Consider the following 130,842-nt stretch of genomic DNA (forward strand, 5'->3'; position numbering starts at 1 on the left):
TTTTTCAATAAAGCTTTCTTATTTTCACTTATCTGTTGTTGTACGTCTGGTTCATGGTTCCGTGACAAAATGCTTCCACTCTCTTCCACAGCCTCTGTATTACAGTGCTAGAATTTTGGCGGGGCTATGTTATATACTGGGGGGCGTATGGGTGGCGTATTCACTCCTGATTGGCCTCTGGACCCCGTAGTCACTCCAATCACATTTTACTGATGTTTCTGGGCCAATCATGGGCTTTTAAAGCCCAGTTCCTGTCCCATTGCATTTTGGGCGGTTCTGGTGGCCGAATTCCGAACTTTTACCGCAAAAAGTTCGGAATTCGGCCGAATTTCGAACACCCAATGTTCGGGTCGAACCGATGGTCGACCCGAACCGATGGTCGACCCGAACCGTTGGATCATCCCTAGTGCTCACTTAGACATGCTTTGAAATTTTGGATACCATGGATACCTATTAAAGTGGAACTTGACTCTCCCAATCAGCATTGATTATTTTTAATCCATCCTCATGCTGTATTAGTAAATAAATAGGAAAGTATATCATATTTACTTGTTTTAAAAACTTTTTTTTTTTAATTTTTTCAGTTACTTTCAGGTTTTGTGTCTAGGCAAGTTGTGTCATACATCCCAGGAGTCTTAAGGAGAGTCAACAACTGGGTTCCTTTTTAAACTCCTTCACACCCAGTGGTAGAAAAAAGCCTAATGCCTGAGCGCAGTTTTGCCATTTTAACACGTATTACTTAAATTGTACATATCTTTAAAAATGTTTAGTGTATCTAGGTGGATTACTCCTTGCTTTTTTTCAGGATGCATTAGGCTTTATTTTGGTGGTAAATGTTAATGTATAGATAAAAGAAAAACTGTCCCAAAATAGTAAAAAATATATATACATTTTTACATTTTGGCTGTATATTTCTTGCTACTACCATGACCCACCACCAAAAAAACAAGCCAAATAACTTCTTCTATTCCTGCTGTGAATAAATATGCCACATATGTATGTGTTATATGTTGTTTGTACCCATAATTTGGCCCAGAAACTGTAGTCCACATTTTGCCCTTAAAAGGGCAATTGATCCAAGTTAACATTTCAGATACCATACATTCATTACAGACAATTTGTATTCAAATAATGGAATTACCCCCCATATCACTCCATATTTTTTTAGGGGTAAATTATGGGTTTTTAGCATCTCTATTTGTGTAGGGATAATTTTGAATTTAGTAGACAAAAACAAAAATTGCATTTTTTCCACAAATGTTTCAATTTAGCTGTAAATGTTGTGCCATTCCTATGACCCACCCCCAAAAATCAACCAAAAATAAAATTCTTCTACTTCTGACATGCATGGGGATACCACATATGTGTGCATTATATGTTTTTTGTACCTGTAGTGGGGCCCAGAAACAATAGTGTGCATTTTTACATTTAATTCAAGTTTAATTTTCAGGCACCATGCAATAGAATTACCCCCCCAAATCACTCCATTTTGCAATCAAGACACCTAAGGTATTTATCTAGGGTTGCAGCCTGGGTTTTGATCCTCTGTTTTTGAAGGAATTATTTTTAATTTGGTGGGGGGGGGGGGGATACAATTTTCAATTTAGTTGTATATTTCATGCCTTTACCATGACTCAAAACCAAAAATCAACCCAAAATAAATTCTACTTCTTATGTGCATGGGGATACCAATTATATGTATGTTAAATGTTGTTTTTACCCATAGTGGGATCCAAAAACAATGGTCTGAAATTTTGCATTCAGAGAGGGCAATTCTTCTAAATCAAATTATCAATGCATACATTATAAACACTCTGCAGTGTGGTGTTATGTGTTAACCTCTTCCCTCTGGCCGCATGCATTTATGCCATCTTTCAGCAAGTGGGCTTTAAGTCCTGAAATAGCTTCCTCCCTCCCTGTGTTTGTCAGGTCACCTGTGGCCAGGTGACAACTGCACCCTGTTGGAGGCAGGGGCGCAGCGCAAGGTAGTGAACCCTATAGCAGACTGCTGCGGATGGACCAGAGCGTGAACCCAAGATTCCCCAGGGCGCGGAGTCTAAGACCCAGCAGGTGTTCACCAGAGCCTCTAGTGGTGAGGATGGACTTCGCTGCAACTGGGCCCAGGTCGCAGCACCTGGGGTCCCCCAGGTCACGCTTCGTAGGGAGAGAAGGGAAGCAGCCACTCAGGACACACAGAATGGTGAAGGGTAAGCCGAGGTCGGGGTAACAGGCAGACAAGGGTAGTCAAGGGACAGGCCAAAGGTCAGGGTAACAGGCAAACAGGAATAGTCAGGGACAAGCCAAAGTCGGTACACAGAGGAGTAATTTCAAGCACACGGCAAACAGGAAACTAATACTGTTGAACAGCAAAGCAGACCTGCAGTGCATTTGTTAATATAGACTTCCTGTGATGACCTGGGCGGGACAGGAACAGGAAGTAGAGGTGATAAAAAGGATCCAGAAATGCAGTCTGACCTCTAATACAGACATGAAGGTACAGGTAAGCTCGCCAAGCTCTATTGCAAGTCCATGACAGTGTTCAGGGACCAGTTTTTGAATGACCAGGACTCATTGAACATAAGGAGGGAGAGAGGCCAGAAAAATGTACAGGTGAGATTGAAGAAGTTATATGCTTGGAAAGATATTATCATCTGCCTTGCGGATAAAGGCAGAGGAATTGTGGTTATGGACAAGTGCAGATATGACTCTGAGACGAGGCAAATTTTCTCTGATAGAGATACCTATATTCCACTAGGGTGTAACCCCACTACACAATTTAAAAATCGGCTCAAGAATATTCTGGATAGAGGTTATAAGGATGGAATCTGAATAAAAAAGAAAAAGCCTATTGTCCCAAGAATACCTGTGATATATAGTCTCCCAAAAATCCATAAGGATGTCATCAATCTGCAAGGGAAACCAATTATCAGCAATATTGACTCCATACCTACCAGGATTGATAAATATATTGATCATTACCTACAACCATTAGTGATGAGCAAACCTATCTTTTTAAAAGGCACTAAACATGTCCTTAACATATTAAATGATATGGATTGGAAACAGGGCTATTTATTAGCCACAACAGACGTATCTTCACTGTATAATTCTATATCACACAACTTGGGTTTGGAAGCAGTTGAATATTTGTTAATGGAGGATGCCACCCTTCCCAACATACAGAAAAATTACTAACTTGAGCTATTACAATTTGGAATGAGTCATAATTATTTCTGGTATGGTGACACATATTTTTTACAAGAGAAAGAAGTAGCCATGGGGGCTAAATTTGCACCCAGTATCGCAAATCTGTTCATGACTAAGATGGAGGAGGATGTCGTCTTTGCAGCCCAGAGATCTGAGTTGATACTCTGGAGGAGATACATAGACAACATCCTCCTCGTGTGGAATGGTGGTGCACACTCTCTTGACTCATTTTTGGCTTTTTTGAGTAGCAATCAAAGGGGTATTGTCTTAACCCATGAGGCTAGCTCTGTGGAAAAAATAAAAACTGCCACATATTTTAAAACAACAGATAGAAATGGATTCATTCCGATCGGCTCATGCCATCACCAATCTTGGCTTTTCAATCGTGCCTAAAAGGTAATTTATAAAGCTGAGATGCAATTGTACCAACATTGAGGACTATTCCTCTCAGGCCTTAAAGGGGAGCTCCACCCAAAAGGGGAAGTTTTACACTCCTCCCTCCCTCCTATGCCACATTTGGCATATCATTTTTCTTGGGGGGGGAGCGGGTACCTATTTTTGACAGGTACCCGCTCCCACTTCCACTTGGATCACCTAGGCGGTCCGAGCGGAAGTTTTCCTCTCCCCCCCCCCCCCCCTGCAATCTTCTAGGACACATCACAGGTCCCAGAAGAATACTCAACCATTTAGGAGGTCCAGCACGACTGCCGTGTGACCACAGTTGTAATGCCGGCACCAGGGAGAGGAGAGGGAGAGAATCGAGGGTTCGGGCGGCTGCATCGCTGGATCCTTGGACAGGTGAGTGTATGTTTATTAAAAGTCAGCAGCTACACTTTTTGTAGCTGCTGGCTTTTAATAAACACAAAATGACTGTAGCTCAGCTTTAGTGATGAAAGAATTGTTCCCGAATAAAGGTTATAATGAGACAATGTTGGATCAGGCAATCCAGACCAGGGAAGCCTTATGAGTGAAAATATAAGACTTCATCTTCAGATTCAAATATGTATAGTTTTTCTTTTATCACGTTCTCAGCCCATTACTACAAAATAAGAAGTATAATAAGGAAACATTGGAGAATTTTGAAGATTAATCAGATTTTGAGTCACAATTGCCCATTAAACCTCCAGTTGTTTTTAGGGGTGCTACCTCACTGGGGAACATAATTGCCCCAATTGTGATAGACCCCCTGAAAATACCTACTTTTTTTACAAAGTATGGAAGGTTGCTGCCTTTGCACAAAATGGAATGTATGTCACATTAGTACCATCAAAGAATGTATGGTGTTAGAATTTCGTTTGACCTAGACTTTACGATCCTATACCATTAGGTCTTTTATTTCTTGCCACACAAAACATATGGTCTACATTCTCTAATGCCCATGTGTGTAATGATATAATGTACTGGACACATAAAAAGCTGTAGCTAGCGGCCATGTTGTTCAGTTATCATAGGTCAGCCATGACAGTCTTGCAGAACAGTTACACATTGCAGCAGTGATCTTACCCCCTCCCTCCTTTAATCCTTGGAATGCATAGGTTTTACACTTTAAAAGAGCCGTTATTTCACTTCAGAGACATCAGACACCAGGGATAAGGCCTATGCAGAGCTGTAAACAGCTAATTGAGTCCTCGCAGGATGTCTGGTTCTGCTGTCCAGGCGTATCATAAAACTATGACCAAATCCATTAAGGATACCCAGAACTAATGGGGATTGTATAGGGCAATCATAGAGCCCTGCCCAATTCAAAACTTAACAAATCCACACACGATTCATAAACTCAGACAGGAACATGACACAATTAATAATAAGTATATATTTGAATGAGAAATGTCGTACTGAACTAATTAAAGTCATACATGGCCACACTGGCACATATAGAAGGGAAGATAGCTGTCAGATATTCCCTGGGTGACAAGTTTATCTGAGCTACCCTGTGTTTAGTATCCCTGGACGCAATATTCAATGCTGAACTATCAGTTTCAAGAATGCAACCGGTACATATTGAAGGATATGAATAGTGGTATAAAACTGTGTGTAAGGGAGGGACTGGATATTGTCATAAACTCAGGACTGCCTATGGATGGCCTATTGGTCAGGGGCATCTGTCAACACCCCTTTGATCTCAGAGAAAAAGAGAGATGCCCAGACAGTTGTGAATTCTCATGTACCATGAAAGCAGGAACATCTGTCAAGCTTGAGAACCGATAACACCTGGCTCATCGACTGAACTCTGATAACACCCAGTACAATATGTCTTTATTTCTTTGAAACTCCTTTTTTTCTGTAAATATTTTATTTGCACCAATTTTGACCTTTTCATTATTAAAACCATATTTTAAAAAGTGTTAACCTTGTCCCTAAACTCTTAATGCAAGCTCAAAAAAATAACCTGTTTCTTGAATAGTGCTACTGTATAGAATAAATCCTATGAACATACAGTACCTATCTGTGGTGACAGTGTGTGTTACAGACAATTATTCTAAAATCATAATTGGTATTGTCACGTGTTAGTGAGGAGGGCAGGGATCTTATACCCGTGTCTGTCACATATTGACTGGGATCGTAAGTGGGATAGTTTTGCATTAGAGCATTCAGAGCATTGTTAGGAATTATCTCTGCACTCAAGGATTGTAACATTTGTGGAAACAGTCCTTAGAGACAAGCCAAGCCGGTGCATTTTTCTTTTGTTTTTTTAAACAGACATACAGCAACAGCTACTTCCTATCTCTGCTTTCTGTTCTATCTTTTCCACTTGCAAACATGCCTAGGTTGTCAGAATATAAAAAGATGAACAAAAATGACCTGAATGCTGAGTGTGGATTAAGAGGAATTGACGTAGGTGGCAAAAATCTTGAAGGAATGATTCATGCCCTATAGGAGTATGGTATCTGGGCAGACCAGAACCCGGGGGAACCTGAACCTGAAAGGGTTCCTGCTACTTCAGAGCCCAGTTGTTTAGAGATTGTCTAGCAGGATGGGCGAGCAGAGACTGACACTGGAGTATCACTTAATGTCACCTCCAAGCCACAGCATGAGCAGGCCAGCCCCAGATTGCCTACAACCAGTATACACTCTGCTCAAATGTTGGAAACACTACAATGCATGAGGGAGATGAATCCTATGGTGTACCTGCAGTTTCAAATGCCAGGCTGAGAGAAAGGCTGTAGAACGCCGGGCTGTGGCTAAGAGAGAGGCTGCGGAACGCAATGCTGAGAGAGAGGCTGCGGAACGCCATGCTGAGAGAGAGGCTGCGTAGAGGAAGGCTGATTGACGGCATGAACTGGAGATGGCTAGGCTCCAGCAGCAGCAATGGGCTCAGAACCTCAAGTCCCTAGAGCATAGGGATGCCCCTCTGCCTGTGAGTTAGGCAGCCAAATTTCAAGTTATGGAAAAGGACAGTGACATTGATGTCTATCTACTGTCCTTGAAAAACTTGCCATGATTGTAAAAGGCAATCATAGAGCTCTGCCCAAATCAAAACGTAACAAATCCACACACGATTCATAAACTCAGACAGGAACATGACACATTAATAATAAATATTTGACAGAGAAATGTCGTACTGAACGAATTAAGGTCATACATGACCTCACTAGCACATATAGAAGGGAAGATAGCTGTCAGATATTCCCTGGGTTACAAGTTTATCTGAGCTATCCTGTGTTTAGTATCCCTGTACGCAAATTTTAATGCTGAACAATGATCTCTCAGTTACAAGAATGAAACCGGTACTTATTGGAACATATGAATAGTGGTATAAAACTGTGTGTAAGGGAGGGACCTGATATTGTCATAAACCCAGGGCTGACAATGGACACTCGGTTTTATTGGTCAGAGAGGACCTGTCAACACCCCTTTGCTCCCAGAGAAAAAGAGAAAAAGAGAAATGCCCAGACAGTTGTGAGTTCTCATGTACCATCAAAGCAGGAACATCTGTCAAGCTTAGGAACCGATAACACCTGGCTCATCGAATAAACTCTGATAACACCCAGGACATTGATTGCAAGTATCCTTCCTCCTCAATTCTACCTTAGTTATTTGTTGCTGAATTATGTCTTTATTTCTTTGAAACACCTTTTTTCTGTAAATATTTTATTTGCACCAATTTTGACCTTTTTATTATTAAAACCATATTTTGAAAAGTGTTAACCTTGTCCCTAAGCTCTTAATGCAAGCTAAAAAAGAACCTGTGTCTTGAAGGGTGCTACTGTATAGGATAAATTCTATGAACATACTGTACCTGTCTGTGGTGACAGTGTGTGTTACAGACGATTATTCTAAAATCATAATTGCTTTTGCTAGAATTACGAGCTCCATCCTGCTCGGTCCAGAAATGGGAGTGGTGGCATTTAAAGGGTTAATTGCTTTATTAGCCCAGTGACAATTGCTCTCAGGCCTCACCTAGATGTGGTCCCGCGAGCTGGAAAATCGTTGTGCAGGGTGCAGCTGAGGGGCATCGAGGTGTGAGATTGGCTGGTCCTTTGTCACGTGTTAGTGAGGAAAGCAGGGATCTGATACCGGCATCCATCACAATGTGGGCTTCAATATAAGGGCCGAACCACAAAAGAATTACATGTCAGATTAGAGGAACATATAGGTAATATAAGACATGGATTTCGGGGACACAGTGTTTCTAAACATTATGCCCTATGTCATAATAAAAATCCTGCTGGCACAACATTTATGGCAATTGATAAACATAATCCTCATTGGAGAGGTACAAATGCATACACTCCATTGGGTCTTAACATAGAGTGGGACATAAATTGTTTCATTAATAATAGCTGAAATGATTTGTATCCTTTTTCTATTTTTTACTTTCCCTTTTTTTTTTTTTTTTTTTTTTTTGCTACAGGGTTCTTCATTTTAGAATATTCAGTTACATTAGATTTAGATTTTTATTTCTAATGATCTTTACAATTTTAATATTATACTTAATTTTACTTTTATTTCCAGTTTTGTCCCCTTTTTTGACCTCTGATTCAGTGTTTCCCCTTTTTTGTCAGTTACATTTCAGGAGCTTTCATAGTTTTTATATAATGATTTTGTAGATCTTATATTTGAAAATATTTATTAACAAAAATATGTGGTTAACATATTTCTATGAATTTTTAGGGCATAATATCTGTTCAAAAATATGTTTTAATATTTATGTAATACATTTCTTGTTTTTTAATAAATTTTTATAAGAACATGTGAAGAATATTATTATGTTGAATATTTTTGTTAAAACATTTTTTGCACTTATTTTTAACTTTTTGTGGGCAATTTTACTCTTGACCACAAGATGGCGCATTATAGAAGTTGTCAACACTTTTACAGTGGGGAAAATAATTGTTTGATCCCCTACAGATTTTTAAAGTTTTCCCACTTACAAAGAAATTAAGGGTCTAAAATTTTTATCATAAATATATTTTAAATGCCAGAGACAGAATATCAACCAGAAATCCAGAAAAAACACATGATACAAATGTTATAAATTGAGTTGCAGATCAGTGAGTACAATAAGTATTTGATGACTTAGTACTTGGTGGAAAAACCCTTGTTGGCAAGCATAGAGGTAAGATGTTTGTCAGGAAGGCTCTGTCCGAAGACAGGCTAATGCCTGCAGGCAAGTCCCTGTTCCCCGAATCTCCCAAAGAAGAGGCTTGTTAGTGTGTGCTAACGTGTGCACGCAAACCAATATGCACCGGAATGCGAACAAATGTGCGCATGCGTGCATCCTGTGACAAATGAGGGTGCCAAATGGGCTATTTAGGCTGGATCAGCATCCAGGATCAGTGCTGTCTTGCCTACAGTGTTCTGTGATCTTCCTGTTCCTTGTTACCTGCATCTGCTCTTGAATTACTGACCCGGCTTGCTCTTGACTTTTCCTGCTCTAAACCTGCATCGGCCCTGGCTTGTTCCTTGACCATTCTCCTGTCTCCTCATCTGTATCTGATCTGATCTGATCTAATTGCTCTGTGTATGACCCGGCTTGTCTGACTCTGCTTATCTTCCAGACCCTTGGAGCTACCAAGTCACTAACACTTGTCCATTTGCTACTGAGACATGTGCTACCATCTGGTGTCCTACTCAACCAGCAGCTTGTATGCCCACTGGTATTCATGTGACTCTGCACTCCTGCGCCACCTGTATACTCTACCAGTATGCCCCGAGTCAGAGGTGTAAGAGAGGCCTTCCTCTGCATAAACCAGGCTCTACCCACCAGGTACGTAACAATATTTCCTGAAGTTGGTTACCTCAGAAGGGATTTTGCTCCACTCTTCTTTACAGATTTCCTCTAATTACTTAAGGTTTCTTCTTCTTTCAGCTCCCTCCTTACATTTTCTATAGGAATAAGGTCTGCAGACTGGCTAGGCCACTCCATGACCTTAATGTGCTTCTTCTTGAGCAACTCCTTTGTTGCCTTAGTGGTATGTTTTGCGTCATTGTCATGTTGGAAGACCCATCCAGGACCCATCCTCAGTGTTCTGGCTGAGGGATGAAGGTTCTCATCCAAGATTTTACAATACGTGTTCCCTGAATGCTGCAAAGTCGATACCTTTAGCAGAGAAACAGCCCCAAAGCATAATGTTTCCACCTGTGCTTGACTGTAGGGATAGTGTTCTTAGGGTCATAGTCGACACTTTTTTTCTTCCTCCAAATATGACGAGTCGAGTTAATGCCAAAGAGCTTAATTTTGGTCTCATCTGACCACAGCATGTTCTCCCAATCCTTCTTTGAATCATTTAGATATCCATTGGCAAACTTCAGACAGGCCTGTACATGTGCGTTCTTGAGAAGGTGGACCATGCGGGCACTGCAGGATTTCAATCCATGATGGCGTACTGTGTTGCCAATGGTTTGTTTGATCCCAACTGCCTTGAGATCATTCACAAGATCCTCCTGTCTAGTTCTGGGCTGATCCCTCACTTTTCTCATGATCATCCCCCACCCCATGAAGCAAAATTTTGAATGGCGCTCCAGACTGATGGTTATTTTGTATTTCTTCCATTTGTAAATAATTGCTCCAACAGATGTCTCATTTTCACCAAGCTTCTTGCTGATAATCTTGTAGTCCATTCCAGCCATGTGTAGGTCTACAATCTTGTCCCTGATGTCCTTTTTCAGCTCTTTGGTCTTGCCCATGATGGTAAGGTTTGAATGGAAGAAAGAGATTTTGTGGACAGGTGTCTTATACACATGACAAATTGTCATTAGGAGCACCTTCCCAAATTGACAGGACTAATCTGTGTAGTGAGTCTGTAGAAGCCAGAATTTTTTTTGGTTGGTAGGGGATCAAATACTTTTTTTACTCACTGAACTGCAATTTTTGGTTGATAATCTGTCTCTATCATTTAAAATACACCTATGATAACAATTATAGACCCTTAATGTCTTTGTAAGTGGGTAAACCTACAAAATCTGCAGGGGATAAAATAATTATTTTCCCCACTGTATGTTGCTATAGCATCATTCATGAGACACTGGTGAATGCATCTGGCACTGCAATTTGTATGCAGGGTTAACTATAGTGTGTCCCGTGCTCCTGATGACATCATCTTTGATTAAACTAGTAGGGCAGAGATGGAACATATTAAGCATAAGCGATACCCCAACGGTCATCCTGCATTCTGGAATATGAGGTGTTTACAAGATATGAAGTGCCTGGTTGTCATCGCTTCATTGTAAGTGTGTTTACCAAATTAAATTGGTGTTCTAATCGGGATTACACTATGGAGAGCGTGTCTTTTTCTTTTTCAAGATACTATGCCCAACTGAGTATTTATCCACAGCGAATACAACGCAGCAGTACCATTGTTTGACATGTGGTTTTTAGGAAAGCTGGATATCTTGGATTGATACACAAACACTGGTTGACCACTCTTAATTGGGGGTCATATGGTTCTTGTAAGCCTCCCTCTGTTGTACACCGGGGTGCTGTGTGGTTTATCATTAAGAAGTTTGGTGACATTTTGTATCCACGTCTGTCATTTCCCTCATAACCGAATAATCAATGAATTCACAGTTTTTGGCTTCACATTTGGATTTCTTTGTTTTATTTTTTCAATTTGTGGTGACACATAATGGTTTGATGTTTATTATGCTACATGTGTATGTATTATGATATTGTGATAGCTGCTATGTTTTTAACACCCAATAGAGCTCTAGTGCGTTTTTCTAGTTCTTATTTATAGGTGGTAAGGACACTTTGTATCACCGCCTCACTGCCTGCTTTAACCTCTCGATCGCCACACTATCACGTCGCAACGGTGTGCATTGCACACGGTTGTGGGGTGCTTGAAGAGTGGCCCCATTCACCTGATTGGGTCGTGGTGTGGGTATAACTCCTCCTGCAACCACAAGCAAATCATCACTGCATGTGTACACCCATGGCGACTGCCTCTGAAGCCAAAGGGGGTAGCGGTTGGGGGCAGTAAAAGTGCAGTTGAACCCCTGAGTTTTACCATCCCCCAGCCTCACATGTGAACGAGCCCTCAAAGCAAATTTTCACTTTGCAAAGTGATTGGGTATTCTTTGCAAAGTGAATTTTCCCTTTGTTTCACCTCTAAGATAAGTGAAAATATTGAAAGTGAACATGATCTACTCCTTTAATAAATAACCCCCATTGTTTCTGCAAATACTACTTGTATAAGCAATATTCTTAAAAATATATTCTTAAAAATAAAATAATAAAATAAATGAAAAAATTAATTTTAATTAAAAATCCACATGATGCTTTCCACTGATGTCTTGTCTTTTGAAATTACATGTCTTCCCAGAAAAACTTCATATTTAAATCTTTCATTTTCTCTTGATACACTTTATCAAAATATTCATTCTGGGCAACTGTAAATTGGCTCTTCCAGTCTCCAGTGATCCCTGCAAGGACAAATCAGTTAATACATATAAGCGAAGATCAATGCTGTTTAGCAAGTCACTTTCACACTTTCCAAAAGTTACCACAGGTATATTTAGTCTGTTAAAGCCCCCCCTGAACACCGAAACTTCTGACAAGAAGTCAGTAGACATTAAAAATGTGCTAAAAGCCATCTATTGGCCAGAATATGAATTTGTTCCAGGCATTGGAAGTGCTAGATGTGTCTAGTGTTTATGCACATATAGGCACTTTCCTGATTTTTTTCTGCTCTTCAGCTCTTCTCCTGAGCATACATTTGAAGTTTTTTTTTTTTCTTTTCAGCCTGTAAACGCTCCTCTTCTAATATGCTTTCAAATGCCTATGTGTGCATGGACACAGGCTTACATAGAGGTGTTTTTCAGGCATAAAAAAAATGCTCAACACCTATAAAAGTGGTAGTTTTTAAGCTTTGTGAGTCCTTAACATCATTAGTGTACTTCCACTCACATGTGGCCCAGTACAATATTCACATCATGACTCCAAGTGTGGTGGTCTTGCTGCAGAAAAAAAATTGAGGCCAATCACACACCTCCCTGATGATATGGCATGATGGATACGTTTCTGCCTATATTTCTTGGCATTGAGGGCATCATTGATTGGGCAAGATTGAGGACTGTAGACACAATGATTGGCCAAGGAAACTTAATGCAGCAGCTAAAAGACACACAATGCCTACTTCCCTTCAACCTTGGAAGATGTCCAGCAGTGCCATCAGCGCAAAACTGGCGGAAACCAGTGGTAAACCAATCTATTATCCAGGGAAGTCTGGTCAGAAGTGGTCTTCATGGAAGAATTGCAGCCAAAAAGCCAAATCTCTGACATGGAAACAAGGCTAAGTGACTCATCAACGCATGAAAACATAGGAACAGAAAATGGCAGCAGGTGCTCTGGACTGATGAGTCAAAATTTGAAAAGTTGGCTGTAGCAGGAGACAGTTTGTTTGCCGAAGGGCTGGAGAGCGGCAATAATGAGACTCTGCAGGACACAGTAAAGCATGGTGGAGGTTTCTTGCAAGTTGGGGCTGAATTTCTGCAATTGGAGTCTGAGATTTGGTCAGGATCAATGGTGTCCTCAATGATAAGAAATACAGGCAGACGATTATCCATCATACTATTCCATCAGGGAGGCATGTGATTGGCCCCAAATTTATTCTGCAGCAGGACAATGACCCCGAACCTGCAGCCAATATCATTAAGAACTATCTTCACCATTAAGAGACAGAACGATTTGATGCAGCCTAAATCCACAGAAAACCAATGGTTAGCTCTCCAAGATGTTTGTAACATCCAAACTGCTGAGTAGAGATGGGTCGAACACCCCCTAGTTCGGTTCATGGCAGAACTAGAAAAATCAAAAGTGCCCAGTTTAAAGGTTTAGATTGAAGTTATTGGGCATACAAAGGGTATGGGGGCCTGGGTACTACCCTATGTGACATGTGTCAATGAACAAAGTTGGTAAAAAACATAATTTTGTAAATGAGCAATAGTTTACTGATGCTTAAAGTGAAACAATAAAAATAAAATATTTGTTTAAATATAGTGCCGGGACCCCCAGTCTGCCTGTAAAGTGACGCATCTGTACCGTGTGCAGAACCTGCTGCAGCAAAAATGACATTTATTAAGGCAAAAAAATGTCAATTTTCCCTGCAAGCTTTTATTTATTTTATAAACAACAGCTTGGGGAGTCTGTATGATGAGGCCACAATTTAGTGCACTCGGAACAAGATTAGAGATTTTTTGGTTAAATTCTGGTGTCTGTTTCGCAGACTTTGGATAGAAGTAACAGGTGCAGAAAAATGTGGCTTTGGGTGTTGGTGCTGCCTTCACACCATAACCCTATAATGGTACTGTTGAGGAATCTAGTAATGCCTGTGCATCATCAAGGAGCAAGTGGCTGACACTGTGTTCAAATCAGTCAGCTGGCTCGTCCATGCATGATGCTGGGGCTTTGGTAAAAGTAGCTGAGGACAAGTAGGCAGAATAAAACGCTCAACTGTGGTGGACTGCGCACTAGTCTCTGCTTGGGTGATAGAGGAGGAGGAGAATGGTTTAGTAAGCCAGTCCACCACATCCTCTGCATGCTGTAGCTGGATAGCAAGAGATTGTTTTGGCAGATGGCAGCAGCTTTACCAGTTCTCCGAAACTGACAGGCACTGTCTCTACCGTAAGCCACAGTCTTTTCCTTTATCTTTCTCCCTGTCTCTTCCAGACAGAGCCTGCACTTCTTCACACACCAGTTTCCTTTCCAAGACTCCCCCCTGGCTTCCCGAGTTCCCTAATTTATATAACCCCCTCGCATACAACAGCAGGCTGGTCTTTGAAGTCCTTTTGGGTTGGTTTAATATTGGAGCTCTTTCTGGCTGGGACCACAACCTTACCGGAAAAAAAAAAAAAAAACCCTGCAGGACAAAGGCATAATGAGCTAGTATGCATTGCATACTAGCTCATTATGAAATACTTACCTTAGAACAAACCCCCGACATGGTAACCCGGCCACCGCTGAGGGAGCTGTCATGTTCCCTTGGTGCCTCTTCCTGGTTCGGCGGCTCCGGCGCTGTGAGTGACCGGAGCTGCGATGACGGAACATGCGCGCAAGAGTTTACTTTCCGGCAAGGAGCCGGCAAAGAGCTCTGAAGGTCCGCCGGACCTTCAGAGCGCATGCACCGCTGGTTTCAGCAGCTGCATGCAGGGCGAATATCTCCTAAACCTTGCAGGTTAAGGCCCCTTTCACACAGGCGGACCATTCAGATCCGCCTGTCCGTTTTTTTGGCGGATCTGAACGGTCCCCCCCATGCATTCCTATGGGGCATCGGATGGCAGCGGAGACATGTCAGCTGACATCCGACCCGATCCGGTCCATCAAATCTGGACGGATGGAAACCCTATTTTCCATCCGTCCAGTGGATCGGATCGGACGGGATCGGATGAGAACAGACCGACGGTCCGTTCCCATTCGATTTTCCCTATAGAGATGCATGGGGAACTGACAGCTGTGTCTCTGCACACAGCGCGGAGACACAGCTGTCATCCTTCTGCTCAGCGGGGGATCGGCAGCTCGATCCCCCGCTGAGAAAAGCGGAGTCCGTCCGACGGACGGATAGTGTGAAAGGGACCTTAGGAGATATTAATTATACCTACAGGTAATCCTTATTATAGGCTTACCTGTAGGTAAAAAGGTAAAAAGCGACAATACTTCCGCTTTAACTGATGATTAATCCAAGTTCATAAAGCTCCATCTTGTGGCGGAAAAAAGGAATTTCTTGCAATAAAGATTAACTATATAATGCCTTAATAAACCTTCACATTTCAGTTACAATGAGCCTTGTTACATATGTGTCCTTGAATTGAGGTGCTTATAACAGGATCAATGCAGCTACTATCAGCCGGTACCATTTTTTTTTAGCCAGTTATTTTACACAAAATAAACATGATCCAAGTGGCTATACAGCTGCTCGATCACTTTTACAGGCAGTGGGAGGGGTTCCCCCCACTCCTGCCGTCGTATTTCCTGGGCTCCCCCGTCCCAGGACTGATGCAACCAGTTTGCATACGCTGAGAAGAATGGAAGGAACAGTTTCAGCTTGTTGTATACAAGACCTTACCGGCTTGTAAAAACATCTGATCAAACTGATCTCTGTTTGATTAGATCCTTTGGATGCCAAAGGACAGATCTGGGGTCTAACAGACCCTGGATTTCTCTAAAAAGAGGACCTGTCACAGCCTATGCTATCACAAGAGATGTTGTTCATTCCTTGTGATAACAGTAAAATTGATCCAAAACAAAAAGTAATAAAATAAATAATAAAATATATATTTTTTTAATGCGCACCATTCCCCCTTGCTCATGCGCAAATGTGAATGCACATGTAGGTCCCGCATGCATATGTAAACGGCGATCACACCACACATGTGAGGTATCGCCACATACATCAGATCAAGACAATAATTCTAACACCAGACCTCCTGTGCAACTCTAAACCAGTAACCTTTAAAAGCTTTTAAAGCGTTGCCTATGGATAATTTATTGTATCGTAGTTTGGGCAGGAAGGAAGTTTATTTCGGGCATGCTGGCTTAGAGGCTGCAGGCTGTGACAGATGTATAAGGTGTCATGGTAAACTCCATCTTCAGCATTGAGCAAGTTATTAAAAATCATTCTTATTTAAAATATCCAATTGTTACGCCTATCACCTTTATTTTACATTTTTATTTAATATTTGGATCCCATTTTTTGTTTTGTGTTTTTTTCACATGAAGCCACATGACTGCCAAAGCACCAATCAGCTCTGTTGCTCCAGGCAAAGTGATGTGTGCAGAACTCATTGCACTCTAGCAGCTAGCTCTACTTACATATTCCACGCTGAGCTGCAGAGTAATAATGTTCTGATCTCGTGATCAACGTAAGTAACAAAAATATAAAAAATTACGTACAGTAATGCAATGTTTGTGCTATACGGGCCATGATTTTACTCCTTTTATACTACTATCCATTAGTGCAAGCATATTCAAATAGGTTTAATGATACTTTAACCGTGTCCCTTCTGGTCTAGGATGTTATAGCTAGTGTTAACTCAGGGTTCAGTAGCCAGAATAGGCTAAAGCCAGGTTACCCACAAGTAGTTAGAAACCCGGTTGCATGGCAGATTAGAAGCTACTAGGGACCAAGAAGCAGAGTAGATAGGCTGACCCTGAGTTCTAGTGTCACACTACGGTTTCTGCTGGTGAGAAGCTACCTTACAGGTTGGTTGGAGAATCACTGATTCTGTCTTCAGATCTTTAACACCAAGATGGATGCCAAACTGTCATCATCCTCAGAGTCCCCTGCAACTCGTCTTTGATGCAACATTCACCTGGAGGTGTCTTTATCAATAACTAGGTATACCTGGGTATATGTGCACAATTGTGCACATATATGTATATATGTGCAAAACAAACCAGGACATCTGTTGTGCCCTTTGTTGGTATTACCAATTTGTACATTGGATGTATGTACTATTATTAACCTATTGTTATATAAAGTTTGAATTATTGCCAAACTCTTGTGTATCTATATACCTATGGTTAACGATCTATGCTGGTTGAAGAAGTTCCTCTTCTTCCAACTACTTTGATTAAATGAATGGTCATTTCCCAGGAAGGGAATCCCCTCTGCTTACAGAGGCTCTGTCCTGGGTAGATGCACTGCCACTTAGTGAAGGTTCTGGTTCTCTTATTTACCTACAGGTTTAGCGCAATATCCTGTTTGGGAAGGGCCATTTCTCATAACTCCCCCATAAGAGAGCTAAAGGTGATTGTATTCATATATACAATTTGTACCGTAAAAGTCACTTTTTTGTATTATCTTTAGTTATATTAGGAATTTGGTATATTGAATCATTCATCTGACATCCAGTATTCATATTTCTTTGTATCAACCACAATCATGAAAAGTGCATGAAAATGATGGTGTTAACAATGACAGCATATATTAAATTAGATTTTACCTTTGCGCATAAAAGAACCTTTGGTTTGATCTAAAAAATCCTGAGGAAGTAAACTGTAGTTGGACATCTTGTTCTCTTTCATTGCTTTGAAAGATGCATTTTTTACAACTAAATCAGTCTGTTCTTCATTTAATTCTTTCCCCAAAAATTCACAAATTTTTACCACACTTCCTCTGAGATCCTGGATAAAGAGCAAAATCATTAGTAGAAGCATCCATTTTCCAAAGCATTGCATCATTAACAAATATTTAAATGCAGCCTATGCCTATAGTTTTAAACACAACCAAAAAAGACAACCCTTTAATGCATGAACCTGGGTACACTGAGCTCAGTTTATTGGTACATTATACCAATAAATAATGCCCGATAACTGAAGTTAAAAACACGCTGTAGAAATAGAAAGGGTGGGGCAAAACATGTTGGGGCTTGGCCTGGATAAACCAAGCTGAAGCTTCTTTTACCTGCTAACTACTCGGGCCAGGTGAGGTGTGTTTATATTTATATTGTGAAAATGCGCTGGTCAAAAATATGGTTATTGCTGCACTAAAGTTCCTGAATATTGGGAAAAGAAAACAAAAATATAAAAGAAGTGCGCTATCCTGTAAACAATGTGATCATAAATCACTAAAGTAAAATAGATCTATCAATGAAGACTCTGAAAAAACACACAGTGGTCTCTAGTGTGGAATTGTCCAACCATATGGATTCTGCATAATATAAGTCCCATGCAAAAAATTGTGGTTCTAAGAAAAAAAAAACCTCCACATGAAGGGTTAATAAGCAGTGCGGTCCTGTATTTGCATGTGTATATGAACTGAAGACATAATTCTGCCAAATCCATAGGAGTACAACGAAAATTACCCACAAGACTTCTTAACACAAGCAGGCATGAGCAGCTGAAATATCCATATGGTGTTAACCACTTGCCGACTGCTCATAGCAATCCTACTGCGGCAGTGCGGCTCCCCTGGGTCCAGCGACGTAGACCTACGTTGCTGGACTCCTAGTGTTTTCGGCAGCGTGCTCCCCCTGTGTTTAGACACAGCGGTAGTCCAGCCGGATGAGGAGAGATGGCGATTGCCGCCTCTCTTCCCCGATCATCGGGGAAAGTGTGAGAAGACCCGCCTGCTTATGTAAACAAAGCAGGCAGATCTTCTCAGTGACAGACAGGAGGAGATCACAGGATTCAGCATAGCTGTGTCACAGAACCCCCCCCCCCCCACACCTCAGTAAGCATGAGGCTCACATTTAACCCTTTGATCACCCATAGGGTTAACCCCTTTCCTGCCAGTGTCATTATTACAGTAACAGTGCATATTTTTAGCACTGATTACTGTAGTAATGTCACTGGTCCCCCCAAAAGTGTCAAAAATGTCAGTAAGGGGTCCGATCTGTCTGCCGCAATGTCGCAGTCCTGCAAAAAATCACAGATCGGCGCCATTACTAGTAAAAACACTAAAATAAATAAAAATGACATCAATCTTTGCCGTAGTTAGTAAACACGATAACTTTTGCGCAAACCAATCAAAATATGCTCTTTGCAATTTTTTTTACCAAAAATATGTAGCAGAAAACAAATTGGCCTAAAATGTTAAAAAAATATATTTTTAAATTTTTTGGGGTGAATGTCATATAGCAGAATGTGAAAAATATTGTTTTTTTTTTTTTTTTTTCAAAATTGTTGCTCTTTTTTTGTTTATGGCGCAAAAACTAAAAAATCGCACAGGTGATCAAATACCACCAAAAGAAAGTTCTATTTGTGGGAAAAAAAGGACGTCAATTTTATTTGGGTACAGCATTGCACAACCGCACAATTGTCCATTAAAGTAAAGCAGTGCCGAATCTAAAAATAGGGCCTGGTCAGGAAGGGGGTCAAATCTTCCGATCTTAAAGTGGTTAATAGGAGGTAGTGCTCGCTTACCAGCTAGCCGTGGGCAAGCAGCATAGTAATCTTGATTATCAATGTAGGAGACCATTGCCTCTATGCTCCTGCTCCTTGATCCAACTCTCCTGGGTTGAAACAGCTGTTGTGATTTATGATCACATTGTTTACTGGATAGCGCACTTCTTTTATACAGATGAGGTGTGCGGCGGGCAGGCATTTTCTTTCTGTTTATACAACATATTTTGTGTCTGAACGAACCTCTCCCCAGCCTGCATCCTTAGGAGTCAGCGGTATCCAAATTACTGGACCTTGTAAGCCTGAACAGGAACCCCTACGCATTTATCGTTTCTCACAGTGAAGTTAAAAAAACAGTTCAATTTCTGTTTACTTTCTTTTTTTTTTTTTTTAATAACAAGTCATCAATCGCAAATAATTAAATACCAGATGCAGTCATACTGCTACATGATACATAAGTACATTGATATTTACATATTAACCTTAAATGTTGCATCAATTCAATGAATCACGGGGTTCAAGAAATGATAGACTGATGAAGATAATAAGAAAAACACAGAATAATCATAACTGGATAAAATAGTAGAGAGTTTAAAGTGATTGCAATGCCGTTTGCTATGGGGGCACCAAAGCCGAGTCACAGCTCCCTGTGTCCATTCAGACATGGAGCCATGACCCGGCCCCCCCCCCCTCTCTGCTGATTGGCTCACTGAATTTGATTGACAGCAGCAGGAGCCAATCATGCCACACTGCTGTCTCAGCCAATGAAAAGGGGAGCCCGGGCAGCTGAGAAACTCCTGCAACATTCCTGGATAAAGATGGGCTCAGGTAAGTATTAGGGGGGCTGGGGGGGCTGCTGCAAAACTTGCACTGTAACTGCTACCTAAGTCAAAAGGCTGGGGAACCATAGCCTAGGTAGATTTAAATTGCATTGAAGAAAAGCTAATCATCACAGTAAGGAGCCCCAAATATAGTAATTCTGACCCTTTACCTGATGAAGTTCTTCATATGTGATATAAAAGAAGTTCTTATTTGTCTTCATTTGCATCCACCCTTTCACATGATCAAACCATGAACTGTAAAGAACTACAAGGACGGCAAATAAACTATGAACATATTAATAGTCAATATTAGTCACATATATGTAGTTACATAGTTAGTCTGGTTGAAAAAAGACACAAGTCCATCCAGTTCAACCAATAAAAGGGGAAAAAAAAACAACATTTTACAATCCCATATACACAATCCTATACCCACAGTTGATCCAAAGGTAGGCAAAAAAACCCCAGCAAAGTACGACCTAATTTGCTAAAGCAGGGTAAAAAAAATCCTTTCTGATCCCCTGAGAGGCAATCGGATATTCCCCCCTGGATCAACTTTACCTATAAACATTAGTATCCAGTTATAGTATGTACTATTGTACTTACTGTACTATTGAAGCGTTCTATGTGCTTTGTATATAGTAACCCTTTCTATAAAGCTGCATGCACACTTTGTGTTTAGTCCATGTGTGTCAAATCCTGGCATTTTTGTCTTGTCTTTCAAAATCTATCACAGGTTGAAATATGTGGCCGCTATTCCGAGTACATAAATAATAATAATAAAGCCCTAAACACGATTTGCACTTGTTACTGCCACCACATATTTCAGCCTGTCATTGATTTTGAGAAAACAGGACATAAATGCTAGGATTTGATACAGTATATCCATGAGAGGTGAGAGGGTATTTAAACAATCAAAAACTAATCATTCTTCCTACAATGGTCAAGGAAACACATAGGTTTGACTGGTGGCTAAACAACATGTGTGAGATGCATTTTTCTGTGCAATTCTAACCTGCATGTACTTTTATGGTAAAAATAGGCTACTATAGATACAGGACAGGACACATATTTTATGTTTGTGTAGAAAAACACACGAGGATCTGTGAGGCTGAGCTGCCACCTCCTGTGACAAGGAGGAATAATCTTAGGGAGAAACACAATCTTAGAACATTGCAAGTTGGAGAGTAATCACACATGCATAGAAGTGAGGAATACATGAAATCAAGTAATATGGGAAGTATTATACACTGCTCAAAAAAAATTAAAGGAACACAATGGGGAAAAATATCATGCTGGATATCTATACTGATATGGACTGGGTAATGTGCTAGGAACGAAAGGATGCCACATGTTTTAATGGAAATGAAAATTATCAACCTACAGAGGGCTGAATTCAAAGGCACCCCAAAAATCAAAGTGAAGAAATTAGGCTAGTCCATTTTGCTGAAATTTCATTGCAGCAACTCAAAATGGTGCTCAGTAGTTAGTATGGCCCCCACGTGCTTGTATGCATTCCTGACAATGTGGGGGCATGCTCCTTTTGAGACGACGGATGGTGTCCTGGGGTATTTCCTCCCAGATCTGGACCAGGGCATCACTGAGCTCCTGAACAGAATGAGGTGCAACCTGGTGGTGTCAGATGGACCAAAACATAATGTCCCAGAAGTGGTCTATTGGATTTAGGTCAGGCTAGCGTGGGGTTCATTCAATGGTATCGATTCCTTCATCCTCCAGGAACTGTCTGCATACTCTCGCCACATGGGGCTGGGCATTGTTGTGCACCAAGAGGAACCCAGGACCCACTACACCAGTGTAGGGTCTGACAATGGGTCCAAAGATTTCATCCCAATACATAATGGCAGTCAGGGTGCCATTGTCTAGCCTGTAGAGGTCTGTGTGTCCCACCATGGATATACCTTCCCAGACCATCACTGACCCATGACCAAACCGGATAATGTTCTCCACGGCTTCTCCAGACCCTTTCACGTTTGTCACATGTGCTCAGGGTGAACCTGCTCTCATCTGTAAAAAGCACAGGACGCAAGTGGCAGACCTGCCAGTTCTGGTGTTCAATGGCAAATGCCAATTGAGCTCCATAGTGCCGGGCAGTGAGCACAGGGCCGACTAGAGGACTTTGGGCCCTCAGGCCACCCTCATGAAGTCTGTTTCTGATTGTTTGGTCAGAGACATTCACAACAGTGGCCTGCTGGAGATAAATGTGTAGGGCTCTGACAGTGCTCATCCTGTTCCTCCTTGCACAAAGGAGCAGATACCGGTCCTGCTGATGGGTTAATTACCTTCTATGACCCTGTCCAGCTCTCCTAGAGTAACTGCCTGTCTCCTGGAATCTCCTCCATGCTCTTGAGACTGTGGTTGGAGACACAGCAAACTATCTGGCAATGGCACGTATTGATGTGCAATCCTGGAGGAGTTTAACTGACTGTCCAACCTCTATAGGGTCCAGGTATCGCCTCATGTTACCAGTAGTGACACTGACCCCAGCCAAGTGCAAAACTAGTGAAAAAAAGTCATAAAAGATGAGTAGGGAAAAAATGTCAGTGGCCTCCACCCGTAAAACTATTCTGTTTTGGAGGTCGTCTCATTGTTGCTCATCTTGTGCCCCTGTTGGTAATTTCATTAACACCAAAGTAGCTGAAACTGATTAACAAACCCCTCTGCTACTTAACTGACTATCCCAGGAGTTTAATTGACTTGATGCTATACTCTGATTGAAAAGTGTTCCTTTAAATTTTTGAGCTGTGTATAAATCATCCTTCATATAAAATTTCTGTTTTATAAATATCCACACTGCACCTAATTCGAAGTTCACTTAAAACAGAGATATGTCTCATTCTGCTGTCGAACTAACTACTATGCCTCCCAGAGTACAGACACAACAAGCTTCACGAACAAGAATTTTGTCATTGGGTATTTACCCACCGTTGCCTTGCAAAAAGTCTTCAAAGAATTCTTGGAAACTTTCAGGATCTTTATAAAGGCAAAGCATTTTGGAGAAATGAAACAATGATACAAGAATATCCTTAGGGTTCCTCATTACGTAGATAATCTTAGAAAAATAAATATTAATTAGAGCTAAATTTTACACACCAAGAGACAGACATCTGATACAAAAATGAATACAAATTAGGAAAAGTTTGACTGGATTTCAGGTGTTCCCTGACTAGTGACCATATTTGACATTAATAAGAAATAAAAAAAAAAATGTAGGTTTGGTTCAATGCTAGTGTTATCTTTCTGTATATACTGTATAGTGTAATGTGGAAGTGTTTTTCCTTTCACCTAATAGTGTATAGATAAAAGTTTGTGGAGACACCCCTCCAAATGACTTGGTTCAGGTGTCTCCAGTGAATAGAACTGTCAATGCTACAGCACACACACAAAGCTCACTGTGCACTTCCAAACTTTTAGATAACAGTTTGAGGAAGACCCTTTTCTGTCCCATCATAAACTAGCCCCATGAACAAAGCCTCCTTAAACAAATGATTTATTAAATTTGGGGTGGAGGATCGTAGATGGCCTGCAAATAACCCTGTTCAACATTTGTGGGGTGAATTTGATTGCCAATTCCGAGCCAGGTCTTCTCATCCAATACTAGAGCCTGATCTCATAAATTGTTTGGTGATATGAGGGCACACATTTCCACAGACACATCCCAACATCTTGTGTAAAGCCTTACCAGAGGTTTTGGGGCTGTTGTAGCTGAAAAGTGTGTGTGTGGGGGGGGGGGGGTAAACTCCATATTAATGCACATGCTTCAAGAATGGAATGGAATGTCCAACAAGCTTGATTAAGGTAAGATGGCTGCAGGCCCCTGACAGCCCTCTCGGCCCCTCCTCTTCTGTTTATGCCCCCATAGTAAGTCACTTGCCTTGTGGGCACACCTATGGGCTCACTCCTGAGCCAGGTTGTGTGTGTTCAAAGGCACACAGCCCAGCTCGGCCAACTCTGTCCCACTCACTGCTTCCTCCTCACAGGGTTTGATTGCCAGCAGTGGGAGTCAATGGCTCCCACTGCTGCCTCTGTGTCCTGTGAGGAGAGAAACACAGATCTGCGCTACTGCAAAAGGGCACGGTGCTGGATCAAGATAGGACACTTTTTTTACTTTAATGCAGGAAATGCATTGGTAAAAAATGTCTTGGCTTTTGAACCACTTTAGGTAACATACCTTTGCTTTAGATGTGAAAAATGACTTTGCAAAGATGTGGAATGGTAAATGAGAGGTAAGCACTCTTGGAGGGGTAACATCTTTGATCTGTGACTGGCCCTCCAGAGTTTCAAACCAAGGAGATCGGAGCCAGATTGGAACATTATTACACCAAGTAGGATCCCCATTTGTCTTAAGTAAGCTTAAGATCTCAATCATCCAGTTTGTGCCTGCAAAAAACATAGTCACACTAATTAGTTATAATATAAATTATTGTTTGTACAGTAATTTTCCATAATCAATTATTAATAAACCACATAAAATTAGGTGGTCTGTGAATATTTTCAGACAGAAGCATAACTTTAACTGCTTGACCCCAGGAAAGTTTTACCCCCTTCCTGACCAGGGCCTTTTTTTTGCTATTTGGCACTGCTCTACATTCCTGACAATTGCGTGGTAATGCAATGCTGTAACCAAACAAAATTGATGTCATTTTTTTTCACACAAATAGAGCTTTCTTTAGGTGTATTTGATCACCACTGGGTTTTTTATTTTTTGCGAAATAAATGAAAAAAAGACCAAACAATTTTGAAAAAAATATATATGTTCTGCTTTCTGATATAAAAAATATCCAATAAACTCAAATGTCATCATAAATTTAGGCCAAAATGTATTTTCCTACATGTCTTTGGTAAACACAAATCCCAATAAGTGTATATTTATTGGTTTGTGTGAAAGTTATAGCATCTACAAACTATGGTATATATACTAGAATTTACGCAGCTTATACTTCCTGACAGCCAATTACATTTCTTGAGGTGCTAAAATGCGAGGGCAGTACAACCCCCCTCCAAACTAACCCTTTCTGGAAAGTAGACACCCCAAGCTATTGGCTGAGAGGCATGTTGAGTCCAAGGAATATTTCATTTTTTGCCACCATTTTCTGGAAAATGACTTTTTTTTTTTTTTTTTTGTCACATAAATGATATATTGCTTACACATGCTATGAGTATATGTGGAATTAAACCCCAAAATACATTCTGCTGCTTATGGGGATACTACATGTGTGAGACTTTTTGAGAGCCTAGTCACATACAGGTGCCGAAAACCAATGACTGCCTTCAGAATTTCAAAGTGCGTAAATTGCTTATTTTACTTCCTCACTACCTATCACAGTTTTCGATGCCCTGAAATGCCATGATAGCACAAACCCCCCCCCCCCCCCCCCCCCAAATGACCCTTTTCGGAAAGTAGACACCCAAAGATATTTGCGGAGAGGCCTGTTGACTCCATGTAAAAATGTATTTTTTGCCACAAGTTTCTGGAATATGACAAAATTTATTTTTTTTTGTTTACACAAAGTTGTCACCTAAATAATATATTGCTCACACATGCCATGGCTATATGTGGAATTACACCCCAAAATACATTCTGCTATTCTGCTGCTTCTTCTGAGTATGGGGATACCACGTGTGAGACTTTGTGAGAGTCTAGTCACGTACAGGTGCCTAAAAACCAATGCCTCATGATTTCAAAGAGCATACCGTAATGTGCTTATTTCACTTCCTTACTACCTATCAGTTTCAGAGGCCCTGAAATGCAAATCTAGCACAACTCCTCCATCCCAAAAATGACCCTTTTCGGAACATAGACATCCCAAGCTATTTGCTGAGAGGCATGTTGAGTCTATGGAAAAATGTGTTTTTGCTACAAGTTTCTGGAATAATTTTTTTGTTTAAGTTGTCACTTAAATGATATATTGCTCACACATGCCATGGGTATACAGTATGTGGAATAACACCCTAAAATACATTCTGCTGCTTCTCCCAAGTATGAGGATACCACATGTGAGACTTTTAGGCAGCCTTACCACATACAGCCCCCCCAAAATCTAATGACCACCTTCAAGCTTTTAAAGGGTGTACAGTATCTCAAAATAGTGAGTGCACCCCTCACATTTTTGTAAATATTTTATTATATCTTTGTGTGACAACACTGAAGAAATTACACTTTGCTACAATGTAAAGTAGGGAGTGTACAGCTTGTATAACAGTGTAAATTTGCTGTCCCCTCAAAATAACTCAAAACACAGCCATTAATGTCTAAACCGCTGGCAACAAAAGTGAGTACACCCCTAAGTGCAAATGTCCAAATTGGGCCCAAATAACCATTTTCCCTCCCCAGTGTCATGTGACTCATTAGTGTTAGAAGGTCTCAGGTGTGAATGGGGAGCAGGTGTGTTCAATTTGGTGTTATTGCTCTCACTCTCTCATACTGGTCACAGGAAATTTAACATGGCACCTCATGGCAAAGAACTTTCTGAGATCTGAAAAAAAAGAATTTTTGCTCTACATAAAGATGGGCTAGGCTATAAGAAGATTGCCAAGACCCTGAAACTGAGCTGCAGCACGGTGGCCAAGACCATACAGCAGTTTAACAGGACAGGTTCCACCGAGAACCGGCCCCGCCATGGTCGACCAAAGAAGTTGAGTGCATGTGCTCAGCGTCATATCCAGAGGTTGCCTTTGGGAAATAGACGTATGAGTGCTGCCAGCATTGCTGCAGAGGTTGAAGGGGTGGGGGGGTTAGCCTGTCAGTGCCCAGACCATACGCCGCACACTGCATCAAATTGGTCATCCCAGAAGGAAGCCTCTTCTAAAGATGATGCACAAGAAAGCCCACAAACAGTTTGCTGAAGACAAGCAGACTAAGGACATGGATTACTGGAACCATGTCCTGTGGTCTGATGAGACCAAGATAAACTTGTTTGGTTCAGATGGCGTCAAGCGTGTGTGGCGGCAACCAGGTGAGGAGTACAAAGGCAAGTGTGTCTTGCCGAAAGTCAAGCATGGTGGTGGGAGTGTCATGGTCTGGGGCTACATGAGTGCTGCTGGTACTGGGGAACTACAGTTTATTGAGGGAATCATGAATGCCAACATGTACTGTGACATACTGAAGCAGAGCATGATCCCCTCCCTTCGGACACTGGGCCGCAGGGCAGTATTCCAACTTGATAACAACCCCAAAGATGACCACTGCCTTGCTAAAGAAGCTGATGAAGGGGATGGACTGGCAAAGCATGTCTCCAGACCGAAACCCTATTGAGCATCTGTGGGGCATCCTCAAACCAAAGGTGGAGGAGTGCAAGGTCTCTAACATCCACCGGCTCCGTGATGTCATCATGGAGGAGTGGAAGAGGACTCCAGTGGAAACTTGTAAAGCACTGGTGAACTCCATGCCCAAGAAGGTTAAGGCAGTGCTGGAAAATAATGGTGGCCACACAAAATATTGACACTTTGGGCCTAGATTAGACATTTCCACTTAGGGGTGTACTCACTTTTGTTGCCAGCGGCTGTCTGTTGAGTTATTTTGAGGGGACAGCAAATTTACACTGTTATACAAGCTGTACACTCACTACTTTACATTGTAGCAAAGTGTCATTTCTTTATTGTTGTCACCTGAAAAGATATAATTAAACACTTACAAAAATGTGAGGGGTGTATTAACTTTTGTGAGATACTGTGTTTCCTCATGTCAAATTACCCCTTTTTGGAAAGTAGACACACCAAGGAATTTGAAAAGTGGCATGGTGTGTATTTTGCAGATCTCATTTTTTGACACAAAATTAGAAAAAGAAATAAAGAAAAGAAAAATTACATTGGGGTCATTAGGGGGTGTTTTTTTTACTATCTTGGCATTTCAGGGCCTTAGAAACTGTGATAGATAGGAAGTGTTATGAGGAAATAATGCCCATTAGGAGAAGGTCCTTGTTGGATTTAGGAGACCTGTACCTGGCTAGACTGTCCTAAAGTCTCTCACATGTGGTATCCCCATACTCAGGAGAAGATGCAAGAATGTATTTTGGGGTTTAATTCCACATATACCCATGGTATGTGTGAGTAAATATATCAAATAACTGACAAGGTTGTGTTAAAAAAATAAATAAGTACACTAAAAAAATGTTGCCATTATCCAGACACTTGTGTCAAAATATTAAATCTTCCATGCACGCAACATGCTTGTCAGCAAAAAGCTTAGGGTTTCTACTTTACAAAAAGGGATAATTTAGGGGTGGTGTTTAAACTGTCCTGGCTTTTTTTGCCCAACATTAGAAGCTTATGCCATACATCAGCCACTTTTCTAAACACTTGAAGACTGAGACTTTTCTGACACTTTTTGTTTACATTAAAAAATATATTTTTTTTTTCTAGAAAATTACTTTGAACCTCCAAACATTATATATTTTTTTAAAAGCAGAGGCCCTAGAGAATAAAATGATAGGTGTTGCAATTTTTCATATCACACAGTGTTTGCGTAGCGATTTTTTTAAATGCAAATTTTTGGGAAAAAATACACTTTTTTTATTTTAATGCACAAAAACATAATATATTGCCCAATTGTTTAGTAAAATATAAAAGATGACCCTATGCCGAGTAAATTGATACCAAATATGACATGCTTTAAAATTGCACATGCCCGTGCAACGGTGACAAACTTTAAAATTGTAATGTATGTTTTTATTATTCATAGGAGATGCTTTAAAAGCCTTTACAGGTTACCACTTTAGATTTACACAGGAGATCTTGTGCTAGAATTACTGCCTTTGATCTGACGTTCGCGGTCATACCTCGCATGCATCCTGCAAATGCTGTTTACATATGACACATTTATTTATTTTGCTTTTTAAATTTTTTTTTACATTGTCCCTTTCTTTTTTTTTAGCACTTTTATTGTTGTCACAGGGAATGTAAATATCCCCTGTGACAGCAATAGGTAGTGATAGGTACTGTTTTCTGAGAAATCTGGGGTCTGTTAGACTCTAGATCTCTCCTCTGCCCTTAAAGCATCTGACCACACAGATCGGTGTGATCAGATGCTTTTCCAATTTAAAATGGCTCTGTTTATATCCGGCAAAACCTAAGTGATGAAATGCTCGTAGCTTCTGGTTTCTTAGAACATAGAGATTATTGGAGCCCTTCCAGTGTCTGATCAGCTCTATGGTCAGCAGGTGGAATCACTGGCTGCATTCTCGGGTTCCCCAGTAGGACAGGAGAGCCCAAGAAAACCATGGAAGGCAGCAGGCGTTGCAGGCATCATCCTGGTTGGGCATATATGTAATGTTCTTTTTTTTTCATGCAGCCTGTGGCTTGAACAAAAAAAAAAGAACCTAATAGATTACTCCATTCACATTGATCAATGTGGATGAAGAAATCTCTGGCAGAAAAAGTGTGTGGTATGCCCACCATTAGAATATAACGGCCTGCATCCACCCACTTCTAATGATGGGCATGCTTTTAATGTTCTTTTTTTTCGATGTGGATAAAGAAATACCTGCTAAAAAAACAGAAAAAAGTGTATGCGGAAGCATAGGGGTGATGCGTCCACTGGTTACCCCAGGCCCCCCGTGCTTTGGCATATACAATCTTTTTTTCAACTGCGGAAGAGAAATCTCTTCCTACAGCACTGCAATCACTGACATATGTATTCTGAAAGCATACCTTGCTGCTGTCAGAATAAACAGATCAGTAATGCAGCGGAATTGCGTTCCTGCAAAGTAAACAACGGTTAACAATAAAACACAGTAAGAACCGAACATTAACTCAATAAAACAACTTTTTTTTTACTGAAATATCTGCCAAAAAAATTAAAATATATATCCTGAAGCATAGGGGCGATCTGCCCACTGACCAACCGCAGTAAGAACAGAATATTAACTCAATAAAATTACAACAAGTTTTGTGATTTGTTTTAATTTTTTATGTTTTTTTTTTTAGGTAGGTGTGTAAGGGAGAGAGCACATGTTGAAGGAGAACAGTGGATTCATGCTGAGAGTGCACAGACTGTAAGTTGCTGCAGCCTCCCCTTACTGAGACATACATAGAGACTGTTAATGATTTCATGTTCCTGTTTGGAAAATACCTTATGTTGGATGGTTCACTGAATGTTATTTCGTCAATACATGCAGTGATGTATTTAGGTTTTGTGCTGCCCTAGGCCTGACTAAACTTGGGCAGCCCCTAATTTAAATAGGACCCACCCTTTCCTGTAAAGGCAACACCCTTTCCTGTTTATGACCCGCCCTGTCGTCTGTAAACCACAGACCACAACCACAGTCTATCAGTGCTCATTAGTGCAGCCTATCAGTGCATCATATCAGTGCCCACCAGTGCTGCCTCATCAGTGGCCATCGGTGCAGCCTATTAGTGCCTGCAGTCTGTCCAAAAGTCCTCACCGGCCAATATTACCATACCAGGAGGTAGCAGTGTGACCGCTTTATGGGGCTGCCAGACTGATTTGCCTCCTGGACCCTGTCCCCCCAGCCCAATTCGCCCCATAAGACTGACACTATACTAAAAGTGTAGCGCAAGTCAACGGGGACCCTTTTCGTGCAGGAGAAGGCTGTTTTTCTTCTTGTGGGTTGCAGCTTTTTTGCTGCCCCCCCTGCAAAGTGCTGCCCTAGGCCTGGGCCTTGTAGGCCTAGGCCAAGATACAGCACTGAATACATGGACTTTCAAATACAATGCTGTGTGGATTCCTGTCTATGTAGATGATACATTTCTCGATTGGGATTTCACTTGCTATTCACAAGGCCCAATTGAGTGGAGGCACTAGTGCTTGTTAAAAATCCTGTCCTGACCACACAGATTATAAAGACTCTGCTCCTAAATACTATACAGGTTGCGCCATCATACCCCAGTAGCCACAGAGAGTGAAAATAATAGGGCTACATTCTATTAACTGTTTATACTTTAATAGGTGCGTAAATTGGGGTAGGCATATAGGAGCCTCAGTGCATTACTTTGCCCAGGGGCCTATGCTGCTGTTAAGATAGCCCTGGGCATGGGGAGCCATCCCTACTGGGAGAACACAGTAATTACTGCTAGCAGCTAGAGCCTCTGACAATAATTGCATGTAAAAATCTGATGTGCTGGTTGTACCCAAGTCTATCCATGGATCAACTTAGGTCCCATCAACCCGCCAAAAGAAAATTCGAATCTAGACCAGACACTGCTGAGTAGCTGGTAGCAGGAATGGATAATAAATATTTTAATTGTTAATAATATCGTGGACCCTGACATGAACAAAAGGTTACAGTATGTACAGAGAAAATCCACATGATCTATATCCTTTACACCAAGAGTAGTCTCCTATTTGTGTCTGTTGGGACCTGAAGGCTACCTAATGAAATATTATGTTTTGCCTGAGTTTGCAAATTGTAGTTGGACTTAGTGATGTTAATCTTATGTTTAAGGGTGACCACAGACACTACAATACAAGCAATGCTCACAGTTTTGAGGCTCACAGGGATTTGTTAAGCAATTGGATGCCTGCTTACAACCTTTGTTGTGTCCATTAGGAATGTGTGGATGATTTACCAATGGTCAGATTAAATATTTCCTTGATATAGAGTATACTGCATATATGGTCTTTGTTTGATGACATAATATACAATACCTGATTTAGGATATGTAACAATGTAGACATCATCATCTTGCACTTGGAATTCATTTTCTGCAAAATTGAGACCTTCTTGGCTGTAAGATCCAGGAGAGAAGTTCACTTCTTTATACGTAAAATATTTAACTGACATCTGTATCTATGAATAATAAAAAAGTATGTGTTAAAACATTGAAATATATCAATATACTGTACATGCATTCAGGAGTTATAGAAATATAAACCCTGCCCCTATAACAGACGTGATGCCCACCCTCACATATGTGAAGCTAGATAAAAAGGGGCATACAACAGCAACTTCCAAGACTGCCTTTGTTTTATTGGGGAACAGATTTTCACGAACTGGGTTAGAGTGGCATGTTTTCCAGTGTAATGAATGCAAGTTCTAGCTTTACTAAAAAGCTTAAGAGTTATTTTTTTTTTTTACAAGATCACAGAATAAAGATATACAATGATTGTACAAGGATGAATAACAACTCATCAAATTATCAGCTATGCAAGCAACAACCCTTGGTGTGCGAACCCGAGGGACATCAGATGGCTCAGGCCATAACTGCAAATGTCCAGTCCACTGAACATCTAACATCAGAATACAGTGTAGTGCTACCCCTCTAGGAGCGGCTAAGTAGATGCCAGGATCCTTTTTCTCAATGGACTTTAAAACCAGTCTAGGGAGTATGCTTTTTTTATGCTTTAATGAGAATTTGGATAGGTAGTGGGCAATGGTATGATACTCCAGTAAACCTAAGTAACAATTTGAGGACACTGAACGTTCTCTTCAGAAATGTGAGCAAAGTCCTTACACAAACTGCTGATGTACTGAACTTTGTAGTAGCACTTTGAGGAGCTTAATCTTCGTCCTTGAACATTCAGGTGAGGTCCTTTCACTAAGAATTAAAGCGGAGTTCCGGCCTGAAAAAAAAAAATTAGATAAAAATACCCCCGGGACAGTCAGGGCTAGTGAATTTCAGACAGGATAGCCTCTGAACTGTCCCAGGTTGCACTTACCTTTTTGAAGAAATACTTACCTTGAAAATTTCTTGTCCAGCGCTACCATCTCAGGTGTGGACAGCTGAAGCCAGGGAGTCCTCTCCTGCGTCCTCTTCGGTGTCCTCTTCGGTCCCAGAATGCCCTGCACCGGCCCGCTCGTCAGTACCGGCGCATGCGCGTCATCCCCGCACAGCTTCTGGGCATGCCCAGAAGCTGTTTAGCAGGGAATGACGCACCTGCGCCGGAACTGACGAGAGGGGCCGGTGCAGGCGCATTGACTCCTGGAAGCAATGACGTTCAGCTCCCAGGAGTCAACGCAAGCAGGAAGTGACGGCGCGGGAGGAAGAGGTAAGGCATTAAATAGACATGAGCCAGTCCAGCAAGGAGAGTTGGATGAAAGATGGAGTGTTCAGAAGGCTGTCGTGGCCCTGGGGGTGGGGGGTACCCCCTAGTCTAGGGGGGGTTCCTGCCGTGGGCGGGGGCTCAGGTGCTGGAGGGATCCTGCCATAGAAACTAATGAAGGAGGCTTTCCTGGAGACACAGGAGCAAAGAGAGGACGGAGTGAGTAATTCAACACTGTTGGGGACTAACAAAGGGGGAGGCTGCCACATATAGAGAGTCTCCCTTGAAGACAGCAGTGAGCTTAAGTCTTCTGCCTTTCCCTGAGATATATCCAAAGAGTCAGCTGGGTGGGCTGGTGAAGAGTCACCCAGGTGTGCTGGTTTCAGAGAGTCAGCCGAGTGAACTGGTGCAGAGAGTCAGCCTGGTGAGCTGGTGCAGAGAGTCAGCCTGGTGAGCTGGTGCAGAGAGCCAGCCATATGGGCTGGTGCAGAGAGTCAGTCGGGTGGGCTGGTGCAGAGAGTCAGTCAGGTGGGCTGATGCAGAGAGTCAGTCGGGTGGGCTGGTGCAGAGAGTCAGTCGGGTGGGCTGGTGCAGAGCGTCAGCCGGGTGGGCTGGTGCAGAGAGTCAGTCGGGTGGGCTGGTGCAGAGCGTCAGCCGGGTGGGCTGGTGCAGAGAATCAGCCGGGTGGGCTGGTGCAGAGTCAGCCGGGTGGTCTGGTGCAGAGAGTCAGCCGGGTGAGCTGGTGAAAGAGGTAGCTGCAGCCAGGTGGGCTAGCATTGTCCGAAGCACTTAAAGTTGTACATAGGAAGATGTCCCCAAAGTTATTGTTGCCGTCAAATGGGCATCCCATAACCTCCTATTCCCATCCAAATTGTTAACCCCCTAATAAACCACAAAAACAAAGACTGTTTTCTGACTTTGAGTGCCTGTAAATATTTGGTGTGCCTGGCAGGGTAGGTGTGGTGGGGATCCCTGTTCATCTGCAGCTCCTACATGGGGTGTGTTACACTAAAAATAACTACAGCAGAAACCTCTTGCTACTCAAACTTCTGTAGGAAATTGTTTCCTTAAACATAAACCTAGGCATGCAAAACATAAAGAGACTATGTACCTTGTAGATGTTGTGATTCTTAGGAGTGAATGAGAAAGTTCAGCTGCCAAAGACGTCCTATAAGTGCTGTGTCTGGGGGAGGGGAATTCATATGCATTTCCCAGAATGGTGCCTCTGATTACAACTGCAAACAGCACTAGGGCCAAAGATCATAAGCAATACTCATTTGCAAAGGCTTCATGACTTCTTTGACTTTTCAGTTTTTTTTCCAGAATGAATCAACCTTCACCACGTCTTGATGCCTAAATGCATTGAATTGCTGCCATGTGATTGGCTGATTAGCAATTTATGTTACCAAGCAATGAACCTAATAAACCTAATATACCTAATAAAGTGGCCGGTGAGTGCTATATATAAAACAACTAAAAATATATGTGTATCAAATAAAAGTCCAGAATGTGCTGCAATAATCAATCAATATACAGTATCTCACAAAAGTGAGTACACCCCTCACATTTTTGTACATATTTTATTATATCTTTTCATGTGATAACACTGAAGAAATGAAACTTTGCTACAATGTAGAGAAGGGAGTGTAAAGCTTGTATAACAGTGTAAATGTGCTGTCCCCTCAAAATAACTCAACACACAGCCATTAATGGCTAAACCAGTGGAAAAAAAGGTTAGTACACCCCTAAGTCAAAATGTCCAAATTGGGCCCAAAGTGTCAATATTTTGTGAAGCCACAATTATTTTCCAGCACTGCCTTAACCCTCTTGGGCATGTGGTACACCAGAGCTTCACAGATTGCCACTGGAGTCCTCTTCCACTCCTCCTCGTCACTGACATCACTGAGCTGGTGGATGTTAGAGACCTTGTGCTCCTCCACCTTCTGTTTGAGGATGCCCCACAGATGCTCAATAGGGTTTAGGTCTGGAGATATGCTTGGCCAGTCCATCACCTTTCACCTTAGCTTCTTAGGCAAGGCAGTGGTCATCTTAGAGGTGTGTTTGGGGTTGGTATCATGTTGGAATACTGCCCTGCAGCCTAGTCACTGAAGGGATGGGATCATGCTCTGCTTCAGTATGTCACAGTACATGCTAGCATTCATGGTTCCCTTAATGAACTGTAGCTCCCCAGTGCCGGCAGCACTCATGCAGCCCCGGACCATGACACTCCCACCACCATGCTTGACTGTAAGCAAGACACACTTGTCCTTGCACTCCTCACCTGTTTGCCGCCACACACGATTGACACCATCTGAACCAAATAAGTTTATCTTGGTCTCATCAGACCACAGGACTAGGTTCCAGTAATCCATGTCCTTAGTCTGCTTTTTTTCAGCAAACTGTTTGCGGGCTTTCTTGTGCATCATCCGTAGAAGATGCTTCCTTCTGAGATGACAGCCATGCAGACCAATTTGATGCAGCGTGCAGCGTATGATATGAGCACTGACAGGCTGACCCCCATCCCTTCATCCTCTGCAGCAATGCTGGCACCACTCATATGTCTATTTCCCAAAAACAACCTCTGGATATGACGCTGAGCATGTGTACTCAACTTCTTTGGTCAACCATGGTGAGGCCTGTTTCAGATCCTCAGAGAGTTCTTTGCCATGAGGTGCCATTTTGAACTTCCAGTGACCAGTATGAGAGTGAGAGTGAGAGTGATAACACCAAATTTAACACACCTGCTCCCCATTCACACCTGAGAGACCTTGTAACACTAACAATGACACATGACACCGGGGAGGGTAAATGTCTAAGTGGGCCCAATTTGGACATTTTCACTTAGGGGTGTACCCAATTTTTTTGCCAGTGGTTTAGACATTAATGGCTGCGTGTTGAGTTATTTTAAGGGGACAGCAAATTTACACTGTTATACAAGCTGTATAGTCACTACTTTACATTGTAGCAAAGTGTAATTTCTTCAGTGTTGTCACATGAAAAGATATCATAAATAATTTACAAAAATGTGAGGGGTGTACTTAGTTTTGTGAGATACTGTATGTATTCTGACAGCAGCATTTTGCTGCTGTCAGAATACACAGATCAGTGCTGCAGCTGATTGGCGTACCTGCAAAGCAAACAGCAACAGTTAACAATAACACACATTAATAATATAACATTAACTCAATAAAACATAAACTTTTTAATTTTTTAATTTTTTTTTAAACTTTTTTTGTAACTTACGTTTTTAGAATCGTAACATTTCCAGCCTTTGATTTTCGGGTCTCCCAAATGTGATAAACCGTTTCCTGACTACCCAACATCTTTCGAAACTCTTGTTGTGCAGAATTTTGTACCCTATACTATGCCATGCTGTACTCTCCACTAAAACTCCAATAAGATGTGGTAGCGACAGAAGCAGTCCTTGATACAGAGACCAGGTTGGCCAGGACAGGCAAGACAAAAAAAAAAGGGTGTTGTGTCTCATTCCATGTTTTTGAAAGACACAACATCTTTTTTTGGAGTGACTTTTGTGTCGGGTACCAGGGAGAACATCTGCAAAATGAATCTCATGCAGCCAGGTAATTGTATCTGGGTTTGGACTTTGGGCCACAGTGCCTTCTGGATACAAATGGGCTTCCTAAAAATTTAGGAAAGATCCAGTTCTTCCAGTTGCTTTGTAAATTACAAAAGCATTATACAGTATAGAGCCAATTGAAATAAATATATTTTTGGTACCAGTGTCTAGCTCTGCAGGAGGCTAAATATGGATTCATCATTTGGTAATTGAAGTCTACACCTTCCATATTTCGATTTTATTCCATTAGACATGGTCAAGACAGAACAATTTGTTTTTTTCGTATATATTCTTTATGTTACTAATTTAATTTTGTTTTGGAATTAGTTTAGTGTGGTTTATGAATTCGGTAAATTTTGTTCGTTTTCATTAAATTTTATTTTGTTTATTAATTTTCTAACGAATTTCAAATTTTTAGAACGATTCGAAAAATGACCGAACTATTAGAATTCTGTGTGATGAATAGCTAGCTGGTTGTTAAGTAGCGGCCGCTGCATCCTTAACAAATGATGAATCATCATCCCCCTACCCATTCACCAAAATGTGTAGAAGTTAATAAAGACAGTAAACTAGTTTTTGACAATTTCTTTATTAAAAAATAAAAAACAACCTCCCCCGATGTAGAGCCATCTCATGCTGCCACATTTGAATCTCCGAATAACCAAAAATATGTCTGAATTTGTATTCAGACTGAAACAAATTGAACGTTTTTAATATTCATGGATGCAGATAGGCTTTTCAACATGTCTGCGTGAATGGAAGATAGAATGAATACATCCCGTTCTGTCATTCTATTTCACTGCAAGTAGTTCTTCATTGCACAAGCAGGCTTCCACCTTTTTTTTAAGTGGGGTGTTACAAGCTATTGGAGTAAGCCCCTGCAATTAGGCTACATGTATCAGTACAAACAACTGACCAGTGTCCACACCTATAATTGGCCTTTGCAGGAAGGAGCACATGGAAGGGCGATGCATGTCAATCAAAACCAAACAAAAATTCTCAGCCAAACTCACCAGCTAGCCTGCTACCAACCGAATTCTCCTGTCTAAGGCTAGTTATAGATGGGGCAGTGGACAGTTGTTTGTACTGATGTAATATTGGTGAGGGGACGCACTGGACACCTTTGCTGCCATTGTGCTGGGTGCTCAGTGCACCCCTGTGGCTTTACGGACGGGTGGGCTCCCTACAGGCTCACCTGCCCCCTATCTATCCATTAGAATGCATGTGCTTCTACTATGAAGGCTCTTATAAATTGACAGAGTTAGGACTACAGAAAATACTGGGGCTCCATGGAGTGGCTCTGCAGCTTACACATGTATTTGCAAGAGTGTGCTAACTAAACATCTGTTTTTACGCAAATTGTTAGAAGAATTTGGTTGGTAACTGGCTAGTGAGTTGAGCTGGGAATTTTCTTTGGTTTTGTTTGACATGTGTAGTCCTTCCATGGGCTCCTTGCTGTGCTGCGAAGGCCAGTTATAGGTCGGGGCAGGGGGCAGTTATCCATATGGAACAAGGGTGACAGGAAATCCCACACTATCTTGCCATTGCACCATATGTAATCTAGACATTTAAAGGGCTCCACTGGATTATCTTTTTCCATGTAAATTCTTAAATGACATGTATAGCCTGTTGCTCTCTCACAACTGAGTTTATACAGTTTGACCCTATATCTGGAACACTTACTGGGGAGATATTACTTAAATACAAGCCTGCCAGTAAAATATACAAGGGACGCATTTATGCCTTGTTGGGGTGTATACACATCTGCAGATTTCTGGGAGAGGTAATTGACGAGGGATTGTATTTTGGGGAGCCAATCATAGTCATTGTCAACCCAAGGATGACAGAGGATATTGTCATTGAAATGTATGAAATGCATTATTTTCTCATATCTACGCCTGGCCATTGCAGCAAAGAACATTAGCATATGATGAATCGGATCAGTGGAGCAATATCTACACAATTCATTCTTTTTTTGTAATGCCCATGTTATTGTTAGGCCCAAAAAAGTCTTAAATTCGGAAACCATTAAAGGTTTTCACTCGAATGCCTGACAAGGTATGCATTTGAGTTGGCAGTGATGTATTGTTGAGCGTAAACAGTTTGGCCCACAACCAAATTATACTGGTCTTTGGCGAAAAAAGCTAAAAAAAAGTCAAGGGGGGTTGTTAAGTTTGTTCTTTCCATCTGAACCTGGGGCTGGTCTGTGAAAGGGGGGATAACGAGGTTTGCTGAATCTGAGGGCAACCAATTAGTGTTTGCAAGCACCTCTGGAAGGCTAGTATGGGGTCTACGGGCCTGTGCTCGAATTCTTAGTGGCTGCATTTGCATTCCACTACTAATCTAGTACTAGCCATCTCACCAGCTTGTACTGCACCTCTGGCACTCACCACTTCACCATGAGATACCGCAATGCTGGTGTCTAAAAAAAACAGGATAAACTACACTGTTGGTGCTTGCCAGATCATCAAAATGTAGTACAGTGCTAGTACTGCAGTCGGCGCCAAACAGTATGAGCATAATCATGCATTTCTAGCACCTCAGTAACAGCTTTCTACAGGTTTTTATTTTTGAACCCTATTCTGACAGTGAGGCTTCCCCTTCTCACTCATCTGTAATGCTCAGAATCCTGTAGGCCTCTTCACTAGTGTACCTTTTTTGGGACATTTTGGGCACTAAATTTATAGGTACCTAGTACCTAGTGCGACTACGGGAAAAAATGCTCCTAGTTGTCAGGGACTGCCTGTGCACTAGAAATAAAATGTACCTGCCAGTGCTAGTAGAGATCAGGCCTGATCCTGATAACACTGCGGTTCTGTGTACAATGTATCAGAGGTGGCAGTGATCAGAAATGAAATGCAAGTACTGGCAGGGAACGGGACTGATCCTACTAACACTGCTTTTTAAGGGACAATATACTATTGGGGTCTCTAGTATAGTTCTGATTGTGATCAAGAGACTGATCCGTTCAGACACTATATTAGTACTGGCAGTTATAGTGGTGTTCCTTCCCGACTTCCATGTGTGATGATTTAAATTACTGACACAATTTATTTGTTTAATGAGATGGGCTCTCTGTTGTATTATTCGGGGTTGTGACTGTGTTTGCATTTCCGGTTTCCAGGGTGGACTTGGTTCCGTGTTCTCGTATCCTGGTCGCATGGCTAGTGTTGTTCAGACCGTTGTTCTGTTAAAGTTCTTACAAAGTACTGACTTGTGAAATTATGGGAGATTTAGTTTTGGGAGGAGCAAGGACCATGGACTGCCTGTGTGATTGGACTCCTCTCCCAGGGAGCAGAGCCCATTGGGAGTGTCTTTAAATAGAGGGTGGGACCAAGATTCGCTCTCCTGCCTCGGGGACAGCGCTCTGTGAGGAGGGATAGAGCTGCTGCAGAGTGCAGAAGGATAGGCCGGAGGCCTAGCAGACAGACACCAGAGTCGGAGTGAGCGGTATGCGGAAGGATCTCGGTGGTCGACCGAGCGGAGGGACACCCTGAGAGGCTGTGAGTGTCGCTGAGGAGAGCGGGACACTGTTGGAGTGAATTGTGGAACGCGGAGTTTGTCGCATTGGGTGAGAGAAATCCAATTCAAAGTATCTGCTGTACTTCTAGACTGAGCCAGGGCGGGCCTGCAGAGCAGTTCTAGCAGAAGGCTATATAAATTCTAACGGTCGCCATAGGACACTGTAGTTTCAGATAGTGCATGGTGGATCAGAAGGCCTTGCCCCTCCTCCTCAGTGTTAGATTGACTACCAACTGTGGAATACAGAAATCTATCTTCTCGCTTTCTTGTTTGGATTACAATTACTGGCTGTAACGGATCTTTGTACCCCAGGTGGGCACATCCGCCGGATCTGTGTCTCCTGTCCTCCAAACGCACCCACAGCCTGCAGAGAAGCCATATCCAGCCCGTAACCCCTCAATCACGAGACAATCCACACAGGTGTTGAGGGTTAGCCATGCAGAGCTTAAACTGTTTATTACATTCCAAGACAACAGTTTTACATACAGTTAGGGAAACTCCCCTTAGCCTTTCTACAGAAGGGGGGGGGGAGGGAACAGGGACCAACCAATGAGAACTGAACATTTGTACATTTGAAACATGCAGTCTTAATACACACCCCCTGTGGAGAGATGTCTCCAACTCAGACCATTGTCTGCCATGAATCCACACACTTAGACACAGAAACAGGAGGGGGGGGGGGGATGGGTTGTAACATTACATTACATTAACTCAATGCCATGAGTCAGTTGTTCAGAGGATGCATAAAGGGAAAATAAAATGCAATGTCCCAAACTCATAAGAAAATGACACAAAGGGGTTTACAATCCAGGGACAGGGTGATCCGTCACCCATAGTGACGGCTAGTACCGTCACATCTCTTCCCCCCAAAGGTAGACTAATCCAGGTACTAGACCTCCAACTGGTCTGTGCCTGAACTAGTCGGGTAACAAATCCCAAAGAGTCAATGTCTGTTTGCCTGGATAATTCGTCGGCGTTGCCGTTTTGCTTCTCACGGCAGTAGTGGACGGTAAAGTCAAAAGGCTGCAGCGCCAAACTCCAGTATCTTCTGGCCCATAGTCTGTCGGTAGGAGGCTTGCGCACAGTCCCCTCCAAAACACACAGTGACAGTGGGTTCTGTCACATTTCTCCCCTTTTAAAAACAGACTAACGAGGTTCCTGACCCTCAAATGGTCTGGACCTGTTTTAGTCACAAACTTCCACCCCAGGCAACCAGGAAAACTAAAAGAACGACTCTGGCGCTGGGGAGCAACACCGCACATAGGGTCTCCCATGAATAAAAACAGCCGCTGCAGAGTGGGAACAGCTGTCTGCACTCCTCTGATCCAGGGCAGGGTTGCAGATATTGGGGGGAGCTGAATAATTCTCTGCCCTGATGCCAGCGCTTCCGCTGGTAGGGAATGTAGGCTGGTAGGGCTATGCATTTGGGGAGAAAAAGGTACTTGCTTTTCTCCTGGTGTAGTTACGAGCCGCTGAGAAGGTATCTTGCAGGGACTGTCTCCCGGATTCTTCATCTCTGGTTCTGATGCTGGGCAGAGACCATAAGCACTCTGTCCTGTAGCCAGCGCTTCTGCCGGAGGGATAAACACTGGGGTAGTGTCCAATTGTTGGGGAGGGAGAATTGCTTCCTCTACTCCCGGTGGGGATATCTGCTGTTGGGAAAACAGCTCACGCAGATCCTCTCTCAGACTCTCCGGATCCAACTCTTTTCCTGATGCTGGGCAGATGCCAGGGGCACTCTGCCCTGTAGCCAGCGCTTCTGCTGGGGCGATAAACACTGGGGTAGTGTCCAAGTGCTGGAGAAACGGCTCACTGAGGTCACCCCTCGGACTCCCTGGATCTACCTCTGAGGGTAGGCAGAGGCCAGCGGCACTCTGCCCCGTAGCCAGCTCTTCTGCTGGGGGGATAACCACTGGGGTAGTGTCCAAGTGCTGGGGAAACGGCTCACTGAGGTCACCCCTCGGACTCCCTGGATCTACCTCTGAGGGTGGGCAGAGGCCAGCGGCACTCTGCCCCGTAGCCAGCGCTTCTGCTGGGGGGATAAACACTGGGGTAGTGTCCAATTGTTGGGGAGGGAGAATTGCTTCCTCTACTCCCGGTGGGGGTATCTGCTGTTGGGAAAACAGCTCACGCAGATCCTCTCTCAGACTCTCCGGATCCAACTCTTTTTCTGATGCTGGGCAGATGCCAGGGGCACTCTGCCCTGTAGCCAATGCTTCTGCTGGGGCACCAGATGAGATACTCTGGACTTGCTGCTGATCACCATTTCCCAGCCTTCCAGCGCCTGTCTCAACTCCCCCTTCTGAGACCTTCATGCTATCAGCTTGTCTCGCTGCCTGGTGGACCTCCGGTGCGTTCCGGCATTCTAGCGCTCGCAGTGCTCTCTGTATCATCGCTGCTTCTTCCATTGCAGTTAGTACGGGAAAACGCAGGGTCACCCCTGGCCCCATTTGCTTCTCATCTTCGTGACTGTCTGCTATTTCTCTCGGACAGTCCCAGGCAACGGGAGCCATGCCAGGCTGCTGATCACCGTCAAACAGCCTCTTGTAGGCAATCTCGAGCTCCCATTCCTGCTCAACCAGGAACTCCAATTCCTCCAGGTCACACGCCTCGTCGGGGAGGTCCAGCACCTCATCTCGGAAATCCAGAATGTGTTCCAGCCGCCACTCCTCATCGCTCCCAAAGTCTGGGTCTCCGTACATTTTTTGATGGAGCAGCCCCACGCCGCCATAGCCAACGCCTTCTGTTGGGCTGCCATCTGCTGTACCTGGCCACAGTTGAGCCGCGAACCACCGGAGGGCTCTGTAGCTGGCGTCCAGCCTCATTTCCTCCTGGACCAATCTTCCGAGCTCCGTCTTCCCTTCATCTTGCGGTCGTTCCCTCAGGAACACCTCTCGCGCACAGTACTGCGTCCGGTACATCTCTGTGGAGGAGGGAAGGATCTTCCCCTGATGGTGCCGCTCGTGGCTTAGCACCTCATGCCAGAGTTGCCGGCGGATCACATCCTCCCAGCCGAGCCTGGTGTGCTCTGTCGCTGGTCCCCGATGGTGCTTCCGCATGCCTTGCAGCCTCCTCCCGAACTCCGCTCTCATGCTGGCTGGTCCCCGTATCACTCCTCGGCAGCTGCCCAGATCTTGAATCCTGGTGGTGGTTTGGATGTCCTGGACTGCAGGAGACATCCCACCGCTGCCAACCAATGTAATGGATCTTTGTACCCCAGGTGGGCACATCCGCCGGATCTGTGTCTCCTGTCCTCCAAACGCACCCACAGCCTGCAGAGAAGCCATATCCAGCCCGTAACCCCTCAATCACGAGACAATCCACACAGGTGTTGAGGGTTAGCCATGCAGAGCTTAAACTGTTTATTACATTCCAAGACAACAGTTTTACATACAGTTAGGGAAACTCCCCTTAGCCTTTCCACAGAAGGGGGGGGAAGGGAACAGGGACCAACCAATGAGAACTGAACATTTGTACATTTGAAACATGCAGTCTTATTACACACCCCCTGCGGAGAGATGTCTCCAACTCAGACCATTGTCTGCCATGAATCCACACACTTAGACACAGAAACAGGAGGGGGGGGGGGATGGGTTGTAACATTACATTACATTAACTCAATGCCATGAGTCAGTTGTTCAGAGGATGAATAAAGGGAAAATAAAATGCAATGTCCCAAACTCATAAGAAAATGACACAAAGGGGTTTACAATCCAGGGACAGGGTGATCCGTCACCCATAGTGACGGCTAGTACAGTCACACTGGCTATTTCCGTGTGGATTACAGTTAATTAATCACCTTTACTGTGGATTACAAATACTTTCTTTGGATTGGCTGAGGACACCCTTGCCGCGTGCCTCGCCCATCCAGGAGACTCTTGCAGTCTATAGTGTCAAGTGGGTTGGACAACACTCAGGGAAATCGAAGTGAGGAGGTTGTGTGTATTAGGGATGATTGAACTTTTGAAAAGTTCGGTTCGACCAGAACACCCGAACTTCACGAAAGTTCGGTTCGGATTTCAGAACCCCATTGAAATCAATGGGACCCGAACTTCTGTAATCAAAAAACACAATTTTTAAGCCCTAAAACCCAATAAATGCCCCTAAAAAGTGCCTAGGGTTCTGGGTCATGCCCCATTAACTATTAATCACACAAAAAAAAGTTCTTAAAAATTGTCATTTTTGATAAAAAAGGCAATTATTGAAAAATTAAAAAAAAAAAAAAAAAAGAGATTTTTTGATTTTTACTTTGGATTTAGTATCTGGGGGGTCTAAAAGGTGTGCATGTGAAGTTTCAGCTCTGTAGCATGTCCAGAACCAGAAAAAAAAAGATCGTTTGTAGTTTGTAAAACTTTAAGCACAGGAATATGGCTTCTCTGCTGTAACACCTTGCCGGTTTAATAGCAGGCATTTTTTTGGGTTCTTTGCAGTCAGGAAAAACATCTGAACTTGTGTATAGTGGTACTGTGCACAAGTTCTGATGTTTTGCCTGCCTCCAAAACCCCCCAAAAAATGCCAGCAAAAACACACCTGGGCATTTTTTTTTTTTGACGCTAGCGTTTTTTTTGGCATTTTTTGGGGTTCTTTTGAGGCAGGCAAAACATCTGAACTTGTGTATAGTGGTACTGTGCACAAGTTCTGATGTTTTGCCTGCCTCCAAAACCCCCCAAAAAATGCCAGCAAAAACACACCTGGGCATCTTTTTTTTTTGACGGTAGCGTTTTTTTGGCATTTTTTGGGGTTCTTTTGAGGCAGGCAAAACATCTGAACATGTGTATAGGGGGTATATATAGACATATATGTCTGAATATATACCCCTAGACATATATAGGTGTGATAGTAGCAGAAATATATTACTGTAAATGATTTCATTAGCGCAAGCATTTATTTCTGCTACTATCACACCTATATATGTCTAGGGGTATATATTCAGACATATATGTCTATATATTCCCCCTATACACATATTCAGATGTCATGTCTGACATCAAACATGTCCTCAAAAAAGCACTGGCAGTGGCAGCCCCTGCAGCATAAAAAATGCTTGCTGGTGAGAAGCCACATGCCTGTCCCGAAGCAACTCAGAGAAATGATCATTTCTCTATAGCGGTCACCCTGCTATGGAAGGGTTTTGTCACCCTGCCATAGCAGTCACTGTCAGTTAACCCTACACTACACTACGGTCCCCTGACACTTAACACTTTCCCTACAGAAACTAAATTTTTGAAGCTAACTTAAGTGTTAAGGAGCACTCTAACTACACTAGATATCCCTTTCCTCACACTAAAAATAGCTAAATGACACTTTTAAAAGTAAAATTAACAGAACTGCTTCCACTCTCTTCCATGTCCAGTATAACAATGCTGGGAATATGGCGGGGGCGATCTTATATACTGAGGGGCGTATTCACTAATGATTGGTCTAGGGACCCCCTAGTCACTCCAATCACATTCCTAGCATTCTCCTGCCCCCTCAATTGGCTTTTGCTAATGGTTCTGGTCCAATCACGGCTTTTAAAGCCCATTTCCTGAAGCATTGCCTTTTGGGCGGTTCTGGTTGCCGAATTCCGAACTTTTTGGGCAAAAAGTTCTAAATTCGGCCGAACCTCGAACACCCAATGTTCGGGCTGAACCGATGGTGGACCCGAACCGTTCGATCATCCCTAGTGTGTATACTAGCCACATCCCAGGGGGCAGGGTTACATAAGCATATAACACTATGGGCATATTTCTCTGGCATTTCTCCCATGCATGAGGTCTGATGATATACGGACGTTTTTATGCTTGTCTGGAGATATAAGGAGGATTGATCCTACATGTCACCCTATGTGGAGTTTGGCTATTAAAGGCTTGTTGCTGCTGGCTGATTGGATTTACGGATGTCCCCAGTTTTCTTCCAAAGATAGCGGGGTTTAGTGGTCCCTTAAATCACTTACTGCTGTTCTCATCTTCACCTGTCGGTAAGAGTCAGTGTGTGGTGGAAGGTTTGTTTCACTACTCTGCAGTGTCAAGCACCTGGGTGAAAAGTCCGTAGTCCAGAATCCTCTGCTTAATCTCCATACCTGTTGGACTCTGATGAATATTTTTTATATTTTATTTACCAGTGCTGCTCGTGTGTGTATTATATTTTAGAAACCTTTCAGTATTTGAACTAGCAACTGGTGTCTAGTAAGGGGCGCATGTCATTTGTATACTGTCAGGAAGGTCCTGCCAGAAGACTAGCTGGCAACCGCAGGCAAGGTCCTGTCCCTCTAATCTCCCAAGGAAGAAGTGCACTTAGCTAACGCCAACGCGTTAGCGTGCGCTAATTGGCGCATTGGCGAACGCGGAAGTGTCGGGATGCAAATTTGAGTGCGCATCCGCACGCTAATATGCGCAGCGCACCTCATGACAGTTTAGGCAACAAAAGGGCTATTTAAGCTGAATCTGTTCCCAGGATCAGTGCTGTCTCTTCTACAGCGTTCTGTGCCAGTCCTGCTTTCTGTTACCTGTGTTGTTCCTGAAATCTTGACCCGGCTTGCCTCTGACTACTCCAGTTCTCTGCCTGCACCGACCCCAGCCTGTTCTTTGACCATTCTCCAGTAGCTCCACTTGTACCTGATCTGACCTCTCTGTGCATGACCCGGCTTGTCTCACTCTGCTTATCTTCCAGTATTCCCCGAGGCTCCCAAGTTGCTGCATTGGTCTAACTACTCCCAGGACACCTGCCTCCTTCTGGAATTCTATGCTACCAGCAGTCCTGCAGCCTGCACGTCCACCGGCACTCGTGCGACTCTGCACTCTGCGCCTCCTGTTTACTCTATCAGGGGCTCTGAGTCAGAGGTGTAAGAGAGGCCTTCCTCCGCACATTCAGGCTCTACCTACCCGGTACGTGATACTGTATATACATAGTTATAGTGGTGTTGCTGGCAATCAAGGGGTTAACTGTGGAGGGCGCTAGTGTGGTGGGCAATCTGACTCTATCTGTCCCTAGCTGGGAGGGACACTCTGACACTGACACATCTGAAGTCGTCTATACAATACAGTGATATATATATATATAATCTATATATATCTATATAATACAGTGATCAGTAAAAAAAAAAGCTGTACACTGTACTAATGACACCGTGACAGGGCAATCGAAGGAATAAATGTGCCTAACTAGGTGTATGCACATAGGACCTGCTTTCTTTTCTCTCTGATCTGAAAAGGGCTCAGAGAGAGAAGATCTGTTTAGATCCTGTGTCTGTGTTTACAAACATTGACACGGGCTGTGATTCCCTACAGCCGATCAGCAGGTTCAGGGCCAAAATTATTGGCAGGAACCTGCTGACAAACTTGTGCTGTAGCGAATCACAGCACGGATTGGATGCACGCGCCCTAAACCTGGGAAAGGCTGGATCACATACATGTACGTGATCCAGCCTCCCTGTGTTGCTTCCCTAGTAAATATGAATGCCTTTGTAAAGGATATAAAACTTCCGCGCTAATGGTCTTTCTGGTTGGAAAATTAGAAGGGAGGATATGTGTGCAAGATGTATGTGCAAATACAAAAAAGGTGTATCACATAAATGTGAACGTGATATATAGATATAGGCTGCAGCCTCCCTAGATAATAGTCCGAAGACTATAACTATGAATGAAAAAAGTGGGGGATGGTAGCGCTGCTTATAAAAGGAAAACTTAATATAAAATGCAACAATTAAATGCTAGTAATGAATCCTCAGTGTGCAAAGATGTAAATTATAAAGTGACTGATGCATATAACTGATATTAAACCATGTGATGCAATGTGGTAAATATCAAACGTAAATAGCAGCAAACAGTATAGATATTATTAAATAGCAGCAAACAATTTTAAATATTATTAGTGCAATTTCTAAGGTGCTTATCAGAAAAGATATAAATTACAAAGTGGCTGATGCATATAAATGATATTAAACCATGTGATGCAATGTGGTAAATATCAAACGTAAATAGCAGCAAACAGTATAGATAGCAGCAAACAAATATTATTAGTGCAATTTGTAAGGTGCTTATCAGAAAAAGTGCTTTGGTGTATCTAAAAAAATCCCCAACTATACCATATAATATGGTGTGGGGGTGGAATAAAGTGCCAACAACAAATTGTGATAAATATGCACACCAAAAAAGTCCAATATAAGCTGACAGTCTCTGTGTCACATGCAGTGACCAAATGCAGGTGTAAGATCCCGAATCAATATAGGTGACAACACTCTGATGGTGGTTTATAGGGAGTGACCCCGTGGTGGGCGGTGTCTCCACCTATTCCTGGATAAGGGCGTCCTACAGGAAACCTGGGCGGTCCTAGTATAAGATATCCCTTAGGGTGTTGGTGGATCCTAATAGGCTCCTAGCAACAGACAAGGTCCCAGGTGCCCACCGGTATCACTCGAGGTTATATGCCAGGGAATAATCATAGACAAGGGACATAGTGTAATACCGTAGGATATTTATTCACGCAAAAATGTAGAGAGGTACTCACATATTAGGAGAATCAAACAGGCATGTAATGAATATGGAGCGCTGTGCGGTCCAAGCCTCGATCTCAAGTGGTGAAAGCCGGAAGTGACGCGACACGCTGTACGCGTTTCGTAGTAGATACGTCATCAGCAGCCGATATACTTTTTTGAGAACGGGTACCCAAAACTGCATATTACAGATGAGGTCTTACTAATGATTTGTACAGGGGCAAAATGATATCTCTCTCTGGAGTCCATGCCACTGTTAATACAAGAAAATACTTTGCTTGCTTTGGAAACTGTAGCTTGGCATTGCATGCTATTATTAAGCTTATGATCTACCAGAACACCCAGATCCTTCTCCACTATGGATTCCTCCAGTTGTACCCCCCTAGTAAGTACCCCACCTAGCCTGGGTTCACACTTGTGCGATGTAGACACCACATGTGATTCACACAGGAATCGCACCACATTCCTGTGCACATCACATGCGATGTCTGTGCAGTACGATTTCAGCCAGCCATTTTGTATGTGTAACGCTCCTGCGTTTTTATTGTAAGCTGGATTTGCAGCTGCAGAATCTCCACTCAGCAGTCATGTAGAGATGTGTTGGAATACCAGATCCAACTCTCCAGACTCATCACTGTGGGCCTGTCTGCTTCAGCATACAGATATACACACACTCAATAAGATGTTCCTGGAGTGATAGGATGTGTATGATAGTATGGAGGTGATGTGCTGAAGGGACAGGTGTGAGCAGTGACAGTAATGGTAAGCACTTGATAGTAATGTTCAGGAGAGTAGTAGATGGTAATAGGTAGAATGCAGATAGGTTAGTAATCAAGTATGGTAACAGGTGGTAAGGACAGCAGATGACATATACAGGATAGACTAACCCAGTGCAAGGATAGATGGTAGTAGACTCAAGAGCTAGCAATCTATGTAACAGAGCAGATGGTAGAATTAGTATGCATAGATAGTAACAGTCCTTAATGTGCAGAAGATGATAGTGTAAGTTAGTTATGGAGGATTCCCCTGTGGGGTACTTATCACTAGTAAGGTTTAGTAAGTAGAGGGGTCCAGTAGTGAGGGAGTGCTCCGGTAGCGGGATACGGGATCAGTAGCGAGGTTCCGGTCTGTTCCAGGTAAAGGCAAATAGCTGGAGGTTCCGACAGCAAGACAAGGCTTGTAAGCATGTAGAGACACATTGAACGAACAACGTGAGAGAGAACGCCGGCGATTGAAATAGCCGCTCAGCGGCGGTCAGCGATGACGTCATCCGTCTTAAAGGTGTATGCGTTCCACCTAACTAGAAAGGTGGGACGCAATGTTGAAAGGAAAATGGTAAATAAGGGTACCAAAGGTACCAGAATCTTACAGTACCCCCCCTTAAGGCCGGCTCCGGAAGGCCTATAGTACTGGTTTCTCCGGGTATTTCGAGTGAAACCTTCGTATAAGCCTAGGTGCATGCACATCAGAGGTATCCAACCAGGTGTCGTCTTGGGGTCCATAGTTCTTCCATCTTATGAGATATTGGAGTCTTCCTCTGTGGATACGAGAATCCAAAATCTCCTTAATCTCATATTCTTCTCCGCCTTCAACTTGTACTGGAGGTGGAGGCAAGATGGTAGGCCTTATTCCTTGGTTAGGAACATGTGGCTTCAGTAGCGACACATGAAAGATGGGATGTATTTTGAGATCTGCCGGTAAGGTGAGTTGCACTGCAGCTTTTCCAATGAGTTTCTTAATTGGGAAGGGTCCCAGAAATAAAGGTCCAAGCTTTTTGCTAGGGATTTTTAATCTTAAATTTTTTGTCGATAGTCAAACGAGGTCCCCAATAGCATATTGCGGAGAAGGTCTTCTACGAAGGTCGTAGTACCTTTTTTGTTGACTATGAGCGTGTGAGATGGTGGTATTAAGTAAACCCAGAGAGTCTTTTATTTGGGTAAGATAATCCGAGGCTACTGGGTTACTTGATGGTAGGATGTGTGGTGGAAGAAGTGTGGGATGAAACCCATAATTCAAGTAGAACAGACTTTGTTTAGTAGTACTGTGGGTTGCGTTGTTATAAGCAAATTCCGCCAGAGGGAGGAGGTCCACCCAATCATCCTGTAAGTATGATGTGTAGCAACGCAGATATTGTTCTATACACTGGTTGACTCTTTCAGTCTGTCCGTTGGTCTGAGGGTGGTAGGGAGAAGTGAGCTTTCGCTCAATCCGTAGTATTTGACATAGAGCTTGCCAAAATTTGGAGATGAACTGTGAACCACGGTCGGATAAAAGTCTTTGGAATTCCATGTAACTTGAACACATGTTTCATTAGTAGTTCCGCTGTTTGTTTAGATGAAGGTAGTCTGCGAATAGCAATGAAATGTGCCATCTTTGTCAGATGGTCCACTGACACTAGAATGGTATTAAATCCTTTGGAAGGTGGTAGTTCTACTATAAAGTCTAAGGACACAACTTCCCATGGGACCTGGGGTATTGGTAGACTGCAGAGTAGACCAGATGGTTTTGTAGTGTCAATTTTGGACCTTGCACAGATGTCACATGAAGAAACAAATTTTTGTACAGACGTCTTCATATCAGGCCACCAAAACTGCCTGGTAAGCAAATTAAGGGTTTTCGTCATACCCATATGTCCTGCCATGGGCACATCATGTGATAATTCCAAGATCTTGGTGCGCATAGTAGGGGGTATGTAGAGTTTGTCGTGGTAATAGAGGAAGCCTTCTGCATCAGTACTTAGTTGTGGTGGAGATGAATCCAATCCTATACTGTGCAAAATCTCTTCCTTCAGGGAACAAACAACACCAATAATACGTTCATAGGGTATTATAGGAATAGAAGGGATTTCGGCGCAGTTATCTTCGGTTAATCGTGATAGCGCATCCGCTTTTTTTTTTTTTGGTCTGCAGGCGTGTAGGTCACTAGGAAGTTGAATCTTAGGAAGAATAATGACCATCGTACCTGCCGGTGGGAAAGAGTTTTGTTAGTCTGGAGGTATTGAAGGTTTTTATGATCTGTATATATAAGTATTGGTAATTGGGTACCTTCAAGTAGATGTCGCCAATTCTCCAGTGCCAGTTTTATGGCAAGCAACTCCTTTTCACCCACTGGGTAATTCACCTCTGGGCTGCTTAGTGATTTTGAGAAGAAAGCAACTGGGTGGAGTGGTGAAGTATTTGTTGGTCGTTGAGAGAGAACTGCTCCTACTGCCATATTTGACGCATCTACCTCCAGAATATATTGGAGGGATGGGTCTGGATGACGTAGTATGGGAGCAGAAGTAAAGCTTGATTTTAACAAGCGGAAAGCTCCATTTGCTTCTTCTGACCATTTGAATGATTTCTTTATACTTGTAAGTTGTGTGAGAGGTCTCACAATAGCAGAGAAGTTCTTGATGAACTTCCTATAGAAGTTTGAAAATCCAAGGAATCGCTATAATGCCTTACGAGTTGTTGGTATAGGCCAATCCAGAATACAGGATATCTTGCTCATATCCATCTTGATTCCGGTTTTGGATATGATGTATCCTAGGAATAATATTTCTTCTTTATGAAATAGGCATTTTTTTAATTTCACGTATAGATTGTGTGCGAGTAATCTGGATAACACAAGTCTTATATGTTTTATATGTTCAGACAGAGATCGAGAATAGATAAGTATATCGTCCAGATATACCACAACACAGACATCAAGTAAGTCTCTAAAGATGTCGTTTATGAACCTTTGAAAAGCTGCGGGAGCATTACACAACCGGAATGGCATCACAAGATATTCGAATAATCCGTATCTGGTTCTGAATGCTGTTTTCCACTCATCTCCGTCACGGATTCGGATTAGGTTGTATGCCCCTTTTAGGTCCAATTTAGAGAAGTAAGTAGCCCCATGCACTTGTTCAATGAGTTCAGGGATGAGCGGTAAAGGATAGCGATCCTTTATTGTAATGGTATTTAATTGCCTATAATCGATAATAGGCCTAAGACTTAAATCCTTATTGCGGACAAAGAAAAGTCCTGCAGCTGTGGAAGAAGTAGAGGGTCTGATGAACCCTTTTGTCAAATTCTCATCCAAGTATTCCTTGGACCAGAAGATAGCGGGATACCGTTAATGAAACTAACAGAAACAGGTTTAGGTTTTGAAATAATAGGTATTTTATTTAAGGTAACAAAACGTGTATCGATATAGTTCCCACAAGATCCTGTGTCGATCATAGCCTTGGTGGTAATCCTAGTCTGGTCCCACTGTAATATTAAATGAACAAAGAGATAGGATTTAGAAAAGGAAGTCGTTAATCCCCCTAGCAAGACATGTGAACACTCACCCTCTTTTTTGCGGACAAGGGGACAGACGCTTATCGAATGATCCGGGGATGCGCAGTACATGCAGAGATTACTGGATCTTCTCCTGGATCGTTCAGTAGTTGATAAATGTGGGCGTATGGTTCCTACCTCCATAGGAGTAGAGTCAACGGCCAAAATCCGAGAAGGACTAGACAATGGCATTCCCATTTTCTCAGCCTTTCTTTCTCGCAGTCGCCTGTCAATGTTGATACTGAGTTGTATTAAGGTATCCAAAGTGCCAGGTAAATCCACTCGGGCGAGCTCGTCCTTAACGGCTTCGGACAACCCGAGTCTGAACTGAGTTCGCAGAGATGTATCATTCCACCCTGAATCAAGGGTCCATCTTTTGAACTCTGCTACAAAGTCTTCAACAGGTCTCCTTCCTTGTTTTAAAGCCCTCAATTGGATATCAGCAGTACTCTGCCTATTGGGGTCATCATATAAACTAGCGAGTTCCGCTAGGAATAAAGGATAGGAGTTGAGAAGCTGATCATTTTTCTCAAAGAGAGAGTCTGCCCAGGCCCATGGATCACCCGTTAAGTATGAAATGATGGTACAGACTTTAATTTGATCAGTAAGGTAAGTTTAGCAAAAAAAGCAATTGACATGCGTTTTTGAATTCACGAAATTTTTTCCGAACACCTGTAAACACTAGAGGAGGGTTTATTTTGGGTTCAGGGGACTGAGCAGCAGTAAGCTGGGAAAGACGGGTTACCTGCTGTCTCAGAGTCTGATTGTCTTCTTTTACTGTAAGAGCAAGTATTAATGCATTTACTTGTTGTGTTAATTGTGTCACTTGAGTGGGTAATTCTGCTGAATCCATTTTTTTTAAGGTTCGTTCAATCTGTAACATCCTGCGTTTTTATTGTAAGCTGGATTTGCAGCTGCAGAATCTCCACTCAGCAGTCATGTAGAGATGTGTTGGAATACCAGATCCAACTCTCCAGACTCATCACTGTGGGCCTGTCTGCTTCAGCATACAGATATACACACACTCAAAAAGATGTTCCTGGAGTGATAGGATGTGTATGATAGTATGGAGGTGATGTGCTGAAGGGACAGGTGTGAGCAGTGACAGTAATGGTAAGCACTTGATAGTAATGTTCAGGAGAGTAGTAGATGGTAATAGGTAGAATGCAGATAGGTTAGTAATCAAGTATGGTAACAGGTGGTAAGGACAGCAGATGACATATACAGGATAGACTAACCCAGTGCAAGGATAGATGGTAGTAGACTCAAGAGCTAGCAATCTATGTAACAGAGCAGATGGTAGAATTAGTATGCATAGATAGTAACAGTCCTTAATGTGCAGAAGATGATAGTGTAAGTTAGTTATGGAGGATTCCCCTGTGGGGTACTTATCACTAGTAAGGTTTAGTAAGTAGAGGGGTCCAGTAGTGAGGGAGTGATCTGGTAGCGGGATACGGGATCAGTAGCGAGGTTCCGACTTGTTCCAGGTAAAGGCAAATAGCTGGAGCAGCCTGATGACGTATCTACTACGAAACGCGAAACAGCGTGTCGCGTCACTTCCGGCTTTCACCACTTGAGATCGAGGCTTGGACCGCACAGCGCTCCATATTCATTACATGCCTGTTTGATTCTCCTAATATGTGAGTACCTCTCTACATTTTTGCGTGAATAAATATCCTACGGTATTACACTATGTCCCTTGTCTATGATTATTCCCTGGCATATAACCTCGAGTGATACCGGTGGGCACCTCGGACCTTGTCTGTTGCTAGGAGCATCCCCCCCTTTTTTCATGAATGCCTTTGTACTAACACAACTGTAAGCCATGGTTCCCACCTATGGGATGCGGGAAACGTGTTTCCTGCACTGCCGCATTGCAATAGCATGGCGTTCATGCGATCTGCTGCAGTTGTCAATGGTACAATGGTATCTTAACACCCCCCCCCCCCCCCCGAAAAAGATTGTGTGGACACCCATGCACTACAATTCAGGTGCAGGGAAAAAAAGGGTCCTGCATCACTTTGGTGCGGACGTGATGCAATTTCAGCCATACAAAATGGCTGGCTGAAATCGTACTGCACAGACATCGCATGTGATGTGCACAGGAATGTGGTGCGATTCCTGTGTTAAATCACATGTGGTGTCTACATCGCACAAGTGTGAACCCAGGCTAGGTGTGGTACTTACTAGGGGGGTACAACTGGAGGAATCCATAGTGGAGAAGGATCTGGGTGTTCTGGTAGATCATAAGCTTAATAATAGCATGCAATGCCAAGCTACAGTTTCCAAAGCAAGCAAAGTATTTTCTTGTATTAACAGTGGCATGGACTCCAGAGAGAGATATCATTTTGCCCCTGTACAAATCATTAGTAAGACCTCATCTGGAATATGCAGTTTTGGGTACCCGTTCTCAAAAAGGTATATCGGGGAACTGGAGAAAATGCAGAGAAGAGCAACCAAACTGATAAGAAGCATGGAGGAGCTCAGCTATGAGGAAAGATTAGAGGAACTGAATTTGTTCTCTCTTGAGAAGAGGAGATTAAGGGGGGATATGATCAACAAGTATAAATACATAAGGGGTCCATATAGTGAACTTGGTTTGAGTTATTCACTTTAAGGTGATCACAGAGGACAAAGACTCTTTACATCTAGAGGAGAAAAGATTTTGTCTTCAAATATGGAAAGGTTTCTTCACAGTAAGAGCTGTGGAAATGTGGAATAGACTCCCTCCAGAGGTGGTTCTGGCCAGCTCAGTAGATTGCTTTAAAAAAGGCCTGGATTCTTAACTAGGTGTACATAATATAACTGGGTACTAATTTTTATAGGTAAAGTTGATCCAGGGAATATCCAATTGCCTCTCAGGGGATCGGGAATTAATTTTTTCCCCTGCTGTAGCAAATTAGATCATGCTTTGCTGGGTTTGATGTTATGTTGTGTATATAGGATTGTATGGTTGTGTTTTCTTTGTATTGGTTGAGCTAGATGGACTTGTGTCTTTTTTCAACCTGACTATGTAAATGTACAAAGTACTGTACAATGAATTTGATAGAAATGTTGCAGGTATTAGCAGTGTTGAAAAAAAAAAAACAGCATAGGCAATATCCTTCCTGTTTCACTTGTTTATTATGTGTTTTCATCTCATTTGTTCTATCATACATTTGTTGGTGTCTTTTTTATTTTAATGTCATAAACTGTCCATCTCATCCCAAGTAAATTTGACATTAAGATCTTTCATTTTGTCCTGGTAAACTGTATTCACATATTCCTTCTGTTTTTGCGTGAAATGGTTTTTCCAATCTTCAGTAATTCCTACAAAAAATAAAAAAAAATAAAAGGCCTTTAGATATTACCTTTGTACAATTCTTTCTACTCTGGCGGTCTGACCCAATTCAACGGAGCTGTAGATTTATATGTCTATCTAAGGCTGGCCATACATTATACAATTCTCTTGTACTATTTTCCTTTAGATTTACCAAAACCATATAATATGAGGCCAAACTTAAACATTTTCACCTTGTATGCATTCAGGCAGCCCTTACACTACATAGTTGAAGGTAAATCTAAAGGAAATTTAATAAGATACTTGTACAATGCATGGCCAGCTTAAGGCTGTCTTTTCGCATGTTAATGGCAGTGCCATTGATTTCTGAATAGTTTCTCAACACGTGCGTTTCCCTACACTGCAGTGCATAGATGGGAACCATATTTGCGCTGTAGCGTGATCCATTGACAAAAAAAAAAAAGATTATTGTCCAATTGTCCACCACTCATCCCATCCCATTCCCCCACCACTACCACCACCGCTGCCACTGATCCCATTCCATCCCCCCATCACTACTACCACCGCTGTGACTCATTCTAACCTCATGCTCCAGGTGGCCCATGCCTCACTCCTGTACACCTGGATAGGAGGAGTGGCATATTGAGGAACCAATCGCCTCTCCACTGCATGAAGAAAATGGAGGGGATCAGTTCCTCTATATGCCACCTCTCCTATCCAGGTGTACAGTGGTGAGGCTTGGGGGTGGGGGGCCCTTCATGGTTTCTTGCACCGGGGCCCTGAAGGTTTTAGTTACACATCTGTCACCAGTCTTCAGTTCCCCGGTCCTGGCATGTTTATTAAAGTGGTTGTAAATATCAGACATGAAAAGAAATGTTATATAGTGTGTACCTGTCTCAATTAAAAGCACTAAGGGTCATTTCTGTCTGCTGCTTTGTTCCTCTGCTATCTGCACGAATCACTTCTGACAATTTCATGACACCAAGAGAAAAATAGTGATGTGGGGGGGGTGCTCTTTAAGGGAAGCCAGGTGGGACTCCTTGCGGCTTCACAGCGGGCTTCCCACTTCATATGTGCGAGCAACGCTGCACTATGTAAATGGTTCTGCCGCCTTCTGGGACCTGTGACCCAGAAGGCTGCGGGGCAAAAGGGGGGGCAGAGCTTTCACTTGGATTGCCTAGGCAATCTGAGTGGAAGTGGGAGCCAGTACCTGACAAAACTAGGTATCTGTTCCTCAAAAAAGGTAGTCCATGTAGACACAGTTGTGAGGTATTAGTTTGTCAGAAGAAATCCAAGCTAGCCAGACTCAAGCCGAAGGTCAAGAACGGGGACACCAGAGGTTCAACAGCCCTGTCAGCACTGCTGCCTTTGCACATGGCCACAGAGAGACCAGAGCATTCACTCTACTCTCTACTCTCTACTTCAGATCGCTGAATGACAGAATCACCACTGGCCCGTCTTTGCACTGCTAGCAGAAACCAAGCCACTAAGATCAGGACATTTAATGCACCACTTTTGTACTGCACATTCACCAAACCTGTACTACACACTTCCTGTTATACTGAACTGTCACCACATTTGGGCCACATCTCCACAGCACCTCTCTGCACTTCACTACATGCACTAAACTCAGTTTTAAAAGACTATCATCTAGTGTACCAACACTTCTTAAAGGGGCCCAATGATAGCTGGCTGAACAATCTTAACAACTGCCTCTCCCATAAATTACCTTGCACACCCCCCTTGTCCCCTTTAGCCCTCCTTGTTATGTAAACACAGACAGTGTCTACCAATTCAGGCAAGGCCTAGCAAAGCTGCCATTATTGCACACTGACAGTATAGTTCCTGCAGTTTGGTAGATTAGATCCTATTACTGCTTGCTGTTCCACTTCAGGTGGTGTTGGTTACTGTTTTTGCTGATCTGGACGTTAGACGTGCTACATTGTATACTATACACTATATTCAATTTTTAATGAAAGGGATTCCCTTTAAACCTAAATTTACTGCTTGTTAAGAATATGCGTGGAGTTCCCCAGTAGGCTACTGGAGTTTAAATGTAGTTTTTAGCCTCCCTGTAGCCAGGGAGAGTAACGATCATTTTGATAATGTCTATTTTGGGTCCCGTTGGTGCAGACTTGGTCACTTTCCTGTGCATCCCACTGAACTATGGGATATAGTGGGCGGAAGAACCTAGACACTGGCCAGCATACTAACACTTCTCCAACCAATTCCTGGACAGGGGAATGTGTGACCAGCAGGTTGCTGACAGGGACTCCAGATCTAAGATCCTGAGGGAGTAAGACCCAGCCTGAGGGCTCTGGCATTCCTGGGAGTTTACCTGCAGCTGAAAGAATCCTTTTTGTGGTCCTGGCTCTTGCTTTAGCATGTGGGAATTCTGGTCTAGCCTACTGCAGATTCCAGAGAGCTCATCTAAAGATCCAGAACACAAGCAAATCAAGTACAGAAACTGACTGATTCTGCAGGCAGCTATACAGTATTCAAGAAACAGCGAGTACCAGCTTTCTAGACTTAGAGACTTTATTTGACCTTGTTTGGGAGAGCTTATCCTTTCGTACATACAGAACTATACTCCTATTGAGGAATGCCTCTTTAGTAGCAAATTACCTTCAAAATAAAAAACACAAAAAGACATGTGCAGCCAGTTCTCTGACTCGAGTGACTGTGAAATACTGTGTCCCCGACTGCCTTGTACCTATCAGGGAATGGAACCTGGGACCAGACTAGTCCTGGGTCTGCGATACATTCAAATAATTGAATGTCTGTAGTCTGGCCACAGATTCATCTGCACCTTGTATTATCGCAAAGGCAAGTTATAATATTATTTGTTGCTGTTAACAATAAATTGACTCTTGTTTGAGACACGGTAATAAAGCACAATAGCTCCACTAAGCAAACAACAAACAGAAAACTGTTCAGGGGGTCAGCTGCCTAGCTGGCAATTACAGCTGTACATAGCTTTACCAGGACAGCTTGAAAAGATGCCACACAACAAATATTTTTTTAATCTTTCGTAATGAATCTATAAATAATGGCGATTAAACACAAAATTGTACCTTTCCTCATAAAGTGGTTGTTTTTTGGATCCATAATGTAATCTGGAGCTAAGCTATTATTGGACATGTTGTTTCTTTTCATCATGTTGAAGCTAGACTGTTCCACTACCAAGTCAATGGTTTTTTCTTCCAACTCACGTCCAAGGAATGTACATATCTTCTTTACAGCTCCTCTGTGTTCCTGAAATAATACAATTATAAATTACTATTTAGTGCTGATATCAGAATAGAGGTACTCACCGAGGCCGAGATGCCGAGAGCGGTTCGCTGTTGCGACTAAGCGCACTCCGCCCCTCTGGAGGTGATACAGAGGGTGGATGGCACAAAGAGGCACAAGCTACCAGCAGGCAGGGTAGAGCTTGCGTGGAGGTCCTGTAGAGCTGGAGCAGAGACTGATCAGGATCCAGCAGTAAAAGTCCGGAGCAGGCTGAGGGTCAAACACAGGTAAGCAGACAATCCAGGTCACAGGCTGAGGGTCAAGGCACTGGAGATAGGAGACAAGACTTGGTCACAAGCAGAGGGTCAAGACACAGGAGACTGAAGGTAAATCCGGGTCGCAGGCAGAGGGTCAAACACAGGTAAGCAAAAGCAAAGTCCGTAAAACAAGCCAAGGTCGGGTCCAGGAGAAGAGCAGAGCAGGTCAGGGTCAATCCGGGTCACAGCAGGTAAACGATCACACAGGAAACAGGAACTCAGGTACAGGAAGCTGAAAGACAAACCAGCAATTCCTCTGAGCACTTGCTCAGCTTTTATAGGCAGCCAGGAAGTCATGTGGAAGTCATGTGGTGCTTGTCATGTGATGACCAGTCTGCAGCTGAAGGTTTCTCTGACAGTGCCCCCCCCCCGAGGGGCGGCCTCTGGACGCCCAAACTGGACATCAACTCCGGGTGATTCACATGAAAAGCTCGGATCAAGCGAGGGGCGTGTATGTTTCTTGAGGGTTCCCAAGAGTTGTTTTCAGGTGGGTACCCCTTCCACTTGATTAGGTATTGGAGAAGTCTACCCCTCTTCCTGCAGTTCAGTATGGCTTCAACCTCAAATTCATTTTCTCCATCCACCTGGACCGGTGGAGGAGGCGGCTCCTCTCTTCCCGGGAAGGGGCTAGGAATCACTGGTTTTAGTAAGGATGCATGAAAGACAGAATGAATCCTGTAAGAGCTGGGTAAGGCCAATTCAAAGGCCACAGGGTTAACCATCCTCTTGATTTTGAACGGCCCTATGAACTTTGGGCCCAACTTCCGTGAGGGAAAAGGTAATTTGAGGTTAGCTGAAGATAACCAAACTTCCTCACCGACCTTGAAAACCGGGTTCTCCTTCCTTCCCCTGTTGTAGTACTTCTTATAGTCATCCTGGGCCTTTTGCATGGTTTCCTGAATCCTTTGAAAGTTCTGTTGGATGGAGGCTATGCGATCTTGGACAGCAGGAACAGATAATTCAGGGGTAGCATTTGGAAGGAAAGAAGGGTGAAACCCAAAGTTAGACCAGAAGGGCGTTTGGTTGGTGGCTGAATTAACTGAATTATTATACGCAAACTCCGCGTAGGGTAGCAGAGAGGACCAGTCATCCTGAGAGCCAGAAGAGAAACAGCGGAGATACTGCTCCAGAGTTTGGTTCGTTCTCTCTGTCTGGCCATTGCTTTGAGGGTGATACGCAGAGGAGAGACAGACCTTTATTTGTAGTGCTTTACAAAGTTCTTTCCAAAATTTGGAGGTGAACTGAACCCCTCTGTCAGAAACAACACTGTCGGGTACTCCATGTAGCCTTATTATTTCTTTGATAAAAATGTTAGCTGTCTCCAAAGCAGAGGGGGTGCCCACCATGGGCAAGAAGTGTGCCATTTTGGAAAGGCGGTCGACAACAACCAGAATGGAGGTGAAACCTTCCGAGGGAGGAAGATCAACAATGAAGTCCATAGAAACTTCAGCCCATGGGCGTTCTGGAATGGGTAAAGGTCTAAGTAATCCCCAAGATTTGGTGTTAGCCAGTTTACTGCGCTGGCAAGAAATACAAGAGAGGACATACTCTTTACAGTCCTGCCTCCAACCAGGCCACCAAAAAGAACGGGCAACCAATTCCAAAGTCTTTTGAGTCCCAAAGTGACAAGCCAGTTTATGGTCATGAAGCAACTTTAACGTCATGGGTCTAGCCTCCGGTGGGACAAAAATTCTTCCTTGGGACCAGAACAAGTCATCTCGTTTCTCCAAGGAGGATATTTCTGGGTCAGTACAATGGCTGGATGCCAACTTGATGGTGGTCATAAGATCAGTGTCTGTGAGCAGAAGGAAGTTTTGTGGAGATAAGATGGTGCTAGGTTCCGTTGACTGGGGAGATTCAGGGAACATCCGGGAGAGTGCATCTGCTTTCCCATTCTTGAGGCCAGGTCTATAAGAGATATGAAAGTTGAACCTAGAAAAGAAGAGGGCCCACCGGGCTTGCCTGGGTCTTAAGCGTTTGGCTGTCCTGAGGTATTCTAGGTTTTTATGATCGGTGAAGATCATGATGGAATGGGAAGCACCCTCCAACAGATATCTCCACTCCTCCAGAGCGAACTTGATGGCCAACAGCTCCCGGTCTCCCACATCATAATTCCTTTCCGGGGAACTTAGTTTCCGAGATGCGAAAGCTACAGGATGGAGGAGAGCCTTGGGGCCCTGTCTCTGGGAGAGGATGGCTCCAGTGGCGGTTTCCGAGGCGTCTACCTCCAACACAAATGGCAGGGCTGGATCCGGATGCCGTAGGATTGGTGCAGAGGTGAACAGGGCTTTGAGCTTGGTAAAAGCTTCCTGGGCCTCTTGGGACCACTGAAAACGACTATGTTGGCGGGTTAGTTGGGTGATGGGTGCAACAATGGATGAGAAGCCAATGATAAACCTCCGGTAAAAATTAGCGAATCCGATAAACCGCTGTACCCCCTTTTTGTCTACTGGAGCCGGCCACTCCTGAATTGCCTTGACCTTCGGTGGATCCATTGCGACCCCGTTGGTAGAAATGATAAAGCCTAGGAATTGCACAACAGATTTTTCGAATTCGCATTTCTCTGCTTTAAGGTACAATTTGTGTCTCCTGAGAATTGCAAGGACTGTCTTTACATGAACCCGGTGTAGCTCAATGGTGGCAGAAAAAATAAGAATGTCGTCCAGGTAAACAACTAGGAAATTGTCCAGATATTCTCGAAAGATGTCGTTTACCAGGTGCTGAAATGTGGCCGGGGCGTTACACAACCCAAAGGGCATTACCAAATATTCATAATGTCCAAACCTGGACCTGAAGGCAGTCTTCCATTCGTCTCCAGGCCTGATTCGGATGAGGTTATAGGCACCTCGCAGATCCAACTTGGAGAAGATTCGGGCAGAACGGAAACGCTGAAACAACTCTGGGATAAGTGGAAGAGGATAGCGATTTTTTATCGTTATTTTGTTCAGTTCTCTATAGTCTATGCATGGTCTTAGGGAACCATCTTTCTTTTCCACAAAGAAGATGCCGGCTCCGGCCGGTGAAGATGATGGACGAATGAAACCCTTATCCAAGTTCTCATCAATATACGTTTTAAGAGCCGCTAGTTCAGTCTCTGATAATGGAAAGATACGGCCAAAGGGTATTTCAGAACCAGGTAGCAAATCAATGGGGCAGTCGTAAGACCGATGAGGTGGTAGGCAATCAGCTTTTTGTTTATCGAAGACATCTCTAAATTCAAGATATACCGGAGGGACGTGCTGGAGATTGTCAGGTGTAGGTGCTACGGTTAAACAGGCGGCTGGAGCTGGAGGAAGGCAATGCTGGGAACAGTAGGGAGAGGAAAAGGAGACTTTCTTCTTGTTCCAATTGATGTCAGGTTCATGTGCCTGTAGCCAGGGGGGCCCCAAAATGATGGGGAACATGGGGGAGAAGATGATGTCAAAGCTTAGAAGCTCCTGGTGGCCGGAGTCCATGGTGACAAGGATGGGCCTTGTCTGTTGTGTGACAAATCCAGAGCGAGGGAGAGACCCATCAGCCAGGTAGACTTGGAGGCCTTGTTCTTTGGTTTGCAGTGGAATGTGCAGTTTTTGGGCCAGTGAAGTGTCTAGAAAACAACTACAGGCTCCGGAATCAATAATTGCTGGTAGATGAACTTCCTTTTCCATTAGCTGTAAGGAGACAGAGAGGGTGACATAAGTCTGGGATAAACCAGGGTTCTGAAAGTTCATGAAAAACTGCGAGCGTGACTTACTGGGTCTCACGGGGCAGGTACGCAGAAAATGTCCAGTTCCCCCACAGTACAGACAGAGATTGGCCTGTCGCCGTCGTTGCTTCTCTTCAGGGGTAAGAGGAGCACGGACCAATCCAAGCTGCATGGGCTCAGCCTCTGGAGCAGAGGTGACAGGAGTCACTGGAAAGGATGGGTGAACGGGAGAAGGTTTAGGGAGCATCCAACTAGGTCGGGGACCCTGGGAGCGCTCAGAGCGCCGCTCGCGCATGCGCCTGTCTAGCTTGGTAGCGGATTGGATTAAATCCTCCAAAGTGGCAGGGGTTTCAATCCTGGCCAACTCATCTTTCAAAGCTTCTGACAGCCCCTGGCGGTACTGGTATTTAAGAGCGGGTTCGTTCCACCCTGTGTCAGCTGACCATTTTCGAAATTCAGCAGTGTAGTCCTCCACTGGTCTCTTTCCTTGGGACAGGGAGTGTAGCACGGCTTCTGCAGTAGCGGTGCGTTGGGGGTCATCATATAGTTGAGACATACTTTCAAAGAAAAGGTCCAAAGAGTTCAGAAGAGAGCTCCTCTGTTCCATCAGGCTGTGGGCCCAGGCCTGCGGCTCTTCGGTCAACAGGGAGATGACAAATCCCACCTTAACTACTTCGGACGAAAAAGTCCTGGGCTGAAGGGCTAAGTACAAGGAGCATGCATTTTTGAAGGCCCGGAACTTTTTGCGATCGCGTGAAAAACGCTCCGGTGTGGGAACCCTGGGCTCAGGGGTAGCCATGATCACTGTGGGGCTTGATGCAACTTGAGAAGAGGAGGCTCCGCTGGTGGGCGCAGGGGCTGCGGCTGTTGATGCAGATGACCCTGAAAGTTGCTGGAGACGACCGTCAATCTGGGCATAGCCTTCCTGCAGTTTCTGGACTGCATCAGTGAGGGTTGTGACCTGCTGGCACAGGATCTCAAGAGGAGAACGCGCTCTGTCGGCCTCTGACATGGCTGGTTTGTACTATCAGAATAGAGGTACTCACCGAGGCCGAGATGCCGAGAGCGGTTCGCTGTTGCGACTAAGCGCACTCCACCCCTCTGGAGGTGATACAGAGGGTGGATGGCACAAAGAGGCACAAGCTACCAGCAGGCAGGGTAGAGCTTGCGTGGAGGTCCTGTAGAGCTGGAGCAGAGACTGATCAGGATCCAGCAGTAAAAGTCCGGAGCAGGCTGAGGGTCAAACACAGGTAAGCAGACAATCCAGGTCACAGGCTGAGGGTCAAGGCACTGGAGATAGGAGACAAGACTTGGTCACAAGCAGAGGGTCAAGACACAGGAGACTGAAGGTAAATTCGGGTCGCAGGCAGAGGGTCAAACACAGGTAAGCAAAAGCAAAGTCCGTAAAACAAGCCAAGGTCGGGTCCAGGAGAAGAGCAGAGCAGGTCAGGGTCAATCCGGGTCACAGCAGGTAAACGATCACACAGGAAACAGGAACTCAGGTACAGGAAGCTGAAAGACAAACCAGCAATTCCTCTGAGCACTTGCTCAGCTTTTATAGGCAGCCAGGAAGTCATGTGGAAGTCATGTGGTGCTTGTCATGTGATGACCAGTCTGCAGCTGAAGGTTTCTCTGACAGCTGAGGTAGAAAGGAGCCTTAAAAAAAGGTAGCTTAGTGTCTGTGTTTTTTTTTGGTGGATATTCTTGGTTTTATATGTATTTTTTTGGAAAGCACAGCCAAGTATTTTTAGAACAAAAGATATTCACGTGTCTCAGTCCCATACAAGTCCACAAAATAATGGGTTTATTCCTCGTTTCAGGCTAGTGGATGGAGCCATGCAAATCAATCCCTTATTCATGCAAGGAAAGGGGAGAGATTGGCCCAATCGGAATGCACGGGCTGCTCTAATAGTCTAAGTATGGGCAAAATGCAGATGATAAAGTCCGGTGTTGCTAATCACTTTGATGGCTGCAGGCTTTGAAGGGTGAAGTAACCCTGTATGGATCCAAGAAAAAGAGAAGAGAAGACCAACGCCAATCTAAGTGTAGCAATGCAAGTATTTAATAACAATAAGAAGAGTGTTACTCACAAAAGTGCGTTTAAAATAGGCATCTCAAAGTAATTGAGGCATCTGGGCAGTATTCATCCAGGGTGTCCATCCGAATCCCTTGCGGAGCTGTCGCTTGTAGGGGATGAGCGGCGTTCTCCTGTTGCGAGGCAGGGGACGTGCTGATCCTCGGCGGTGGTGTAGCAACGTGGGTCCGTAGGTCGGAGGGTTATGACAACACTTCCTGGAGACAACCAGGAAGCATGCTGAAGAAGCAGGCCTGAAGAAGGAGCGCATGCTCCGCAACGCGTCGCCGTTCCACACACATTCTGTCTCCAGGAAGTGTTGTCATAACCCTCCGACCTACGGACCCACGTTGCTACACCACCGCCGAGGATCAGCACGTCCCCTGCCTCGCAACAGGAGAACGGCGCTCATCCACTAAAAGCGACAGCTCCGCAAGGGATTCGGATGGACACCCTGGACGAACACTGCCCAGATGCCCCAATTACTTTGAGATGCCTATTTTAAACGCACTTTTGTGAGTAACACTCTTCTTATTGTTATTAAATACTTGCATTGCTACACTTAGATTGGCGCTGGTCTTCTCTTTTTCTTCAATCCCTTATTCCCCTGTGGCTAACTGTACATCCAGAACTACTGGTTTCTAGTACAGATACAGTCTAATATTATAGCGCCATTTAATCCAAGCTGCAGCTAGCTTGTGAATCAACATCTGTGTATTGAAACAATGGCTTCTGTAGCATAGGGCTTAGGAAGCAATCAGAAATTGTATACCCTAACAGGTTACAGTGAACTAGCCCAAAAGAAAACCATCACTGAACTAGTGTGAAGCACAACATAGCCTTCTTATAGCAGAAGGTATTTACTTCTCTGGTTCCATTACAACTCACAAAAATATGGGAATTATTCCTCATTTTGGTAAAGTAGGTGGAGCTCACCTCACCATAACCTGTTGGACTATACTTTCTCATTGCTCCCCAAGCCCTGCTGCACAAAAGCCATTGTTTTCCCATTTTTTCTCTGTTTTGTGATCCCTGTTTTGTGATTTCTGTTAAACTGCCAGAGATAGTGGCCATCTCTGACTCATTGGCCAATCCAATAGTTTTTTGTAATGAGATCTTTTAAATGACCAAGCTTTGAGTTGACAGTACTGCAATCTTTTCTATGCATTATTAGTATTTACAGGAGATGGACATTAACATGGATACAAACAACACTTAATTAGTTACCCTTTTCAGATCTTCATAAGTGATAAAAAAGAAGTTACTATTATCTTTCATCTGCATCCAACCTTTGATGTGATCAAACCAGGATCCAAAGGGTACTGCAAGATATCGTTAGAAGAAAATATTTTAAAATGAGTAAAAAGCATAACCAAGCTTTGGTTGTTTTTTTTTTTTTTTTAGCATAATTATGATCTTAGCATAACCAATTTACACAGCAAGGCAATATTCAAAAATGATAAAAATATATAAATGCACAAAGATGAGCAATAAATAACACAATAAATAAAAAAGCAATGGGCTAAAATTATGGTATGTGGTGAAATATATATGCAATAAATTCCAATAAGGTGCTAAAATAAATAAATGGTGGCAAATATTATATCAATTGATGAAAGTGACCAAGTGCACACAAAAAAAAAAAAAAAATATATATATATATATATATATATATATATATATATATATATATATATATATCAAATTAATAAGGAGCAGTAGAGGTGCAAAGTGCTCAATAAAGTGGCAGTGTGCACAAAATAGTTGAACCAATGGATACAATAAAGTGACCTGTGCACATAAGCAATTCAATTAAATGAAGTGACTAGGTGTGGGCAGACAAATATAGTTCATATAGCCGGTAAGGAAAAAAAAAAGTGGCTAGGTGAAAAAATAGTAATCAGATAAAATGACTAAGTGGCGTAATTAGTCCATAAATGGGTAAAGGTGACAAAAATCTTTGTATAAAAATACTGGAGGTGACCCCGTGGTGGGTAATAAGGTGAGGTGCTCGGTGACCCCTAGGGTAGGTAGCCAACTCACCGGAAATACCCACCCCACACAGGGGTAAAAGCGGGTATAATAATAAAGGTAATGATCCCTCAGATGGATCCTGGTCTCCTCTGGTGGTCCTGGGGTGAGGATGTATCAGGAATGCCCTGTAGGGCTCCCGAGTAAGCAGAGGTTCCTATAGGAAAGCCTGGGTCCCGAGGGGGTCCGCACTCACATGGGTTATATGCTCCTGTGTCAGCCAATCGTAGCGGGACAAGGTGTGGGCAGGTAGATCATGTAGGGCAAGAAAAGGCTAATAGTGTAATACTGTATATAAAAGCCTTTATTCATATAAAAATATACAGATGGGTACTCACATTCAATCAATGTTAAACAAACGCTATTCAGATCTTTGGAACGCAATGCGCTCCACGCAAGTACCGAAACCGGAAGTGATGCAACGCCGCTGTACGTGTTTCGTCATCAAACGTTTTCAGCAGCGTCGGGTCACCTCCGGTTTACTCCCTTTTGTATAGTGTGATTACCAAGCAACGGATGGCGTGGACACGCCAGGCATCTGGTCAGCAGAGGTATAGGAATTTTGTGGACTACAAAAATATGGCGGACGTCTTCATAAATAAGAATTAAAAATATATACAAAAAGTCCATAAGTGCGTTCCAATAAATACATGCTGGTCCGAATGCAAATGTATAATTAAAAATAATAACTATAAAAAAAGGTGTATATATATATATATATATATATATATATATATATATATATATATATATATATATATATATATATATATATCTGTGCTTAATCAAAAACCACAAAGGAACACAGCCAGGAGGGATATGCAATATAATAATAGAAAAATGGAATATATTAATTATAAATAAATCAACTAAATTAAGCTGAAAATATATATTTAAAAATAAAAAGAAAAAGAAAGAAAAGAAAATATGTATAAAAATGTATTGGAAAAGAGAGGATGTTGTGGGAATGGGGACATCTAGTGGATAAAAATGGAAATGTGATTAAATAGGCATAAATAAGAAAACATATATAAAGACTAAATATATACATAAAATGTATATATATAACAAGTACGAGTATGTAGAGAGGATAGTGGCATCTAAAATTGGAAGATTGGGAAAGGATATATAAGAAGGCATCAGTGGATATGATAAAATGGACATAGATTGAGATTAAAAATTAAAAATATATGTGTATAACGGACATGAATTTAATTGCGGTATAAAATATAAAATCAGTAAATGAGAACTATATTATATGGGAAAAAATAAAAATGTATATATATATATATATATATATATATATACATATATATATATATATAATCCCCATATAAAAACAGGTATATAGCTAAAATTATGGTATTAAATAATGTATGACAAGAAATAGAATAGAAATATAGGAAACATGGAGTCTAAAAATTAGAGTGTCATGTCTCCATCATTATATTGTCATGTTATTCTTATGAGAGTTTTCACAATGTGTAATTTACTGTGTAACCTACTGTTCATGTTGTACCAGCGCCATCTAGTGGCCATTCACATATTACATATTGGAACAATTTTTGTCCCAGCCCAGCTACCATAGCTTTCACCTATGAACTTTGGTGACATCATCTTCCCTCCATATCTTGTTTTCTACAGGAAATTCAGCTAGAGGAAACACAGCTAGTTGCATCCTCCCTCATCTTAGTTTATGGCGGCATCGCTGGTGTGTATACTCTTATGGATGCTTAACATTATCATCCTGTATCTATGTCTTGTGTAACTTACATCTTGTGCACATTTCTTGTATTTGCATTGCTATGTACAGTAATGTCTTATATGCATTGCCACATGTCAGTATACATTAGTAAGTGTATTCTCTTTTCTGTTCCACAGTTTTACCACTCTAATTTCACGTATTTCCTTGCAATAAAAGTTGAAGTTGGACCTTGCTCCTTTGTCAATGCATTGAAGGAAATCAGGGTTATACTGCCTGTCAATCTATGTACCCTCACACATAGGGAGGACAGAACAGTAAAACAGCGACCTCCTAACAAGCTAGAGACACAGTAAAGCTGCAGATTCTGCACAAGCTGATGCAAGACGCTGTGACCTCTCACAAGCTGCAGTGAAACAGCAACCGAGTACAGGTTGGACCACGTGATACTGAACCCCACACAGTGCAAGTGTGCAAACCTGCTACCATGTCAACAAGCAAGTCTGATCCATTGGAGACAAGGTCCCACACCTCAGCCAGTTCCAGAAGCTCAAAGAGGTCAGTGAGCAGCTCCACTATTGCCATTGCCCGCGCAAAGGCTGAAGCCGCCAAAATGCGAGCAGCATTTGCTGAACAAGAGAGACAATTGAAAATAGAGAAAGCACGCATGGAAGCAGTCCTAGCTGAACAACAGGCAACATTGGAAAAGCTAGAAGTGGAGAAGGAAGCTGCAGCCGCTATCGCAGAAGCAGAAGCTTTAGAAGAAGCAGCAAACTCCACAAGTGATAGACTCAGCAACATGCTTGGGCCTGAACCTGGTCATCCTGATAACATGAAACGCACTACAGACTACATACTGCAGCACTCTAAGTCAGGTGACAGTCTGCATTTAGGACCAGGAGCAGAGTCAACCCCTGCTAAAGAGCAGCAGAATCCTCACACACGGCAAGCAACTTCTGCTGACCATTCTCCTCATGTTAAGCAAGAGAGCAATTTTGCATACCATCATCCCTCAGTGCGACCTGAAGTAGATGGTGACTATTACAGCAACAAGTTGACACCAAAAAGCTATACCAGCCCGTCGGGACCTTTACACCACAACTTATCTCCGGGTCCATCAAGCAGAAATGAAGGTATGTCAGACTTCCTTAAATTCTTTGCCCGACGTGAGCTAATAACCAAGGGGCTCTCCAAGTTTAATGACAGACCTGAAGGCTATAGATCATGGCGATCATCATTCAAGAATACGATCAGAGATCTAGATCTGTCTGCAAGTGAAGAAGTTGATCTTCTAGTCAAGTGGCTAGGAAATGAGTCAGCAGAACATGCAAAGCGGATTAGAGACATTAATATTAACTATCCATTTAGAGGGCTGAACGCCATATGGGAGAGACTTGAAGAGTGTTATGGCTCACCAGAAGTAATAGAGAACACACTATTCCAAAGAATTCAAGATTTTCCCAAAATTCATAACAAAGGTTATCAAAAGCTTAGAGAACTAAACGATCTGCTGATGGAACTCCAAGTTGCCAAGGACGAAGGAGACTTGCAAGGTCTAGCATACTTAGATACGGCGCGTGGTGTCAACCCCATTGTACAAAAACTACCTATTAGTCTACAAGAGAAGTGGATCGCTCAAGGCTCCAAGTACAAACAGCAGTACAATGTCCAATTTCCTCCATTTTCATTCTTTGTGGACTTTGTGCACCAACAAGCAAAGACCAGAAATGATCCTAGCTTTGACTTCTCATTGTTTGACACCGCATACCCCAAACTAGGTAAACCTGTCTCACCTCGCAACCTGAAAGGTACACCTGTTGCAGTACACAAAACCAGTGTATCTCTTAAAGACTCCTCAATCAAAACTTACAGTACTACAGAGACTGAGAAGGTCCCAACAAAAGACCTGCACAGAGAGTGCCCTCTACATAAGAAACCACACTCATTGCTGAAATGCAGAGGATTTAGAGGAAAACCTCTCAGGGAACGCAAAACCTTCCTCAAGGAAAACCATATTTGCTACAGGTGTTGCGCATCTACCTCTCATCTCGCAAAAGACTGTACAGAGAACATTAAATGCTCAGAATGTGACAGTGGAGAGCATATTACAGCTTTACACCCTGGGCCACCTCCATGGACTCTCACACCTTCAGACCAGGCTGCAGAGCACGGCGGGGAGGAGAGAGATACAAAACCTCCTGAAGTGACACCCCAGTGCACCCAAGTCTGTGGAGAAGGTCTTAGTAACAAATCATGCTCTAAGATTTGTCTGGTTACAGTGTACCCCATTGGTCACAAAGAGAAAGCCATAAGGTTGTATGCCATCCTTGATGATCAAAGCAATAGATCTCTTGCTAGCTCAGCTTTCTTTGATATCTTCAGTATTAAAGGACATAACTCTTCATACTCACTTAAAACTTGCACAGGTGTGAGTGAAGAAAAAGGCAGAAGAGCTACTGGTTACCAAATCGAATCTGTAAATGGGGAAGCATCCTTGCCTCTGCCTACCCTGATCGAATGTAACCAGATTCCAAACAATAGAGAAGAGATTCCTACACCTGAGGCTGCATCGCATCATTGGCATCTAAAACCCATAGCTCATCTCATTCCTGCACTTGATCCAGAGGCTCAAATAATACTCCTGCTGGGAAGAGACATCATAAGAGTCCACAAGGTGAGAGAACAGATAAACGGTCCTCACAATTCTCCATATGCTCAGAAGCTGGACCTAGGGTGGGTCATTATAGGTGATGTCTGCTTAGGAAATGTCCACAAGCCAACCACTGTAAATTCTTTTTACACGCATACATTGGAAAATGGACGTCCATCCCTCTTTCAGCCTTGCCCTAACAAATTTCTTGTAAGAGAGAAGCCTGCAGGTATGCTATATTCGGACTTTACTGAAATCCAGAACCCTTCTTGTGGTGAAGACCTAGACCACTTAGGATGCACAGTGTTCCAGAGGACAAAAGAAGATCACAAGATAGCTCCCTCCTTTGAAGATGAGACCTTTTTAAAAATAATGGAACAAGGAATTTTCAAGGATGAAACAAACACCTGGGTTGCACCACTTCCATTCAAAACTCGGAGACGCTGTCTCCCTAACAACAGGGATCAGGCCTTAAAACGCTTCTGTTCACTTAGACGCAATTTCCAGAAAAGACCAGAGATGATGGAACATTTCTTCTTATTTATGGGCAAGATATTTGAAAACAACCATGCAGAGGTAGCTCCACCTCTGAAAGAAAAAGAAGAATGCTGGTATCTGCCAATCTTCGGTGTTTATCACCCTAAGAAGCCAGGTCAAATCCGAGTGGTGTTTGACTCCAGCTCACAATATCAGGGAGTCTGCCTCAACAATGTTCTTTTGACAGGACCAGACCTCAATAACTCTCTTCTAGGTGTCCTCATCAGATTCCGTAAAGAATCCATCGCTATAGTTGCTGACATACAACAAATGTTCTATTGTTTCCAAGTTACAGAGGAGCACAGAAACTTCTTGAGATTCTTCTGGTTCAGAGACAATGACCCCACCAAGGACATCATAGAGTACCGTATGAAGGTACATGTTTTTGGGAACAGCCCATCTCCTGCAGTCGCAATATATGGTCTCAGACTCTCTGCCCGAGAAGGTGAAAAAGACTATGGACAGGATGTTAAGAAGTTTGTTGAAAGGGACTTTTATGTTGATGATGGTCTAAAGTCACTTCCCTCACCAGAAGCTGCAATCAGCCTACTCAAGAGGACTCAGACTATGCTTTCATGTTCAAACCCCAGATTGCATAAGATAGCTTCAAACAGTAAAGTTGTTATGGAAGCTTTTCCTACTCAAGATCACGCCAGCGACTTGAAAGACCTAGACTTGGCTACAGACACAATACCCATGCAGCGCAGCCTGGGACTCAGCTGGGATCTCAAGTCTGACACCTTTACCTTTCAGGTCAACCAAGAGGAAAGGCCCTTCTCACGACGTGGTGTCTTATCCACAATCAACAGTCTATATGACCCACTTGGGTTTGCAGCACCCGTGATCATCCAAGGTAAGACTCTGCTCAGAGAGTTAACCACAGATACATGTAATTGGGATTCTCCACTTTCCTCAGAGAAAGAGGCACTATGGATAACATGGAGAGACTCTTTAAAGTCATTATCTAACCTACACATACCTAGGTCATATACCCACCTCTCTCCAGCAGAGGTTCAGTCTAGGCAACTGTTCATCTTTTGTGATGCTTCAGTAAAAGCAATTGCTGCTGTCGCTTACCTCAAAACAATAGTCAATAAAGGTCAAGTTCAAATTGGCTTTGTAATGGGCAAGGCGAAGCTGGCACCATGTCCTAAGCTCACCATACCAAGGTTGGAACTTTGTGCTGCTGTTCTGGCAGTAGAACTAGCAGAGCTTATTGTGTCAGAAATAGACATACAACTTGACAATACAGTGTTTCATACAGACAGCAAAGTAGTGTTGGGCTACATTTACAATGAGACTAGGAGATTCTATGTCTATGTACACAACAGAGTGCAAAGAATTAGGAGGTCAACACAGCCTACCCAGTGGCGCTATGTACCAACTGACCAAAACCCGGCAGATCATGCCACAAGAGCTGTTCCTGCAGCCCACCTCAAAGACTCTACCTGGCTCACAGGGCCAACATTCCTCTACAGACCAGTAGTGGACACTCTTGAGGAAGATACATTTGAGTTGTCAGAGCCGAATTCTGATGCAGAGATTCGTCCTCACGTTTCTGTACTCACCACAACAGTTTCTAACAGACATCTTGGATCTGAACGATTCAACAAGTTTTCCACATGGAAATCGTTAAACAGAGCATTAGCTGGTTTGATCCACATAGCCAGATCTTTTAGAGCCACATCTACAAGATCAGAACATTGTAAAGGTTGGCATTACTGTCATAAAGCCTATACATTGGATGAACTCACACAGTCTAGAGACGTTATCATCCGGTGTATCCAACAAGAAGTTTATGCTCAAGATCTTGAACACTTCCAAAAGCAAAAATGCGTTCCTAAAGACAGTTCCCTTAAGAGACTTGACCCATTTATAGATGATAATGGACTGTTGAGAGTTGGGGGACGTATTTCTAAGGCAAAACTTGAGAGTAAGGAATGTAACCCAATAATACTTCCAAACAGTCATATTGCATCGTTACTTGTGCAACACTACCATGAAAAGACCAAGCACCAGGGACGTTTGTTCACTGAAGGAGCTTTACGGACAGCTGGATTCTGGATAGTGGGAGCAAAAAGACTTGTGAGTAGTCTAATTTTCAAATGTATCACTTGCAAAAGACTACGTGGTATATTTCAGTCACAGAAAATGGCTAATCTTCCTGCCGACCGACTCAGTACAGACCCTCCCTTTACAAATGTTGGTCTTGATGTGTTTGGCCCTTGGTCTGTCACTACACGACACACCAGAGGAGGTCGTGCAAACAGCAAACGCTGGGCAGTCATATTCACCTGCATGAGTATTAGGGCTGTGCATATAGAAGTCATTGAGTCTTTGGACACATCCAGCTTCATAAATGCTCTCAGACGTTTCATTTCTATTCGAGGCCCGGTCAAACAAATCCGCTCTGACAGAGGCACTAATTTTGTGGGAGCCTGTAAGGAACAGCAGATCCCCTCAAACATCGACAGTGACCATGTAGAGAGATATCTTGCTGACCAAGACTGTAAATGGACATTCAATTCCCCACACTCCTCTCACATGGGAGGCTCTTGGGAGCGTATGATTGGTATAGCCCGCAGGATCCTTGATTCTATCTTTCTACAGCTGGGGACTTTGAAGCTTACCCATGAGTCTCTTACAACCTTTATGGCTGAAGTAGTGACGATCATGAATGCCAGACCTTTGACTTCAATATCCAGTGATCCAGAAGATCCTCTTTTACTCACTCCTTCTATTATCCTCACCCAAAAGGTTGGTACGGTTACAGCTCCCCCTGGTGAGTTTAGCACTAAAGATTTGTACAAGTGTCAGTGGAGACGAGTGCAAACTCTAGCGGATGCCTTCTGGGATAAATGGAGAAAACAATACATCCCTACTCTACAGTCCCGGAATAAATGGCAAATGAGTAAACCCAACATGAAGGTTGGTAATGTTGTTCTTGTAAAAGACTCTCAGTCAAAAAGAAATGACTGGCCTTTGGGACTGATAACCAAAGTATTTCCAAGTGAAGATGGAAGAGTCAGGAAGGTGGAAGTGAAAGTCTGCAGGCAAAATGAGCTTAAACTCTTCCAGAGACCTGTTACTGAACTGATTTTGTTACTCTCTCCAGAGAATAGTTAATGTGGTATCCTTGGGATACCAAGCGGGGAGTGTCATGTCTCCATCATTATATTGTCATGTTATTCTTATGAGAGTTTTCACAATGTGTAATTTACTGTGTAACCTACTGTTCATGTTGTACCAGCGCCATCTAGTGGCCATTCACATATTACATATTGGAACAATTTTTGTCCCAGCCCAGCTACCATAGCTTTCACCTATGAACTTTGGTGACATCATCTTCCCTCCATATCTTGTTTTCTACAGGAAATTCAGCTAGAGGAAACACAGCTAGTTGCATCCTCCCTCATCTTAGTTTATGGCGGCATCGCTGGTGTGTATACTCTTATGGATGCTTAACATTATCATCCTGTATCTATGTCTTGTGTAACTTACATCTTGTGCACATTTCTTGTATTTGCATTGCTATGTACAGTAATGTCTTATATGCATTGCCACATGTCAGTATACATTAGTAAGTGTATTCTCTTTTCTGTTCCACAGTTTTACCACTCTAATTTCACGTATTTCCTTGCAATAAAAGTTGAAGTTGGACCTTGCTCCTTTGTCAATGCATTGAAGGAAATCAGGGTTATACTGCCTGTCAATCTATGTACCCTCACACATAGGGAGGACAGAACATAGAGATAAAACAATTAAGGTCGATATCCAAATTTAGACCCTTCGGCTGGAGTGTATTAAGTCTATATATCCAGGCTGTTTCATTTCTGGAGATTTTAATCTTTTTATTTTCTCCTCTCCAGTGGCCAGAAATGGAATTTATTCCAAAAAAGGTGAGCCCACTGGGATCCTTATTATGTACCTCGGTGAAATGTCTGGAGAGACTATGTTTGGGAAAGCCTTTTCTTATATTGTTTATATGCTCTCGTATCCTGACAAATAGAGGCCTAGTAGTCCTACCGACGTACTGTAGCCGGCAGGGGCACTCTATTAGGTAGGTAACGTGGGTAGTCTGACATGTGATCAATTTGTTAATGTGGAATTCCTCTCTATTCCATCTGGACTTAAACCTTAATGTTTTTCTAGGTTGGTTTCTTACAGTTTTGCTAGGTAAACATCTATTACATCTAATGAAACCTTTAGTATCCGTAAACATTTTTATGGGTTTGGGAGGATCTACCACATTATGCACTAATTGGTTCCGCAGTGAGGGGGCCTTTCTATAAATACATTTAGGTTTAGATGGTAATAATTTGGATAAAGTTTTGTCTGACTTCAGTATGGGCCAATATTTCTTTATAGCACGTCTGCCTGAAGCCCCTGTGGAAACCAGTAGTAAATGCCAGATCATCTCGTTTATGTAGTGGACGGTTATTGTTGTATAAAAGGTCTTCTCTATTCATGTCCTGTACTGCTTTCCTAGTATTATGTAACTTCCCTTTATCATAAATCATAAAATGTAGTGCAGCGCAGTCTTATGAACACCAATTAAGATGAATAAATAATCTGAATGGTAAAATCAGCATTAAAATCAATTTAAAACCAATTCATTAAAAACAATTCATTTAAAAACCAGTTCATTTAAAAACAGGAGACAGTCCATAGCTTAAGGTAAAGAGCGCAGAAAAATAAAGTCCACTTGTGATCTGGTGAATTTTAACAACAGGTGTGACTTCTGTGCTCACAAATTCCCACCACCAAGCATTATCTGCCCCTCACCTTAATAACTCGACCCTACAGGGTCAAAAAAGCATATAATTCTCCAAGGAACACAGCATCTAATTCTCCAATGAACAAGGAACACAGCTTCCAGCACTTAACCAGCAGGTTTTGAGAAAGCAATCCTTCACTGCAGAGCATTCTCCAACATGTCCTGGGGGTTGAGAGTCACCAGCAGAGAGTCAGTTCCTTGGGGCGATGCAGCTCAAGGCTGGTAGGACAAATAGTTTGCAGGGAGCGAGATCAACACAAACCAGCATGTGGATACCAGGAAGTTACTATTTTTAGTAACAAGTTTTATACATTTTTTCCCTTTATCATAGCCTTTTTCCTCGAATCTGGCAAGTAAAATATCTGATTGCATTAGATAGTCTTCTAAGTTGTCACAATTCCTTCAAATGAACTGGCCTTTTGGGATATTCTCCTTCCAAGTGGGATGGTGACAGCTAGTTGTGGGTATGTACCCATTTCTATCAGTGGGTTCGAAAAATGTTTTACTTTTAAGACAATTGTTTTCTTTAAAAATGTGCAAATCGAGGTAGTTAATTTGTTTATGACTCCAGTCGCCTGTAAATTTAATACCAGAAGGATTGTTAAGTTTTAAAAATAACTTTTGTAAGGTCTCCTCTGTACTTTCCCATAAAATAATAATATCATCTATATACCGTCTGTAAAAGGTAAGCTGTGGGATGTCCTGTGTATATGTAGATTCCTCTTCAAGCACGTCCATAAATAAATTGGCAACGCTAGGTGCATAGCGTGCTCCCATCGCTACCCCTTTTGTCTGAAGATAGTAGTCTTGGTTGTACCAAAAGAAGTTACTTCCCATGGTCAGTTTCAGGCCATCCATTATGAATTGAATTTGTGTTTGCTTCAATTTGGTGCTCTCATGTAGGGCTTTATCTACTGCTTTAAGTCCATCGGCTTGCCTGATACTGGTGTAAAGTGAGTTAGCATCAATAGTTGCTAAAATACATTGTTCTGGAATTTGTATTTCTTTAAGTGTCTTAATTAAATCAGCACTGTCTTTAAGGTAAGATTTTCCCATCTTAACTGCAGGTTGGAGATAGCTGTCAAAATATTCACAGAGTCTGGAGAACAATGAATCAACTCCGCTCACAATAGGTCTACCAGGAGGTTTCTCTGGATCCTTGTGAATTTTTGGTAGGTAATATATGACTGGAGTTTTGCTAGATTCAGGTATTAAGTATTGGGCTTCCTTCTTGTCAAGTATGCCTATATCCTTTCCTCTCTTGATAAAATCTCTCGAATTCTTCCTATATTGTTTTGTAGGGTTGCCTCTTAATTTGTCATACGTGCCTTCCACTTGTAATAAATTTACCATTTCTAGTTCATAGTCTCTTTTGTTGAGAATAACTAGCCCTCCTCCTTTGTCTGCAGGGCAAATGACAATTCCCTTCCTCTCCTCTAGTTCTATAACAGCTTGACAACCCCTAGCATTGCCAATTTATTTATGGACATGCTTCAAGAGGAATCTATATATACACAGGACATCCCACAGCTTACCTTTTACAGACGGTATATAGATGATATTATTATTTTATGGGAAGGAACAGAGGAGACCTTACAAAATGTCTTTTTAAAACCTAATAACAATCCTTATGGTATTAAATTTACTGGAGTCATGAACAAATTAACTACCTCGATTTGCACATTTTTAAAGAAAATAATTGTCTTAAAAGTAAATCATTTTTTAAACCCACTGATAGAAATGGGTACATACCCACAACTAGCTGTCACCATCCCACTTGGAAGGAGAATATCCCAAAAGGCAAGTTCATTCGACAACAAGGAACTGTGACAACTTAGAAGACTATCTAATGCAATTGGATATTTTACTTGTCAGAATCGAGGAAAAAGGCTATGATAAAGGGAAGTTACATAATACTAGGAAAGCAGTATAGGACATGAATAGAGAAGACCTTTTATACAACAATAACCGTCCACTACATAAACAAGATGATCTGGCATTTACTATTGGTTTCCACAGGGACTTCAGGCAGACTGAACGTATTATAAAGAAATATTAGCCCATACTGAATTCAGACAAAACTTTATCCAAATTATTACCATCTAAACCGAAATTTATTTATAGAAAGCCCCCCTCACTGTGGAACCAATTAGTGCATAATGTGGTAGATCCTCCCAAACCCATGAAATTGTTTACGGATACTAAAGGTTTCATTACATGTAATAGATGTTTACCTTGCAAAACTGTAAGAAACCAACCTAGAAAAACATTAAGGTTTAAGTCCAGATGGAATGGAGAGGAATTCCACATTAACAAATTGATCACATGTCAGACTACCCACGTTACCTACCTAATAGAGTGCCCCTTCCGGCTACAGTACGTCGGTAGGACTATTAGGCCTCTATTTGTCAGGAAACGAGAGCACATAAACAATATAAGAAAAGGCTTTCCCAAACGTAGTCTCTCCAGACATTTCGCCGAGGTACATGATAAGGATCCCAGTGGTCTCACCTTTTTTGGAATAGATTCCATTTCTGGCCACTGGAGAGGAGAAAATAAAAAGATTAAAATCTCCAGAAATGAAACGGCCTGGATATATAGGCTTAATACACTCCAGCCGAAGGGTCTAAATTTGGATATCGACCTTAATTGTTTTATCTCTAATTTTTAGACTCCACGTTTCCTATATTTTTATTCTATTTCTCGTCAAACATTATTTAATACCATAATTTTAGCTATATACCTATTTTAATATGGGGATTATATATATATACATTTTTATTTTTTCCCATATAATATAGTTCTCATTTATTGATATTTTATTTTATACCGCAAATAAATTCATGTCCGTTGTACACATATATTTTGAATTTTTAATCTCAATCTATGTCCATTTTATCATATCCACTGATGCCTTCTTATATATCCTTTCCCAATCTTCCAATTTTAGATGCCACTATCCTCTCTACATACTCGTACTTGTTATATATATATATATACATTTTATGTATATACAGTATTTAGTCTTTATATATGTTTCCTTATTTATGCCTATTTAATCACATTTCCATTTTTATCCACTAGATGTCCCCATTCCCACAACATCCTCTATTTTCCAATACATTTTTATACATATTTTCTTTTCTTTCTTTTTCTTTTTATTTTTAAATATATATTTTCAGCTTAATTTAGTTGATTTATTTATAATTAATATATTCCATTTTTCTATTATTATATTGCATATCCCTCCTGGCTGTGTTCCTTTGTGGTTTTTGATTAAGAACGGATACATACATATATATATATATATATATATATATATATATATATATATATTACACCTTTTTTATAGTTATTATTTTTAATTATACATTTGCATCCGAACCAGCATGTATTTATTGGAACGCACTTATGGACTTTTTGTATATATTTTTAATTCTTATTTATGAAGACGTCCGCCATATTTTTGTAGTTCACAAAATTCCTATACCTCTGCTGACCAGATGCCTGGCGTGTCCACGCCATCTGTCGCTTGGTAACCACACTATACAAAAGGGAGTAAACCGGAGGTGACCCGACACTGCTGAAGACGTTTGATGACGAAACGCGTACAGCGCCGTCACATCACTTCCGGTTCCGGTACTTGCGTGGATCGCATTGCGTTCCAAGGATCTGAATAACGTTTGTTTAACATTGATTGAATGTGAGTACCCATCTGTATACTTTTATATGAATAAATTGTTTTATATACAGTATTACACTATTAGCTTTTCTTGCCCTACATGATCTACCTGCCCACACCTTGTCCCGCTACGATTGGCTGACACTGGTGCATATACCCCATGTGAGTGCGGACCCCCTCGGGACCCAGGCTTTCCTATAGGAACCTCTGCTTACTCGGGAGCCCTACAGGGCATTCCTGATACATCCTCACCCCAGGACCACCAGAGGAGACCAGGATCCATCTGAGGGATCATTACCTTTATTATTATACCCGCTCTTTACCTCTGTGTGGGGTGGTTATTTCCGGTGAGTTGGCTACCTACCCTAGGGGTCACCGAGCACCTCACCTTATTACCCACCATGGGGTCACCTCCAGTATTTTTATACGAAGATTTTTGTCACCTTTACCCATTTATGGACTAATTATGCCACTTAGTCACTTTATCGGATTACTATTTTGTCACCTAGCCACTTTATTTTGTCCTTACCGGCTATATGAACTATATTTGTCTGCCGACACCTAGTCACTTCATTTAATTGAATTGCTTATGTGCACAGGTCACTTTATTGTATCCATTGGTTCAACTATTTTGTGCACACTGCCACTTTATTGAGTACTTTGCACCTTTACTGCTCCTTATTAATTTGATATATATATATATATATATATATATATATATATATATTTTTTTTTTTTTTTGTGTGTGCACTTGGTCACTTTCATCAATTGATATAATATTTGCCACCATTTATTTATTTTAGCACCTTATTGGAATTTATTGCACGTATATTTTACCACATATCATAATTTTAGCCCATTGCATTTTTTATTTATTGTGTTATTTATTGCTCATCTTTGTGCATTTATATATTTGTATCATAATACCCATTGTACACATTTTCTTGTTAATTTATCATCACCCACATCATTTTCAGTAGACAGCGCCATTTTCTTATCTTTACCTTTATATTTTGATATAGTCTTTGGCTATATTATAGGGAGGCTGCAGCCTACTTACACACCCATACAACATATTCCTTAGCGCGGAGCCCATCACCTTCAATATTCAACAATGCACTTGTGTCATTAAGAAAATTTATTTCCATAATTCCTAAAAATAAAACATGTTACTAGATAGTCGCTGCACATTTGCAGATAGCTGATGATAACCTTCGACTATTTATAACCTTTTTCATGGTGTTCAGGGACAAATCTGTTTTTATTGTCCAGGGAACTATGTCCCCTCCATCGAATCTATACTGATTCATTGTTCTAACAGCAGATAAAGTGTGGAAAATTTGACTTGAGAAAATGGGCTCCATGCTCTCTTTAGGCACCCTGCAAAAGCAACAATGGACTTTGTTAATTTAATAGATCAGCTTATGAAAAGAATCATATTAAAATGTTAGAGTTTATAGATAATTTTATTTATACATTACACTACATATCTTGGTTTTACTCCTACTTTCTTACAATGCTGCGTCAGTGCCTTGCTTCTATTAAAGTTCACTGGCTAGTTTTAATACCACAGTTAGAGGATCATACAACACACAAATACACCAAGACTAGGGGCAGAAATGATAGAAGAGATACATCTCTTTTTACCAGGACGCCTAAAATGATCAATATAGGAGTAGGGAAAGCTGTTGCCCTTCTCTGCTACAAGTTCAGTTCCAAAGTATGGTGGGTGGACTATAAGCACATATTACACAATACACACAACTATACAATACTCTAAGCACATACACACAAAAAACATACACAGTGTGAAGAGACAGTAACAGTTAGGACCCAGCAGTGTTAATTTCATCAACTAAAACGTTTTCATTAAAATTTTCGTCAGCTGCAATTTTACAGTGACGAAAACTAAACTAAAAGCACAGCACATTTTTGTCAACTGACGAAAACTATGACGAAAATCAAACCAGTTTTCGCTAAGGAACGAAAACAAAAGAAAATGTGAGGCAGGGATGTTGACCCAACTTCTGCATTTTAAACAGAGCTCTGCCTGCTGCCGCACCCAGCAAGCAAGTGACTGTGTGCACCGTGATGACTGCAAGAGACCAGAGCAGCGTTGTGCAGTACAGCCAGGCCTCCGGAGTCCCGACTTATGAGACGACCACTCACATCTAGAGCAGAGAGCACACAGAGCACCCACTGTGAGTGTGTAGTTACAATTACAGAAGGCCTGAGGCCTCCCCTCAGACCACCATCTGTCTAGACCACTGTGTGTGCATTACAGGCCTCCTCTGACCACTGGCAGTGGCATTCAGCGCACTGTGTATTACAGACCATCCTTCAGACCTGAGACCTCCATCCAGCACTGTGCAGCATTACAACTGGCCTCCTCTCTGATCACTGGCATCAAGGGCACTGTGCATTACAGGCCATCCCTCAGACCTGAGACCACCATCCAGCACTCTGCAGCATTACAACAGGCCTCCTCTGACCACCGGCATTCAGGGTACTGTGCATTACAGGCCATCCCTCAGACCTGCGACCACATCCAGCACTGTGCAGCATTACAGGGCTCCTCTGACCACCGGCATCTAGGGCACTGTGCATTACAGGCCATCCCTCTGAGTGACCACTGTCTAGAGCACTGTGTGTGCATTATGGGCCTCCTCTGACCACTGGCATCCAGAGCACTGTGCATTACAGGCCATCAAAATCAGACCTGAGACCACCATCCAGCACTGTGCAGCATTACAGCTCTCCTCTTACCACCGGCATCCAGAGCACAGTGCAGCATTACAGGCCTCTCAGACCCCCCTCCAGAGCACTGTGCATTATAGGCCTCCCATCCTCATCCAGGCCTCACTGGGACGAGTCGGACTCAGACAGAGTCGCTCCTTAATTTCTTTTTATTTTCTCCTAATTTCCTATCCACACTGCTGCACAAAGTATACAGGAAATGTTGGCGTCTGTGACTGGTAGAAAGAGAAGAGAAGATCTATGGATGTATTTTACATTTGATATTAAGGACAACAAGACCCTTTGCAAATCATGTGGAGCGACACTCACTGGTAAAAATACAACAGACTTGAAGTCCTCCTGATATTCAACAGATTTCATACCTTTTGTTATTCTGAAGTAATAGCTGTTTGTTTGTCTGTCCATGTTGTGCACTTTAGTTACCGAATCTTAATGGGAGTGAATTCATAATATCTATCAGCTGCTGCTTTCCCCGAGTTGAAGTATCGCACTAAAATATATATAGAAGGATGTAGTCATTGGGAGGGGCTGGGGCACTGTAAATTTTCGCACGGCACAGGGCACCTAAAGGCCTAAGGCTGGCCCTGGGAAGGGCCATACATGTAGTGTTTTATAGAGAGACAACTTGGAGCTGACTGTGTGTGGTGAGAGAGAGAGAATGTCAAATCAGAATAACATGAAATTTTCCCCCTAATTCAACCTCACTGATACAGAAAACCTCAAATGATGGGCCAAGTCAAGCCAGTGCACCACAGAAAACTATTTACACTGCTCTTTTAGGTGCTTCAAAATACAAAATTGACTCTAAGGAACAACAGGCCAGGGAGGAGGCCATAGCAAGATGGATTGGGCGTACTGGATTACCAGTCAGAACTACTGAAGATGAGGACCTAATTAGCATGATGGAGACAGTAGATAGGAAGCTGACTGTTCCAAAGAAAACTAAAATAAGCAATCTGATTGAAAAACAGTATGAAGATGAAAAACAAAAATTCTAAAAGAGCCTGGCTGCTGCTTAGAGAGTATCTATTTGCACTGATTTGTGGACCAAAAAAGGACTCTCAGCTTCATTCCTTGCTATAAGTGCATGCTACTTTTGTGTTGAACAACATAAACCTGAGCACATATTGTTGGCCCTTGAACAAGTAGCCCACCCACACACTGCACAGTCAATGAACACATGTGTGGACAAATGCTTGCAAGAGTGGGACATACCAAAGAGGAAGATCCTCACAGTGATAAGAGACAATAGGAGCAATATGTTGGCAGCATTTAAACAAACCGCAGCAGCAGCAGAACCACCCAGCTCTAGTGAGGAAGACTCACCCATGACGGAAAGTGACCCAGAGTCTGAAATTGATGATCTGCGGTGAGCCATTTTTAATATTCTTTTACATGATGACATGGTTGACACCAGTCAATTATCACATGGATATGAGATGATTGATATGGGGGCGCTATCTGCTCTACTCTATGGGTGCATCTTTGTTATTTTTCCACTTTATTTGTAGTCTTGTGTAAAAGTATTCCCAAAAGAGGTTTAGTGTTAAAATAATAGAATGGAACAGTAACCTTTTCTATACTTTATGCTTATTTGGCTGTGTTCAACTTGTTAGGTACCAACAGATCGACATGGACCGGACACCATGTGTGGTGCATACCTTACAACTTGTGGGCCACATGTTGCAGAAGGAGGCAAGTGTGAAGAGAATATTGGATAAAGCAAGATAAATAGTGAACTTCTTCCGCAAGTCTTCCATTGCTACTCAGAAGATATTGAAGCATTGTGGCCTTACTCTTTTAAATAACTGCCCCACATGCTGGTCAAGCACAATCAACATGATTGCAAGACTCCTCAAACTGAAAGAGTCGCTCTGCCAAATCGCAAACAACATGGGATGGGACAGCTTGCTCCCTAGTGAATGGCAAAAGCTCACACCATTGCATGACCTACTGCTGCCTTTTGCAGAAACCCTTCAGAGTGACATCATGTCCATGTCCCTGCTCTCTTTGATCCACTCAGCCACCTTGAGAACTTTAAACAAAACACTAGCTACCAAGACCTTGCCACAATTGCACAGAAAATGAAAGAGAGTGTGAACCAGCGTTTTGCTTCATTTTTAGATCCAACTAATGAAATGCTCTCGCCAGCAGCAGCAGCTGCTTGTTTTGTCATCCCTACTTTCTGTGAAATCCTTATTGATGTTGCAGATGAGAATATTCAGGAACTGCTTTAAAAGGCAGAGGAGTTTGCCATAAGAAAATCCACATTGCCCCACACACAACATGATGAATTGTCTGAAGATGATGTGGAACAGGAGAATATTGAAAAATCTCAGGAAGTAGAAGAAGCACCAGCATCCCCATCTAAGCAGCCAATCTTTTGGTTTCTTTCTAAATGCCGAAGAAGACCCAGGCAGAGGATCTCCCCAAACAGCATAAAACAGCAGATCAGAAAATATAAAAAAGAGCTTTTGCACCAAGTTGAGGAGGACACCGCAACAGATTTTTGGCTGTCAAAGATTCACACTATTTATCACCAACTAAAACCTTTTGCTTTAGACCTGCTGGCTATGCCAGCTTCTCAAGCCTTTGCAGAGAGTATATTCAGTGTCACAGGTGACCTCTCTAGAGACCGGCAGAACAGAGCATGGGTCATGGTGGCACGAAGTGCTTTCCTTAAAATGAATTGAAACAAATAGAAGTGTTTTATTCTCCAGGTATTTCTATTTCTAACATAAGAAGCACACCTAATACTTGTGGGTTGTGCTTATTGCAATAGGAAAAATCAATAGTTCAACAACAGTTTTAATTGTCAAATAAATTCATAGGAAAAATGCACAGGCTACAAATGCCATTAGTATGTGGAACAATAACAACAACCACTTTTTATTAACTCCTCTCTCTTAGCATTGTCAAATTTGACAATAGAGGTAAATATCACACTAATGAAAAAAATAAATAAATCAGTACGGGTCAAAAAGGGCAGCCTTACACAGGGGTCCTGTCCCAGTAGTCTTTTTAGTGTAATATTTACCTCTATTGTCATTGCGAATGCTGAGAGAAAGAGGAGAGAGGAGTTGATAAAAAGTGGTGACTGTTATAATTTACGCACTAATGGCATTATTGTAAACTGTGCACTTCTTCTTTGAATGTATCTGAGAATTAGAACTGTTGAAATAATAAACTGACAGTAATCTGATTCTTATTGTAGAAATAAGCATTACCCTCCTCAAGTGTTGGTTTATTATGCTGTGCCAGACTGGCAGTGACAGCGCCTGTGCAGTGTGCTGTCTGTGTGTGCTGTGCTTGTACATGTACAGCTGTGGCCAAAAGTTTTGAGAATGACAACAATATAAATTTTCACAGTCTGCTGCTTTAGTGTTTTTAGATCTTTTTGTCGGACGTTACTATTGTATACTGAAGTATAATTACAAGCATTTCATAAGTGTGAAAGGCTTTTATTGACAATGACATTAGGTTTATGCAAAGAGTCAATATTTGCATTGTTGAGTTGACCCTTCTTTTTCAAGAACTCTGCAAGTCGCCCTGGCATGTTGTCATTGTCAATCAACTTCTGTGCCACATCCTGACTGATGGTACTGGCAGCCGATTCTTGCATAATCAATGCTTGGAGTTTGTCAGAATTTTATGGGGGGTTTTTTTTTTTGTTCACTCACCCGCCACTTGGTTCCCAATGGGATTAAGGTCTGAGGAGTTTCTGGCCATGGACCCAAAATGTCAATGTTTTGTTCCCCAAGCCACTTAGTTATCACTTTTTTTTTTTAAATCAGAGAAGTTTTTATTGAAAATATGCAAGGTACACATAATATAGGATGAGCATAAAATGCCAGATCCAGTGTAACAGCAATTGTGATAGTTCTCACTTTTGTCTTATAGCAAGGTGCTCCATCATACTGGAAAGGCATTGGTTATCACCAAGCTTTTCTGGGATGGTTAGGAGAAGTTGTTCTCGGAGGATGTTTTTGTACCATTCTTTATTCATGGCTGTGTTCTTAGGCAAAATTGTGAGTGAGCCCACTCCCTTGGCTAAGAAGCAACCCACACATGAATGGTCTCAGAATGCTTTACTGTTGGCATGAGCATGACACATGACTGCTAATAGTGAGCTCATGCTCACCTTTACTTCTCTTGTCAAAGTTTTTTCTGGATGCCCCAAACAATTAGAAAAGGGAATCATCAGAGAGAATTACTTTACTCCAGTTGTCAGCAGTCCAATCCCTGTACCTTTTGCAGAATATCAGTCTGTCCCTGATGTTTTTCCTGGAGAGAGATAGCGGCCTCTTTTCTTCCCATCTTGACACCAGGCCAAGCTGCTAAAATGTTTTGTTGTGTTCTGTTAATTTTTTTTTCTTTTATATTTTTACGTTACAATTTTGTCAAAAAAGCAATATTCTTGACAAAACGGTTTTGTCTAAATAAAGACTTAAAGCAATTGTTACCCTAATAAAAAAAAAAAAAGAAAGATCCTGTTCCCTTAAAGTATGTTATACAGCACAGTGCTTGTGCTGTGTCATTTGGCCCCCTGTAACACCTAAAAAAACCTGGCTGACCCTGTACACTGACCACGGTGTATCATGGCTGCTGAGTCCTGACACCGTGGTCAGTGTACGTGTCTCCGTCATCCGCAGCCCTGCACTGTCCTCTCTGTCCTCATCTCCCCCCTCCCCTCCTTGCCTATCTGCTCGTCAGTGCCCACCCCCTCCCCTCCTGCTGCTCTCATAATTATTTAAAAATGATCAAATCCCCTCTGTAAACGGAATGGCACAGTCTGGAAAAACCTCCATATATAGTAAAATGGGAGAAAGAAATAGGGACACATTTGCAAGGACAGGAACTTGGGACTGTACTAGGGGGGGTCGGATCCACAGCCATAGACGTAAGTACAACAGAATTAAATTATAAATGTCTATTTAGGTGGTATATCACTCCAGAAGTGATAAATAAATACCAACCAAACAAGACAGACAAATGTTGGCGGGATTGTGGCAACATAGGTACAATGTATCATTTATTTTGGGACTGCCCCAAGATAAAAGATTTCTGGCTAGAGGTTAGACAACTGATTGAAGAAATCACCGAAATAAAAATACCAAACGATCCATGGGCCTGTCTATTCCACAAAACAACAATACCTTTAAAAAAATATAATATGACTCTGGTCCCAACCATGCTGAATATAGCAAAAGGAACCATACCAAAAAAGTGGAGAGAAAAGGAGAGCCCGAAAATAAAGGAATGGTGTAAAAAGATAAATAACAACTTTAATATGGAATATGTATGTAATACACAAGAGGAGATCCCAAGAAATATGAAAAGAAAATGGGGAAAATGGAAAGAATTTAAAAAATCAACTAAATATATTGAATTAAATAGTTAAGCATATCTACTATGGGGAGGCACTGTAGAATGGAAATTGTTGGCAAGAAGGGGAGGAATTCTGGGAGGGGGGGGAGGGAGGAAAAGGGAAAATATTTATGATATTTAATATATGAATCACTGTATTTCTTTTTTTTTTACATAACTTTATTATGTAATATGTGAATCTTAATCTTAATTGGTGAAATACTGATGTAAATTAAAATTTTATATGCAAATAAAAATAAAGTAAAAAAAAAAAAAAAATCCCCTGTAATATAACACTAACTGCCCCTGTGCCTGTGTTATAGAAAAAATATGTGATCTGTACCTAAGTCCAAGCGGCTCCCATCGATCACGTGACCGCTCGGCTCTCTCTGTCCTCTCTTCCCCTCCCCACCAGAGGGAGCTGTTAGCCGGGCACAGGAGAGATCTGAGAAGTCAGCTGAGCAGCGGGAGATGCTCAGATTTAGGTACCAATCTGCATATTTGTTTTATAACACAGGAACAGGAGCACTTAGTGTTCTATTACAGAGGGGATTATATAATTTTATATAACTGGCTTAACAACCACTTTAATATAATGACTAAATCTGGGTCTGTAATGCATGTTCAAACCTTCATACCATAACATAAATATTAATATATTCAATTTTTCACTCCAACAGTAGTATATATAATGAGTTTGGAAATTGTAGAGAAATGCTTAAATAATGCATTACAATTTAACTAGACCCATTCGATTTTAGACGACTGAAAGGATTATTAGTCGACTAAAATGTACTAGAGATTTAGTCGACTAAATACGACTAAAACTAAAACACTTGCAGAAGACTAAAATGGGACTAAAATGCCATTTTAGTCCTAAGAATAAAACTGAATCGAAATTTGCTGCCAAAATTAACACTGGGACCCAGTCAGCCTGTACTGGCAGGCAAGGAGTCTAGAACTTTTTGGTATAAACTGGAATGTGTCTAATACTCTGTAACACGATGTGCGGGTGGTTGTGTACTATTCCTGGCAGCTCTAGGTTAAGGCATGGCTTATGCGGGGTACTCGATATAAGCTCAGCAGGCTGAATGACAAAAAACTGACAGATCTCTCCTGCTGTGCTATTGTGTTCTGACAGGGGGACCTGACCTCTGCCAGGACAAACAGAGCAACGCTTGCAGCCATTGGCTTCAAACGCTGATCATATGCCGCTTGGCTGCTAGTTCCCCAACATGCCGGTTAGGCTAGCATCTGTTGGACAGGCTGCTGCACACATTGGCCGAATGTCGGACAGTTTCTGTTGAACCAGCCGATACCGTCCGATACTCGGCCCGTGTATACCAGCCTTTAGGCACTCTCTACCTAATCAGAAAGGTACGGGAAACACAAAGAATACCATTAAGTTTATATATTCATAAAATGTCAAAAGACTTTTCCTTTTTTATGATTAGGACAGTAGAACAGAAGGAGGTATTTACATGTCTCATTTCATCACATATCCCAAAACAAAAAAGAGAATGTTTTCTCAATTTAGTCTGACTACGAAGCACCCTCTACCTTTTCAGTTGCACCATTGCAGCTAGTAGCTGGTAATGTAACTCCATAAGGACTATTGTTTAGACACTTCTCCCAGTAGCACCCACTATCAACTGCATCAAAACCTCCAGCACAGGTGCACCCTGAAAGCTGCTGTAGAGCGCACTGCTGAGCTGACTTGGTTGTGTGGACTGGACGTTCAGGATGGGACATATGGCAGCATCTTTTGTAGGTTAAGAACAAATCCTAGACTAATTTAACCAAGTTACTGACTGAAGCCTAACAAACTATGTAATGGTACATACATATGTGAGAACTGGATCATTTATTTGATAATGGGATTTGTGGGATTGGGGTGGCCATCTTCTTTTGTGGGTTAATAACTAAGCCTCAACTTGTCTAATTAATTTACTGACTAAAACCTAAATATGTCATGGGGTTGTCAAGGAGTTGAGTTATTAATTTAATTAGGAGTCGTTCACTGCTGTGACTGGGATTTGTGGGATTGGGGCATCCAGGAAAATACATGTGACAGTCACTATCTCCTTTTGCAAATTAAAGTGGTTATAAAACCCTTCCCTATACCCGGTGAAGTGACTGGCCTCAAGTGATACACAGAGATGGAACAACACTCCTACATAAATTGTACCCATTTTTTAGCAGTCTTCTTTTCTCTACATCCATTTAAAGTTCAGAATTTATAAAGCTTGTTTGAGTGGTCAGAAAATAGGGGGCCGGAAGCTGAAGTTAAACTCTGCAGAGCTCAGTGAGTTGAGGTTTGAGAGCTATTTGGAGGGAAGGGACACACACCTCCTACACACAAAAACAGAGCTGAGGCTGTCATAATGCTGGAGGACCATCACCATTTTCTCTTGGTGTCAAGAAAACTTGTCAGAAGTGAGTCATGCTGAAAGCAGAGGAAAGGGGCAGAAGACAGAAATTCAGAAGACTGAATTGAGGCAAGTACACACTATAGAGGGATATGCTTGGTTCATATCTCATGTCTAAGGTTTACAACCACTTTAATAACTAAAGCCCCGTACACACGTACCGAATGTCGGCCGAACGATCGGCCGTCTTTTGTCCGGTGCTGTCCTGTCGGCTGAAAAGTGCAAAAGACTGCACACGAATTTTGTCGGCCAACAACAGCCGACTGCAGAAGTGATGTCATGTGATGGTTAACTTTCCTTGTCTTTTTTCTTTTCTGAGCATGCCCAGTCTTGCTAATCTGCTGTTTGTCGGCCGAATTCTGTACTGACTGGCGAACAATCGGCCGTTCTGGTGACGGCCAACAAAAATTTTAAAGTCTGCACGACAGATTCTGTTCGGTCGGCTGTCGGAAGCATCATACTAACAAGCCTACGTCGTCGAAGAATATTTACGGCCGACAATCGGTACGTGTGTACGGGGCTTAAGCCTTATCTAACTAAATTATTGATTAAAACCGAATTCTTTCTTGGGACTGTCTGGGAATTAGATACATTTTTTTTGGGGGGGGGGGTCTCTTAAAGTGGAAGTTATCCCTCATATCATTTTAGTCAAGGAAGCTGCCATCTTGGCCTCTGTTTACTCTACAACTGCCATGATGCTGCACATGTGATCCGTTAGGACACCAGCCATTAGATGGCTTGACAGTTTGGTTGGAAGCACAACCGATGGAAGTGTTATATTTCTGGCAGGTGCTGGAAATGTAACTGTTTTCTGAAACTGGTAAATGGATGGGTTTACTTCTGCTTTAATTGCACCAGATAGTGTTTTCTAAACAGGCCTTTTTTCAGCCACACAGGCACTAAGGGTAGCTCTATAAAGGATATAACAAAGAGTGTAGAGCTTCTGGCTGCAAATGAAAGCCATGTTGTTGGATGAACATTGTGGTTGGGTCATGTTGAAAAATTTGATGGGTTGGCCAGCTGGGTTACAAGGCCTAACTTTCTCTAGTGGGCCTCAGTGTCCCAGTCTGCCCCCAGCCTGTATCACGTTAACAGGACCAACTGGCATGAGGCAAGATAAGTAGCCTAGTTCAGATACAGACTCTGTGGGGCAAAAGCGAGTAAATGGGACCTCAAAATTTTATTTTGTCTTCCAAGTTAATATAGAATAGCTTAGTAATCACTTTTATTTTCTGAGTGTCACACTTGCATGTACCTCTGCCTTCCAAGAAGTCCTCCATGAATTCATCAAAGCTATTAGGAGTCTTAATGACAAAAGACATTTGGGCAAAATGATACAGAGATACCAGCACATCTTTTGGATTCCTCGCAGTGTATATAACCTAAAATACAACAAAAAACAGAAATAGTGGAGAAGCAACAGTTACAGATAATCTTAAATGAGCAGTGAACCAGAGATGAGGATTTCTTAGCTGATCTATGCCTAAAGCATCTAGAAGTTATGCAATATTAACGTCTTTAAAATTAAAACTTATAAAGGAACAAAAAACAAACATCTCTATACTTACCTACCAATCCTCCTCTTCTCGGGTCCCCCACTGGTGCTCCTGGCCCCTCTTCTCTGTCCAGTGCTTCCCATGGGGGCATTTGTGCGTGCTTGCTTCAGAGACCCGCTGCTGCATCCACTGACACAGACAGCGGGACTCAGCCCCGTCCCCTGTCACTGGCTTTGATTGACAGCAGTGAATGCAGTCAATGGCTCTCAATGCCCCAGCAAATCCAGTGAGAGACGGAAGTGAGGGGGGAGAAAAGCTTGTAGACGTGCACAGTGCTGGATCGAATTAGGGCTCAGGTAAGTATAAGGGTGGGGGGGGGGTGAGGGGCCAAAACCAATGACTAAACAGTTTTGTACCTTAACGCAAGGAATTCTGGTTAAAAAAAAAAATAGGGTTTAGAACCACTTTAACCATAGAATGATAGAAAAATGGCACCATTGAACCACTTTTAACTTAAAGTCTAACTTCAGATTTGCTTTCACTTTAAATAGTTATTTGGGCCATGCTGGTCCAAACATACTATTTTATTTTTTAATTTACTAATAGATGCGATTGAAGTACACAGCCTTCACTATTTCTCTGCAAGCTCTTGGATAGTATAGTCTTTATCATGGTTCTAAAACTCTCTGTTTATTAACCGGTTGCTGACTGCCGCACGACTATATACTGCGGCGGTCAGCCCCGGCCAGGCAGAGTGACGTAGGGGTACGTCACTCGCCTGTCACTGACTTGTGAGCCAATTGCGGGCGGGCGCGCGCCCGCCCCGGCTCGTTCACTGACAAGTCAGTGCGTGTGACCGGCGGACCCGATCGTCCGCCGGTCACTCACGATCGCTCCGGTGAAGGGAGAAAGTCAGGCGGCTAATGTAAACAAGCCGCCTGTCATTCTCCCTTGTGTAAAAATGAAGATCAGACGGTTCTACTATGTAGGACCGTTGGTCTCTGTTTTTACACCAATAGCCATGTCCCTTTACAGTTAGAATCACGCCCCTAGGACACACTTAACCCCTCCCTCTCCAATACAGTTAACCCCTTTCCTGCCAGTGTCATTTTTGCAGTAACAGTGCATATGTATAGCACTGATTACTGCAGTAATGTCACTGGTAACCCCAACAGTGTCAAAAATGTCAGTCAAGGGTCCGATCTGTCCGCCGCAATGTCGCAGTACCGCAAAAAAAATCGCAGATCACCGCCATTACGCGTTAAAAAAAAAAACACCAAAAATGACAAAAATCTTTCCCTTTGTTAGTAAACGCGATAACTTTTGCGCAAACCAATCAAAATACGCTTTTTGCGATTTTTTTTACCAAACAAATGTAGCATAAAACAAATTGGCCGAAAATGTTAAAAAATTTTGATTTTTACATTTTTTTTGGGGGGAATTTCATATTAAAAAATGTGAAAAATATTGTTATTTTTGCAAAAATGACGCTCTTTTTTTGTTTATAGCGCATGATCAAAAAATCACACAGGTGATCAAATACCACCAAATGAAAGCTCTGTTTGTGGGAAAAAAAGGACGTCAAATTCGTTTAGGTACAGCGTTGCACGACCGCGCAATTGTCCGTTAACATCACGCAGTAAAAAAATCGCAAAAAAAACCCGGGTCAGGAAGGGGATAAAATCTTCCGGGGCTTAAGCGGTTAAGGAATGCTGGCTTAAATTTCAAGGTAACAATTGTAAAACACCAAGATGGAGGTCATCATCATTCACATAGCATTTATTGAAGAAGTCCCATTCGGCAGGCCGTACAGCACAACGGACACGATAGGGGGATAATTTTTGGCATGAGATAAACCGGTCCACTGCCTTTTCAGCTTAGGGGGGATCAGTTGAGAGAGTAAAAGGGCAGTTCAACCACAAGTGTAAACGAGGCCTTAAAGTGCTTGTATTGCAAATTACATTTATTTACAAATTACTATAGTAATAGTAAATTACATTTTAATTAATGACATCCATTGTGTTGGCTATTATAGAAAATATTTTGTATAAATACGCTTACCTTAGCTTTTGAAGAAAAGAAAGACTTTGGGAAAAACTGTATGGGCAAATGAGAAGAGAACAATCGAGGAGATTGGTATTCATCCACTAATTTTACTCCAGGGCCGCAGACATCAAGCCAGGGGATTCTTACGTAGTTAGGGACTTTATGGCACCAGGAAATGTCACCATTACTGTGGATAAGACTCAGGATTTCCATCATCCAATTGGTACCTACAAATAAATACAAAAGAAAATAAATAGCTGTCAACATAATAGAATAATTGTATAGTAGGCTATTAAGCTGGTGTAGGGTAGAGACAACTGTGCCTTTATCTTCCAAATTCTTTTATTGATTTCACAGAGACTGCCCCAAAATGAGTCCCTAGGACTTAAGAGCTGCCTATAAATCTCTACGCTTTTCTAATCACAGACTCTAAGTATTCTAAGGGTTTTCCCTTTCTTTAATTTACTTGTTCTTAAATGAGTCTATGTGCAGACGTGGCCCTTTTGGTAGAGGCATTTGCTTCCTCATGTCTAAGTTGCCACCCTGATGTCTGGTGATCTGATGAGTACTGAGTGAATATTCAAAAAACAGCAACAAATGTGAAGTAAGAGATAGAAATATATAAGATAATAGATCCACAGAATGAATAAAGCAGAAGCAGGAAGAAACTTGCATTGTGTTCCTCAGGAACAGCTTTCTCTCCAGCAAGGAAAACCACAAGCAGCAGAGTAGTGACATATCTAACTACAAATTATGTGAGATTTGCAGTCAGACACACACTGCCTTAGATTAAAAATGCAGATATACAGCAGTGAGGCTGTAGACACTGGAGTGCCTAGGCACAGGAAGTGTACTGCCATTTTCAGGAGGAAATGCTGGCATAAGGTACTTTTTTCAGGGTACTGCTTAGGCACAATATACATTTTCACCCTTGACCCTTGATAAAGTCACGTGTTATTGGGACGCCGTGGTGACGTCACTTCTGTGTCTACGGCCGAGACCGGAAGCTGCTGCAGCGATTGCTGTAAACGCATTGGCGGCATTTTTTTCTGAAAAGCGTTTGATTGTCTGCATAAATGTAAGTGCAACTTTTAAATTGGTCTATTAAATATCTTTTGAATAAACTACACCATGAGATTTCCTTCCTATCTTTTTCCTGGTAAACGAGTGCCTTAAAACAAGCTTTGTAGCAAGTCACCCCCTGTCTGAAGCCAACCCAGAAGACTTGGATTTTGATACATATATTGCACCCACATCTTTGAGGATAATATCTAAGGAGATATCCCCCAAGGTCTGCAGGTTGACGTGTGACACCTGAAACGCTCTTGTGAGTGTTAATGGAGGTGAGCGACCATTACACCTATTTTTTGGAACCCTAGCTCACTAAAGCTCGCACTGGGAATCACCGGAAGCATTTGATTATTTCACCTGATTTTGTTTTCATCTATCAGCACTGATTTGATTTGATTTTACTTTTTGATGACCACACATTTCTTTTAGATTAATTTTATTGGTCACTTTGTGATATTGTTCACTATCACATTTTTTGATTTTCCTATTTTCACACTATTGAAGAGTTGATAGTGGTTCGCCCTTCATAGGGCATTTTATATATTTTTCAAATTTCACTTTTTCTCACCTTTTCTTCAACAAGGTTTATCTTTTAGTTATGATCATCACTTGTTATTATTGAGTGAGTTATTTTCACCCCACTACGAAGAGCGACAGTGGTTTACTCTTCATAGGGCATATTGTCATTTTTTTACAATAATTGTTTCAGTTTGAGCTTTTGATCAGTTCTTTATGTAATATAACTTTTTACAATTGCTTACTTCTGCACAGGATATTCACTTTATACCTATTCAGCTAATTTTTGATCACCTTATAGATTACTTTAGCACTTTATTGTTCTTGGATATCCACATTTCCTGCACATGATCACTTTTTCTTTCACCATTTGAAGATTTTATAGTATTATCCAGCATCCTTATTATCTATTTATATCGTATTGAAGAGTGTTCAATATTCTTATATCTTTTAACCTCTTCTTAGGTTTACGGATTTTAGATTCATTTGTGTTGATTTTTATCTTCATAATTTATATATATTCACTCACTTTCACTTTGGCACTTCAAGCACTTTTGTCATTTTGAAGATTGATATTTATTATCTAGTTTTATAGATATTCATGGTTTACCAATTCTAGAGTTTCTGCGCTGATTTTTACCTCTTTATTTACATTTTGTTGTATGTGGTGACACTAAAAAATTAGCTGCAGATTTCTGGTGCTCCATTCTTCTACCTTTATTACCTCCTCTTTATCCGTCCCCTTCTCTCCTTTGGTAGCGCATAGGTTTACTTTTACATACATTTTCAGATGTTGCCTATGTAGCCCCGATGTGTAGCATTTCTGCCTATCACTGCATGAACCGGAATGTGACAGAGGTTTTCATTGCCTCTGCAGCTGCCAACACAAGTACTGTATTTCTCCCTCTCCTCGGCTGCCTGTCTAGAGAAGACAGCCAAGAAGCAAGAGAGGGGATAGCCACATAGAGCCAGAGGAGATCATACCCAATGTCCCATGTGGCAGAAGGCACTTTAATTGCCTGCTTTCAAGCTTGGAAGAACAAAGGACTGCAGGGAACTGCCTGGTAAATGTAGTACCCAGAGACATCATCAGGTTCGTAGGAATCGTCATCCTGTGCTCTGATCACATTACCGGGTCAGTGGGAAATCGTCATGGTGGAGTCCTGAGTCGCCGCTGACATCACCAGGTCCAGACAGAGAATGGGAGAAAAAATCCAAGATTGCGTGGTGGTGAGAGGCCATTGGTCACAAATTCCTGGCCACTATTTAAAGGAATAGAGATACCTATTTTTAGGATACAGTTTGGGCACTTACACCCAGTATTGTGTAATCTACTCAAGTCTGAGCACTCAAACACCGGAATTTTGGGCCCCCAATAATTACTAACACACTGGTCAGTGGAAGGGGTTTGGAGAGACCAATGGACCTTTAGTTACCAGTAACTTAGTTAGGACCTCCCGGGGTTTCAGGGTTTGGAGCAGAAACATTAGGTCCTTCAGTTGTTTATAGTGTTAATGAATTGCTGTGTGCGTTGCACAAATAAGTATTCGTTCTTTATCCTCAGTGTGTCAGAGGGTGTGGCATTGCCATAAGGGTCATTGTCATCCGAAGTCAGAGGACTCAAACATCAGCGGCTCATTCGGGGTAAACTCTATACCTATAAAACAATGAATCTTCACTTTTTAAATTCAGGTTCACCTTAAACATGGGGGGGCAAAAGTATACCTGTCTGCTTGAGACAATCATTCGCTTTTAGGAAAGCTCCAGACAGCAAAAATTGCTATAGGTGGTAACAAGAGTAGTGTTTCAGCACATGTGTTCATTGTGATAAAAAGCAGGCATGGCATACTGTACTGTATATAAAGTAGGCATGGCTTAAAGTGAAAAGTAAATTCTGGTGCGCTAGATGATGAGATGTCACTCTCAAATGCGTGATAAACAATAACAGGCTAGATCAAAAACCAAAGTACCAATGATCTACAAAAAATACCACATAAATAATGTCTATATAGTGCCTTACAAAAGTTTCCCACAACAATAACATGTGCAAGATAAACCAAAATGTGTAAAATTTCAGGTGAAAATATCTACAGTCCAAAAGAAACACAGGTGACAAATGTCCGTGAAAATACAAATGATAAGTGTAGATAAATCAGAAATGGTGCTTCAGGTGACAGACAGATGACAGATCTAATTGTCTGATGGCTTTAAGTATATGTAAACCGTAGCAATGAACTTCTCTTATTTGACCTTTTGGTCTCTTAAATATACCATTGGAAGCATGTTGTCAAATCTGTTCTATATTTGCAAAAAAATACCTGCTGGCTGCTGGCCTTATCAGAAATTCAGAACTGTCCTGTGTCCTGTAAACATTTCCTGTGTCATCTCTCTCCCAGTTTTTGTCTTGGATCAAGAACAGTTAGTATATACGTTATGAAGAATAAAATAGGGGAAGAGTTTGAGCTTAGGAAAAGACAACAGGGGAGGGCTGACACCACTCTGTTCACAAACTGTGTGTCAGCCCAGTGCCAGGACAAGATCATATAGAGCTCAGGGCGAACATGCCAAACTGTGGCCCCCCCAAAAAAAAATGTATGAACAGTATGTGTCAGCATGCTTACCCCCCAAGCATGAATCCCCCCCTCCTCCCAGGTCCAATACATACACCCCCCCCCCACTCAAATGTCCCCTCCCATCACAAATCTTTACCCCCCTCATCCCCTCTCCCAGCTCAAATCCTCTCTTCCCCTCCGAAAAAAATAACTTTCTAGCACTATTCCTTTACCTCCTCAATTTTGCCTTCCATGTACACATTCTCCCCTCCCACTCAAAAACCCCCTCCCAGCACAAATCCCCCCCCCCGCCATTTCCCCTCCTAGCACAACCCCACCCCCCCCCCCAAAAAAAATTCCCTCCAAGCACCCTTACCTTTTCCCCTCTCTAACACATCACCTTTTCTAGAACAAACACTTCAAATCCCCCCTCCTAGCACAAATCCTCTTCCCCCTCCCAACACAAATCCCCAAATTAACCTTTCCTAGCAGACAACCCCTAATTTCCCCTCCTAGAAAAATTCTTACTCTGTGCTGCCCCCAGAATTCCCGTGATTCTAACTGTGATTGGCACAAATTCCCTCCCCTCAATCTCCTTATGGTGCCCCCAAACTCACAAGATACCACAGTGCCCAGGGCAGCCACCCCTCATACCCACCCCTTGTCCTGGCCCTGTGTCAGCCCACATTAAAGCTTAGCTGAGTGCATTTCTGGCAGATCAATGGATATTTTTCTGAACTTGCAGGATTGTGAAGGGATGTACTGCATGTGTTTTTTCTGTCCTTTTCAGTGACATATACCTGGTTAAATCAGTGTAATGAGTCACCATACAGTAATCATGTATTAACAGAGTCAGGTTTTCTTTATTATGCGTTATCATATTAACATTAATAAAATGTATTTCTTTTTACTTTTGTCTGGGATGTAAAGTTGCTTATAAAGTCTTCTCTTACAAAAGTATCCATTTTGTTTTTCAATGTGTTCTTTTATGTACATAAGTAATACATTATTGTTTCTGATTTACAGCATGATGAATTTATTTACAAATGAAATAAAGTTTGCTTTTTAATGTGTATGTTTTTTTCAACCAAACAAAATCCACACAAAAAAAAAAAAGATTACAAGCAAAGAATGCTAACAAAAGAAGGTGTAACTGAGAACTAATTGTACCCTAAATGATATAGGGTCTGGGATTAAAAGTACCATTTCAGTCTTTGCAGAGGACACCAAGCTTTGAAGTGGAATAACTTCTTTACAGGATGTCTCCAACTTACAAGCTGACCTCAATGCACTGTTTTATTGGGCAACTATGTGGCAAATGAGGTTTAATGATGATAAATGTAAAGTTATGCATTTGGGGGCTAAGGATATGCATGCATCATACATACTAGGCGGAGTAGAACTGGGGGAATCCAAAGTGGAGAAGGATCTGGGTGTTCTATTAGATCATAAGTTTAATAACAGCATGCAATGCCAAGCTGCGGTTTCCAAAGCAAGCAAAGTCCTTTCTTGTATTAACCACTTGCCGACTGCCGCACGACTATCTACGTCGGCAGTCAGCCCCTCACAGGCAAAGCGACGTAGGTCTACGTCGCTAGCCTGTGAGGGTCTAGGGAGCGGACCCCCCCGCGCGTGTGACCGGCGGACCCGATGTCCGCCGGTCACTCTGCGATCGCCTCTGCAGAGGGAGAAAGTCAGGCAGCTTGTGTAAACAAGCCACCTGTCATTCTCCCCTGTGTAGAAACTGTGATCACACGGTTCTACTATGTAAAATGTGGAAAATGTATAATTTTATACTGCGTTAAAATTATACATTTTCTCAGTTTAAACATTTGATATGTTATCTATGTTTTATTCTGAATAAAATATTGAAATTAGAAACTTCCACATCATTGCATTCTGGTATTTTTCACAATATGTACAGTGTCCCAACATTTTTGGAATCAGGCCTGTACTTACAGGGATTGTAAACACATCATTAAAAAAAAAAAAAAAAACAACAACAAACATGTCATACCTGCTCTGTGTAATGGTTTTGCACAGAGCAGCCCTGATTCTTCTCTTCTCGGGTCCCCTGCTGGCGCTCCTGGCTCCTCCCCCATGATGAGTGCTCACTATCGCCAAGCCACTTGCTATGAGTGCATTCGCGTGGGCTTGCTCCTGAGTTGTGCGCTATATGTCTATTGACACATAGAGAGCAGCTCAGTCTGCCCCCTGCTCCCTCCTTACTGGCTGTAGTAGAAGTCAACAGCTAGCAGTAGAAGTCCATGGCTCCCACTTCTGTTTCTAAGCCTATGAGAAGGGAGAGGGCCGCTGCACTCATGCACAGAGCTGGCACAAGATCGAACTCAGGTATATAAAGGGGGAGCTAAATTCAGAAGGTTAAATACCCAGTGTGAAAACTCATGCAATCCAATTCCAGTGCGGACCAAAAAAAGGGTCCTGCACCATTTTGGTGCGAATGCGATGTGATTTCAGCCAGTTTGTATGTCTGAATTTGCATCGCACAGACATCGCATGTATTCGGCACAGCAATGCGGTGCAAATCACATGCAATATCTGTGATCCCACAAGTGGGAACCCAGCCTTAAGTCTAAAGAAAACAATATGTCATAATAGTCTGAGATAAGACCAAATAGAGAGCTGCAGTTCTCCAAACATATTGGTTTTACTGGGTGCGCTAGATGTGAGCAATGTGTGTTGAACCAAAAGGGAAAACACAATGGACAAAATGCCTAATAAATATAAATATACACAGATATTATAAATGGTGCACAATGTGAACAAAAAACGTGCTATGGAAATATGTGCAGTCCAAAACAAGTCCAAAATGAAAAAAAGGCTGAAATCTTCTTGATGGTGAATGAAGGTGAAGAAGAGGACGTGCAAACACCAAATCCCTCTTGGCACCCACGTGTAAAGAAAAGAGGTAATACCCTTACCAACTCAACATAATAAAACACTTGAGAAGATGACACCAGCCAGTGTAATAGATATGAAGTCCCAACCTTTCACTCTTCCACCCGATATGTAGTATATCAAAACTCTTACCAAAGGCAAGTATTTCACAGGTCAGATGGTGAGTAATAATGTTCTCCAAACCATCAGGCAAACTATCCAGACTAGCAGGCAGCGAATTTTCTTGTAAATCTTATTCTGATTCCTGTTTCTGTATGGGGGTTGGTCTCTCTCCTATACCCCTCACACTCAGTGACAGATAGTGCCCAAAAAAGAATGGAACAGGCAATAGTGCATTACCTCTTAATTGACTTTATTAAAAAAAGGTAGAACACTTACAGTTAAGTTGAATAAATAGGCGAATCCAAATTCAATCGTGGCCGTTCTGCAGTGCGGACCACGGGTGGTAATGGTGCAGGCTTCTCACCCCAACGCGTTTCCCCTGATGAGGCATCAATTGGGAATGGAGAATTTCCATAACCAGTTGATGCCTCATCAGGGGAAACGTGTATAATATTTACAAGAAAACTCACTGCCTGCTAGTTTGGATAGTTTGCCTGATGATTTGGAGAACATTATCACTCACCATCTGACCTGTGAAATACTTGCCTTTGGTAAGAGTTTTGATATACTACATAACGGGTGGAAGAGTGAAAGGTTGGACTTCATATCTATTACACTGGCTGGTGTCATCTTCTCAAGTGTTTTATTATGTTGAGTTGGTAAGGGTATTACCTCTCTTTTCTTTACACGTCGGTGCCAAGAGGAATTTGGTGTTTGCACGTCCTCTTCTTCACCTTCATTCACCATCAAGAAGATTTCAGCCTTTTTTTCATTTTGGACTTATTTTGGACTGCACATATTTCCATAGCACGTTTTTTGTTCACATTGTGCACCATTTATAATATCTGTGTATATTTATATTTATTAGGCATTTTGTCCATTGTGTTTTCCCTTTTGGTTCAACACACATTGTTCACATCTAGCGCACCTAAAGTTTTGGTTGCTGCTGGAGATTAATTTTTTGTTTGCGCACCTCATTCTTCAACATATTGGTTTTACTCACTATATTTACTCACTTTAAATCACAAAGTTGACACACCAGGATATGCAGGTTAATTAAATAAAAAAAAAGACAACTATTTTAATTTGAGTCCAAAGACATTTGAACATTACAGTCAAATGGGTGAGTTCCTTAGGGCTCGTTTACACTTGTGGTTGGGAAGTAGTAAAAAGAGATGGTTAAGCCATGTCAGTACATCATCCGTGCCTCATCAATGTTACATCAGTGTTCATCCGTGCCACATCTATGCCACATCAATGCTGCTCATCCGTGCCTCATCCTTGCCACATCAGTGTTCATCCGTGCCACATCAGTGCTCATCCCTGCCTCATCCATGCCACATCAATGCTCATCCGTGCCTCATCAGTGTTCATCCGTGCCACATCCATGTCACATCAGTGCTCATCTGTGCCACATCCATGCCACATAAATGCTCATGCGTGCCACATCCATGTCACATCAGTGCTCATCTGTGCCACATCCATGCCACATCAGTGCCACTACAGTGCCTCACAAAAGTGTAATGGGTAGTAAGGAAATGACGGTGGTCCCTGCATGTCGGGCCTCTGTATGTGGCCACTGGCCAGGCTGTGTAAAAGTCTCACACATGTGGTATCGCCATACTCAGGAGGAGTAGCAGAATGTATTTTGGGGTGTCATTTATGCTATGTACGTGCAATGTGTTAGAAATATCTTATAAATTGACAACTTTGTGTAAAAAAAAAATGTGTTTTCAATATCTTTCCACATTTTCCAAAAACTTGTGGAAAAACATGACATGTTCAAAAGACTCATAATGCCTCCTAGATTATGTGTTGGGTGTTTGCTTTCCAAAATGGGGTCATTTTGTTGGTGTTTCCATTGTCCTGGTGCTCCAGGGCCTTCAAAAGTATGATAGGTTGCAGGCAATTACGTATATATGTGTAATGTTTGTCCCTAGAACGCCTGGAGGTGCTACTTGCATGTTGGGCCTCTGTATGTCGCCAGGCTGTGTAAAAGTCTCACACATGTGGTATCGCCATAATCAGAAGTAGCAGAATGTATTTTGGGGTGTAGCTGCAAGTATGCCTATACAGTGTTTGATAAATAACTTGGTAATATGACAATTTTGTGAAAATAAATAAATAAAAAAATCTTCATTTTGCAAAGAATTGTGGGAAAAAATTACAACTTTAAAAAACTTACCATGCCTCTTACTAAATACCTGGGAATGTCTACTTTGCAAAAAGGGGTCATTTGGGGGGTATTTGTACTTTCCCAGTTTGTTAGTGTCTCAAGAAATGAGATAGGCCGTCAGTACATCAGGTGTAATCAATTTTTAATGATTGGCACCATAGCTTGTAGACTCTAACCTTCACAAACACCAAATAATATATACTTATTTGGGCTATTTTTTACCAAGATATGTAGCAGTATCACTTTTGGTAAAAATTTATGAAGAACATTTTCTAAATTTGCAAAATTTTAAATCTGAAACAAAGAAAAATGCATTTTTTTTTTACAAGATCTTCGGTCTTTTTTTATTTATAGCGCAAATAATTAAAAAAAACAAGCGATGATTAAATACCACCAAACGAAAGCTCTATTTGTGTGGAAAAAAAGGGAAAAATGTTCATGTGGGTACAGTGTTGCATGACTGAGTAAATGTCATTCAAAATGTGAGAGCACTGAAAGCTGAAAATTGGTCTGGTTAGGAAGGGGATATAAGTGCCCAGTGGGTAAGTGGATAAGTGAAAAGGTGGTGGTGCTGCATTTACAGGGTAAAAACAGGAGGTGAGTATGTGACATATCGCCTCCTCATTTCACCTTAGGACAAAAGCGCAATAATTGAGATTGTTTTTGATTCTCCTTTGCAGATCATTGATGACAGAAAGTTTTTCATTCAATACGGTGAGGGGAGACTTAAAGAAAGCCTGAGAGAAAAATGGAAGCTGCTCTTGGTCATTTCTCATTCTGGAAAGTATGGAGATGAGATATTTTTATACTGTTCTTTGAGATTCCTATTAACCGCTTTACGACCGCCCGCTGCAGTTATACTGCGGCAGGCAGCCGCTCCTGGGCAATCCGACGCAGCTATACGCAGGAGGCTAGGGGCGAGCACATGGCACCAGCTGCACACTCCCGCCCCCGCTCATCAGCGGGGAAGCCAGATGCAGCGGGCAGGCGGCTCTGATTGCCCCCTGACACCCACGATCGCTCCCCACTGAGAGAGAAGAACGGTCAGCTGTTGTAAACACAGCTGACCGTTCTTCTCACTGGAATGAACATATTCTATTCTATATAGGAACACAGGTCTCTATAGTCATTTCACAACCCATCCCCCCCCACAGTTAGAATCACTCCCCTAGGCTCACATTTAACCCCTTGATCACCCACACTGTTAACCCCTTCCCTGCCAGTATCATTATTACAGTAACACTGCATATTTTTAGCACTGATTACTGTAGTAATGTCACTGGTCCCCCCAAAAGTGTCAAATATGTCAGTCGGGGGTCCGATCTCTCCGCCGCAATGTCGCAGTCCCGCAAAAAATCACAGATCGCCGCCATTACTAGTAAAAAAAAAACAATAAAAATGACATAAATCTTTCCTGTAGTTAGTACACGATAAATTTTGCGCAAACCAATGAAAATATGCTTATTGCGTTTTTTTTTTTTAACAAAAATATATAGCAGAAAACAAATTGGCCTAAGATGTTAAAAAAAATGTTTTTATATTTTTTTGGGGGATGTTATATAGCAAAATGTGAAAAATATTGTTTTTTTTTCAGAATTGTTGCTCATTTTTGTTTATAGCGCAAAAAAATAAAAATCGCACAGGTGATCTAATACCACCAAAAGAAAGCTCTATTTTTGGGAAAAAAAGGACATTGATTTTATTTAGGTACAGCGTCGCATGACCGTGCAATTGTCCATTAAACGAACGCAGTGCCGAATCGCAAAATATGGCCTGGTCATTAAGGGGGCAAATCCTTCCGGTCCAGAAGTGGTTAGGAATGAATGCATCATTTTAAACATTACCAAACCTAGTGAGTCAATATGCTAGCCAGTCAACTATCATTTTCAGAAGATTTGCAATCTGGGGTCATTTGTAAAAGCTATAGGGGCAATGCCACATTATACTGTCACTAGCAAGCACATACTTGTAGCAGGATCACTTAGAGGCAGTAAAACGCTTACCCGCTTGCATATGTCACTCCCTGGTTGCCTGGAGGTGCGGGTGGCACTTTCTTGCCATCCACATAGGTTTTGAAGTGTTTCCAACAGCAATGTAGTGATACTTTGCTGCTGAAGCTGGTTAGGGAGCAATACATACAAAGTCTGGACAATCCTCACTGTTTACCATGGATGGAGAGATCTGTTAGATTATTTTTGGTCAGCACATGGGTTGAATGGAAATAATCTATCTATGTATACCCAGCTAACCTGGCAGACAATAGTTTACAAAAACTCCTCTACAGTGGAAATATAGGATAAGCTAAGACCTTACCTGATTTGGGAAAGGTAACAATATAGACATCATCATCCTGAACTTGAAACTCATTCTCCAGATACTCAAGTCTTTCTTTTGAGTAAGTGACTGAAGCAAAATTAATCCCTTTGTGTTGAAAATATTCTGTATCCATCAGCACAACTCTCCAGACAATTGGAATTGTACAGTACAAGGACAACTTGTACAACAAAGTAGTTAAATATTTGCAAGCAAGCCAATAGTTAGCTGTAATTTATTTTTAAATGAAGTGCTGCATCCATCCCATCCCACGTCATACTGACTGTCCCAATTCTTTATGGTGTCCGTCAATGTGACAAGGGAACTACTGAGTATACTAAACAGAGGTACACAGTTGTCAGTACAAGTTCAAAAGAAAAAAAAACAAAACAAAACTAGGATGTACAAGATTGGAGCTTTCTTTAAGCTGTGTGCCAAACCCACATACTGTCATTAAAAGCATTGGATCTGCCCAGTTTTATGTCGTTTTTGATCTACACTTAGAGTATTACAGTATGTCACATTCTCTGTTTATAGGGATTAAACACAACACATTTCTTGTAGGACCAAATCCCCTTAAACTGGAGTTTACTAATTCGATAAAATACCATGTCTTTGCTGTATCTGCTGGTAATACAAAATGAAATGTAAAAATTAAAGTACATAAATCATTTTTATTAAAAGCGCAGACAGGAATTATGAACAATGATTTGATAAAGCCATATAAAAGGTCCACTAAGTATTATGAAATGACTTAGAATCTTTATGAATGACTCTCAACATGAACTTTCCTTCACTGCCAAAAGCAACAAAGTAAAATACAATAATGCAAATTATAAACTTAGTTTTCAGTTTCTGGAGTACAATCTGAGGAAGACAAAATCTAACTGGTTCCTGCTGGGGACACAGGGCTAACCAAGAGTCACCCTCTACAGCCAACCCTTCCTTTTCTTCCTATATGGTCTTCCATGGTTCACAGCTTTAAAGTGATACTAAAGTCTAGTTATTTTTCTTTAAAAACAACAAACATTTTATACTTACCTCCTCTGTGAAGCGGTTTTACACAGGGCAGCCAAAATCCTCCTCTTCTCGGCTCTATCGCCGACACTCCTGGCCCCTCCCTCCTGCCGAGTGCCCCCACAGGAAGCAGCTTACTATGGGGGCACCCGAGCCGAGCTGCAGCTCCATGTATCCATTTAGATACAGAGCTGCCATTCGGCCCTGCCCCTTCTCTCTCCTGATTGGCTAACTGACTTTGATTGACAGCCGCAGGCGCCAATGGCGCCGCGGCTGTGTCTCAGACGGCCGAGGGACTCATGGACATCACTGGAAAGAGATGGACCTCAGGTAAGTATTAGGGGGTGCTGAGAGGGGCTGCTACACCCAGAAGCAAAGAATGCATTAAGATAAAAACCTTCTGACTTTACAACTACTTTAACCACTTGCTGACAAGCCGCCGTAGTTTTACTGCGGCAGGTCAGCTCTATTACATGAAACGACTTACCTGTACATCACTTTGTGTAACAGATAGTGGGGGAGCACACAGAACGATTGGCTAGAGGGGGAGCCAATCAGTGGGTCTGGCGGACACAATGTCTGCCGGGCACCCGCGATTGCTCCCCATGGAGACAGAACGGTGGTCTGCCGATGTAAACAAGGCAGACTGCTGTTCTGTCAGTGATGAACACAGAGATCCTGTGTTCCTCCTATTTAGGAACACAAGTTTCTGTGTTCATCCAGTGAGTACAGCACCCACACACTTAGAAAGCATCCCCTAGGGCAGGCATCACTAAATAGCGAACCGCAGACCAAATGTGGACCGCGTCACTCTCCCTTTTGGACCGCTGCGTTTCCGCCGTTTAGGAGCCTTTTCTACCCCCCGCCTTCGCTCTGTAATCCTGGAATGTGGGGGAGCTGAGGACTAGAATATGGGAGACTGAGGACTGGAATGTGAGGGAGCTGAGGACTAGAATGTGGGGGAGCTGAGGACTGAAATGTGGGGGAGCTGAGGACTGGAATGTGGGGGAGCTGAGGACTGAAATGTGGGGGAGCTGAGGACTGGAATGTGGGGGAGCTGAGGACTGAAATGTGGGGGGAGCTGAGGAATGGAATGTGGGGGGCTGAGGACTAAAATGGGGGGCAGAGGACTGGAATGTGAGGGGTGCTGACTAAAATATGGGGGGACTGAGGACTGTAATATCGGAAAGCTGAGGACATAAAAGTGGGGGGAGCTGAGGACTGGAATGTGGGGGAGCAGAGGAATGGAATGTGGGGGAGCAGAGGAGTGGAATGTGGGGGGACTAAGAACTGGAATGTGGGGGAGCTGAGGACTGGAATGTGGGGGGGACTGAAGACTGGAATGTAGGGGAAGCTGAGAACTAAAATTTGGGGGGAGCTGTAATGTGGGGGGAGCTGAGGACTGTAATGTGGAGAGAGCTGAGGACTGGAATGTGGGGGGAGCTGAGGACTGGAATGTGGGGGGAGCTGAGGACTGCAACGTGGAGGGAGCAGAGGCCTGGAATGTGGGAAGCAGAGGACTGGAATGTTGGGGAACTGAGGACTGGAATGTGGGGGAATTGTGTAAATAGGGGCAGAGGACATTACTGTTAATGAGGGTTGACGTCAAGGAAATGTAAGAACACTACTATGAAAGGGGTGGGAAGGGGGTGATGTAAAGGGGGAGCTGAGTGTTTTGTTACGTTTTTAGGGTTGTGTTCGGTATGTGCAAAGACACACAAATACTTAAAAGTATAACATTTATTAAAAGTAATGGCAGATACAGAAAGAGGTAAAGAAAATATTACAAGAATAGTTAACTAAAGTTGCTTGTTTGCATGGTGTCCCCCTTTAAGGCATGGACAGGTAATTAAACCAGACTAAAAAACTGAGTACCTGCGCTGCTTAAACCGAAACCATAAACATAAATATCAATTGTGCTAATAAATAAATAACATCATAAAGTGCTCGTGCAAATAACTGTGCAACTGTGTATATAAATATAGTAAATATAACAGCATAAATATTATACATAAACTGTGCAACTGTGTATATAAATATATAACAGCATAAATATTAGCAATAACTCATATGTGTGACATATCATATATCAAAAGTAGTTATAAATATAAAGTTCATAGCAATAATCTCTTCCAAACTGAATAGAGTGCAAGTCTCTTGTGCTACTAAAAGTGCTCCGTGCTCAAGGTATATAAATAAAGTGCCGGTGCTCAGTCCTTGTGAGTTAGTGCTCCCCTCTCGGTCCCACACTCACCAGAAACAGAGAGTAATATCGCCTTAAAAACTGGCTGGATAAGGTAACCGCCTCTTATGGATCACCAACAGGTATAGGCTGTAGATCTCCTGTGCCTCTATATCCAGATAAATATCCAGGTGATGCTCCCCAATGTCATGAAAAGAAAAGGGCCATCATCGTGCAGTATATTCTAAAAGGTTTATTTTACACGCAATAAAAAGATACACTTACAAAACAAAAAGAATCAATCCGCCTTTAGCAAACCCACGGGACGCCAAACGAATGGCCGTGCGTTCCACCCGTGTAACCGGAAGCCGGAAGCCGGAAGAGGTTGCAGCCGGAAATAACGTACTACGTGTTCGGACGGCTAGAACACGTAGTACGTCATTTCCGGCTGCAACCTCTTCCGGCTTCCGGCTTCCGGTTACACGGGTGGAACGCACGGCCATTCGTTTGGCGTCCCGTGGGTTTGCTAAAGGCGGATTGATTCTTTTTGTTTTGTAAGTGTATCTTTTTATTGCGTGTAAAATAAACCTTTTAGAATATACTGCACGATGATGGCCCTTTTCTTTTCATGACATTGGGGAGCATCACCTGGATATTTATCTGGATATAGAGGCACAGGAGATCTACAGCCTATACCTGTTGGTGATCCATAAGAGGCGGTTACCTTATCCAGCCAGTTTTTAAGGCGATATTACTCTCTGTTTCTGGTGAGTGTGGGACCGAGAGGGGAGCACTAACTCACAAGGACTGAGCACCGGCACTTTATTTATATACCTTGAGCACGGAGCACTTTTAGTAGCACAAGAGACTTGCACTCTATTCAGTTTGGAAGAGATTATTGCTATGAACTTTATATTTATAACTACTTTTGATATATGATATGTCACACATATGAGTTATTGCTAATATTTATGCTGTTATATATTTATATACACAGTTGCACAGTTTATGTATAATATTTATGCTGTTATATTTACTATATTTATATACACAGTTGCACAGTTATTTGCACGAGCACTTTATGATGTTATTTATTTATTAGCACAATTGATATTTATGTTTATGGTTTCGGTTTAAGCAGCGCAGGTACTCAGTTTTTTAGCATTGTTTGAAAGGTATCAACCTCTCTACCTAGCAGCAGCTGATGCATTTAATTTATTAATTTATTACTTAGTTATTAATTTTATTTATATTCACCGAACCGAGGTTTCCTAAGCGCAAGCCCCTCACACTCTAATTAAACCAGACGCTTGCATGTTACATGATGCTGCTCTGGAGATGGGACTCAACTCTTAGCAGTTTGGGCAGTGGTATTTAGACCTGTGTATAAGGAATATACCACCCCAAGCCAACTCCCTTTGCAATATGACCCCTCAAGGACTTGACCAATTAACAATAACACTCTTTTGGTATATGGTAGAACTATGCTTATGTCCTTATATGGCTCCTTGACCAGGATTTGGAGGCCTAGAATGCATTAGTGAGCCCCTTTATTAGTAAGGAAATATAAAATATACAATTTCCCCAACACTGAGGACACTTATCAAGAGGGGATCTTGATGTGAAGGGGGAGGGGACTGTGATGTGCATGGGGACTGAGGACGCTGATGTAAGAATGATTTAAGATCTGTGCATGTGCATTAGGTGCACACATCATGGCCTGCCTTACCCGCAACAAACACAGAAAGAAGTCCTTAACCTTTTTTTTTTAAAATTGCGCCTCACCAAGCCGCATGGTGCTACATCAACAAGCCCTTTGGCGCATGTGAAAATGCGCAATGGTACCGACATGATATTTGGAACTCTGCTAGAAAAAAATTTTACTGACCAGACCTCAGTGAATTGTAATTCAATACCCCTACCCTAGGGACACACTTAACCATTTGATCGCCCCTGGTGTTAACCGCTTCCCTGCCAGTGACATTAGTACAGTAACAGTGCATATTCGTAGCACTGATTACTAATAATAACTAGTAATCAGTTATTATCAGTGCAATGATTATCAGTGTAGACCCCACTGTCAGGAGAGCCACTTATCGGCTCTCCTCTACTCGCACCCTGTCAGCGCAAATAGAGGAAAGCAGGTAACTGGCACTTCCTGGTTACATTGTGATCAGCTGTGATTGAATACATGGTAAAGAGCCTACGTCATGGGCAGTTTACCGAGATGGAAGATGTGGTTTGTCAGAGCGAAACACTGCACTACTGATCGTCATGCTTCTCCTGCTGGACGTCAAATTAAATCCCCCCATAATGTTCAGATATCATTGGTGGTCAATTGCACAATTACTCCTACTGGCCAAGCCTTTTATGAAACCTTTTGTTTAAAAGTTTAAATCAGTATTTTTTGCTAGAAAATTACTTAGAAACCCAAAAAATTATATATATATATTTTTTTTTTTTTTTCACAGAGACCCTAGAAAATAGAATGGCTTCTTTGCAATATTTTATGTCACACAGTATTTGCGCAGCGGCCTTGCAAGCACACTTTTCTTGAAAAAAATACACTTTAATAAATTTTAATGCAAAAAAACACCATAGATAACCCATTTTTTTTTTTTGTAAAATACAAAAGATGATAATACCTAACATGTCATGCCTTAAAATTGCGCACACTCGTAAAATGTCGACAAACTATGGTACTTTAAAATCTCCATAGACGACACTTCAAAAATGTTTACAGGTTACTTGTTTAAAGTTACAGAGAAGGTCTTGTGCTAGAATTATTGCTCTCGCTCTAACGTTCGCGGCGACACATCACATGTGGTTTGAACAATGTTTACATATGCTTGTGCAACTTATGAATGGGTTCACTTCTGCGCTTTACTTTTTTTTTTTTACATTGTCCCTTTATTTTTATTTATTTTTTGTAACTTTTATTCCTATTACAAGGAATGTAAACATCCATTGCAATAGAAATAAGGATGGCAGGCCCTCTTTATTGAGAGATCTGGAGTCAAAAAGACCCCAAAAGTAAAAGATCCTCCAAAAAAATGTTTTCAAACTTTTGCTTTAAAAAAAAAAAAAAATTTGCTATAGCCTGGGAACCAGAAGTGACGTCATGACATTGCCCTGGTCCTCCTAGGGCATAGAGATGAGTGGCAGCCATGTTGGCCTCACTCTTCTCCATACCCAGCTACTGCTAGTGTTGGATCGCTCCCGGACTTCACCGATCGGTCAGGTAAGCCCGGGAACGATCAGGAAGCAGCAGGCAGGGGGAGCACCCCTCCTGCCGCTTCTACAAGTGATCCAGTGGCAAATCTGTAGTACCACTGTGTCTAAAAGGTATTCACCTAAAGTAAAAAAAAAAAAATGCGGGGGGTTATGGCGGCTAGCTGCTGCATAACCCCGATATTTAACGTCAAACACATTATGTATATTTACTATAGGCCGGTTGGTAAGTGGTTAATTAAATGCTCCTTTTCCCCCTTCCTCCATTGTGAAAGGAAGGGGCAGGTTCTCTAGTTTAAACAGCATTACTGTTTATATTTGTGATTGCTGTGAATGGCCATCACAGTGATCACAAGGCATGGAGCCACTCCAAAAGACTTGGTGCCTTCAGCCTTTGCTCAGCTGTCTGATGGCTATGGGAGCAGAGGCTTTGAATGCTTACTGAGCACAGGTTACTAGGGAGTGATTACACTGAAAGTTTAAAGTGCGTTTTTAAAAAACAAAAAAAAATATCCTATCTAGAATGCCCAATATTTTGTTGTTGTTGTTGTTGAACCAGCCTTTGAAATCTGTCAAAAGTAAGATATTACTATAGATATAGTGATATATATGAATTTGCTATCTACACTGTAGATTAAGCCCGGGTTAGGCAAAAAAAAAGAAAAAAAAGCACATTTTAGAGCACCACCGTTTTTTTCAGTAGCTACCATCAGGATCTGCTGCCCTATAGTGTTGAAATGTGTAAATGTCTGTATATATAATATGTATGCACTTCCTGCCCCTGGCTTTGAAACCCTGGAAGGAGGAAGGAATGAAGAAGTTGAGAGAGAGAGAGTCTTAGCGACATGTCCTTTCAGTGCTTCAAACCAGAAGAGAATATTATAAACTACTAGGGAGGGAATAAAAAGTGCAGTGTAGATAGGCTGACTCTGAGTTCCACACTACACTACAGTTTCTGCCAGTGAGAAGTTCTATTCCAGGATCGTCGGACAACAGCAGGAGGTTCCTCCCATGACTGCTGATCTTGTCTTCAGGTCTCCAACACAAAGACAGAGGCCGCAGCTTCCTCCCCTGCAACTGGACATTGATGCAACATTCATCTGGACATACGCTATATTGTCAAAAGTATTGGGACGTCTGCCTTTACACGCACATGAACTTTAACGGCATCCCAGTCTTAGTCCGTAGGGTTCAATATTGAGTTGGCCCACCCTTTGCAGCTACAACAGCTTCAACTCTTCTGGGAAGGTTGTCCACAAGGTTTAGGAGTGTGTCTATGGGAATGTTTGACCATTCTTCTAAAAGCGCATTTGTGAGGTCAGGCACTGATGTTAGATGAGAAGACCTGGCTCACAGTCTCTGCTCTAATTCATCCAAAAGATGTTCTATCGGGTTGGGGTCAGGACTATGTGCAGGCCAGTCAAGTTCCTCCACCCCAAACTTGCTCATCCATGACTTTGTGGACCTTGCTTAGTGCACTGCTCTAAATCATTTGGTGGAAGGAAATTATTGTGAGGGGTTGTTTTTCAGGGGTTGGCCTTGGCCCCTTAGTTCCATTGAAGGGAACTCTTAAGGCGTCAGCATACCAAGACATTTTGGACTAGTGTCCCACAACTTTCCTGCCTTAAATTTACCAGGGTAGGTAAACTCATACCTGAGATGGGCCCCACCCCCCCTCCAAACTTTTTAACCGTCACTGCATTCCAAGACCCTTAGACCCTTGCCAACTGCAATGACACATTCCTGGAAAATGAACATTCCCCCCCCCCCCCCAAAATGCATAATATTAGCCCCATAAAGCAATCCCTCTTATAATTAAGGGCTCTTTCACACGGTCCGCCTCCGTAGGCGGATTCCTGTTGCTCAGCGGGGATGACAGCTCCGTCTCTGCTTGCAGAGCGGAGAGGGAGGTGTCTCAGCCCCCGCTGCCCTCTATGGGGGATTGGATGAGAGCGGACCACCTGTCCGCTCTCACCCAATCCGATCCGATCCGATTACTGAACGGATGGAAAAATAGGGTTTCCATCCGTCCAGATTTCACGGACAGGATCGGATGCGGATGGCAGCGGGTGTCAGCGGAGGTGTCTCCGCTGACACCCGCTGCCCCATAGAGCTGCATGGAGGATCCGATCAGATCCGCCTAAAAAACTGACAGGCGGATCCGATCGGATCGCCCGTGTGAAAGAGCCCTAACTCCTTGCGCAATCATAATGACATTGAATGCAAATACAGAATGAAACAAACGAGAATAAAAACAAAAAAATAAATAAATAATTGAAAATCAGATCAAAACTATTACAGGAGGGAGGGCAGGAGAAGCTATCTCCATTCTGTACTAGCCCTGACTGGCTTTTAAGGGACTAGCGCCACCCCTTTCCTCCACCAAAGACCCCACCCTGCCCCACCCTTGCTTTCTCCAATCAGATGGGACGCTTAGTTTTGAACAAAACTAACTGTTTAACCCATGCTATGGTATATTCCATCCTATCCTGCCTCTATAATATTGTGTTACTATTGATCTTTGACATTCTTTATTTTCTATTCACACACACACACACACACACACACACACATATATATATATATATATATATATATATATCAGTCTTGTTGAATTTCACTGGCTTTGGTGGGATTTGACTGACTGATAGAGTTATACCTGTTTATCTCAAAGTTATACCTGTTTATCCTTTAAATATACTGCGGCAGGCTGGCCTTCCTGCGTAAACCGTTGTAGGGCTACATCGGTCGCGCGCCTGCAGCTATGGGGGAGCACGTTCCCACCCCCACTCGGCAGCGGGGACTCTAATGAATGGAGCAGGCGGCTCTGATTGCCGCCTGCCACCTGCGATCACTCCCCGCTGAGAGAGAAGAACTGTCAGCTGTTGTAAACACAGCAGACCGTTGTTCTCCCTGGAATGATCACAGAGAGCCTGTGATCCTTCTATATAGGATCACAGGTCTCTGTGATCATTTCACTAGCCCAACCCCCGTACAGTTAGAATCACTCCCGTAGGCTCACATTTAACCCCTTGATCACCCGCTGTGTTAACCCCTTCCCTGCCAGTGTCATTATTACAGTAACAGTGCATATTTTTAGCACTGATTACTGTAGTAATGTCACTGGTACCCCCAAAAGTGTCAAAAATGTCAGTCAGGGGTCCGATCTGTCCGTCGCAGTGCCGCTAAATATCGCAGATCGGCGCTATTACTAGTAAAAAACAAAACAATAAAAATGACCTAAATCTTTCCCATGGTTAGTAGACACGATAACTTTTGCGCAAACCAATCAAAATACGCTTATTATGATTTTTTTTTTACAAAAAATATGTGGCAGAAAACAAATTGGCCTAAAATGTTAAAAAATTTTGATTTTTACATTTTTTTGGTGGGGAATTTTATATAGCAGAATGTGAAAAATATTGTTTTTTTTTTTTTCAGAATTGTCACTATTTTTTTATTTATAGCGCAAAAAATAAAAATTGCAGAGGTGATCAAATACCACAAAAAGAAAGCTCTATTTGTGGGGAAAAAAAGGACAACAATTTTATTTGGGTACAGCGTCGCACGTCCGCGCAATTGTCAGTTAAAGTATCTGTATCTGCCGAATCGCAAAATATGGCCTGGTCATTAAGGGGGAAAATCTTCCAGTCCAGAAGTGGTTAAGTAAAATAGCAAAACGTTATCCCATTTGTGTCAGTTTGTTCTTAAAAGGTATACTTACAATGTCAGAACCTAGAGTGTCAGGTGGGTTGGATGGTGCACAGGGTTATGGGAGTGCTGAGGAACACCCATCAACCAGCAGCCCTCAAGGGGGCAGTGTTACACACATTAACATGCACATTTTTGCACATTAACATATTAACCTATTGGAACATTAACATACTGTTAATAATCTCTTCTTTTATTAGTGCCGGTTCACACTATTGCGATGACAGACATCGCATGTGATTCGGAGCGCACTGCTCCTAAAATCACATGCGATGTCTGTGCGATGCGAATTCAGCCATACAGTTTGTATGGCTAAATTCGCATCGCAATCACAGTGAACTCGCACAGGACCCTTTTTTTGGCCTGCAGCAGAATCGGATCGCATGGTGGTTCACACCAGTGCGATCCGATTCATGTGCGAACTGTCAGATCGCACTGCGATATGCGTTAGAATCTGAGGGTGTCGTTAACTTTGAATTGACACCCCCAGCGATTCGCATATGGCAAAGAAAAAACAGAGTGCAGAGATCAGGAGTGCAAGTCTCAGCTGTGCCCCAGCTATGCAGCCTACCAAATGCTCAGCAATGCAGCCTCACCAGTGGCCAGCAATGCAGCCCCACCAGTGCCCTTCCAGTGCAGCCTCACCAGTGCCCATCCAATGCAGCCTGCCCAGTGTCCATCCAATGCAGCCTGACTGGTGAGAATAAATTGCTGGGCACTGGTGAGACTGAATTGCTGGGCACTGGTCAGGCTGCAATGCTGGGCACTGGTCAGGCTGTGTTGCTGGGCACTGGCGAGGATGCATTGGATGTTCACTGGTGAGGCTGCATTGCTGGGCACTGGTGAGGCGGCATTGCTGGGCACTGGTGAGGCTGCACTGCTGGGCACTGGTGAGACTAAATTGCTGGCACTGGCGAGACTAAATTGCTGGGCACTGGTGAGGCTGCATTCCTGGGCACTGGTGAGGCTACATCGCTGGGCACTGGTGAGACTAAATTGCTGGGCACTGGTGAAGCTGCATTGCTGGGCACTGGTGAGACTGTATTGCTGGGTACTGGTCAGGCTGCGTTGCTGGGCACTGGTCAGGCTGCATTGGATGGGCACTGGTCAGGCTGCATTGGATGGGCACTGGTGAGGCTGCATTGCTGGGCACTGGTGAGAGTAAATTGCTAGGCACTGGTGAGGCTGCATTGCTGGGCACTGGTGAGACTAAATTGCTGGGCACTGGTCAGGCTGCATTTCTGGGCACTGGTGAGGCTGCATTTCTGGGCACTGGTAAGGCTGCATTACTGGGCACTGGTAAGGCTGCATTGCTGGGCACTGGTGAGGCTGTGTAGATGGGCACTGGTGAGGCTGTGTAGATGGGCACTGGTCAGGCTGCATTGGGTGGGCACTGGTCAGGCTGCATTGGATGGGCACTGGGCAGGCTGCATTGGATGGGCACTGGGCAGGCTGCATTGAATGGGCACTGGTGAGGCTGCATTGGATGGGCACTGGTGAGGCTGCATTGGAAGGGTACTGGTGAGGCTGCATTGTATGGGCACTGGTGAGGCTGCATTGGTGGACACTGGTGAGGCTGCATTGCTAAGCACTGGTCAGGCTGCATAGATGGGCACAGCTGAGACTTGCATTCTTTATGTAGCTCACTCCTGAACTCTGCACTCTGTTTTTTTTCTCTATCTTATCTTCATAACATTTGATAGTCATATACTTCAAACAAATGGGCTGCTGTGCCCGTGCAAATGGAGCCACAGGGAACTGCATAGGTGTGAACCTAGCCTTATACAGTTGCAGGTTCTGGCATGCGGCTGACCTGGAAGAAAAATGTCCATTTTTTTTCAAACTGTTGTTTTACGGTACTTCATGTCTTGTCAGTAAAGCACTGGAGGTGCTAAAGGGGGCACCATTGTTAGAGTATGCTTAGGGCATCAGTTGCCTGTCCCTGCTGTAAGTGACAATGTACATGTTCAGTGTAGCATACAATCTGTATATCCATCAGGCTGCACCACATTTAGGCAATTTCTTAAGCTGGATACACACAATACAACTTTTGTTGGTAGATTTCCTTTAGATTTACCTTCAACTATGTAGTGCAAGGGCCTGCATGATTGCATACAAATTGAAAGTGTTAAAGTTTGACCTCATATTATATGGTTTTGGTAAATCTGAAGGAAAAAATCCAAAGAAAATTGTATAGTCTGTATCCAGCTTTACACTATAGTGCAGTTAGCGGCTACATGCATTATAATCAGTGTCACTCATATTTCTGTACTACAATGATATTTGAAGGTCCATTATATATAAAAACTTAACAAAACACATATGTAGTATGTTTTGTTGCTAAATATTATTTAACCAGGTTTTCCTTAAAAGAAAATGTTGCTTCAATTTATAGGTTTAACAATGCTGATGGGCAGGATACGCCCAGCTGACAGAATGCAGGCACTTCCCACCTAACTACAATTAACTGTTAAAATTGAAATCCAGTCCCTCCACACCCATCCATTAATCATTGCTTTCCTTTCTGTGTCTAGTCATGTGGCCTTCCACCAAAATCTTGGTATAAGCTGGAGAAAAGCGTAGCCACACCCATTTATTATTTATTTTGAACTGTCACTCATTTTAAGTACACAGCTTTGTCATGTTTCATGTATTAGATGTGTGTTATAGGAGTGCTGGAATGATTTAAAGGGTAAAGCCTTTTGAGGTTGCTCTTCATCGACATGAGTTATCACATGAAGTCCTCAGGAAAAGTCTTCAGCACGTGTCAAACACAAGGCCCGTAAGCCGAATCTGGTCCACCAGGCCATTTCATGTGACCCTCGCAATCAGGGCATTTTATTTTAGCCAGAACGTGGTGGAACACTGTTCCGCCAACTCCAGCTCTTGTGCTCCCCACTCACCACTGTCACTTGTAGCCTTTTGTGTTTGGAAAAAACAGCTGTCCTCTCGGTGGATCTCCCAGATCCCTGCACTCACAGTGAGGACAAGGGAGATGCAGAAGCAGGTGTAGTGCGGGATAGGGCATCACGTAGTAAGCTGCACTGTGATCCCCATCTGTGCCTGGGTGCAGAGATACCAATCAATGACCTCCCTTCAAGTGAGAGAGAGAGAGTTGGAGCCTCCTACACTGCTGGGAGGTACTAGAACCAGGCCAGGTAGGAGGAATGAAAGGAAGCTTTTGGAGGGTGGGGGAAGATGGGAGCTGTGAAGGGAGATGTGTGCAGAGGTCAGATCTGAGGAGGGGTGAAAGTGAGATGTTGACAGCCTGTGAAAGAGAGCTGAACAATGCACACACCCCTAAACCCTGCACTCTGTATGTAGAGCACTCCTCAACCCTGCATTCTGCACATAGCGCACCCCTGAATTTTGTACTCGTGGCGCCACGCTGCTGTCTCAGCCAATGAGGAGGAGAGTCCCGGACAGCTGAGTCTCTAATGCAACGTTGCTGGATCGAGATGGTAAGTATTAGAGGGGCTGCTGCACACAGAAGGCTTTTGAATATAATGTATAGAATGCATTACAACCACTTTGGCGTACGTTTGTATTCAGCCCCCTTTACTCTGATACCCCTAACTAAAATCTAGCAGAACCAATTGCTTTCAGAAGTAATCTAATTAGTAAATAGAGTCCACCTGTTTGTAATTTAATCTCAGTATAAATATAGCTGTTCTGTGAAGCCCTCAGAGGTTTGTTAGAGAACCTTAGTGAACAACCAGCATCACGAAGGCCAATGAACACACCAGAAAAGTTTGGGATAAAGTTGTGGAGAAGTTTAAAGCAGGGCTAGGTTATAAGAAAATAACCCAAGCTTTGAACATCTCATGGAGCACTTTTCAATCCATCACCCGAAAATGGAAAGAGTATGGCACAACTGCAAACATACCAAGATATGGCCATCGACCTAAACTGACAGGCCAGGCAAGGAGAGCATTAATCAGAAAAGAGGCCCATGGTAACTCTGGAGGAGCTGCAGAGATCCAAAGCTCAGGGGTAGAATCTGTCCACTGTTAGTTGTGCACTCCTTAAATCTGGCCTTTATAGGAGAGTGGCAAGAAGAAAGCCATTGTTGAAAGAATGCCATAAGAAGACCCATTTTCAGTTTGCGATAAGCTATGCGGAAGACACAGCAAACATGTGGAAGAAGGTGCTCTGGTCAGTTAAGACCAAAATTTAGCTTTTTGGCCTAAAAGCAAAATGCTATATGTGGCGGAAAACTAACACTGCACCAGTGGTGGCCCATCCATTGGGGGCACAGGGGCGCCACCCCCCTATCCATGCATCCGGCCCCCTAATCTACATGCAGGTGCCAAACACATGGATTCCAATATTGGATTTTTTTTTTTTTGAAGCACGTGATTAGAGCCAGAGGCTCTAATGGGACTCAAAAAAGTATGGGCTCGGGGTGCAGAACACTGCGCCCTGAGCCCACCCAGTTGTATGGAAATAGCGAATAAATATTCGCTATTGTAACACTGACTCTCCTCCCAGCCAATCAGGAAGAGGGTTGTGAGACCCCTTTCCTGATTGGCCAAAAGGAGAAGCGATCTTACTGGCCAGTGGCCAAGAAGAGGCAGAAGACACACGGCTGGAGGAGAAGCACAGCGGCTCAGCCATCCAGCACTTCCCGGCTCGGACAGGAGGAGAAGGAGGCGGTGAGGAGGTAAGGAGGCAGGCCGTTGGGGGGGGGGGATGTGTTTCCAACCGACCGACCGGGCAAGGGGAGGGAATGTGTTGCCAACCGACCGACCGGGGGAGGGGAGGGAATGTGTTGCCGACCGACGGTCGGGAACGGGGTGCATTGGTTTGGTTTGCCGCCGCCCAACCCCCCCCCCCCCGGATTACCGAGCACCAGCTGCCACTGCACTGCACATAACCCTAAACACACCGTGAAACATGGTGGTGGCAGCATCATGTTGTGGGGATGCTTTTTTTCAGCAGGGACAGGGAAGCTGTTCAGAGTTGATGGGAATATGGATGGAGCCAAATACAGGGCAATCTTAGGAAAAAAACCTCATAAGCCTCGTACACACGATCAGATTATGGATGAATTTTCTTTAGTTTCTTGTTGCATGCTAGTCTCGTATGGAAAGTGAAGCAGTTACTTTCATACGAAAATTCTCATAAAACAGAATTCAACTTCAGAAGCGATGTCATGTGTTGAATTGTTTTGTGTGTATTCTCTCGTTTCCGAACATGCCTAGTCTTGCTCTAATGATTTTTTTGGGATGGAAACTGAACTAATTAAACGAAAATCGGACGTTGTGTTCACATACGATAAAAATTTTAAAGCCTGCACATCTAGTTTGTGGGGTACCAAAATTCGTAATCAGCTGTCGAAAGCACTATCCTAACGATCCGAAAATCGGCAGATCGTTAGTCGGACTAAAATTGACTTCCGATTTTCTATTATTGTGTGTACAGGCCTTTAGAGTCTGCAAAAGACTTGAGACTGGGGCAGAGGTTTACCTTCCAGACATAACCAGAAAGACTTGCAGCTATAATTGCAGCAAGAGATGGTTCTACAAAGTTTTGACTCAGGGGGGCTGAATATAAAGGCACGCCACACTTATCAGATATTTATTTGTAAAAATTTGGAAAACCATTTATCACTTTCCTTCCACTTCACAATTATGTGCCACTTTGTGTTGGTCTATCACATAAAATCCAATAAAATACATTTATGTTTTTAGTTGTAACATGACAAAATATGAAAAATCTCAAGGAGTATGAATACTTTTTCAAGGCACTGTATTTGAATCCAAAGTTATGTGTTAAAGCATAATGTTTTACTTTAGGACATCTGAGAAGATATATACAATAAGGGCACAAATAGGAAAATACTTAAGGGGGAACCCCATTTTCGTTAATAATGTTTTACTTTAGGACATCTGAGAAGATATATGCAATAAGGGCACAAATAGGAAAATACTTAAGGGGGAGCCCCATTTTCGTTAATAATTTTTTTTTTGTCCTCCCTATGGGTCACCCCTAATGAGTTCAAGCTGTGACCCAAAAGGAGAACCGGTAATGGGAACCTTCCACAAATCATTGAAACCTTTCACACTGTTGTGTCGCTTATCAACTGTTGTGTGAAGCTCAAAAATGTACATGAGCTTCTTTTGGGTAAAATTGTGAGTTTTTAGCGCCATACTCTTTAATGGATGCATCTTAATAAACCTTGAAAAGTGTGTGTTCATGTGCATTTTTCAGGCACTACCATAAAGCCCCGTACACACGTACCGATTGTCGGCCGTAAATATTCGGCCACCGAACGATCGGCCGATTGTCAGCTTGTTAGTATGATGCTTCCGACAGCCGACAGCGCATTTTCGGCCGAAAAGAATCTGTCCTGCAGGCATTCAAATTTTTGTACGCCGACAACAGAACGGCCGATTGTTCGCCAGTCAGTACAGAATTCGGCCGACAGACAGCAGATTTTCAAGACTGGGCATGCTCAGAAAAGAAAAAAGACAAGGAAAGTTAACCATCACATGACATCACTTCTGCAGTCGGCTGTTGTTGGCCGACAAAATTCATGTGCAGTCTTTTGCAGTTTTCAACAGACACGACAGCCCAGGACAAAAGGCGGCCGATCGTTCGGCCGACAATCGGTACGTGTGTATGGGGCTTAAGTCTACCAAAAGGCACTACTTTTAGTCTATGGTGCCCAGCACATGTGTCTGCTTGCACCCAATCAACTCTGAGTTTGTCTACAGCCAAAAAAAAAAAGAAAGGTTTGTGTTCATTTTAGACCTATTTATAATGGAAAGGAGGGAAATAGATGAAAATTAATGTTTATATCAAGTTTTATCTTGGCTAGAATCTTTGGAAAGACACTTTTGTGTATATATATTAGGTGGACAGGACATTGTGTTCCCAAATGGTTTTATGGGTTAGGATGTTTTGATATATGCTATATACATGTAGCACTACTCCCTTGGGAGCTGCTGATTTCGGGTTCCCCTGGGTTACCATTAGCAACAGCAAGGCAGTTCAACATGTTGGCTCAGTCAGGAAACAGTCTAGGAGCTTTGGTTTTTTTGTTTTATTGAGAACTTAGATGGGAGAAGGGAATGAGTGGGATACTCCAACTTATGTAACTATGCACAATTGGTTGGGACGGCTGAATAGCGCTGAGTAACGCTGAGTTGCAGCTAGGCCACTGCTTCACCTTGACATTAGCAGTGAAGTAGTTGTAGCGGCCCCTTTGGCATCGAGTGAATAACGAGAGGAGAGCTTCTGACGGGTGCAGTACTTTTATTCTTTTGCAGCAAAGGTGTGCAGGAGGGTTGAACGTTATTCTCTTTAACACCTTGAACACCGTAAACCATAAGCATCATAAACACCGTAGCACCATAGCACCGTGAAAACTGTAAACGACATACAATACATTTGTTTACAGTGATCACCAAAAAGGGGGTTACAAGGTTAATTACAAATGTGAAGTTACAAGGTGGATTACAGTTGTCTGCACACATATCTAAATTACATTAAACATCTAAGGAAACACGGCCACATGCAAGATGCTTTAGATTATCTATAGCATATTTAAACTAACATCATGGATACAATTTATGTTTAACAACATATATACTTCTATATATATAATAATGCACTTTTACTGCATACCTCGCTCCGCTTGCCAAGGGGTGCAAAACTTTTAAGCCTTAGGAATTCTATCAGCAGTCATCTTCCTGCTCTGTATATAAAATCTGAGTCACAGAAAACTTTACCTCAGAGCTAGAGGAAGGAGGAGTAGGAGTGGTCTAGTGGTTCTGCTGATTAAACATTCCCCAGGGAACCAAAAGGAAGGCAGAAAGGTTCCACCTGGCAGTAAGTGCTGAACAAAGATTTACAGTGATAAGCGGACAGTTACAGTAGTAGTAAGTGAACTTTCTGAGGTAAACTGGACTGTACTGCAGAACAATCTTCAGGGCCCTTCCTGGCACCCCCTTTTTTCCTAATCTTCAGGGTCAACTACACGGCACCCCCTTTACTGTTACACTTCCTGTGTGAGCTAGCTCCTTGATCCCTTGACTTCTCTGGAGTGGTCCCCTTTCCTAGGCAGACCTCTTGACAAATCTCCTGGTACTCACGGACACGGTTTTTCCCAAGAGACTCTGCCAGCAGCTCCACTTGTCAGGACTCTGGATCCCCTACAGCTCAGCTCCACACCTGGTTCACTAGGCTGACTGCCTGAACCACCTTCCTCTCACCTACAGTAGGAGAGACAGCCGTCCACCTCCTCCTGGGACTTTTCTCCTGTCACATGTCCCCTCAGTATTTATGGTCAATCTCAGGATGCATTGCAGGAATGCCCTCCCACTGGGACTGCCATAAAACATGATGTGTCACTGGCTGTGTTTCCTCCACTGTCCAACAAGCTCCATCATTGGATACAGTGGGGACACTCCCTCAGACCCAGTGAATCACACCTGGAAACATGTGACAGGCAATCTAATAGATGAGACTCCCCTGATAAGAAGAAGGAGCATAAATGCATTTACCTAGCACCTACCTAACTAGGAGGGTGCTACATACATAATTGTACCCTCAATAAATTTATTTTATTTTGTTGGTTGTTATGTTTGTGGGATATGTGTTTTCTATCTTGAGTTAATGTTGAGTATAGTATGCCCCTTGCTAACAAGCTTGTATCTATGTGGTCCTACAACTTCTTCTAGATAGGCTTCGTGCACATGAATCCTTTCAGGCATCGGACATAAACTCCAGATGTATTTTCACACCTGGGAGAGACTTCTGCTGCGTACAGCCAAGCTCAGTAATGTATGGATGTATGCTAACTGTATGTGAGTATACACAGAGCTTCTGTAAACTCTTGCATGGGCGGAAATCCCTGAATGTGGCTTTCGTAAATCAAGGAATTTACGCCCAAGTGCAAAGTTAAGCATTCATGGTGTTTACCCATGAAGAGCTAGTGTACAGTCATTGAATACTACAGAGGGCTGTGCACTGTAGCTGTCTCTCCCAGGTGTGGAAACATGTCCGCAACTTTCATTGGATGCTTGAAAGTTTGTGTGCATGAAGCCTTAGAGATTTTTCCTATATGAATACCTTCCTATAGTTGTTAATGCTGAAACCCGTACTACTATCACATATTGGGATTTATAGCTACTCAGCATTTCAAAGGCCCCTTTTACCAAGTCTGCCAGTTTTCTACAACACACCAGTTAAAGGAGAACTATAGGCAAAACTTTTTTTTACCTTGGATATAGTAAGGGAGGGTAATAAACCCTCTCAGTTTTTTTGCCATTTGTCTCCCATTGGGGAGATTTCTCTTTACTTCCTGCCCCATAGCCAAAATAGGAAGTGAGAGCAAATCCCTCCAAAGTGATGAAATCCCTAATTGTAACCAGAGCCGGACTGGCCTACCAGGAAATTTTCCAGTAGGCTGGCAAGTCCCCCTACCCTGGGGCTGCCTGAATGTCGGCGGCACCCATAAAAAAATATCTGCAGCCTGACATTTACACTGCGCATGCACCACTGCCGCTGCTCAGGAAAGCCTGTATATGCTCGGTCATTCTCGGGCAGACGGCGCATGCGCAGTGACCTGATGGCGCCAGGTAGCGCCATTTTTAAATGTAAGGCACCTCACCGATGGGTAAGTAAAACCCTTCCGCAGCCCCTGCATCTCCTGTACCATGCCCACAGCCCTGCATCTCCTGTACTATGCCCTTAGCACTGCATCTCCTGTACCATGCCCGCAGCCTCTGCATCTCCTGTACCATGCCCGCAGCCTCTGCATCTCCTGCACCATTCCCGCAGCCTCTGCATCCCCTGCACCAAGCCCACAGCCTCTGCATCTCCTGTACCATAACCGCAGGCTCTGCATCTCCTGTACCATACCCGCAGCCTCTGCATCTCCTGCACCATGCCCGTAGCCCCTGCATCTCCTGCACCATGCCCGCAACCTCTGCATCTCCTGCACCATGCCCGCAGCCTCTTCCTCTCCTGTACCATGCCCGCAGCCTCTGCCTCTCCTGTACCATGCCCCGAGCCTCTGCCTCTTCTGCTCCATGCCCCCAGCCTCTGCATCTCCTGCACCATGCCCCCAGCCTCTGCATCTCCTGCACCATGCCCCCAGCCTCTGCATCTCCTGCACCATGCCCGCAGCCTCTGCATCTCATGCACCATGCCCACAGCCCCTGCACCTCCTGTACCATGCCCGCAGCCCCTGCATCTCTTGTACCATGCGTGCAGTCCCTGGCATATCCTCTTATATCATGCCCACAGTCTCTGACATTTCCTGTACCATGCCCACACAGCCTATGACCACCTCTTGTACCAGGTTCAAACTTTTAACCAGAATTTGCTCATATATATATATATATATATATATATATATACAGTATCTCAAGTGAGTACACCCCTCACATTTTTGTAAATATTTTATTATATCTTTTCATGTGACAACACTGAAGAAATGACACTTTGCTACAATGTAAAGTAGTGAGTGTACAGCTTGTATAACAGTGTAAATTTGCTGTCCCCGCAAAATAACTCAACACACAGCCATTAATGTCTAAACCGCTGGCAACAAAAGTAAGTACATCCCTAAGAGGAAATGTCCAAATTGGGCCCAAAGTGTCAATATTTTGTGTGGCCACCATTATTTTCCAGCACTGCCTTAACCCTCTTGGGCATGAAGTTCACCAGAGCTTCACAGGTTGCCACTGGCGTCCTCTTCCACTCCTCCAAGACGACATCACAGAGCTGGTGGATGTTTGAGACCTTGTGCTCCTCCACCTTCCATTTGAGGATGCCCCACAGATGCTCAAGAAGGTTTCGTTTTGGAGTCATGCTTGACCAGTCCATCACCTTTCTCCTTAGCTTCTTTAGCAAGGCACTGGTTGTCTTGGAGGTGTGTTTGGAGTAATTATCATGTTGGAATACTGCCCTGCGGCCCAGTCTACGCGGAGAGGGGATCATGCTCTGCTTCAGTATGTCACAGTACATGTTGGCATTCATGGTTCCCTCAATGAACTGTAGCTCCCCAGTTCCGGCAGCACTCATGCAGCCCCAGACCGTGACACTCCCACTACCATGCTTGACTGTAGGCAAGACACACTTGTCTTTGTACTCCTCACTTGGTTGCCGCCACACACGCTTGACACTATCTAAACCAAATACGTTTATCTTGGTCTCATCAGACTATAGGGCATGGTTCCACTAATCCATGTCCATAGTCTTCTTGTCTATAGCAAACTGTTTGTGGGCCTTCTTGTGCATCATCTTTAGAAGAGACTTCCTTCTGGGACGACAGCCATGCAGACCAATTTGACTCCCACCCCTTCAACCTCTGCAGCAATGCTCCCGACAGCTACTGTTTGGCGTGTACGGTCCGTACAAGCCCATTGTGCTGATTCATGTGAGTGTAATTCCACCTGTATGTGAATGAATAAAAGGGTAATAGCAGTGTACACTTAGATGCTTCATTATCTTTATTCACATATCATATCCATGGGATGGTGAGAGGTTGATCCAGGAAGTGGCATCCTTTACACTGGTCTTACTGAGGATTCATTGTTGGTTTAAAGCGGTTGTAAACCCTAGAAAAAAAAAAAAAAAAAACCTGCAAGACAAAGACATAATGGGCTAGTATGCATCGCATACTAGCCCATTATGTGTAACTTACCTTAGAACGAAGCCCCGACACGGACCCCCGGACATCGCTGCGGGCGCTGCCATGATCCCTCGCCGTCTCTTCCGGGTTCGGCGGCTCCGGCGCGGTGATTGGCCGGAAGAGACGGCTCCGGCGTGATGATTGGCCGGAGCCGCGATGACGTCACTCCCGCGCATGCGCGCGGGAGTGATTTTTCCGGCAAGCTCCCGGCAAGTTAATTGAAGGTCCCCCCGGACCTTCAGAGCGCGTGCGCCGCTCGCGCGAGCGGCTGCATGCACTGTAAATATCTCCTAAACCATGCCGGTTTAGGAGATATTATTTGTACCTACAGGTAAGCCTTATTATAGGCTTACCTGTAGGTAAAAGTGTCAAAAAGCGGGATACTACTGCTTTAATGCTTCGGTGAGGTGAGAGGCCATCTTGTGGCCAAACGGTGGTGGCGTCACTTGCACTTTATAATGGAAACATCTATCAAGCACCTTGATTGAATTTTAACCCACGGTTATATTTATGTTTTAGTGGACTTTTATACACTTCACCTTGAATGCACTTTATGGACATTATATATTGCACCTAAGAGTAATATATATTGCACCTTAAGAGAGTTATTGATTTGTATGATGCACAAAGTCACTTTATTTTATATAGCGCTGTATATATATTTGTATACTGGTTATACTGTTTGTCTTATTACAGAATTGCTATTGCGGAGATGATGGTTATGAAAATACATGTGCTACAGTAGCTGGGAATGTGTGTAAGCCTTGGTTCACTCCTACAGATGCCACCGAGTGCACGCATTTATACACGTGTGTCTGGCAGTCCATTCACTTTAACAGGCTGCACTTTGTGCGAGAAAGGCAGAAAACATGCCGCACCAAACTGCATGCCTTTGCAGATGCTTGGGGTGCCATTAACAATTAATGGCACAGCTGTGCATCGGGATACAGTGCAGCACATTTCAATGAGTGTCTAAAACACACAGAAATGATCCTAGCCTTAGCCTAACACTCCAACTGTCGGCTTCCAACTCAACCTGAGATTTATGCTCCATTAGCTTCAATGGAGGGCAGATGAGACTTCGGGGGTCTAAAAGACCTGAAGTTTTTTTAAAAGAAACCTGTCACAACAAAATTGCATCACATAGAGGACTTTTGGTCCCCTATGTGATCTAAAAATAGAGTTTATAGAAAAGAAAAATGCAATTACACACAAGCACTTAACCCGGCCCCCTCAAAAATTATTGACCCTCAAAACTGGTTTTGGCAGTGAAAGGGTTAAAAGTGTGTGTTTGGGCAAAATAAGAAACAAACCTATTACATCACTGCAATACATGCATGCTTGCCTGTGTTGCCCCTGCATCCTCAATACGATGCTAGTGCAGGGAAATAGCTGTTGATCCTGCCAGAAGTTCAGTGAGCTCCTCAGTTCCTCCAGTGAGGTGAAAAATATACCTCTGCTCCATTGAAATGGCGAGCAGTGTTGGCCACTAGGGATGTCCTCAGGCGTGTTCAGATCGTAGTCTCAACCCACCTGAGCAATCCCGCCAGGAAGCAGTTACTGCACACCGCCAACCATAGGCAGCGTGTGTATGTGCAGCTGCGGACTGGGAAATGCCTCACTGTCTATGACTGGTCGTGTGCAGTGAGGACTTCCTGGTGGGATTGCTCAGGTGGGTTGAGACTATGATCTGAACACGCCTGAGCCCATCGCTATTGGCCACCATGCCTGAGGTGTCCCCTGCTGGGCTACAGAACACCTCCCATGTCCTGTAGTCCAAAAGAGAAGAACAGGTCAAGGCTGACAACACTGTGTGGAATTTCAGCCATAATAAAATAAAAAAGGAACACATGGTCCCTGTAGATGCAAGAATACCACTAATGTATTATTTAGGTTCACATGAAAAAAAAATCCTTCCTAGAAGACCAATTATCAGAGGGAGGGGTTAGTCAGCAGTAAAATTGGGGAGTAAGTCCCGGTTCACATATATGTAATGCGGGAACCCTGTGAATCCACTGCGGGTTCCTGCATCGCATTCAACTCGCAGGCAGTTCACACTGCTATATGCGAATCGCTGGGGGTGTCAATACAAAGTGAACGCCCCCAGATCTGTTTGCATATTGCAGTGCAAACTGTCAGTTCGGACAGGAATCGCATAGGTGTGAACATCCATGTGATCCGATTCTGCTGCGGACCC

At 42.7% G+C, this 130,842-nt stretch overlaps 1 protein-coding gene across 1 annotated transcript; it reads right to left on the reverse strand.

The window, feature by feature from the left end:
* Positions 1–11,935: 11,935 nt before the first annotated feature.
* On the reverse strand, positions 11,936–107,004 carry LOC309568904 (sulfotransferase 2B1-like). The gene is made up of 13 exons (XM_082274680.1): positions 106,858–107,004; positions 95,224–95,435; positions 92,922–93,048; positions 66,962–67,056; positions 59,502–59,682; positions 56,340–56,456; positions 39,236–39,267; positions 31,934–32,075; positions 24,500–24,708; positions 23,254–23,380; positions 20,481–20,575; positions 17,590–17,770; positions 11,936–12,072 (listed from the first exon to the last, which is right to left on the reverse strand). Exons 1-13 carry the CDS (start codon positions 106,991–106,993, stop codon positions 11,957–11,959), a joined length of 1,770 nt encoding a protein of 589 aa, XP_082130806.1. The 5' UTR covers positions 106,994–107,004; the 3' UTR covers positions 11,936–11,956.
* Positions 107,005–130,842: the final 23,838 nt, after the last annotated feature.

Source organism: Pelophylax lessonae, assembly GCF_965119305.1.
Source record: "Pelophylax lessonae genome assembly, chromosome: 12".
NCBI classification, from domain to species: Eukaryota; Metazoa; Chordata; class Amphibia; order Anura; family Ranidae; genus Pelophylax; species Pelophylax lessonae.

Coding starts and splice junctions, on each gene's coding strand:
- LOC309568904 (XM_082274680.1), bottom strand. CDS start 106,993: ATGGATACAGAATATTTTCAACACAAAGGGATTAATTTTGCTTCAGTC. Junction 39,268..56,339: donor TACTTGGGATGAGATGGACA/GTTTATGACATT, acceptor TGTTTTTTTTAG/ACACCAGCATTGCGGTATCT. Junction 17,771..20,480: donor CATATGAAGAACTTCATCAG/GTAAAGGGTCAG, acceptor CTCTTTATCCAG/GATCTCAGAGGAAGTGTGGT.